Genomic DNA, 115547 nt, shown 5'->3' on the forward strand with positions numbered 1-115547 from the left:
AGAGAGAGAGAGAGAGAGAGAGAGAGATCAGATATACAATACATACATATATAATTAATATTAGTAATGTCGTATTTGCTACCTCACCTGCACTCAGGTTGGGCCGTGGACCAGGCCATTCTTGCTGAGGAAGAACGTGTCGTCGTCATCCGATTCGGCCATGACTGGGACGACACTTGCATGCAGGTAAATTCAATTCAATTTCCCTGACTTCCCTTCCTTCTATTTAAAACTCGAATTCATTTAATTCTATTTAATTGATTGCCTTAGATTTGATAAATATTGCTTGCTTCATTCTTCTTAATTATGTGGTTGTTTTCTTCCTAAACCAAAAAGAAATTCAACAAATACGGATTACGGACGGACTGAGGGAGGGGAGGGGAGGCAGGAGGGTCATTACAAATACAAGTTACAATCTGGGCTCATTACAAATACTTTTGGGGGTCGTTTGGTACGGCGGACTGTTATGGACCGGACTAAATCCTAGGACTGTCTTGGATTAGCTCGGATTGGATTAAGCTGGATTAAGTACTGACCTACGTTTGGTGTTGCGTCGGACTAAAGAACTGGATTGTGAAAATAGTGAAGACTTATGTTTGGTGTTGTGTTGGACTAAAAATAATAATTTTTTAAATTTTTTAATTTTAATTAAGAATTTTAGCCTAAAAATAAATAAAATTCTAATATTTTTGAAAGGCTGAAACTGTCACATTTCTTTTTATTTTTCTTCATCCATACTCTTCTCTCCTTTGTTTTTTCTTCTTTATCTTTTCTGATTTCTTTTCTTCTTTGTCTTTTCTTATTTCTTTTCTTCTCTGCCCCTTTTTTCCCCCATTTCTTCCTTCATCTTCTCTCCTCTGTCTTTTCTTCCCAAGCCCGTTTCTTTTTTTTTTTTTTTCCTTCCTTCATCCTCTCTTCTTCTTTCCATTCCCAGGCCATTTCTGTTTTTCTTTGTTTCATTCTTCATATTCTTTCCTTTATCTTTTCTTCTTCCTTCCCTCCTTCTGACTCTCTCTTCATGCCACTACAGATTCAACCATCAACTCACCCTCTCTCTCTCTCTCTCTCTCTCTCTCTCTCTAGTTCCACTAATTAATGGTTGTGGTGGTTCGATTGGGTAGTGCTGGTGGTTTAACTGGGTATGTGGTGGCTGGGGATGATGGTTTGATTGACTAATTGGGTGATGGTGATGGTTCGATTGGGTATGTGGTGGCTGGTTATGTGTTTGATGGTGGTGGTCTGATGGTTGTGGCATCGTGGTGATGGTGGTATGTTTGATGTTTTCGGGCTCGTGTGTTTGATGGTAGAGGTGGTATTCAGCCGGACTGTGTGTTCAAAATAGCATCCTCGCTATTTTGCGAACCCAGTTTTCGGCTCGCTATATTAAACAAGCGAGTCCAACGTTTTTTTTCCCATTGGACTATATAATCTCATTTAACTTAATCCCCTCCCTTACCAAACATAGGTTGTAAGGACTATTTAACCCAGTCCAGTCCAGTGAGGCTTAGTGAGGCATGCCAAACAGGGCCTTGAAAGTTTAGGGACCTATTTAGGACAAAAAAACAATTTAGGTACCGAAGTGGGACAAACAAACAAGTTCAGGGGGCAGTTTCAAAATAATCCCAAAAAAATGTGTTAATTAATTGGTAGATTTTTCTGTCTGAGGGCGAGAGAAAGCCAGAAAGGTTGGGACTCGGGGCACTACTCTTGTGAGAGAACTTGAAGAGAGCGAGGAACGATGTCGTATTTGCTGCCCCACCTCCACTCTGGATGGGCCGTCGATCAGGCCATCCTCGCCGAGGAGGAGCGTCTCGTCCTCATCCGCTTCGGCCACGACTGGGACGAGACCTGTATGCAGGTAGGTTACAACGCCCCCCTCTGCAACTTTCACTAACCCTAAACCCCCAATTCCCTTTTTCTTTTCTTTTTTCTTCTTTATGATTTATATTTTTGATGAATTAAGCCATTCAATTCTGTAGAAAATTCGTAATTTTGAGGATAGATAGACAACAAACGAGTAATTATTCTTTAGCGAATATGTGGCTCTCTTTCTTCAGGGTTTATTTCATTCATATACCTTGAAGACCTGGTATAAATCTTTCACCTTTGATCTATGCTTGCAGATTGAGGTAGTTCATGTCACATTTTTTCACCTTTTAATTTACTTTGTAGTTGGAATTTCTTTTAAGGGAAATTAGAAGAAAATAAATGTTGCATAGACTAATCTGGGTTAATTTTGCTCTAATCTCAAAATTTGATACACCAGACTGACTCCTAATATAATCTAAACCGTAGAACGATTTAAAATCACATTTTTATCCCCGTATGAATTGAACCCTGTTTTTGAATGCTGCTGGTTAATTTCTTATTTGTTATCTTGTCCTGTTGATTAGATGGATGAAGTGCTTGCTTCAGTTGCTGAGACACTCAAAAACTTTGCTGTGATTTACCTTGTCGATATCACGGAGGTTCCTGATTTCAACACAATGTATGAGCTCTATGACCCATCCACTGTCATGTTCTTTTTCAGAAACAAGCACATTATGATTGACCTTGGCACTGGGAACAACAACAAGATCAACTGGGCTCTCAAGGACAAGCAAGAGTTCATTGACATCGTTGAGACGGTGTACCGTGGGGCAAGGAAGGGACGTGGTCTGGTCATTGCTCCCAAAGATTACTCCACCAAGTACCGTTACTAAGCCCTGCTGCTGACAATGTAATTCATTTCAGACAAAACCTTCTAGTTTGGATGGAGTTACGTTGACCTTTTATAGGTGATTTAGGGAAGCAAATGTATCTGAATGTTTTCTATGCATACTGCATTTAATTGTTTCTTATTCAGCGTGTTTGGTGCGTGTTCCAGAGATACCCTTTATAAACCAAACTATCGATTTATAAAATGTCGTGTTGATAATTCTATTTGGCTGATTCTTTTGCAAGAGAAATGATTGTGAAAGGATAATAAAGCTAGATGTAGTAACATATTATATGTATATATTTAGTATAATTCTGAAATGTGTGTCCTAAGTTTGCCTACTTTTAATGGCATCTACAAGTCCCACAATGACCATGCCAATGATGTACCAAGTGATGGCCACCAATACGATCTGTAACCAGGAACTGTTGACTATCTCCAATGCGAAAGAGCCATATACATGTTCTGTTAATCCTCCACCACCACCATTACCGTTACCTACAGCTCCCCCGTGTCCTTGTGACTGTGATTGACCAACAACGGCAGCCATCAATATTGCTGGTGCCATTGGAGCCAACCATCTAATGGGGTTGGACTTGGGGTTCCTCTGTACTGATCTATAATCTCTGTCGACATTCCGTCGTTGATGAGCAGGTGAAGGCTGTGATGAGTTGGAGTGGTTGTTTTGAGTTGATGAGGAGGCTGTTGCTGCTGCTGCATGAGGAAGAGCATTGGTTAATGGTTTCCAATAGTCGTTGTCCTCCTCTTCTTTGGATGATGGTGGGTTTAATGGCTGGACGGGTCTTGTGCGCCGCTGATATCTGCCCTGTTTCCTAGCAGCCGCTGCCTCTCGGAGGAGGTTGCTGACATCCGTGTGGTTGAAATGGGATGAATATGTAGGGCCAATGGATGATTGGGTAAAGTTTTGGAGAGATGTGGACTGATGATGAGCTGAGGTTGAATAGGGGGTTTTCCAGTACAACCAGTTGGAGATTGATCTGATGGCTTGAATTGCTGACAGTCTTGCTTCTCTTTGAAGGTCCGTCTCCTGATGTACACAGTACACGTACTAAATAATTGCTACTCATTCATACATTAGAATTAGATAGACAGAACTGAATGGAATGGAAAGTTAGCAACTGACACTGGAAGTTTGTGTAGAGGAAGCTTTTTGTTTTGCTGCATCCTGGAATCTGGTTTGGAATTTTTTGAGATCAACAAAAATGTTGGAGACACGTGCACCTGCTGTGGTCCCCATGCCTATTCTTACACTGCCTCGAGGCTGCTTGGACATTAGAAATTCCAGAGCTGCTAGGTTTGATCGCTCCACAATCCTATTAATATATATATGTATGCTGCTGTCAACAATTTGATTGTAGCAAGCAAATTGCATCTATGTATGTGTTTTTGGAAGAGAGAGAGAGAAAGAGAGAGAGAGAGATGCTAAATAAGTAAAGATACTGACGAGATGCAATCAACAGGACAAGCCTGAATGGCCTCTTGGATTTTGGATTCAGGATCAGCCCACTGTCCAACAACCCTGGCTCTTCCATACACTGATTCGATTGCGAAAGTTTTTTCAGCGCATAAGGCGCATTTCAAGCACCCAATGCACTTGACTTCATCCACAAAAACTGCTCTTTCTTCGCTTTCTGAACCAAACCAAACTGAGTATATTGGTTTCCCTGAGTACCCTCGAAGCTCTGCAATTTTCGCTTGCTCCTGCACCACCCATGTATATATCCATGCTCTTCTTCTTATAAAATTAAAAGGGAACTAATCAATAAATTAATTAATAGCTTATATACCTTATCATAAGCTGAACGTGAATTAGGATCAGAAAGAAGAGCATATGCTTCATTGAGGATGATAGCCATGTCATGCCCTGCTGGCCCTGCGATATCCGGGTGGCACCGCTTCTGCAGCGTCCGGTATGCTCTTTTAATCTCAGATGGATCGCAACTGCTATCGATCCCCATCAGCTCATACAGATCAAACTCTGTGATACCACCACCACCACCAGCAGAAGTAGAAGAAGCAGCAGAATAACAAGCAACCCTCCTCCTCCTGCAAGATCTAATCATGCTGCTAGGCTTATAACAGTAATCATAATTATGAAATATAACATTTGAAGTGGTTGTGGTTGATCTCATTGGGGAGCTGATGCTGCATCTGGTTATAGCATTTGAGCCACAACCACTAGTATAAAACAGAGGAACAAGAGGAAGGCATGCTCCTGCTGCTGCAGCCATTTCTTCTGATGTTAAAGTATTCACCAATTCTTTCTTTCTTTCTTTCTACTTTGTAGATAAGACGATCTAACACTTCAAAACATAGACACAGAAATAAGAGGTGGAGGATTTTACAACATGTACACTAGCTACTTACTTGTTCTATATTCATTCTATATAAATATATATTTTTTTTTTTCTTAAAATTTAAAGGACGATTGGGGAGGGACGAGAGCCTCCTCCAAGTCCATGATCAAGATATTTTGGTAGAGAGAGAGAGCCAGGACAAATAATATGAGATATTTTCTTTCTTCAGTTCTCCTATCGCTTTCACTTAATCTCCTTGATCTACGGAACTTCAGCTTCACCCCATGCGATTGAGAAAACCCCCGTTTTGATTTATTGAAAAAAAAAAAATTGTAAAAAACCAAATGAAGACTAAAAAGGATGAGATGATGAGAGTACCAGAATAAATGAGACCAACAAATTAGGAAAAAATAAAATAAAATTGGTGCCCCCATGCAGGATCGAACTACAGACCTTCAGTTTACAAGACTGACGCTCTACCACTGAGCTATAGGGGCTCCTTGATGCCAATATTATTTAATTACTTTCTTATACAGTTATATCAAAAAAAAAGGGAACGATCCTTTTTATATCGAACGGAGACGCAGGCAGTCGGGTAGACTCTAGAGACAGACAGCGTTGGAATAGAAAGAGTGGTAAATACAGAGAGAGATGGAGAAGACGGTGAGCGTGAACGTGAGAGCGGAGATGGAGAAGCTGAGCCCGGAGCAGTTGAAGGCAGTCAAGGAACAAACTGATATGGAAGTCAATCTTCTTCAGGACTCCCTCAACAACATCCGTACAGCCACCACTCGCCTCGAGATCGCCTCCTCCGCCCTCCACGACCTCTCCCTGCGCCCTCAGGGCAAGAAGATGCTCGTCCCTCTCACGGCGTCCCTTTATGTCCCCGGCACCCTCCACGACGCCCACCAAGTCCTCGTCGACGTCGGCACCGGTTACTTCATCGAGAAAACCATGCCTCAGGCCAAAGATTACTGCGAACGTAAGATCAGCTTGCTCAAATCTAATTTTGAGCAGCTTGTCGAGGTACGCTCTCAAGTTTTCATTTTTATCAGTTTCTAACTTGCAATTTCTTCCAAAGTTATATTTCAATTTTGAGTAAAATTCCCTTGTTTTTAATTCCATTAATTTATTTTGTGGTTTGATTTCTAAACCTAACCATGACATTTTTCCCAAAAAGCCGAGACTTTGGTGAAGAACTTGTTCTACTTCGATTCTAAAATTATCTAACTGGTACCTTACTCCATTTCTTTGCGATAAAAAGCCTAAACTTTGGTCACTGCTGCTAAGTTTAGGGATTTGTCTTTTTACAAATTGTGCAGTGAGCAAATGCATTAAAATTGTTTTGGGGATTTGATTGTGTATATTTCATTTCGCTTGTGTTTAATTTGATAGCTAAAGGAAAAACCTAAAAATGTTTGCGTTTGGGGATTGAAGAATGACCCCCCGAATGAGGGCTCTTATCTGATATATAATTTAGCTGTTCATCTCTTTCTTATTCATAAGGAAATAAATTAGAGTTGGGAATTTTCTTTTCTCGTTCTAATTTGTATGGCTTGATTCCTTTTGTATTGCTGTTGACTTCCATTTCCATTTAAGAAAACATGAGTTCAATTTAACGTGCAGGTTGCTTCTAAAAAGAAGGGCATCTCGGATGAAGCTGGGGCAGTTTTGCAGGCCAAGTTGAAGCAGTTGGCTCCTGCAACATAGTAGGAGGGGGGGAGCTGATGATTTTTGTCATGTTTGTTTGTTAAGTTATGATATTGCATTCAGAGATGGTGTACTAGTGTACTGGCTTTGGTTTGGTGGATGAACAAACAAGTGATGTTTTGTTCCTCCTTTTTTTTTCAATTATATATTTTTGCAGTAGAAGTGATTTCCCAATCTCAAATTGCATTAAAAAAAAGAAAGAAAAAAAAAGTGGTCCTTTTGAATCGAGAAGCACTAATGCTGTGGTGTGGTGGTGTGGAACTACTTGAAAGTTGCTTCTTTAAAAAACTATACTAGTTTCAGCTATTGAGTTTTAACTTGAAAGAATAGAAATTGCTTTCATCTTCTTCTTCCCTTGAGTCGAAAGATTACTACATTTCAAGCCCTGAACTCGTTCAGAAGACCAGCTTTCATACCTGTAAGCTGTGCCCTCCCTATGATGCGTATACGAATACTTTGGTTCAAGGCCCCAGCGAGTCACGATGTTGGGATTAAATTGTTGCTTCAGTGTCTAATCTCATTGGGATTAAATTGTCGCTTCAGTGTCCAATCCAATTTAATAAGTTGAGTTCAAGGCCCCAACGAGTCACAATATTGGGATTAAATTGTCGCTTCAGTGTCTAATTTAATAAGTTCAGTCTCAGCATTCGAAACAATGACCGAGTTACTTATTCAATTTAGTTAATTTAACCCTCCCAAATTAGAATAAGAATCTGCTTAACATTGAAGCTTAGGTCTCTGACCACGATTATTGACATTGAGGAGCAGGTGAGGCGAGGACCTGCTTTCAAAAGAAAGCATGCGGAGGGTTTAATGAGTTCTTTTAATGCCAAAATTGCCCTAGTTTATTTTCTTTAACGACGACGCTTGTCCCTCCGGTTACACGATCACTCCTGTTCTCTCATTTCTTTTGTCTTCGTATTTTCTCAACCTCCACCGTCGTCACCAGACTCACCACCCAACTGCCAGCCTTCTGCCTTCCGGCCAGATCTCCCGCTCCGGCCATCGCTCTGCTTTTCGTTCATCTCTCGCTGCCGTCGAACACCAAAAACAAAGAGCGAAAATTCCCCCTTCCGCTGGTAAGAACAAACTCCAGTCAATTACTTGAATCCTCTCATACATGCCACTCTTAGATCCTTCTTAGAAAAAAGAAACTGAGCTGTTATTGCCTCCATAAATCCCTATATGGAGCTTCTTACTTGATTTTTTGTTTAATTATACTTGTTGCTGGAATTCGAAAGCACACCCACTTGACGGAGGCTGGAGCTAAACAACACCAGGGTAATTCAGAATGCAAAAAGAATAATTTCAATCAATCGACATCAGGTAATCTTTGTTCAAAGATGATCTTTTTCCTTTTGGTAATTGACAATAATCCTCTGTTTGGTTGCTGAGGAAATCAAAAAATTTGAAATTTGAAATTTGATTGATCCACTTTATGACTTTTTTGTATTTCGCTGAGGGGAGGTGATTTGTCAGATTTGATGCATTTGTAATTGAAAAGAAAAAGGTTTTCTGGTTGGTTGCTTGATAATATTGAAAAAGAAGAGAAATTTGAAAAACTGCATTAGGTTTTCTTGTTATTCTGAAATTGAAAATAAAATGACGAAAAAAATGCTTCATTCAACTTAAAGCCCAAATTTTATTCCCTTATCAGATTTATTGAAGGTGGTTGCAACTTCAAATGTTAGATCATAAATCATTTTGATGCATACAGTATTGGTTGTTGTCTACACTCTACACACAAGTGTTTAGAAGACTACTAAATATGTAAAAAAATGCTACTCAATTATTGGAAGGAAGGGGTTGAAGCAATTCTTGGTTTAATAATAGGGTTAGGGCTTTTAGGACTTACATGGGACAAAAACCCAATGTTGAGCAGTTCCTTGGATCCTTTACATATTTCTTGCATTTCTTGTTTTGTTCAAAATATGCATGTATGATTTCATAGTTGATTGAAAGAGCTTCTATAAGATCTTTAGCATCCTGTTAATTTCATGAAGTCTCTGAACTTTTCTTAACCGTTTTAATCTTCTTCTGTGCAGAATATGTCATTCTTGAAGCATGTTTGGGGTGATGTTGAGAGACAATTTTGTACTTCAATATCACATGGTGGTTTAACTTTTCCAGGTCTGAAGTAAAACCCAAAAACTTTCTTTATTTCTTCACTACAGCTTCCGGACAAAGATTGGCAGAATTTCATTGAGGCAGTTATTCCTCTCAGGGCTCCTTACAGTACACCAGAGCCAAAGATTGATCCGCTCTATTGTAACAAGCATGGCAGTAGTCTTCAGTTACACAGCCTGCAGACAGCTGTCACAGATGTTCGCGGCGATAATCTTTTTTCATGGTTCTGAATACATTTTAGCAGTTGGCATTCACGGGAAATCAAATGTCACTCTGAAATCTCTTCTGATCAGCAAAAACTATGTGGTTGCAATGATTTTTTCCTTGCTGGAGTACTTAATTGAATATATTTTGTTCCCTGGTATGAAGGAACACTGGTGGGTCAGCAACTGGGGCCTTGGAATGCTTATAATAGGGGAAATCATTCGGAAGATGGCAATAATTACAGCTGGTCGGTCCTTCACACATCTCATCAGGGTTCATCACTCAGAGCATCACCAATTGATTACAAATGGAATTTATAGAGTTGTTCGGCATCCTGGTTACTGTGGTTTCTTCATATGGTCAGTGGGCACTCAGATAATGCTTTGTAATCCCATATCAACAATTGCATTTGCACTTGTAGTTTGGCGCTTCTTTGCGCAAAGAATACCGTATGAAGAGTATTTCTTGAGGCAGTTTTTTGGGTCGCAGTACGAGGAATATGCCAGACGAGTTCCTGCCGGGGTGCCTTTTATAAAGTGAAGATCCGAGGGATTCTGTGGGAAGGGTTGAATTCCTCTTGCCTCACTCATCTTGCTTCTGCTAGATTGTAGAATAGTGTTGTCTTCTTTAGCTGATAAATGGGTTGCAGGTGAGACTGAGAATGTATCAGCCAATGTTTTGTATGGCTTGTCCATGAGACTTAAATTCACATGAAAACTTAACATTTTTAATCTATATGTTTACACACGCAGACAATGCGTTGTTGGTGTTTGGTTTCCACCACATAAGATTACTGTTTGAAGCCGCACCATCATCCTGTGCACAAAAACAGATAGATTATAACCCAATAGTATAGCCGAGCGGCTATACCTGTTAAATATAATGTCCTTAAATAGTATAGCGATTTTTTTAAAAACAATTTGTATAGCCGGGCGGATATACTGATTTTGACACGTCGCGCCTAACAGATGGGGGATCCTTTTTTTAATAAAAAAAATAGTATAGCTGGATGGCTATACTTATTTTGACACGTAGCGCTTACTCGCTAGACGAATCCACTTTTCCCTAATAAATAGTATGGTTGGCGGCTATACTCGATTTTATTAATGTTTACAAAAATAGTATAGCCGAATGACTATACTCTGTTTTGACACGTGGCACTAGTGCTGTGCGGCTACTCTGGTTTTTAAAATAAAGAATATAGCCGTGTGGCTATACTCGATTTTCTTAAATATACATTAAATAGTATAGCTGGGGGCTATACTATGAATTTGTTAAAAACAGTATAGCCGGTCGGCTATACTGTTTTTGACACGTGGCCCCTAATCGATAGAGGGTCTTCTTTTTTTAATTAAAAATCGTACAGCCGCACGGCGATAGTCCGTGTTTTTAATTTTTAATTTTTTAAATAGACTTTTTTTTACACATGGCGCTTGATCGTTGGGCGGTCATCTTTTTTTATATAAAAAATAGTATAGCCAAACGGCTATACTGAGTTATTTTATTTTTAAAAAAAATCGTATAGCCGTGCAGCGATACTATTTTAACGTGGGAAGCTGTGCGGCTATACTCGATTTTTTTTCTATTTTTTTTTTAAAAATAGTATAGCCGAGGCGGCGTTAACTTTTCTTTTAATTGTCTTTAACAAATAGTATAGACGAGCGGCTATAGTCTATCATATACACACACACACACAAATGTACATACGTATTTTTCAATAATACATTCGTGCTCTATACACGTCTCAAGTTTTTTAAAATTCAAACTCACAATATTCGTATTGTACATGTACGTATGTATTTCTCATGTTTTATAGACATATTTTTTATTTAAAAAAATAGTATAGCCGCATGGCTATACAACGTGTTTTTAATTTAATTTAATTTCTTTAAATAGACTTGTTTTTTTTACACATGGCACCTAATAGATGATGGTCCTCTTTTTTTTTATATAAAAAATAGTATAGCCGACCGGCTATACTCAGTTTTTTTAAATTTTTTTTAAAACAATATAGCCGCTCGGCCTTTTTTTATATAATAAATAGTACAGCCCATTCAGCTATACTCTATTTTTTTCTTTTTTTAAAAAAAAAAAATTGGGCCGGTTGGCTTTACTATTTTTTATAATTATCTTTAATAAATAGTATAGTCGAGCAGTTATAATCTATTATATATATATATGCGCATGTACGTACGTATTTTTGAGTAGTACATTTCTGTTCTATACATGTATCGCGTTTTAAAAAAAGCAAACATACAATATTCGTATTGTACATGTACGTGCATATTTCTAATGTTTTATACACATATTTTTAAATATAATGTATTGAAATAGTATAACCGTGTGGCGATACTACGAATTTTATAAAAAAATAATATAGCCGGTCAGCTATACGTATTTTTGACATGTGGCGCCTAATCGATAGAATTTTTTATATATAAAAAATTGTACAGCCATATTGCTTGTCTAGGTTTTCATTTCCCCTTAAATTAGCATTAGGGCCGATGCCAGTGTGACTAAAGGCCCGTTAAAAACTGAAAGGACCCGCATTGGGCAAGAAACAAGAGTGAGAGGCTTCTTAAAGCCGCGCCACGAAGAATTAAGTGTGGGTCAACCCAACCCAAGGCACGTAACGTAAGCAAAACCCAAACCCAGAGAAACAAAAAGCGACAGAGAGGAAAAGAGAGAGAGAGAGAGAGATGAGATCACCAAACGTATCCGTTGTCCGCCAAAGGCTTCTTTCTTTAGGTGAGGAACCGGCAACCACATCGTCTCCTCCGTTCAAGTTTTTTATTTTATGTGTGATGTTTGATGTTTTGATTCCAACAGTAAATCTATGTTTTTAGTTGTTTGAAAAGGTTGATGGGTTTCATCAATCTATTTTGAATGCTCAGTTGCATTTTTCTTATGAATTTTCCCATGTTCAAACTAGTTAACAAATATTTAATTGCTTTTATGCTTGGTGATTCTTTTGTTTGGCCCTAAATTTTAATCGGCTGACCTAATTGTCTCTTCATTTTATACAATTCTGCAGCAATTAAGTGTTCTTGATGGTTTTTCACATCCATGCTCTTTTTTCCCCTCATTTCAAATGCACAATCACTATTAGTAAGGAAAAATCCTTTTCTGTTACTGAGCGATTGTGGGTGATTCACAAACCCAGGTTCTGAACCAATTCTCGATTACAAATCAACTCGACCTTGAATTGGTTTGGGTTGATATTCACTTGGTTAAACATCTACTGGAAAGAAACATGCAACGTTTTCTCTCTCCATGTGTGTGTATGAGAGGGAGAGAGAGATAGAGAGAGATAAAGAAAATTCATAATTTTTATTTTTGCAGGAATGTTCTGTTTTCTTTTTTCCTTAATGCTGAAATATTGAACAAATAAATTGTTTTCTTATTTTTAAAAGCTTACTGAAAGAGAAAAGATTTTGCATAAATTACTCAATTTGCAGCAGGTTTGGTTTTGTGGATTGCCAAACATTACAATTTTGTCGCCTTTGTTTGGTAACACTCCATATAATGGTAATTCATACACAGTCGTTATTTTGGTAATAGGAACTGTGAAAGTAATGTTAATTTAAAATATATGGTAGCCATCTGACTTTCTCATAGTCTCTCTTTGCGAATGGTTTCCCTTTTTCGACCTATTATTTATGTACTTACTCTCTCTTTTAATTTTGTTCAGTTGAATTAAGTACTTCAAGGTGCAGTTTGACTAACCCCAAGTTATATTAAAATCTGTCTTGATACGTAAGTAGTGATAAGTTTGGGTCTTTGAATTAATGGCAAACCGGCCCCAGTCGCTTTCGATGAATGTATCATTCGGAGGTCCAAGTGCTTCAGTGCCAAGCATTGCTGGAGCTCAAGCAAACAAGGATCGTAAAATGGCATCAGCAGAGCACTTGGTGCTTGACCTAAGTAATCCTGATCTTCGAGAAAATGCGCTTCTTGAACTTTCTAAGGTAACTTTTGCAAGTTTTGATTCTGTCACTTCCTATATCAATCATGAAGGACCAAGTCTGAGGCTTAGTACTTTTGGATGTTCATGACTATTTTAAATGTTATCGCTTTTTTTAGCCTGCCTAATTTTATAACTAACAAAAGGAAAGTGCCTTTGTTTCCTGTAGCGAGAAACTGATTTAGAAGCTTGGTAGTTGCATCATGCTAAGTTTGCATTCAAAATTGTAGCCTTTTCTTTATTACATTCGACCCATAAACTACTTGTAGTATCTTGATACATATGCCATATGGTAATAAGAACCTGCGTTGCTTTCTAAAAATATATGTTATATGTTTATGACCACAGGGAAGCTTGCTTGATTTTTGTTTTCAGCAGATATTTAAGTTTATTATTCTATATGGGTTCAATGTCTTAGTTGATAACCCTAAAATTTTTGTGCCCATGTTTTTTCCTTTAGGTGGCTATGCAGTTTATATTACAACATTGGTATACTGCGATATAAACTCTGTGTGCCTTTGGTTTCATTTTTTAGAACAAGGAGTTATTTCAAGATTTGGCTCCTTTCGTGTGGAATTCTTTTGGTACTATTGCTGCACTCATACAGGTAACTTGCGTTTCTTGCGTTTTTTATATTTAAAAGAGATAATTGTTTCTAGATTTGGCTCCTTTGTTGTGGAATTCTTTTGGTACTATTGCTGCACTGTTACAGGCATCCTACTTAAGTTGGCAGCTTAGTTTAGTCCCATCATGTTTTGCCTCTCATGTATGCCTGTCATATATTTTTCCATATCAGCTTTTTAACAAAGTTGGTTAAAGGAGGTTCCTTTAGAAGTTTATTAATCATTGCTGACTCTCTATTTTTTAGGTAAACCTACTTGGTTTGTGTTTACCCACTTGATCACAAATGTTGAATGTTGAACTTTCACATATTTTTTTATTATATTATTATCTGAAAAAGTTATGGGTGCAATAGTTCAACGGGAGGAATATTTTGCTAAAAGTAATAATGAACACAAGGATCTGGAAATAGCTTAGAGAATCAATATATGCTGCCACTTGGGTAGCTTTTGTAGTTTTAGATGGTTAAGATGTATTTCAAATTATTTGTCTAGATGGATGGTTAATGAAAAACTGGATTTTTCTGTCAATTTGTTGTCTCTGCACATATTTTTGTGTATTTTTGTCATATGATGTTCACATCTTCTGCCTATATTACCACGGGCAAGATTCTTTGGTAGCTTTTATTCTTGTTGATGGATGCTTATTGGGGTTATTCCCTGATGTTGGTTTCATTTCTACTTGCAGGAGATAGTTTCAATTTACCCTGTTCTATCACCACCAAATCTGACTGCAGTACAATCCAATCGAGTTTGCAATGCTCTTGCTCTTCTTCAGGTCACATGCTTTCCTGTTTCAAGTTTCATTTTTAATGTTATGTTATTAGCTATATACCTAAAATTTAGTCATTCATCCAAATGAGAAGCACATTTCCAACTCCTTGTGTTAAACACAGGGTTTAGATCGTTTCTTATTTTTTATTTTTTATTTTTTAATTTACTTAGTTGCTGACTTTTAAGCTTGGGAAAATGAATGCTATTTAGAAGGTCCATATTCATGTCAATTAAAATCAGACAACAGTCTTTCTAATCCACTCTTTTGAAATTTAGTTACAATGATTATGCTACTGGTTTTATTTTCCTCACCATGGTCATTTCTTAGACTTCAAAGATCAAATTTGTTTTTCTTAGTTAGTGTCATGCATTCTTCCCACTTTAACGCTAACAATGTTCTGTTATGTTTCAAATTTTCTGGCAGTGTGTAGCTTCCCACCCAGATACAAGGATGTTGTTCCTCAATGGTAATTTGGCCTTTTATCTTTTATGGCATGTAAAGTTACATGTTCCTTATACTTGCATTAATTTATTCAACTCTAAATTATTCTTCCTCTGAACTTTTCTCCATTGCAGCTCATATACCTTTATATCTGTATCCTTTTCTCAATACAACGAGCAGGTCAAGACCATTTGAGTACCTAAGGCTTACTAGTTTAGGAGTCATTGGTGCTCTAGTGAAGGTACTTCTTTTCGGACAAATTATCTTGACCATTTCCTTCATTTGGGGGAACACTTTCACACTGTTGTGGTAAATGATTTTGCATGCAGGCTGCCTAAGTCATTTGAAATCAAATAGAACTGTTGCTTTTATAACCATGAGTTCTATGATGAATGTTTAATTAAGACAAGGGAATATCTGAATCCCTGTCACATTCTCCATCCCTCCTCTTGTGTTGAGGCATGCAGAGATACAAAAAATGGATAATGATATACTGTTTTACACCTTTTAACTTCAATTTTTATAGATCTCTTATGACTCCATGATTTTTATTGCCTTTTCGTTTTCTTTCATTCTTCTTCCAGGTTGATGATACAGAAGTTATTAGTTTCCTTCTGTCAACAGAAATAATTCCACTGTGCCTTCGCACTATGGAAATGGGCAGTGAATTGTCAAAAACAGTTGAGTTTCCTGATTATTTTTGAAGTATATTCCTAAAGTGTAGCATTTTGTGTAGATGTGGCTAGTTCTTACTTGTCTGACAAATGTTCTTGTTACGGCAGGTTGCCACATTTATAGTTCAAAAGATTTTGTTGGATGATATGGGCTTGGACTATATTTGTACTACAGCAGAGCGGTTTTTTGCAGTAGGTCGGGTTTTAGGGAGCATGGTTACAGCACTTGCTGAGCAACCCTCATCACGCCTTTTGAAACATATCATTCGATGTTATCTTCGCTTGTCAGATAATCCAAGGTTTGGTTCTAAAACCCAACTCTTCTTCATAGCTTTGGCTTTTTTCTCTTTTGTTGGATACATTTTCCATTAGGGCTCTAATAATATAAGTTTGTGCTTTGTTGTTTTGTTTTGCAGGGCTTGTGATGCTTTAAGAAATTGCCTTCCAGATACGTTAAGAGAGGCTACCTTTAATAATTTCCTTTGTGTAAGTATCTCTGTTATTAATTCTTTTTGTTTCCTTTTAAGATGCTGATAGCAGGGTCTAGTTATTTGACAGATAGATTAAACCGGATGTTTGATTGCCCTGTGGGAGTCCATTTTGATTTGATTTTGACTATGGTATGCATGATGCATAAATACAGGAAGATCCAACTACAAGGAGGTGGCTGCAACAACTGCTGCAAAACGTTGGAGTGAACCGGCTTCCTGCACTACAGGGTGGGGGAGGATTTGATCACATGATGGTGAATTAAATTAAGGGGCCTTTTCGTAGCAAGGCTGCTGCCGCCATGTGTTGTGTTGATGAAGATGGTGACAGCAGCATCATATGCATAAACACTTTAATGATCTTAATTAGCTTATTGTAGTTAGTTTTATACCCAAACATTACCTCCTGGGCTGAAAATTGAGCTGTTTTGTAGTTAAAACACTAGCTCCTCCTTCTCCTACGCTAGTATGCTACATCTTCATTTTTGGTGACTTGAAATGATCCTCCTATCCTTTCCTATTGGCCTTATGGTGTTTCAATTTTCGAACTTTGATTGTTGTCAATGTCACCAACCAGATGGCCCATGGCCTGAGCTAGCCTAGTAGTAACTAGTAACTACGTACCGTACGTGCACCTTAAAGTAAAGCTGGAGTGGCTTTCATTCATTACCAATCGCTATCTCGGTTGGTTCTTGTGTAAGTAGTTAGGTACCGTAGGTGCTTGCTTGCTTGATTGATTGATTCTTCTGGAATGAGACTTATGGAAGGGAAAAAAAACTTTCCAACTTTCTTTTCATGGAAAATAAAAAGGCATATGGATGTACTGCACTCATTGTTTCTTTTAAGTCAAGCCAGCCTCTTCGCTTTAATAATTGAAGAAAGAGGGGTTTATTTGTCTGCCATTGCCCAGTGCCCAGTGCCCAGTGCCCACCCCCATCTTTTGATAGATTTCTTCTCTCTTCCTAAACTTTTTAGTTTCTTTTTTCTCTTCTTCTTCAGCTTTGTGTTATAATGGGAATGAGTGAATGAAAGCTACAAACACATGCAGCTGTCCATTCCATTCATATCATAATCATATGCATTCGCTTTCTAAAAGCTAATAATAATAATGCTAGCTAGTAGCTACTAACCCATTTACCCGACGCAAATTGTGTGTAGAGAGACACTGAGATATATATAATTTATAATTAATTATATATTGCAGCAGGGAGCAACATGGCACGGCACGGCAGGCCAAGCCAGTCCAGTCAAGGCAAAACTTGCAAGTTTTAGTTTGTTTGTTGCACCATACCATTAGTCATTTCGTGCTAGACGCTAACAATGATTTTGTCTCAAATGTGGGAATCAATCAAACTGATCTATATAGTTAAGATATTATTATTAAGCATGAATCAATGATGGTTTCATTTCAAGTTTAACAAACTATAAACATATAAAATTTCTTTTTACAAAAAATAAATCATTAATAAACATATAAAATATCTGACACGTCACTGATTTTAATGATAAAAAAATATCTATAAGACGTAATTAAAAAGGTTAAGGACTATTACTTACTTTAATAAGTAATCTGAATCATTTTGGAATGGATTGAAAGGGTTGGTCAAAGCTGCTTCTACTACTACCTGATACTGATTAACCAAAAAAATTCAAATAAATTTCTGGGGTATGGCAATTTTCCACGTGGGTAAGACTTTTCATGGAGATTTGACCGTAATGGGTCGGATATGAAGTAAAAAACGAGTATGTGGACAGGTACGGGAAATTTTTTAGGTATGGTGTTCGGGGAGGAGCGGATATGGTATTTTAATCCCCAACTCGAACCCTTAATATATATAAATATTCTATTAAAGTGATTATGCTGACTACGTTTTATATTTCTTATTATTATATTATTATATTTATATAATTTATACGAAATTTAAGCCACACTACTTAGGCCCTGTTCGGTATCCTACTCAAAAAAGTAAACTAAAAAACTATGATTCTTTTTAAAAACCCTATCAATTTTGGTGGAGAGAGAGAGAGAGAGAGAATAGAGGGAGGAGAGAGAGAGAGAGATCACGATGACAGAGGGAGGATACCTTATATATTTAGTTAACTTTCCAGTTAATATATAAACATTATTATATTGTCTTGTAAGTATATTATATATATATATATATTCATTATTTTCCCCTAGTTTTTTTTTCTTTCAACAGAGTAGTTTTATATTTATTTTTTCTTCTATAATGGGGCAAGTTGAGAAATCCTCGATATGAATATTGCGAGTACGATGGTGGGAATGAGGAAAAAAAGCATAACGAATATGGAGATGAGAATGACATACCCACTCCGATTCGACCATTGTCATAATTTAATTTAATTGTACAAAAAGAATTAGTTATTGATTGCAAAATGTGGTTGATAGGCGGTGCAGTGCAGGGCAAATACTACATACAAATAGGCTGATATGCTGGGGCAAGGCTTGGATTGGTCTGGATGCATGGGACCCAAGTTATTAAAAGGTATAACTAGTAGTCTCTCTCTCTCTCTCTCTCTCCCGACAGCTTGCACCTCATTCCATTAAGAAAGCTGTTTATTTGGATTTGTAGGTTGCCTGTCATGTCATATCATATGTAAAACTCAATTTGGGTATGATCCTTTAATGAATTTAATTTAGGTCCCAAGTTTGACCACACCACAGAGACAATACGATCCTCGACGACGATGTCATAACATTAATTAATACGTACATGCAGAAAAATTCAAACATATGGGCCCGCCTCTGCCTGACAAAATGCATATTCCACTTGGACGGCAGAGCGCATGTGGTTGTGGTTTATAGTATATTTATGTAACTTTAAGGATATCTTACGATTTTTTTTATTTTTATTTTTCAACAATTCAAATCGTTTATTTTTTAAATCTTTATTCATCAATGATCTTTACAAAAAGTTTTATAAAATAAAAAATAATATGTAATTGGACCGACAAAAGTGTTCCTCAAATAAACTTATTATATATATACACCAAGGTTTAAAAGGTTGTTCCATTCCATCCATACAATTTCATGAAAACTAAAGCTCCATACTAAAATACTCTTTTAATGAATTTATAGGTGAAACTGAATAGAACCACCAACCTATTTTATATCCAATAAATAATATATAGTTTGTTGTGTTCCCAACCCCATAATTTTCTCATGATCAAGCTAGGCACAACAAATATGTGGCTGCCTGGATATGGACCCCCAAGATACGTGCTTACTACCCTTATGTTAATTATTAACATCATTTTAAGGACGCAGTTGGACCAACAAGGCCCTCTTTTCCTTCTGTTAAATATTCATTAGAGTAGGAAGAGTTGGTTGTGGAAATTAAGATAACTTCAAACTTCACACATATGTACCATATACGTACATACATACGTATATGTCATTGCCACTCTACGTTATTAGGCAAACCATCATTCAGGTACTTTTCCTTATATCTTCATTTGATTAATTTTATTAGGTCAAGAATTCAGTTTTCTTTTGATGAAATTGTCGTGTTATTATTTTATATTAAATAGCTTTAAAACTTTGAATAATTTTATTCGTTGTTAATAAATTTTATATTAAATGCTCACATTCTAATTCTAATATGTGATGATTAAAAAAATTTATTTTTATTTTATTTTTTGCCCCAACTCAAACGCCTCTGAAAATGCGAAATTAGAGTGTGCGATAGTGATGTTACATACGTGGTTCCGACCGAAAAAGAAGAAGGGGTGATTACGTGGCGAGTCGAGAATCAAGATCGTAGAGGGGACAGTAGAAGCGCATTACACCTTAAGCAGCTAAGGCTTGCCGGCTCTTTGCTCTCTCTTTCCTCTGTGGATTGTTGGAACTAAAAAGTTACACGTGGTGGGTGTTGGTCTGCCGTAATCACATGCTCTCACTCCCACATTAACATCAGCTCTTGCCTCTTGGCCGTCCAATCCCTATCCAACTGAGCTAATGTACTATTTAGATCTTGAATCTCTCCCCATGCCATTTTCTTGTTTTATTATTTTAAGGTGAAGCTAATCACTTTAATATAGTTCCCTTAATGGTTCAAATAACCAGATTGCCCTCAGGTTCAACTCACCAAATCCCATCCATGCCATTTTTGTTTTTCTTTCTTTTCACTTCTCTTTTCCCTTCTTTTCTTTCTCTATAAACTCCATGTACTTTAGTTCTTTAACGATTCGTTTAGATGAGGAAATTTAAAAGTATAAAAGAATTTATAAATGATGAAAATTAATGTCCTAGAATTTGTAAAGTTTTTTGTTTGGGTGACGAATTTAAAATACGAAATTTAACTTTTATTTGTAAAGTTACCTTTTTAAAAAACTCAATTTCTCTTAGAATTTAAGAAATGACGACTTTTAGATAGAATCTAAGGTTGGGATTTATGACCTCCAAATTCCATGTTTTTTTGTCCATGCGAAATTTCTAAATTTCTATGTTTTTATTTATTTATCCAAACATGGGAATTGGTTCATGTCAATTTAGAAAATTTGATTTTTATCAAAATCTCAAGTTTAGTTCCTTCATCCAAACACACTGTAATATATAATATAATACAATTTTATCCAAAACCATAATATTAATTAACTCATTTATGCATATAAACTATATGCATAAATTGGTTCAAGTTTTTGGTTCAAGTAATCATGAGTTCAAACCTCTAAGATACCGTGTGAGTTTTTATCCCTCCTCCTTCCTAAATTTTGCCAAAAAAAACATATTGGATATAGGGATGGCAAAAATTCCCGTAGGGGCGGGTCTCCGACCCTAACGGGGGGAGATTTCGGGGCTAAATGGGTATCGGGTACGGGGATCTCCGAACTTGAAAAGTCCCCGACGGGTATGGGGAGGGGATGGTATTGGCGTCCCCATCCCCGAACCTGACCCGAAAATATATGTTTATATTTAAATAAATAAATAAATATTTATAATATTTATGTTTAACCATAAGTTAACTTCCCTCTCCTAATTCTTCTTAATTTTCCATGGAATTTCATATTTATGTGATTTTGAATAGTTGAGTTGAACTTTATAGTTAATTTGGATGTGTTGAATAATAATTTAATATGAAACTTAATGTTAAAATGTATGATAAATATTTTTTTACCCAAAAAAATAGGGGATTTGGGGCTGGTATGGGGAATAGTCCCTCGACGGGGACGGGGACGGAGATTCCCGAAACCTAATAAACGGGGATGAGTTCGGGGACGGAGGTGGGGATGGGGATGGTATTGTCATACCCGACCCCTACCTGACCCGTTACCATCCCTAATTGGATAGGAGTAGAGAGATATTTGGAAAAAAAGAAAAAAAAAAAAAAGATAGGAGTAGAGAGAGATATTAACAAAATTGGAATTACCAATAAGACAGGGAACCTTCGTAATTGATACGCGGAATCTACAGTTTAGGATTCCGCTGGCATTGTACTAAAGGAAAGGGTTAACATTGTCAATGCACTTCCAATTCGCCGAACCGTTAAAATCTTTGGTTTAAATTCGGTTGGTGCCAAAGCCCCAAATTTTAAATACCATAAAAATAAAAATTTAATACTATAAAAAAATTCAAAATTTTAAAATTCAATTTTCTTTTATCATGGATTCATGTGGTTCAGCAGAGAAAAAAAGAGCCAAAAAGCTGTTTCTGTACACGCTTTGCATTTTCTCTCATTTTCTCTTCTCACTTTCTCAGAATCCAAACACCTACTGTCAGAATCACACACATCTTGATTGTTCTTGACAAGCCTCTCGAGATTATTAGGGCTTCACCTGAAATGCATCTCTCTTCTTCTTCGCATTCTCTCAATTTTCCTCGTCAAAGCTCAGAGATTTTGTAAGTTCTTCAACTTTTTGACTGAGCTCTGAGCACATTTTTAGGGTATTTGACGACAAGTCGGAGGATTTCAGTCAAATTCTGAAGTGTGTTTCACTTTGTCTTTGAGGTAAGCGGATCAGTTTGAGTTTGAGTGGTTCTGTATGTTTTGAACGTAGAATTTGCTGGTTAGTTTTTGAGGAAACGAAGAAGTAAATAAAAGGATAATCTGAGTTTTCCAGGTATTTTCGTTTTGGGTTCTTTGGAAAGTTGAGTGGTCTTGGACTCGCTGAGTTGACTAGAGGGTTTTTGAGTTAAGACAATTTGTTGCGACCATGCTTTGTTGTTCTATTTCTCAGCAGCCAAACAGTGCACTGAAGAAAAGGATCTGTCATTGCCATAAGGGAATAGCTAAATCTAAAGATTATTCAAGATTCAGTTCTCTATTCCAGGGTGTTGAAAGATAAAATTATATTAGGTTGTTAGTTTGAGATATTTTGAAGATCGTAGTAAGCATCATTTGGTGTTTGAACATGTCAATGTTGGTGACTGGTAAGGGAAAAGCAGAGTAGTCTGTATCTTAAATTATGGTCCCCGCCATTAAGTTATTTAGATAAGTCATCTCGTGGGACCTTGCTAAAGTTTGATATGCGTATTTTCTTTCTTGAAGAAAAAAAGAGCCTTTTGATTCCAGTTTATATTTGGTATTCGATCTTGTAGGTTGCAAAAACTCTTTAGAGGAAATGTCACAGAAACCCAGGGCACCAGCTTCCTTCCAGTCACTCAAATCATTGCCTGCTGATTTTAGGTTCTCAGGTTTACCAGCTTCTGATCGATTTGGAAAATCTGATGATGGGAATTTGGGAAACAGTAATGTCATCTCCTCGAGTATTCCAGAAAATGGTGGTTTAGGGGATATTGATGTTGCTGAGGAGGGGGTTGAAGGTAGTCCTGGGGCTCTTGGCGACATGGACCAGGTAAATGATGATTCACCATATAGCGGGAACGCAATCTCCATTGAAGACGGACGGTCACAGGGTGATGAAGACTTGGATTCTGTGGCTCCATCTTTGCCTTCAATATCTTCATCTCGTAGGGAACGTAGGTGGGGTGACACCACCCCTTATGCCGTGAAGAAGGTATTTAATTATCCAATTGAAATTAGAACTCAATTTTCTTCTTGGTAGAATGAAATAAAAGATTCTTGAATTTATTTGCTGGTTTTTTTGCCCTTTTCTTTTGTTAACTTGCATATTTATGTTAGGAATATTCATGTAAGCATGTAAATGCATGCATGTTTTATTGTATGCATCTGTGTAACACGCAAGAACCTTTAGATGCATGTTTGAACGTCAGTATGTATTAATGAGTTTATGGTGTATGTAATGTGGTTGAAGGTCTGAGAACAAATTAGCATCCTATCCCTATCATTCATTAATCGCCATGGGCTATAGAACAAAGTAGCATCTTATCATCTTATCATTGAGACTTTATTTGTGGAGTTTGTTGGCACCTTTCTTATAAGTACATATATTTAATAATTATAGAAAGTTCCGATATAAATATGCTCATATGAGAGTGTAGTTTGACATGTCAATAAAGGGTGATAAATGAAGCTTATGAGGAAATGAGATGCATTCTCACTGACGAAGATATTAGAGAGTTTGGGAACTCTGTGTGAGTATGCGGGCACGCAGTGAATATTATAGATGCTTTAGAGCCAGTTAGTCTTCTTTGGTTGCGGAAGGATTGTGCCAGAAATATAAAAATTGTTGGTGGTTTAATTTCAATAACTCTAAGGTAAGATCATTCTTGGTTTAGTTATATGGAATAATATGCTCATACATAGTTGTATATGTATGTATATGTGTGTTCAATTGGGGAATGTTGCGGGTGTCCTCATTACCACGAGGCATTGATCGTTTCTGTAGCATAGTGAAGTCAATGTGATAAATGGTGTTGAGGTGTGGTGCATCCATGGCATGCATGTGCGACAAGGAGAACTGTTATATATTAAATTTGTACTTCACTTGTCACTTGTAAGTTGTACTTCAGTATTTCTCTGTGTCCATGAAATCATATATATATATATATATTTATATCCTGTTCTGCTTCTATGGATAGAAGTTAAGGCCATATGATTATAAAATATTTACTACACATATATGATGATGATTTGAGTTGATTTAGTTAACTTACCATTAGTATATTAATTTATCTTACACGTTTGAATGTAATGTTTCAGAAGCTACAATCTTGGTTCCAACTTCCAAATGGAAATTGGGAACTGGGTCGAATATTGTCGACCTCTGGCACTGAATCTGTTATATCACTCTCCAATGATAAAGTAAGACACCTTTTGAAAATTATAGAAGTATGATGTTATGACTACAGTTAATTTTTAGCCAATTGCAAAATTATTTTTTTCACATGTAGGTTGCAAAGGTGAAAACTGAAGATTTGGTTCCAGCTAATCCAGATATCCTTGATGGTGTGGATGATCTCATGCAACTTAGTTACTTAAATGAACCGTCAGTGTTGTACAATCTTCAGTATAGATACAATCAAGATATGATCTATGTAAGTGTTTAATTTGGATTTAAATCTATTTGAAATCTACTTCTGAGTTTTTCTTCTTTTAATTAATCTCTTTGTGGGTATATGTATATTTCAGACGAAAGCGGGACCAGTGTTGGTTGCTATCAATCCCTTTAAGAGAGTTTCTTTATACGGGAATGAATACATTGAAGCATATAAGCGTAAAGCTGTTGAAAGTCCACATGTGTATGCCATTGCAGACACAGCCATCAGAGAAATGGTTCGAGGTGGATTTACTATTTCACAATTATATGATAGGATTTTCAGCAGTTCAAAATATCTGTGTAATGCCATTAATTTGTAGATTCTTACCTAGTCTTATTTTTTTTGCCAGATGAAGTAAATCAGTCTATAATTATAAGGTCAGTAAAATGTTACTTTTGCATATCTGATTTCAATTGTTCCATTTAACAATTTTATTTTGGATGAGTGAGTTATATTTTTGCAGCCTTTTTATTTTCTGAGCGAATTTTGATTTAAAACAACCAGAAAGTATCCGAAGTACATAGTAGCTGCACCAGAATCAAGGACACCAATCACAAGCACATATAGTTAGGAAAGCACTCCACCATTATTACAGACAAACAAAATAGGACAAACTGAGAAAGACAGTAAGAAGCTTAATACTGTCAAATGATTAGCTTGACCGAACCATGGATCGTCTTAAATACTGCTTTTCTCATCTTGATTATAAGTACAAAAACCCTTTTTCTTTCGATATGGAAGAACTCTTGTTAATTTAAGTAACACCATTTCTAACGTTCATGATGTAGCACATGAGATATGTGATGTTATTGCAGCGTCCCTAATGAATGCTGTATCTCCATATAGGATGTTTACATAATTTGGATATGAAGTTAATCTAATTGACACCCAATCATCTATATTTCTTGTCCATACAGTGGGGAAAGTGGAGCTGGAAAAACTGAAACAGCAAAGATAGCAATGCAATATTTGGCTGCACTTGGTGGTGGAAGTGGAATAGAACATGAAATATTGAAAACTAATCCGATATTGGAAGCTTTTGGTAATGCGAAAACGTTGAGAAATGACAACTCAAGTCGCTTTGTAAGCTCTCAGTTTTTTTACATGAATGCCCTTTCTTTTAGGCACTTTTTGCACCATTAAACTGCTCAAAAAATCCCCTTCTTCACAAAGTTTGCATTTTACCCTCATTTCTTTCTATTTTTATTAATAATAGAAATGAAGTTAAGAGAGAAGACCACTGACAAGTCTGGCCATGGTGCACACCGCCATAGCCATGGCTGGTGTAGAGCAAGGCACACCTTGGTTGGGAGGGAAGAAGGGAATGGGAAGGGGAGAAAGGAGAAAAGGAAGGAAAGGCAGGAGATAAGGGTTTAATTAGAATTAAATACATGAAGATAAGTAGGAATTGTAATTTTTTTGGGGCGTGATGAGTAAGATGGTTGGTGCACATATAATTACCCTTTCTGTTAGTGTAGTTTTATTGGGGGATAGAATTAGCAATATCATATGCAAGTTAAAAATTCAAGTTATAGCCCTTGATGTAGTAATGCCGATGACTCTGCTTATGTTGCAGGGAAAATTGATTGAAATCCACTTTAGTGAAACTGGAAAAATATCTGGTGCCAATATTCAAACTTGTAAGTCTGCTCGTACTGCTGAGGTTCCTGGGTGAAATTCTATTTGCATATATTATATATATTTCTCTCTGAAAATAATATTTAAACTGACCTTTTATCTTGTCTGTTGCCCTTTATGACACAGTTTTGCTTGAAAAGGTAATATTCCTTCCTCTGATCCTTGATTGTGACTTGGTTCAGTTTGTTACACAAGTCATTGACTAATTGAACTTTTGAACAGTCTAGGGTTGTCCAATGCACTGAGGGAGAAAGGTCCTATCATATATTTTATCAGCTTTGTGCTGGAGCTCCACCTGCTCTTAGAGGTTAGTAACTTAGTATATCCAGTTGCCTTTCCTAACTGTTTTATGTTATTTGACACTGTATAAGATATGATCTAATATTTATATTATTTAGAGGCAATTTTGTTTTAACCCATATCTCCCTCAAATCTGTGTTATGTCTTGTTTTATAGGTTCATTATGTGCATTATGTGTGCTTAGTATATAAGTAAGAATCACAAACACCCCTCACAGCCACTCATAATGTATGCTTATAATCGACATGTTTGAGTGTGACTAACTTGTGTATAGATATATATGTTTTGCGTGTTTGTGCTGGATTAAGAAATTCAGTATTTTGTTCCTTTGGTTGTGTGCCACAGAGATGCTGAACTTGAAGAGTGCAGATGAGTACAAATATCTGAATCAAAGCAATTGTTATTCCATTACCGGGGTTAATGATGCTGAAGAATTCTGTGTGGTGAAGGTACTCTTAAATATATATATTTTTATAACAGATCTCTATCTTCAGTCTAGGCTTCTATTTTACCCTTTTCACCATTTTGTAATAGAATTTTGATATCATGTGCATGTGAACTCACTATGGATCTTAACATTTTTAGGAAGCTCTAGATGTTGTCCATATAAACAAAGAAGACCAACACAGTGTATTTGCAATGCTTGCGGCAGTTTTGTGGCTGGGAAACATTTCATTTATTGTGATTGATAATGAAAATCATGTTGAAGCTGTAGAAGATGAAGGTAATAATCTTCCAGAGGATAGATGGAAAAAAATTATATGATTTTTCTTTTAAGTGTTTACTAGTGGTGTTTGCACCACGAAGCATTTATATGGCTTCAGGATCCAATATAAACAGATGTACTGTTTGTAGTTCCTGAAAAGTGGGATATACGACAGCTGGGATGTCTATACAGAAGCATTTTTTTTCTTTTCTTCCCGATATGCAGAAAATAGACCACATCAGTTATTGGTCTAAGGTGAGGCAAAAAATTCCCAAAACATTTAGGTGACATGAAGCCAATTAAGATTTTGTAACTTATTAGTAACAGAAGATCAGTAGAGGCTCCTGAGCAAGATGAAGAGTGCAAAATAGTTGAAACTTTGCTTTGCTTCTCTATTGTCAAAAAGTTTCATGCTATAAACTTCCAGTATAAAGGATTTGAAGTTCATCCTGGAAAGGAGGGCACAGGTGGGGGGAAGATAAATATAGCTCTGGTTGTGATGTATTTGCTTTCTGATTGTGTTGTATCTATTTTGCTATCTATTTTTCTTTCTGAGGCTTATCCTGGCCTTTTGTCATCTATTTTACCATCACATGCAACATGTATCCTGCTATCAGCCCTTTGTGTGTGATGGGTTTATGGTTTTGATAATTCTGTGTGCTTTCTGGTTTTGATTATGTCCTCTAATACTGGCATTATTTGGGAGAATTTATTTTAATGGATGAGGTGTATATTAATGTATTGATTGGTCGTGGTTTTCATTGGTTCAATGATATTTTTTCTTCATGATCTCAATAATGATGCAAGTTTCATTTTCAGGTCTGTTCAATGTTGCTAAATTGATTGGATGTGGCATGGATGAGCTTAAGCTTGCTTTATCAACTCGAAAAATGAGAGTTGGTAATGACAATATTGTCCAAAAGTTAACACTAACGCAGGTAACAGAACTTTCTAAAAGAGTTAATATTTGTCTTGTAGGCTGAGTTTATCATACATAACAACATAGGCATGAAAGAGTTAATATCTGTCCCCCCTTTAATGTATAAAACTTTTTTTTTTTGCATCTTTCAGGCCATCGACACAAGAGATGCTTTGGCAAAGTCAATTTATGCATGTCTCTTTGAGTGGCTGGTTGAACAAATTAACAAATCACTTGCAGTAGGAAAGCGGCGTACTGGCAGATCTATCAGCATTCTTGATATCTATGGTTTTGAATCATTTGATGTATGTTTCATCTATGCTTTCACCGAAGCTTTGTGTATTATATTTATATTTTTTTATAACCGTACATTTGTTGTTTTTTCCTGTAGAGAAATAGTTTTGAACAGTTCTGCATTAATTATGCAAATGAGAGATTGCAACAACACTTCAATCGTCATTTATTCAAACTAGAGCAGGAGGTAACTTTCCCCATACTTCTTCATATCAGTAAAAATATAAATTCAGTAAAGAATGTTTATTCCTGCTTTTTTATGTTCCATAGGATTTCATTAAGTTCTATTTAGATTAATTTTTTTCATAAAATTTCATTAAACTAGAAACCATAATTCATAGAGTAGAGCCTAGTCCAAACCAACTATCCCATCCCAGTTATATTTCTCATTTCAGTTTATCAGGAAAACTTGTTTGATTTAAATTTTTTTGCTGACGTATTAAGAGAACCGTTATAAGGAGGTAAAGGAACCATGATAGGTTAATATGTTATGAAACCAACGATATAGGCATCATGCTTGCCTTGTGTGACTTATGAAGGGAACTCTTAAATGATCCCTGACATTGTTCTGTGTTTCCGCTTGATTTATTGACTGCTATTATTCTTTTTCAGGAATATATCCAGGACGGAATTGATTGGACAAAAGTTGAATTTGAAGACAACCAAGATTGCCTTAGTCTTTTTGAAAAGGTACTGATCAGCTACAGTAATGTACTTTGTATTTGTACTGTATGGAGTAACTGGTAAAATTTGTTTTGTTGTTGTACTACCATTAGTGGGCTGTATAGAAATATTTGTGGTACTTCATAAATCTTGACTTTTTGGTCCTAATATGGATTTTAGTAATATAATTTATATGCTGATGATGGTTATTGCATGATTATTTAATCGATCAAACTCTTCGCACATTATTGAGGATTTTATTGGGCAAAAGATGCATAATTAATGTTCATATGTGAGAAGAGCTGATATGTTATATTTATGTATATACATATTTCATGTTCCCTGTGGAAGCATTGAAAGAATTTTACACAGATGTAGCACATTTTACTTTGCTGGTTGGTGAATCCTGTTTGTTGAGTTACCTTTCCCTTTTTGCCCTTTATGGTTGTCCCTTGTTTAATAATTAAGTCAATGATGATAACCAATGAAGTTAATGTTGCTTGGTTAGCCCTTGCCCCTCCAGTATTTGAGAATTAAATTGACAGTGTGCATTTCCCTGAACTTCGTGTAACATAAATGCAGAGACCTTTGGGATTACTGTCCCTGTTGGATGAGGAGTCCACTTTCCCAAACGGTACTGATTTGACCTTCGCCAACAAGCTTAAGCAGCATCTGAGTGCGAATTCTTGTTTCAGAGGGGAACGGGACAAAGCGTTTGCTGTCAGTCATTATGCAGGAGAGGTACTCCTTTTGATTAATTGATTTCATTGTTATTTATTCTTGCTTTCTGCTAGAGTACTTTTTATCTTGATCATAGTCAGAACTTAGAACCAATGTTTTAAGACATTGAGGCATAAAGCAAGGCATTTTACCGAGAGCCTTGCGAGCCGTAAGCCTTTCACGCTTATGAATAATATAATAAATATATAATAAAATACAAATAATGGAGAAGCACTTGAATAGTCCAAAAATAGTGAAAAACTACTTGGGTTATATGAAATTTAGAGGTTTAGGGTGGATTTTAGGGATTTTCGAAGAGGGGGAAGGGGAGAACTCGAGCACTGCAGTGAGAGAAGGGGGCGAGGTCGCGAGCATGAAGTTTAAAAAAAAATTAACACAGGGTCCAAAATGATGAGGGCCGACGCAGCTGAGTGCGCCTCCCTATCGTTTCACGCCTCCAGCGCGCCTCAAATGCGCCTCAATCACTCCTTCCAGGTAAGTCGTGCTGCCACCTCCACGCGAAAACCCTTGCTCCTCAACCTCATTGCGCGCCTCGTAAGACCCTGTTTCTAATAATAGATAACTAAAAATAATAATTGATTTTAAACCATAAAAAGTATATGGTTTAAAATTTTTACGTAGCCAAGCCATGCAGTTGGTGGCTTAAAACCAAATGTTTTAGGGTGCTAACAATTCTTCTCTGCTCTCAAAGTACTGACAAAAAGAAGAAATGAAAAGCGCTTTTCATTTGACTTTATCTTGCTTACCTGACTGTTGTTTGTTCCACTTGGTCCTCCACTCAGGTTACGTATGACACAACAGGATTTTTGGAGAAGAACAGGGACTTGCTACATTTGGATTCAATTCAGCTTCTTTCCTCATGCTCATGCCACCTTCCTCAGATATTTGCATCTAGTATGCTTAATCGACCTGAGAAGCCTTTAGTTGGCCCCCTTTATAAATTAGGTGGTGGAGTAGACTCCCAGAAGATGAGTGTTGCAACAAAATTTAAGGTACATTGCTTTCCTGTTTTTAAGTGCATTATTATGAATTTAATGAAGATTTTAATCATGATAACGTAGTTAAGTATGCATGCGTATTATATGTGTAGAATTATTCCCTAACAAGAACCTTTTCTCAATCATTAAAATTCGGTAGAGTCTATAGCATCTTAGTACGTATCAGTTGTCTACTCAAACCTTATGAGATAATCACTGCAAGCCGTTGATTGCAAAGTGAAGTCAATCCTATATGTATGCAATGTATCATATTGCTTTGCTGAGGTATTTCCCTCTGAGCAATTTATAAATATAGGAGTGCTTATGCATTAGGCTCAAAATTTGTTTTCTCTTTGTTCTATTTGTTTTGTTCTTTTCCTTTTTTATTTTTCGTGAGAGATCAAGTGTTGATGTTTGATAAGAAAATATTATGAAAGTTGAACTCTAGGAGAGTTATGAAAATCCTTTTCATGACTGTGGGTGGACATTTTGCGTCCATTCCTTTAGGAAACATTGGGTCTGACATACTGTGAAAAACAAATTCTATTGAAAATGGAGTTTGGTTATCTGACCACTGTATTCTTTTGATTAACTTATTTGTGTTGGTATTTAGGGTCAATTGTTCCTATTGATGAAACGTCTAGAGAATACCACTCCACATTTCATACGTTGTATCAAGCCCAACAATCTTCAATCCCCTGGATTATACGAGCAAGGACTTGTACTGCAGCAGCTGAGATGTTGTGGAGTCCTAGAAGTGGTTCGAATATCAAGATCTGGCTTTCCTACCAGAATGTCGCACCAGAAGTTTGCGAGAAGGTAACAAAAGATTTCTGCTTCTGTTTCAGCTTTCAAATACTTGATACATGTCTCTAGTACATAACTGTTGCTGTTTTTGTCATCACTGAATCTTGCATCAGATATGGTTTTCTTCTGCTGGAGAATGTTGCATCACAGGATCCACTAAGTGTTTCAGTTGCTATCCTTCATCAGTTCAATATATTACCAGAGATGTATCAAGTGGGCTGTACAAAATTGTTTTTCCGAACTGGACAGGTAAATTGATGCCCCCCCTTCCTGCAATAAACAAAAACAAATAATCCATGTTTCCGGTTGATTATGACTTGTCAGATAAAAAGAAAAGGAGAGGTTCACATTTCTGTTTCCTTGGTTTGGTTGGTGTCAGCTGTTATGAACGTGGATTTCATAATCTTTATATATTTAATCTTTACTGATATAAACGCGGTGAGGAAATTTGATGCAGATTGGGGTGCTTGAGGACACTAGAAACCGTACCCTCCATGGTATTTTACGCGTTCAAAGCTGCTTTAGAGGACACCAAGATCGCTGTTACCTGAAGGAGCTGAGAAGAGGAATCGCCACTCTTCAGTCATGTATTAACTTTCTGATTGTTTATTTTGGTGTATTATATCAAATTTTGTCAAATTTTGGAAATTTATTTTAAATTACTTAATGCAGTTGTAAGGGGAGAGAAAACCAGAAAGGAGTACACAATCTTACTACAGAGGCATAGATCTGCTGTAATCATACAAAAGCAGATGAAAAGCAGGATTGAAAGGAGGAAATTCAAGAACATTTATGATGCATCAGTCGTCATACAATCAGGTATATTAGCCTTGTTCCTCAGTTGTAACTAGATCTCAGCATACGTGGCATTAAATTCTCAGCCAGACAACGGTAAGATCTCAACCTGACAAATACCTGCTCGTAGTGGCTACAAAGGGTGTTGTCTGCATGGTGTTAGCTCCTTAAAAGGAGAAACAAAAGGAAAGTGGCAAAATTATTGGATATTGGGGGGTTATTGTCAGATTAAAGTCAGCCTGAACTTACTATCTAATTTCGTAACACATGAAAAATTGTGAAAACATCTTTAAGGTCAATCCCATTCTACATTATTGCATCTATATGTTTGATTATCTTGTTAAGTCTAAGCTATCTTTGCAGTTTTTCGTGGCTGGTCGGTCAGAAGATGCTCAGGAGGTATAGGATTTTTGAAACCTAGGAGCACACAGGTAGTCCTTGACTCTTCTATCTATTTTCAGTTTGATAGCAATATTCTGTATGGAGACCCCCATTCATTTTTGGGAACATAATTAACAGTTAGAGAGTCTCAAACAGGCTAATGAGGTAGACGAGGTGTTGGTAAAATCGTCTTTCCTTGCTGAACTACAGCGCCGTGTTCTTAAGGCTGAAGCTGCCCTGAGAGAGAAGGAAGAGGAGAATGACATCCTCCACCAACGTCTGCAACAGTATGAAAGCCGCTGGTCCGAGTATGAGTTGAAAATGAAATCCATGGAAGAAGTGTGGCAGAAACAAATGAGATCCCTGCAATCCAGCCTCTCAATTGCGAAGAAGAGCCTAGCCGTTGATGATTCTGAGAGGAATTCTGATGCATCGGTCAATGCAAGTGATGATCATGACTACAGTTGGGATACAGGAAGTAACCATAGAAGGCAAGACAGCAATGGAGCGAGGCCAATGAGTGCAGGTTTGAGTGTTATAAGCCGGTTGACTGAAGAATTTGACCAGAGGAGTCAAGTATTTGGTGACGATGCCAAGTTCTTGGTAGAGGTGAAATCTGGTCAAGTTGAAGCAAGTCTGAACCCAGATCGAGAGCTTAGAAGGCTGAAGCAGATGTTTGAGGCTTGGAAGAAGGATTATGGGGCAAGACTAAGGGAGACAAAGTTGATTTTGCATAAGATTGGAAATGATGAGGGTACTGTTGACAGGGTGAAAAAGAAGTGGTGGGGAAGGAGGAACAGCTCGAGGATAAATTAAATTTCTCTAAATGGGTTGTTGTATTATTGATCACCATTATACAGCTGCAACACGAGGAAGAAAGTGATGAGAGAGAAAGGAAGAACAGTTTATGCTATATCTAATCCCCCTTTTATTTTTTATAGATGAGGAATGGTTGCATATAGAAATTGTGACTACGAGTTTTGTTGTTGCAACTTGCTTGCAAGCGGTTTGGTGCTTAATTTGTAGAGCAAGTTATTCCAGTATGTATATTTTTCATAATTCCATTCATAGTGCAATGAATTCTTTACCATATGCAAATTTCAATTAGCAGTGCAAGCCTAGCCTAGCCTACAAGGACTTTTCACAGCATATGCAAACATTTTCTTGTCTTTTTAGAAAGCCAGCTGAGCTTGAATGTCAAAGAAACAGAGCCGTCCGAATTGTCTTTTACAGTTTCACACAGTGAACCTCCAAATTTTATCACTTGCCAATTGCGTTTCCCCTTCCCTTGACATACATTAGTTTCTTTCTTGCTTGGCCTCTCCCATAATATGGCACAACAGACAGGGTAGGAAACATTGGCACTAGTAGCCTGTGACTGAGGAAATTATACATGTAGCTCTACGGCGGCCAACTGTTGACAGATTTGAATATTTTTATGAAGGTATTATTACATAAAATACAAAAACCTCACACGCAATACGGATATTAGGACTCGAACACCCAACATTTCTTGAGGAGCATTTTCTTCAACCACCTTAACTGACCACCTTATGTGGCAACTGATGTGTCATGTCATGTCAATTAATGAATGTCGCAATGTCAATTAAAAAACAAATTAAAAAACCCTAGCATTCCTAGTGTGGCCTCATGGCAACATTCATTAATTGACATGACATGACACATCAGTTGCCACATAAGGTGGTCAGTTAAGGTGGTCAATATTGTGTGTCCAAATAGCATTACTCTTAATTTAATAAAGAAAAAAGAAAAAATGGCAAAATGCGGATGACGGGTTAACCGGTGAACGACTTAACTTGACGGTCGTTAACTAACAAGTTAGACGCTTTGGTTTGGTTTGGTTTTGTTGTCTGGACACTGTTGAGAGAGTTGTTGTTGGCGAGCGACGAGCGTTGTTGGCAAATAATGTTGAGTGGTGGTGGTGGCTGCTCTCGTCTTTCCAATCATCTACGACTGCGAGACTGCGACGTCCGCCTCCACCACCAGCACCTTGGCTCTGGCTCTGGCTCTGCCTTTGGCTTCGGCTTCGGATTTGTCTTTGGCTTTGGATTAGGGCGGGTAGGGTTTTACAACAACAGAGTCGCCCAGCTACGCTGCTGCCCTTTCCCCTTCAAACCCTTGTCTGCTCACAGAATGCCCTTTTCCTCTTTCGTTTCTTCCAAGTCTCCTCCCGACATTCCCACACTCTCCAATTGTTTTAGGTATACTGCTCCATTCCTTTCAAATCTATATATATGTATATTTTTTATAAATGAATTTCTTTTTTACTTGATATATAAATTCATTGAACTATGCAATTCATATGCCCTTTAGTAAGTTTTGATTGAATTTCATTTCTTATTATTTTTTCCTGTTTGTTTTCCGATTCTCATTTTGTACGGGTGCAAATCAATTTGCTAGCTTCTCTGTTACAAACTTTATTTCTCTTGATATTTCTTAAAAGTTGTAGTGCCGACCAATAAGTTATCTTGTCTTGATCACATCCTAAACTTCGGCAGGACCTTCGGAATCTTATAAGAGAATCATTCACTTTGGTTTAGCAAAACAATGCAGGAATCAACCTGAATCAATTTACACAATTCTTCTTTGGATGGGTTTAATGTTGACTACTTTAGCTACATGCATGTATATGTATGTATGCATGCTTGTATGTGGTCCAAACTCTGATTCCTTTTCTTTTGCAAAGCCAACGAGAAGATGAACGTGAGCTTTTCTCCGAAGGATTGACCTCAGTGGCAGGTTTCATTCCACCTGTACTTTCCATATTTCTCTTTTCACCATCATTTTCTATCACATTATATAAATAAGCTTGTTGCTTATTTTAATCTTGTAAAATATAACACTCAAATATCCATAAGAATGTGTTAGCGTATTATGTGGTGGAATTCCTTTTAGATGTTTCTTCAAGAATGTTTTAGCGTATATTGCTTGTTGCTATTCAACCTACACTGGGACATGTCTTTCAGCATAGCTTGTGATTTTATAAATTTACTGATACCTATGTTGACGAGGAAAACTAACCTTCTAAGTCAAGTCCAACTGCTGAGCAAAATCGGGGACACAAAGTAGATACAGAATCACAAAAGTGGAAAGATTTCTTATATCAACGTAGCTGCAAAACTTATCCTTGTTTTAGACATAGAACACTCTTGAGTACAGAGTACAGTTATGGATTAAGAGAACTTCCAAGTTCCTTTCCGTTGGGTTCATTTGAATCTGCACCATTATGAAATCGCCAATTATATTTTCAGTCATTTAACAAGTTTCATCAGTGCACTCCCCCTTTATTTCCAAAAAGTTTTCTACTGAAAAAAAAAAAACCATTATCTCCTCCAGAAGGATGCAACTCTCATGGACTATATCTTTCCATATTTTCATTTGCGCCTGATTTTGACCCTATACAATGTGTATCTGCTGTATCCTCATATATAAGGCTTTCCATTTATTCTTTGTATATTGACTTCTTTGATGCGTTGTGTGTAATCATCTTAAGACACTCAACTTATTGCACTTTTATTATTGTTCCTAGGAGGAATAGTTGCGCTGGGAAAATTTGATGCCCTTCACATTGGTCATCGAGAGCTCGCGATTCAAGCATCAAAGGTTGGACCTCCTTTCCTTTTGTCATTTGTCGGAATGGCAGAAGTACTGGGTTGGGAACCAAGGTATTGTTGCTGTACACCCTCAGTCTTTGTCATTTATACCCCTTTTCTTCAGTTTTCGTAGCTGAGTTGGGATTCTGAATGCTTTATACAAATTTTATCTTGCATGTTTCTTTTTTGACAACAAATTGTATCTTGCTTTAATGAAGTATAGAACTACCATTGAACCTCTTAAGTAGTACTTATGTGCTGCTCCAAATCTAAAGGCTCTGACCTGATTTGCACATTGGAATTCCATTTCCTCGTTTATGTTGTTCTAGTTTCAAATAGAATTTTAGCTTAGTTAAAGTGTCTTAATAAATTCTTATTAATAAATTGAACAGGGCTCCCATAGTTGCCAGATGCGATCGAAAGCGGGTTCTTACCTCTTGGGCCCCATACTGTGGTAACATGGCACCCACAGAGTTTCAGATTGAATTTTCTCGTGTTCGACATCTAACACCACGGCAATTTGTTGAGAAGTTATTGAAAGAGCTTGGAGTGCGTGGAGTTGTGGCAGGTAAATTAATTTGAAGAAATCCATTGCAGACTATTCTATGTTTCTTGGTATGAGCGAAGCATAGCCTTGATATACATTGAAATGGATTTGCAATGGGTAATTTTGGCAGGTGAAAACTACCGATTTGGATATAAAGCTGCTGGTGATGCCACAGAGCTGGTGAGGTTGTGTGAAGAGTATGGTATTGGGGCATATATAATAAATTCTGTTATGGACAAGAACGATTACTCTATAAATATAAACTCGAGTGATGTGAAAGACAGAGGACAGGTTTCTTCTACTCGTGTTCGACGTGCCCTTGCTGTAGGAGATATGAAGTATGTGTCACAGCTTTTGGGTCGCCAACATCGTCTGATATTGATGGCAAAGGAGCAGGAAGGATTTCGTTGCGGCAAAAACAAATTGTCAGTTCCGAAGTCTTGTTTGTTAAATCTAGGTCCAAAGGAGGGTCTATACGAGAAGTGTTATGTTTTTATAGATGATGAGCTAGTATCATGTAGTGTAGTTATTGACACGGAATATGTCCATATCGAAATGGACGAGGTAGGTGCATCATGTGGTGTAGTTGGTACACAGGACCTGAGCCTCTTACGTATTGAATTTGGTGATTCTCAATCTTGAGTATGTTTAATTCATTTTTTCCACATTTTCTTTTCTTTCATTTTCTTTAAAAGTTGTTTGGTTCTGTTGTGCTGCGTCATTCATGATCCATGATGCTTGCTTGGCTGAAACTGGAAAACGTGGAGTTTTCATTTACTACATGTCCAGTGCAGTGCAGCTGTGCTGCTGATTATGGGCCTCCCCTCCACCACCAACATTATCTGACTGTTGCTTCCTCAAGGAATCTTCTTGGGGAATATCCTTTTTGAAATATTCAATATCGTGCTGTGTGTTCCTTTGTCCTTCTTTTCTTCTTTCTATTTTCTTAAACTTTATTCACGTAAACAGGCACACCAGACTTGATTAAGGTGAGCCCCTCTCCTTCCTCCGCCATCAGCCTCTCCTCTCAACTTCATTTCTGTTTTCGGATTTTGTCTTTCTGGATTTGTCGTATTCTTTCCTTGTCTCTGAAATTTACATCAGTTTACCCACACAAGCGTCACCTTCATCTCATCATTGTCATGGGGATAAAACGGTCATTTCAGCAAGCCCCGTTTCTCTTCTGCCAATGAGCTCTCGCTCCTAGATTGCCGGAACGCTAACGTAAGCAGCTATTTGCCTTTCAATGTCCCGTGAAACCCAATCACTATCTTTAGCTTTTCTTCTTTTTTTAATTTATTATTTTTATTTCTTTGAAAATTTAAAATGGAAAAGCGAACCGCACCACACGTGGCACTGTTCTACCGGACCTTGTATTCTGAAAAAACCAAGTATTTTTTCTTTCTAAAATTTATTCATTTGGAATTCCTTAACATTTTATTTATGCTTTAAAACACCAGCCTCTGGTCTGACCCCACTAAATTCCGACGACGCTTTGTCATTCTCCAGCGGAGGGAAAAAAGAAAGAAGGAATCGAAGGAAGCTTCTGGGTCGGTGTCCGCTGCGCGTGGTGATAATCGGGCTGTCAACGGACATTGACAGCCCGATTTTGTTGAAGACAAGTCAAAGCAACCAGGTCAGAATATGTTTTCACAACGAACGAATAAATATACCACTTTTCAGTATCAATTCTTTCGTGTTTTCCATGCCTTGCGCATGTAAATTCTAATTCTTGTTGGTTGCCGACTCGCCCTTTTCTTCATTCCGTTTAATATTTTTAATTATTCGGTCTGAATTCCTTATTCCAATTGGATACAATCCTAGTCCCACATATATACATGTATACTCGAGTTGCATTATATTTGTAGGTGTTTGGTGGGTTATCGTCATTTTCCCATTAATTTCTGCAGCTTATTCTCGTGTTTGAAATATCAGGCTTTCTGGGTCTTCACCAAATTTGGTTGCTCGGCTTATTATATGTTGTTGTATGGGGGTTGCTTGATAATGGCATGAGAGATTTTGGGCTGCGTTTCCAATATGGCTTCCTTGTCTGGGATCGTTCAACGACCTTTGGTTGCGGCTGCTGCTCTTGCTGTAGCTTCAGTTTCTACTGACATCTCTGATAAATTGCCATCTCACAGATCCACTGACGCTTGTTCTACCTCGGATTTATCACATTCTTCATTGCATAACACCTTTCAAGATTCAAAGTTATCCTGGGTTTCTCACATTTCGGTTTCGAAGCTTGCAAACTTGTCCTTTATCTCTAGAATTCGAGTACCTGTGCCCAATATTAACTTCCCAACTCCCAATTCGGCCGGCAAATTTGTTCCCAAGTTGCTATACTCTTCGGTTGCATCTTCACGTGTTCTTCTTAATTTGTATCAGTCTGCAGACTTGGTTAAAACAACAAACCCAACTACATATAAGCATGATTTATCCACTTCCCCCTCTGAAGTCACGTACAGATGGCATTTACCTGAGCCAAATGCCATAGATGTTTCCGGTACTTCTGGTTGCTCCTCGGCCAAGTTCAGGACTGTGGTGGTTTTACTAGGATGGTTGGGAGCAAAGCAAAAACATCTCAAGAAGTATGCCGAGTGGTATACCTCAAGGGGTTTTCATGTAATTACCTTTACTTTGCCAATGTCTGAGATTCTCAAATACCAACCTGGTGGGAAAGTTGAAGAGCACATCAACTCGCTTGTGAGACATTTGGCTGATTGGTTAGAGGGGGAGCATGGAAAGAATCTGGTTTTTCATACTTTTAGCAATACTGGATGGTTAACGTGAGTTCCACTTTGTCCCCTCTCTCTATCTCTCTTATACATACACTCCCGTATGCAATTTTCCCATTCTCTTATGTAACCGTCTTACACTGTTTGTTGGTTTGGTTTCATGTTACAGGTATGGGGTAATGTTGGAGCAGTTCCAGAAGCATGATCCTTCTCTAATGGGCAGGATTCGGGGTTGCGTTGTGGATTCTGCACCTGTTGCAGCACCTGACCCACAGGTAAAGGATGGTTGCAGTAAAGCAGAAATTATCTACTGATGTTAGTTAAAAGATTAAAATTATCCACGCATACTCTGGTACCAGAGATAGCCTTTTGCTGTCATTTAAAGAATATTGATTTGACCAATAACAATATTGTAATTGGCTTAATATAATTGTAGCAGCGGACCTTATCACTATGGCCAATCCAAAATGTTATAAGAATAGTAAAAGAAAGTTTGTCTGCTGCTTATTCCTTGTGCTTAGCACTTAGTCTTAAAACTCCAATGCCTGTTGATCTTTTTTTTTTTTTTTCATTCCAGTTACTGTCCTTCATTTGTTGTCACTGCCTTGCACTCTCTGTAATCTCTCTCTCCCTCTCTTTTTCTCTATGTGGGGACTGGATGAGTTGGAGGGAGCAGGACATTATAATCTCTGTGGCATGCTTCCTTTTTGGGGTGGGGGGGTTCATTTTTCAAATAGCTGTTTGAATATTTTTTGCAAGTTATCTACTTTTTGAGTTTCTCTGGGATCAGGTTTTTTCTTTTGTTGGTTCTTAGATGAGTATGCTATCTAATTCTTGACCTTGTGTAGGTTTGGGCTTCTGGTTTCTCAGCAGCCTTTCTGAAAAAGCATAGTGTAGCAGCAAAAGGAACCGTAGACTCAAATGAGTCAGGGATGGATGCTTTGGTTGGCACCAAGGGAGTAGTGGCACCCAAACCTGCAGTAACTGAAGCAGCTTTGCTAGTAGTTTTGGAGAAGTTCTTTGAAGTGATTTTGAATCTTCCTACAGTGAACAGGTAGTCCATCTTCTTCTTCTTCGTCCTTTTAGTTTTGGATAAGTTCTTTGAGGTGGTTTTGAATCTTCCTGCAGCTTTCTATGCTTCACATTTCCCTTGATGTTCTTTATTATCTTAGAAAAACCAATGTAGCATGTCAGAGTACTTGTAATGCTTAGTATTTCCAAGAAGGAACTTTTCCCTCTTTTCATGGAAAGTAATATGAATATTATTGCTTTACAGGAGGCTTTCTGATGTCGTGGGGTTATTGTCAGCCCGACAACCAAGCTGTCCGCAATTATATATATACAGCTCTGCAGACAGGGTGATTCCTGCAGGGTCGGTGGAATCATTCATAAAGCAGCAACGGAGGGCTGGACATGAGGTTAGGGCTTGCAACTTTGTGTCCACACCTCATGTTGATCATTTCAGAAACGACCCGAAACTGTACACTTCTGAGCTAACCCAGTTTCTGGAGGACTGTGTGCTTACTTGTTGCAAAGAGTCTCATTTATCTTAAACTCTTGAGTCACAAACCGTGACTCTAATTCTTTTTCTTCTTCGTATGCTGTAAATTCGTGCAGCATATGAATTAGTTCATTGTTGTAGGGAAGGTAGGTTGTTGAATGCCACAGGAGGATTAGCCCTCAATTTGTGTTCACATGTTACAAACTTACAAATATACAAACAGCTTGTTCTCATTGAATACAAAATACAGTTGTTAATGCCATTTGGCATCGACTGACTCAAGGTGATGATTAGGAATACAATTCAAATTATTGGAGGCGCGGCAGCTTTATAATTTAATTTCGTATTATCTTATTGAAAATTCGTAACTAACTACTGCTTGGCAACTTGAACCACTAACCTAATATATTAATATATGATGACGACTTACGTGAAAAAACTCAACTCATTCTCCCGGACAAAACTTTTTGTATAATATGTCATGTTAGAATGAGTCTATTATGTGAGAAAATTATTGAATCTTTGCGGGGGTGTATATGTAATAATAACAAACAAAGCAATGTTATTGTTGTTGTTGGTATTTAAAATGTAAGCTCCGTTTGATGACTCTTTGTAATCATGTGTTAAGGTTTGTAATGGAATATTTCCTCGGCTTCCATATTTTGAATTTGAAGTATCATTATTATTTTATTTAAAAAATGCAAATTATCAACACAACCACCAAAAGATAAGACAAGGAATACAATTATACAATGACATTGACACCCCCACCCGCTTTTCAATAATTCCACCAACAACCCAACCCAACTGAATAGACACAAAAAGTCGTTTTCAACCAATCAACACTCCCCGCCCCCCAATTCCTTCCTAAACCCTGATCCTAATTGAGCCCCAAATCTCTATTCACGATTGGGGTTAGGGTTACGGTTTCTGTTCTGCAACCACCAATTTCCTCCATCAATGGCTTCTTCAGCCGATTCCTCCTCAATAACGGTATGCATAAACGAGGCATTGACGGATGATGAGCTCCGGTCGGTGCTAGCAAAGCTGGAGAGCCAGAGGGACAAGGAGGTCTTCGGGTTGGTCTGCAAAAGGTGGCTTCATTTGCAGAGCACGGAGAGGAAGAGGCTTTCGGCACGTGCGGGGCCTCATATGCTTCGCAGAATGGCTGACAGGTTCTCCAGGCTTCATGAACTGGACCTCTCCCAGTCCATTTCGAGGTCCTTCTATCCTGGTGTCATTGACTCTGATCTCCGTGTTATTGCTCATGGATTTAAGTGCTTGAGAGTCCTTAATTTGCAGAATTGCAAAGGTATTCTTTTTGGAGTGTGTGGTGTTTGGACATGGGACGTGCTTCATGTATGGAGCAATTTTCGGTTTGTTTCATGGGTTTCTGTTTGTTTTTATTGATTGGGGAAAACGTACTTCACTGTTTCTGATGAAAATATATTCTTTTTTACATTTGGATATCTGTTTTTGATCATTGTGAGAGATTTTGCAAAGTTATGATGGTTCTTTGAGATTGTTTGATGGGTTTGTGCTAGTTGACTATTTGTTACAAATTGAATTGGGGCTTTTTATGAGTTTCTCCATTTTTTTGTATTTTTTTGCTGAAAATTAATTTTTCTGTTCATGATTTGGCTTTGAGGGGAGATGAGGTTCCGTTACTTGTGCAGTATTCTTGAATCTGTAGCTATAATGCCAGAATTTGAGATGTCCTTTGACATTGAATTATAACAGTTCTTTTGAACTTATTTACTTGATGACTTTTTATTTCATTTACGTTCAAGATAGAAAGAAATGGTTGTTTATTTTTGAAACTCTTACGCTTGTTGTCTTTTGTATTTAACGTTTGGACCTGATTAATGTATTGTCTATTTCTTTCTTTTACAGGAATTTCAGATTCTGGTGTCCTTTTCGTTGGATCTGGTCTTTCATCACTACAGTCCCTGGATGTATCATATTGCAGGAAGTTAACAGACAAAGGATTATTAGCTGTTGCTGAGGGCTGCTCTGACCTTCGGAGCCTTTATCTTGCTGGCTGCAGATTTGTTACTGATGGATTATTGCGAGCCCTTTCAAAGAATTGTCACTATTTAGAAGAGTTGGGTCTCCAAGGTTGCACCAACATAACTGACTCTGGACTTACTGATCTTGTAAATGGATGTCAACAGATCAAATTTTTAGATATCAACAAATGCAGCAATATTGGAGATATTGGAGTTTCCAGTGTCTCCATGGCATGCTCATCTTCTCTGAAGACACTGAAGTTGTTGGATTGCTACAAAATCGGGGACGAGTCTATATTATCCTTGGCCAGATTCTGCAAAAATCTTGAAACTCTAGTAGTTGGTGGCTGCCGGGACATATCTGATGCATCAATAAAATTGCTGGCTATTTCTTGTAAGAGTAATCTCAAGAACTTGCGGATGGATTGGTGTTTAAATATCACTGACTCTTCTTTGAGCTGCATCCTTGCTCAGTGCAGAAACCTCGAGGCTCTTGACATTGGGTGCTGTGAGGAGGTGACAGATGCTGCCTTTCATGGTTTAAATGGTGAAGAAAATGAGTTGAGTTTGAAAGTTTTAAAGGTCAGCAACTGCCCAAAAATAACTGTGACAGGCATAGGCATGCTTTTGGACAAATGTGACTCTCTAGAATACCTGGATGTGAGGTCATGCCCACACATTACAAAGGCAGGTTGTGATGAAGCGGGATTGCAGTTTTCTGAATCTTGTAAAGTGAACTTCACGGGGAGCTTATGCGAGCCTGATGTGTTACTTTGAGAGTTGGTATTCAGCCGATGAAGATTTAGATTTGTGACGGCGAGTTCAAAGCATGCGCTGCTCTCAAAAGCTTGAAATTTGTTACTTTGAGAGCTGGCATTCAGCCGATCAAGATTTGTGAGCCTTTCTGATAAATGTTGGCTTCTTGTGTATTTATCCCTCAGAATACATATTTGTAAATTTATCATGTACAAAACAAGAAGTGGGGAGTCTCATGTTTTGGGGTTCCAACAATTTCACATGTTCCTAAAATCGGCATTCATTCTATTAAGTTACTTTCAGTTCTGAAAGAATGGATTCCTCGTCAAGTCAGTTTGGGGGGTGTGGACGCGCAATATCTTCCATTGCTTTGTACTCTGGGCGGAACAATGTTGTTTTTTTTATTTTTATTTTTCCTCTTTGGGATCTGATGGGGGGAAATAATTAATATTGTAATTTGTTATCTTATCTGGATTTGAATCTCACTATAATCCTACTGTGTGGAGAATTCTTTCTTTGTTATCAAGATTCGAACCTAAGACCAGTCTGTAAGTCAAGACACTTTTACATTAGGTTAGACTCCGTTGGCATATATTATTAAGAAAGCAGGGGAAAGTGTGGATTTAGTTCTTGAAAACCCCTGATTGTTAATTAAAGAAAACCTGATTACTCGAAAAACCCTTTAACTGTAGAGGAATGCTAGCAACCTTCTCTTTTGGACATCCTCCCTTCTTCTCATGACAAGTGTCACTTTTCTTACACTTAAAACAATATCATTAATGCATCACACAAATTAGTTTTTGTTTTCCAAGTTTATCCTTATTAAATGTATTAATTTTTATATTTCCTTCAACTTATCCAAATTTTGTTACAATTTCCTTAGCATATTGTTAAAAATTAAATAAGAAAAAAAGTCATTTTTAAAATTAAAAAAAAATAAAGTTTGTTTCATGACATTGTTATCATGAAATTGAGATCATCATTATTTTGTGTTTAACAAAACATACGTCCTCTTTGGAAAAAAAAAAAATAATAAAAAACTTCAGTTTTTATTTTCTTATTTAATTTTTTAACAAGATAGTAAGAAAGTTGTAAAAAAAACTAGCTTGTTATTAAAAAGAGTTAATACATTCAAGAAGGGTAAATTTGGAAAACAAAAAATAGTTTGTGTGATACATTAATGATGTTATAAGTGTAAAGAAAGTGACACTTGTCATGAGAAAAAGAGAGAATGTTCAAAAAAGAATGTTAAGAGAAGGTTGCTAGCATTCCTCTTAACTGTATCTTCCTTCCTAAGTTAAGCGATATCTGGAACGTCATAACATATTCTTCTGTAACTTTTTGAGCTGGCAATTTAGCTTTCCCATGTCATCTCTCTTTTAGTTGGTGAATAAGAGAAATGGAAGGGGGGAAAAGCAAGCAGTTGCACAACAAAAAGTTTGGCTCCAACCAACCAACCAACCAACCAACTTGCATTCTAAAGTTGATTTTAGAGATTTTCTTAAAGAATATTCAAACTTGGATGGTGGGAAAATTGATGTAATTATAATATAACAGAAAAATGGATCAATTTTTGAAACTTAGCTTGAAGGTAACGTTTATGGTCAATATTTGACCCCATTTGGATGAACTTAAAAATCATATTATGAATTAAGTTATTGCAATGTCTGAGTCCAATAGGGGAGGAAGGCGCTGGTGTTGGTGACAAGTTAAAGCATCTCTCTCTCTCTCTCTCTCTCTCTCTCTCTCTCTCTGTTTCTGTGATCTATAAATTATACAATACTGCAAGAAATTGAACGAATACAAGTTTCATTGTGTTTATTTAATTTGTGAATTTTTTCGTATTCAGTTGGAGGTGCAAGTGAGTAGGCACATTTCCAAATGAATTATGAATTCACATCCTAGCTCAGTACAGCATTTGCATGGAATTTTATATAAAGAAGAATTTAACAAAACAATAACAAAATTTAAAGAGGAATTTAAGGAACTGTCCAATACTAAAGAGAAGAAACTGATTTTGTCTGTATGAAATAATATCAAATATGAATAGCCACGTGATTTTCAAAGAAAATAGTATTTTCTCATTAAAAGAAAAGAAATTTTTTTATACATTTTCCGCAATGGTATTGAGCTTGCTCTCTTTTATCTAGCTTTCCATGATAATTACAATATCTGATGAAGCAGAGGGAAACAAATGACTCTGCCTTTTAGCACACATCAATTGCATTTTCTCTAAGCTTGAGAAATTGCCTCCTCGAGATATTTCAAAGTTTTCTGGTAGTTCAAGAAACCCATAAACCAGAAGTCAAAATTATCCACAGTAACTATTTCTATGTACTTTTCTGATGGCTTCTTCACATTCTCACTTTGGTTTACTCTCTTTATCTTATTCACTGGGATCACCACCTGCAAAAGACACAAATAAATAACTAGGCATGTTAGACAGAAACATACAGAACAGAAGCCTAGGTGGAGGTAAGTTCTAACACACATGTACAGAGAGGGAAAGAGGGAGAGAGGGAGAGACATGTAAATTGTCCTTAATTTGTGAGTTAAAAGGAATTACCTTGTAGTGGACTCTAATCAGTTCTCCATTTGGTGATGAGAGTTTGATTGATCTCTCACTGCAAAAGGCAATCTTGTCTGTGGAGATGAAGAGGAGGCCTGCTATAGGACCTGCTGTGGTTGATAAATAACACTGAGAAACCTTCAACAGCTTCTCTCCAGCTCTAACACTAAATGCATGTTTGAACACCTTCTCCAACCCACCTACTTGAATAATTTTAGCCCCCAGGCTCAACTTCCCCTTCACTGTTTCTGTGATCTTGGGCCCCAGTCTCACTGCATTCATTTTTTTTTAAAACCAATATTAGATATCTAAATTCTCTTTCCCATTTAACACATTAGGATATATTATTTATATAGCAAGTGAAGTATTAAGAACTTGAATATTATCCACCCTTACCATGCTCTTTGACTCCATGCGCGAAACTGTCTGCCTTCTTCCCAAGCTTGTTCATTCTCTTAAGCACTGAATTAACTCTACCAGCTGCAATGGACAATATATGGAATATATCATTAGTTAATGAATTACACAATCCAATGAATGGATTTAAGGGGTAAAAAACCACGAAAAAGAATTTACTTGGTCTCAGTGTTGAAGGCCCAGTTTCAGGATATTGAATAGCAGGATCAGGTAGAAGTCTCTTTGGCGAGCTCTCAAAGGCGTATGCTGCTGAGTTGATTGGAATTCCAATAACTTGTCCTTGAAGTGAAGCCTTCATATTTGATGAGCAAGTAGCAAAATGAATTAATTCAGTTGTAGCTAGAATAACTTGACTTGTGAAGAGCGAGAAGGGTTGCTAGGTTAGGTATATGCAGTATCAGAAAACGAAGGAAGTGTGTGATGCTTAGCACTGAGGTATGTATGCTTGCATATATAGATAGATTTATATATATGTATTTAAAGGGATGAAAATAGTAGGTGAATCTTCAACTTTATGTCGCATGAGTCATGTATGGCTCATCAATTGAGAATAAAGGCACAGGTAGACTCTTAAAGATAATATTTTAACAAAGATAATGGGAAAGATGGTATCTTTGCCTTGGTTGCTTTAAGAAAAGACATTTCAGCATCCCCTTGCTATATTTGCCAAGGCATTGCAAATCGGCCGACCCAACCCCAAGGATTACAAAAAAAGAAAGAAATGAAAAAGAAAGTACGTAGCGGAAACAGTATCCTGTCCTGATTAGTTGGGTTGGGAAGGCTTTTCAATCATAGAAGAAATGAACAAGTCAAGCATAAGCATGCGTTAGTTGCGTATTCTCTCTCTCTCTCTCTCTCTCTCTCTCTCTCATAGTCTAACTGTAGTAGTAGTGTATGAGGATGTGTCGTTGAAACCTTTTGAGCTGGCCATTTAGCTTTGTGATGCCACCACGACCACGCCCTCTAATAAGATAAGAGGAAAGGAAAAAGCAAAGGGAAAAGAGATTTCAGTATTTGTGACATGAGCCAAATCACATGCTAATGAAGGCCATTAAGACAGATGAGATTTAGATGAACATATAGATAGATATAGCGATGATGATGTTGGAGACTGGTATCAGCTTAGCTAATAGCTATCTGAGATTACTAATACATCAAAACCAATTGCCTCCTGTGAGTGTGAGTGAGCTTTTGCCCATCAACCAACCTCCAACTTCCAAGGGAATGGGAATGCAATGTGCTGCTAACAGTTTAAGAGAAGCTGACAGCTTTTTTTTCTTTCCTTTTGGGGAAGACTTCGATTCACAGAAATTGCAGTTGCAAGAAAAGGTGGCGGCAGTTGGACAAGGAGGAGGGCCACCATCCATCCACCACATATCCCCTCCCATTCCATTGAAGCGTGTTAATTAGTCAAAAGACAAAGGCTTAGCAGTGGCCTTAGCCTTGTCACATCACATATTTGACAGGGCAAGTGCGTGTATGCTTATCTGGACTAGAGTCATCGTCCATTTGGCATTAATTCCTTCCTTTTTATCATCTCAAAAGCCACCTTTTCAAATTTCAATCTCAGGTCAGGTGTATGTGATTGGTTCCCTTCCCTTCCCAGGAAAAAAAAGAAGAAAAGAAAGTAAACAAGGCTGGCTAGGAGGAAAAGTAAAGAGAGAGAGAGAGAGATAAATATACGATCTTCACCTTTGTTTCCAAAATCCAAGATCCCCATCCATTCATCCTAAGCATAAAAAAGCAAGGCAAAAGCAAGCAAAAAGTGTTGGGGAGATAATTGGATACTCCAACTTTTGTGTTCGGGAGAAAAGGGGAACACACGTCAAAGACGCATCAGCTCCCATTCCCCACCCACATGCATTTTCATGCTATTTTCATTTTCTAGCTTTATAAACCAAACCAAACCAAAAACCAGGCCTCGTGCTTTCAATTATTACTAGTAACATCTTATTTTAGCTTTTCTACATCATCTTATGACGTTTTTGAGCTTCAAAGTTGACAATTGCATTGATGATCCAACCAAGACATTATAAACTAGAGAAATTATGATGTTCACAACAGCACCAAGTTGTTGGAAACACCAAAAATATATCCAGTGAACGTACAACTTTTCTGTTGTTTATTTATAAAACTTTCTACTTTGATGTTTTGAATGACTGAAGGGTTTGCCAATTACGTTACGTCCAACAATAATTTAGGATTCCTAGTAAAGGGAATGGAGCTTTTAAAGTTTAGACAAGTATATGAGCCCCGATCGACGAGGTCCTCCTGCTGACACCACCACATCCGTCACCAAACCATCCATGAAAATTGAAATAGGAAATATAAGAATTTTTTTGGAGGGATCTGATCTGACCTGCCGCAACAATGAAATAATTACCATGTATAAGTGCTTGCATCCTGCCTTTCAGTAATGAGCAAATCAACATTGACTAGACTTGACTGGACAATCAATCATCAACATTCCATTGCTTTAATTGCATTTACAACTTTCTCCATTTGCATTGCTCGACTACCCTTTACCAAAACAACATCATTATAACTAACCCTCTTCACAATTTCTTGTGCAAAAATTTCTGAGTCAAGAGCATACACAATATTTCTGTCTTCAAGCAAGTTGAGATTCTTAGCAGCTGCACAAAACCTCCTCCCAACAAGCCCAACTAAATCAATATGAGCACTACAACAGCAGCACTTCAGAATCATCTTGTGAGACTCCAACTCAATTGCACCAAGTTCTAACATGTCGCCAAGCACGACAATTCTTTTGCCTCCGCAATCAATATCAATACTCTCTAGTAAGTCAATGGCGGCCTTGGTGCTCACAGGATTGGCATTGTAAGCATCATTCACTATTTTGATTCCATTTCTACCGACTTCAAGCTCCGACCTCATGTGAACAGGAGAAAATGCTGACAGGCGATTTCCAATTTCAGAAAGAGAGACTCCCAAAAGGGTCGCAACTGCTGCTGCTGCACATGCATTGAGAGCCAAATGCAGACCTGGACTAGCTATCACAAATTCTACCCTGCAAAAGGAAACCACCATTTCAATGATACGTGTGAGCAGGAGAGCACTTAATGCATGTCGTGATGAAAACAGCAGCGACGCGACTTGACCAAAAAGCAATGGGTATGCAATGAAATATCTGACAGGTTTTGATGATCTACAAAGCTCTTTGTCCAATATTTTCGATAAAATTTATGTAAACAAGAAAGAATCATCATATTTCATGGTATAAACAAGGTACACTGAAGATTTCACAATGTTTTATATTTGAGATCAGATGAGAAAGTTTATGAGGGGCTTACATCTCTTGATGATTCTGTAAGACAACTCTAACTCCAAGACCTCCGTCCGTGCTTTCTGACGCGACCAACCGAACATCACACCCCACTCTCTGACCAAAGAGCACCTGCTTATGGCAAGAAACAACAAACAAACCAAATTTAGTAATGGCACACAGAAAAAAAGAAGAAGAAGAAGAAGAAGAAGAAAAGGGTAATAATATAAATAGGTCACCTTTTTGACACCAATTGGTACAGGGAGGCTCATAACAAGTGGATCATCAGCATTCAAAACACAAACATCCCCGGGCTTTGCTTCGGCCAAAATCTCCCCCTTGGCCATGCCTATCTCCTCTAAACTGGAGAAATTTTGAAAATGGGAAGCGCCCACATTTAAAATGACCCTGATAGTGGGCCGAGCCATCCTCGCAAGCTCTAATATCTCCCCCTTCCCACTCATTCCCATCTCCAAAACCACAATCCCAGTTCCTGCAGGAACCCCAATTAGCGACAGAGCCACCCCAATTTCACTATTCCAATTCCCACGACTTTGATGAACATGAAGAACCAAACCTCTTGAACTTTGAATTTGAAGAGCCAAAGCTATCATGCATTTTGTGCTGGTCTTTCCCACACTCCCAGTCACTCCCACAACTTCTCCATGGAACCTATTCCTCGCATAACTTGCCATCTTCGTCAATGAACTTACAGTATTGCCATCGAATTGAACGAAGCCCTTGTCCCAATTTTCGCAAACCCGGTTGCCGATAACTCCGGCACAGCCTTTATTACGGGATAATTCCGGGGTTATGAAATCGTGGGCGTCGAAGTTTAGACCGGCAATGGCGAAGAACCATTGGTTGGGCTGAAGGGTTCTGGTGTCTGTAGAAACGGTTCCAGGAGGACCCCATTTCACAATCCTGCCATTGACAGCGTCGGCGATCTCAGAGGCGGTCCAAGTGAGATTGGGGGTATTTGGGGAGCTAGGGTTTATTGAATTACGGGTGACAGAGATGGAATGCCTTGATTTTATGATTGAATTTGAGAATAAGTGAGGGAAGGAGGAGGGGTGTGGTGTTGCTCCAGCTGCTGCTGTTGCAGACATTGCCGCCAAGTCAAATGTTCATAAGAAAGGAACAACCTTTATTTTTGCCCAACTCGATTAAATTTTGTTTCTTTCTTCTTTTCTGGGTCGAAAAACCACTTCATAAAGCCGAAGGGCAATAAACGAACACAGGAAGGCCACAAATGCCAATTCAAAAAAATGCCTGAGAAGAAGAAAGCAGCAACACAAAAACAAAAAAAAACCCTAAACCCTGGCAATGACCAAAACAAGATCATCAACCCACACAAACACTCCACCAAAACAAAAAACTAAACTAAATCAATGAACACTAACCAGGGAAGATGGGGGACGCAGTCACTTCACATGCGATATTTTTACCATCCAGTGAAAACTTAAAGCCTTTTGTTAAAGATGGCATGGCAATCAAAGAATACTGGATTTATTACACAAATTCTACAATACATCAATGCTAACGATGTGCTATTGCTACCCAAAATAATATTTCAAATGTCAAAGCGTCCCTCCACAAGTTTTGCCTTACAACAGCTCTTCAGCACTTCACTGCCTTTCAATGCTCTAACGATTTCCATCAAAGACAAAACAAATACCAGGACTTCTACCTGCCAATAAATATCGCCATCTTTTTCCCAATTGCCGCCTATACACATTCATGTAATTCTTCCCCCATATAGAAATGGCTTATTTCGTACAAGAATAGACTAGTAATGGTAAAACATTCAACAACTTGTGCTTTGCTAATACCTAAAACATGCAGGCTCGGAGCAAAATGATCCTAAAAACCCAACATCGAGCACAAGCTACAAGGGTGGTGGTCTCTGTTCTTTGTACACTACATTCTGAAGCTGCTGCTGCTACTGCCAAATATCACATTACCTATGAGAAGTGTGAGGCATTGGATATGTCATGGGAACCATGTTCATTGGTGCCCCCGGAACAATTCCTCCAGGTACGGGGGCTCTCAGACCATATGCCATGTGTGGAGGCCCTGCAGGGAGATTCACAGGTGTGCCAACAGCTGATACAAGGGGTCCTCCAATCGGTTGTCCTATAGTCGGTGCACCGTACATGCCAACCCCTGGCCCTGGAGGCCCAGCAGGAGATTGTTTGGTTGACTTGCCAGAAGAACCTACTGCAGAACCATTTGCTTGACCTGTTATTGGCCCTTGAGGTGACGAAATGTCTCCATTGTTGACACTGGTGATATCATGAATGCTTGATCTCCTTCTGTCCTTGTTCATTGAATTCAAACGTATGAAGTACTTCTGTGCGTGGCTTGCCACTTGTGTAGGAGTTCTTGTTACCACAAAATTCCGAGATATGCTTCGCCAGTCACCTTTCCCATATTTCTCCAAACCAAGAAGAAATAGCCTGTCATGGAACAAGAACAGGAAAAAAAACGTAAGAACTTGTTCTCAACTACAACAGAGAACTCACAACAACAAAAATACCATCAAAATGTATGTTTTTCATAGGACACAATATGTGTTTGATATCATTAAACATTGCAACCATCCTTCTTAAAAGGGCACGAGATTTTTAACCACAGTTAATATGACTGTAACTCCCAAACTGTAAATTACAACAGAAATATATCTCTTGCAAGTCATGAATATATTTTGCACATAATACTACTTCAGTCTATTTCAGAAATCATCCATGCAGAAAACAAATTTTCACTTTTCTCAATTAAGTTTGTATTTAGAACAGGCCTAATGAACAATAACTGCAACAACTGTAAAAGGTCAACATTGACCTCTGCAAGTTCAAACGTTAATACAAAGTTTCATAATCAATATCCACATTTCATTTTTAGCTCCAGAGTTGAGAAAGAAATCCGAAATTGTTCATGTAAGTTAGGGTGCACGAATAAGATCAGCTCTGAAGGCATAGCTGAAAAAATACTGTGAAGCTTAATGCGGCTATTAAACGATCAAGAAAACTGACACTTTGACTGCACCGGCAATGGTCATTATTTTTTAAAAATCTCTCAGAAGCAAAGCATCAGAAAACATTGCAAGGTTGGTCTAAGATGGCAGTGTCCAGGACGTGTTGAGGAAGTTGTGGCAAAAGGACCACATTCCATTAGATAAGCTAGTGAAGTTAACAGTCGCCAAAGTTTCACACTTGGCCAACTTGGAACCATATAAAAGAAATTGAACACGATCAGGAAAATTTGGTTTTGGGGATTTGGAAAAGCTTGAGATTCCCTATGTTGGAGACTCACAAGAGGGGTCAACACCCTCACCAGAAACATAAGCTTTCAATTTTTACCCTATGATAAGAACCCAGGTGACAACAAAAGATGAACACTACCAAAATGCCTACTTAAAAACTGAAGAAAGAAAATTTATCAAGCATTATTAATAAACAGAAATTTATTGATATATACAAGTCAAGCACAACTGTTTGAATTTTCATTTAAAGAGAGTAAAAATGGCAGTCTGGATAACAAGAACTTGAATCATAGCACATATGGCTTACATATGTCCTAGGATCAGATCAGGGCACAAGTCTGCGAACATGATCAGCTGGTTTATATGAAAAGACTCTGAACAGACTTGGATATGGATTTTTCATTATTTCTTTAAAACCTCACATTTTGGACAACACAGCCTAGCCTAAAGAAACATTTTTTTGGTAGTGGGGAGGAAAGAAACATGCACTTGCAAAAGAACTGTTAAGAAAGGAGAGGGCAATCAAAACACTAGATCAGAGAAGTACTAAACTAATATATCATGCACTCATTGACTTATGATGATTTTCTAGTATATACAATTCTGAGGAAGAGCAAAACCTCAAGTTCAAAGTTTTTAGCCTATATAATTTCTTACTTATATAAGACACAACTTGTAAACAGGAGAAGAAAAGGAAAGGAGTACAAAAAGACAAGTTCCCACCCTAAAGCCAACCAGAAATAGGCAAATTATAACTACATTTGACACCTTAGTTCTATACTTCCATAAGTATACCATTTTCTGATGAACACAATTACTGTTCAGATCTAAATATACAGATCACATATTTCTGCTAAAATAATTACCAGCCAATCACAATTTGAGTCAAGCAGGTGCGGCAGTTCCCAGCCACTTCATGCCAGTGCCAAGTTGAGAACCATTAGTTTCTAAATATTTAGCCCAACCCAATGTAGTAGTGCAATATGCCAATAGCTGAGGCTATGCATATACCAAAATCATTATATTAGGATACAGGTGATCCATCAGTAGTCACCAAATCCCAAAGAAAAGTTCAGATCAAAGGAACCTACATGCATATAAACTAATGGTTTCTCATTTCAGACAACCTATCCTAAAGGTTGTGCTAGACCAAGTCCTGTTTTGGATAAGCTGAAATTATTTACAATACTTTTTCTTATGTAAATTTTCATGTTTCAAGATTTAACTATAAGTCTATAATGGTAACCCCGGAGATAAATATATCTATAAAACATTAAGTCTGTCATACAAAATGACAGAAAAACTCTAACGAAACCAAACCAAATAATGCATCAATGTAAAAAAAGTACAAGAGGGCAGAGTCAACTGCCATGATAGACATGCATTTAAATATGACAAAACCATGTTTTCTTCACTTATGCCATTATCCTTCAAGATTATAGTGCAACAGTTATACCCTACTGGATATGAGCTTGAAGACTAAACTGAATTATTGAAACATGCCATGGATTTAATAGAAATAACAAAAATGGAATAATTTTGATATGGAAGTTCTTCAATACAGTTTACCAACTATCATCACCATAAAGCAACTTCAGAAAAAATTGTTGGACAAACACACTTAAGATCATAAAGTTGCACCAGGGATGAATCTCCTTGTAAAAATTAAGTTATCTCAAAAGTATTTCTACTATTAATTATAAAAATTAAAAAGACGTGGACTGGAAAGAATAACAAATCTTTAGCTTCATTTAGATACTTCCACAAGTGCCACCTATGATTAGGGAAAGAAAATAATTAAATCAACAATAATATATTCACCTGTGTTCATCCTCTGTCCAAGCAATCCCCTTTCGGCGCTCCTGATCTGCCTTTGAAGCCTTAGTTCCATGATTAGATTCACTGCTGTAGTTTCCAGAATGTCCACCTTTCTTATTAGTTCCTTCGTCACTGGCATGGCTTGTCGAACCCTCTGAAGAAGAATTGTAGCAAGGCAGTGGCACAAAACCAGCTTCGATCTGGTTTATGTCATCAACTAAGAGTTCATAATGATGTTTTATTTCCTCTATGGTTTTCCCTGGTACATCAGCTGCAATTTTTTCCCACCGATCTGAAGAATCCTCAGAATAAGTTGCCAGAGCATTCTCAAATGCCTTATCCTGCTCTCGACTCCACAAGGAGCTACTACCTGCTTCATCCACGGTCATCTATGTAGTCTTGTTTGACTCAACTATCCAAAATATAGCCCACCGGAAGAAGAGAAAAAAGTAATCTAGCAAACTCCTCCTGTTGATTTATGCTACACCTGGTCTGAAACTATCAACTGTCCAGAATTGTTCTTGGGACTTGGATCTAAATTATTTCAATAGTGGGTTACCAGTAACAGCTTCTTTGATGGTGGGCTAAATTATGGGAAGCAGATGCGTCAGACCACAGAGGTAAGCAAGAGCAAAAATAAACAGACCCAGAGAACGCCAAAGAAGCTAAACTCAGTGAAGCGTGCGAAGATTTCAATGGTGATTTGCTCCACAAGTCAATAATTGGACACCTCTGAATAGCTGACCTATTGATGAACGAAAAGGCAACAAAGTTCAGTTAGACCATGAGAAATCTCTGAAATCCATAATATCAAAGACGCAATAAATGGCAGTTTAAAAACGAATAAGAATTCAATGCAATTGTAAATTTAGTAGAGTGGTAATTAGGGTTTTACTTTGTGAGATATGAAAGATACTACGAAATAATCACACACAGAAGAAAACTCAGAAGTCTTTGATGGACAAGAATAGTAATCATACTGCCATTTTCACTTCTAACAAAAAAAATCCCAGTTCTCAGCAACCCCACTGATATGAACAGTTTTAACAGCACAGGCCCACAAGGAGTTATCTGCTACTCCAACCCACTGTTTTGAAACTCAATTTTACAGTTTTATACTAAACCTTTCTCACTTTGAATCCATGGCCAGACTATATTTGATGAACCCCCATCCAAAATTACCCACCTTATTCTCAGTGAAGAAAAGCCACATGGAATGGTAGAAGATTTCCCGGTCGTCAACCATGAGTAGAAATCTCATCCAGTCAATTCTACGTTTTACGTAAATGCACCCACTTGGTAAATCCCCTTTTTTCACCCATTGTTTTGGGGAAACCTACCTTAGGATCTTTCCCTTCCCACCCTGACTCAGAACAGTGATTCTAGAGACCAACAAAATGCTGTTAAACTAACCAGATAGAGAGAGAGAGAGAGAGAGAGCGAGACGGAGAGATTGTCTAATAAAACACACAGTGCATAGTACTAACTATAAAATTAACCAACAAGCAAAGAACTTTACTTTCAGAACCAGTGTTATCAGATTGTATTAACAGGAAAGTAACCTAACCTTGAGTGTGCAAGACCTTGCTTCACCTCCTCTCTCTCTCTCCTCTGTGTGTGCGGTGTATTTCTCATATTTTACCAAAAGTGAAAATTTTGACAATTCAGGTATTTACTCTGATTGCATATTTTACTGTAAGTTTACATAAACATAGAAACTAAAAACAATAAAATCGAATCAGAAGCCTAATAAAAACAAAGTGGGAAGCATCCAGAATTTAGATAAACCCAAAAATAAAACCATCAAAGAAAACAAAGTCTGGGCTGAGAAAAAAGCCCCAAAAGAGTATGGAAATTTACAAAGGGCAGGCAAATAAATTATGAATGATGTTGATTGGTTATCCTGAGATATTTACAGAGGAGGTGCACTGCAGAATGGGTCAGTTGGTCCCATCCCCAACAACTACTTGCACATACAAGGACAGTTGGGATTGAAAAAGGCTCATCCATTTGATCCCAACTTGCTATACACTCTGGAATCTGCAATACCCCTATTAATATTTGACAGATTAAAAAACAAAAACAAAACAGAGGGAGAGAGAAGATGAACATGAAAAATTGGGTTTTTCCGTTTCTTTTCTATACTCTGTATCCAAACAAACAAAATCAGTATTATATGTCGTCGGGATAGGATAACTATGTGCAGTTGTAGAGCCAACAAAATATAATTGAAAATAAGTGTGACATGGGTGTATCTCAAAACATCACCTTTTCCTCTTTTTTCAGTTGCAAAGTGAGCAAATTATTCAAAGTTTCAATCTTGTGCTGGTCATTCATTTGCAGGCATTTCAGCTCTGGGACTGTGCACTGTTGCACAAAAGAGAGTCAAGCAGACTATCCTATATAAACATTGGAGGCACATCCCTTATTAATTTGGGTCCTACACTAATTATTAATAATATCATTAAACAGATTTATCCTGATTTTAAGTTTTGAAAAGTATTAAATGTTTCGTATTTTTTGAATATCTCATCCGCACTTAAAGCTTCCTTTGATGGCAAAAAATCATCTAGTTCCCCTTTTATGAAGGTTGACAATCACATATTTTTTTCCTTTATTCTTTTTTATTTGGTTATTTTTTTACAGGAAATCTGCAATCACACATATCATACGCTCCTATTTATATAATTTATTTGGAAATTATTGTGCTTAGGGTAATATATATTGAGTGCTGCTATTTTCACCATGTATGATATTTTCTTATTCATTATGTAAATTTTGGAAAATACAATTCTATCTTTCCACTATTATTCCTAAAATACCATTTAATTATTAATTCAACAAATTCTTTTTGCTAATCAAATTATATATATATTCTTTTGTACATAACACGTGTAAACACAGACGTAGTAAGATAAATTAAATATCAAAGACTCAAAAAACGTTTTTTTATTCATATTTTTCATTTTCGCTTTCATCTTCGAGAAATCCCAACTCTTTGGAATTTTCTTCTTTCTCTCAGCAAGAAGAAAGATTTCTGCTTTCGTTTCTTGTTCGAGCTTTTGGGTAGTTTGTTTTTTTGGCCCAATTTTCACCATAAAATTCGATGTTTTCTTGGCCGGATTTGGAAGTCTAATGAAAAGCATGATTTCCGGTGAAAAAGAGAACAAAGATGAGAGGTTTCAATGGAATAATGGGTATTTTAGGAATAATGGTAAGTAGAAAGATAGGATTGTGTTTTTTCAAATTTACATAGTGGGTGAGAAGATAAGGTGAATGAAGAAATATGACAATATGAGTAAAAATAACAGCGATCGGAATGCTCCAGTAGCACAACAATTTTATTTTGATTTTTCTAATTTAGTCCACACAAAATGTGCAAGTTGCTGCTACTGAAGAAGTGAACAAATAAAGTCAAATAGGCGGCTTTGGCCCTCGCTTACACAATTTGTGCAAAAATTCCACCCTTTTGAAATTCTTGCTAAAGTACCCCTATAATTACTTTATATTGTCCACATGTCACTTTTTTCAGCCTTCCATATTTTCTCCTAGCCACTTGTCTCTGTGCTCCTTCATCGTCTTCTTCACTTCATCCTTATACCATTATATAATGGCGCTATATTAGTGTGCATATATCGCCAATTGTTATCTTGCATGAATTCAAACGATGTGCACGCGTATCTTGAGTCACCAAATCTCATGTCAAGGGACGTCGATCCAAGAAATGAGTTACTAATGAAGAGCATAATCCAATTAAACACGGGGACACCTATTTATGCTATTTTATCGGTTAAGCATTCTGTGACACGTAGAACATGTGACCTACAAAGGAACCCACATAGTCCTGTCAAAACACTAAGACCCATAAACAAACCATCGGCAGGGTGAGCCTTCGGCATCTTAGCCTATAAACAAACCATTGGCAAGATGAGCCTTCGTCAACCCAACATACTAATCAGGGTAAATAAGGCACCTGCTACACCAGGTTGGACAAAGGACATGTGGCAGCCTTTCAGTCAATGCTCACAGTCCCATATCAAAATATTACTCAAGCTGCACACCTCCAAGATCTATAAATAAGGGCAAAAGCCCCCAAAATAAGGTAACTATTATATTTGACTACTTAATCTTTACTTTGTCCAAATTGCTATTCACTATGTCCTTAAGCTAACTTAAGCACGGGAGTGTCTTCAGTCGGTACCACACCAGTGTCCAAAGTCTTACCACTACTCTTTGTCTTGCATATCATCCTTATATGCCGAAAAGTCCAAAAGGCCGAAGGTGACGCAATATCTCTAAGTTGAGTCTAAAAGTGATCGTACATTTTTAAGCATCAACACCACCAACAGCCCCGTATGGGTACAAATGCAGCAACAAAGGGATACTAAAAATGAATCAATTCAAGTGCGCATAAACCTATGCATATGGATGGAGTAAATGTGGTTTTGTACAACAAATACATTCCTTACAGAATGGTTAAACATGGCATGCTTACGGTTCCTTCTAATAAAAACACAATATAGGTCAATAATGTCAATTGTAATAATAAATTGTTAAAGTTTCCACACTTGTCCCCTTCGAGCCCCTTTACTAATCTTTTTAGTTTTTTTTGTGGGTATGAATAGTTCTTCGACAGACAAAAGATAACCCAATGTACAACTTTACTATTTCGGGGTTGAATTTTCGATTAAGTTGAGAGAAAAAAGGATGGGAAGTCGTCGGCGTTCAGCCGTTAGTTGTTCGTTTGTAGAGGAAGACGAATGAAGTGAAGCAATGAGACTTCCTTGGATTTTGACGGATTGGGAATGAAGACGACGATGAAGGAGCATAGTGCCACTGATTCATAGAGACAAGTGGTTGAGAGAAAATAGCGAAGGGGAAAAGAAACTGATATGAAGTATTTATAGAGAGTAATTTAGCAATAAGTTTAAAAGGAGGGCATTTTTGCACAAATTATACAGGCAGCGACAAAGTCGTCTATTTTCTAAAATAAATTTGACACATCAGCGCATGTTCAAGCTTCAAAGTTCACGGCTTTCAAAAATAAAAAATCAAAAAAGAAACACATCAAAGTTCACGAGTTAAGCAAGCACATGATTTAACTTGGGACCGAATGCGGCCCGTTTCTCTCATCAATCTGCAATTCATTATTGCGTCTAAAAGCATAACACATCTTTGAATGCTTTAATTTGTGGTCAATTTTGGACAACACAATCTATTCAGACATGTGAGGTCCCCTTTATTCTTTTTTATTTTTTTATTTATCAAAGATATACTTCATTAGATTAACGTCAACAATACAATATAAGTTCACATTTGATGTATGTTTTTCTCTTTTAAGCGGATACACGTTTATAGCTTGAACGGATTAAAAATTCACACACTAGCCCCTTGGCACATGCGTGATGTGCGAATTGATTTTCTTTTATATTTTATTTTTAAAATTAGGAAAAGATAACATAAGTAGTTATGTTATATAAAAGTAGGACTTAATTATCTGATTTTATTTTTAATTTTTAATACGAAAAAAATGAATTTACCAAATTATCCTTATTTAATTAATAATTTCATTTCTTAATATTTGCATTAACCAAGAATATTTTCTAGCATTTTGAATGTTTCACCATTCTCTGCCTTTTATTTTATAAATATAGATATGCCTTTTATTATATATATATATATATATATATATATATATAGATTAACACAGGAACATGTAATTTTTGGATGTCATTTCAAAATAGCCAAAAGGCCACGTGGCATGTCCATCGGCCAAGCTAAACCATGAGTACCACAAAATTTGAGCCCATAGGTAGATTACTAGGCAGAGCCTATTTTGGGCTCTGAGTATTGGGTTCAAATTTGAGCCCATAGGTAAATAAACACTCAATTTTGGGTTCAGAGTCGGGCACAAAACTAACATAAGCAAAGTTAAAACGAGGAATGTGCAAAAAGAAAAAAAAGACAAAAGAAAAAAAGTTAAAACGAGGAAAATTAAACCCTGGGTTCAGAGTCAAGACACAAAAATTCCAAGGCTTTGACTACTACAAGAATGTGACAAATTAAATCCCAAATTTACAGGCCCAAAAATTGATAGCCAGTTTCCTGCTGCATCTATATCACCTAACCTTACACCATAAGATCAGACCAAAAAAACACCCTAACACCATAAGAAAGAACTTGAAGGAAATTACATGACAGATGGCTGCTTCTGTGCTAACTGAAACAAACAAAAGAATATCATTACAAATCAATTAACAAGTTGGAGAAAGTGCAAATGCAATTCCTGTTGGCACCAAATGTCCTATTATAACATGAACACCAGCCACCAAAAGGGAGGGAAATTTACACAAATTTCTTTAATCTTAACCCATAATTTTATCTTGTTCTTTTGCATAATTTACACCCCAGATGAAGACGTCCGGTTTATTCTCTGTGCACCCAGTTTTGGAGCAGCAGGTTTGGTTCCTCGACCTTTCACAGCTGCTAGGGGCTTTGCCTTGGTGGTAGGTTGGGGAGCAGCAATGGCAGCCCATGGATCATCATCATCAACTGCTCCACTTGTTTTTAAATTCAAAGGTTTTGAAATTGTTTTGGGTGCCGGGGCGGCAATGGAGCCCCACAAATCATCATCTTCATTTTTGATAGCCTTGGCTGTGTTTTTCGGTCTCAAACTTGTTGCTAAAAAATAACACACAAAATATTCCAATTAACTAACACCAAAACTATATAATGAAATGCCAGATTAACAAAGGAGGACACATTACAAACTAAGATGAACTGGGGAAAAAAGGGCAATGTTAAGGTTCTACCAATACACATTATGGTTATCAGACACTTTGTAGGCCATTATAAAGGAATCTGGGAAATTAAGCAAATACTCCTTAACAATATCAGATTTATCCACCTCAAGAACATTCTCATTGGTTTAAAAATAATTTGGAGTTCAGAAACACACCTTAGAAGCAGTACACTGCATTTTTAGTCTATCATTATAACCAGTAAACTTATATACGTTTCTGCAACATTTTGTATTCATTCAGTCTTTATGTGAACGCATAACAGAAGCTAAAACAAAGTGATTACCTTGTTGTTTAGGCTGCGAAACAGGTTGCGAGACCGGCCGCTTTTGAGCTGCTTGTATACTTGCAAGAACGGGAGATGGTTTTGGCTCTTCCAGAGGTTCAATATCATCCCAACCATCCTTGTCACTTTCATGCTCTCCGTCAATTCCATTTTCAAGTTCTCCCCAGCCATCTGTCGATGTAGGGGACTCAGGTACATGTTGATCCGCAAAATCTGGTGTGGTACTTACATGGGCAGTTGCTGTGCTTGGAGTATCCACCACTAGGATTACAAGAGAATGACGAGAGAAATGCAATCAAACAACAGAAGCAGAATCAAGAAATACATAGTTCAACATCTCTTATATACTGGAGGAAGGAACCAAATTGATGTGGAGAACACAACCCCACTTCGATTTTTCTCAGTTGATTTTTTAAATAACCAAATTTGGAACTTGGCATATTAGATCTCCCACATTCAAAACTTAATCCAAGTATGTCTAAACTGACAATAAGAAAGAGATTCCAATATGGAACGATGGCTCTATTTCTCATGGTTGTTGAATCTTCTTAGTTTGGCCGGATCTGGTTAAAATTCAGATCTTTGATCACACTTATTGCTAGCCAGACTAATTAATGGAGAATGGATGCTTTTATAAAATATATACACTATAAAACATTAAATTCCAAACCATATGATAAGCTTCACTTGACTAAAAATTGATATAATAATTTGGCATATGCATGTGAAAATTTTGAATTTTTCAAGGGGGGTGGCATTTACCAAAAAAGGAAAGGATAAAAAAAACCATAGCCTACAGATATCCAACAAGCTAAACACATTTAAAGAATCCAAGTTATCAAGATGTGTACCTGAGCTTGCATTGGAAGTCGTTTCGGTAAGAGATGTACTGATATTCACAGGAGCAAGTGGAGCTTGTTCAGAAGGTTTACCCTTGAGAGTCAAGGAGCTCATTGCCCATCTGCATGATAATTAAACATTTCATTGGCCATTGACTTCAAGAGAACATTAGGAAAAATTTCAGACCAGATGCAATTTAATATAGTACTTGGCAAATGAGATGATAAGACAAGCACCAAGTATAGATATAATTACATCAAGGTATATTTACAAAACAGGCACATATGAGAGGTCGGTAACAGATTGGTATTTATGGAAATTCCATGACATCTCTCAAGATATATATAAGTCCCTTTATCTGAAATAAGTTGCTGTTCTAAAATCTTGTCTATATAACTACTGAAACAACAAAGTATCATATACAGCTTTGTAACATAAATAATACAGAACCCAGCAAAATATACATCAAGACTAAAGCTCTTAGAAAGAAGTCAACTTACCCCAGTAAACTAGCATTTCCTGGTATTGATGAGATCCCGAGACCAGCAGCCCCAGCAGTATCTCCTGAATTTGTCTACAGGGGACAACAAAAAGAAAGAAAGAAAAAGATATTATCAATATGACACATTATTGCAAAGATTAATGTAGTAAACATCAGTTTTCTGAAATTTCCTTTTGCCTTATTCCTTAAAGATTTCGCTATCTATACATAATATTTGCATTTGCAAAGTTGCATCATAGAATGTGAACAGAAACTGATTCACGATTAAATGAAAACTTCATATACACAAGGTGTCCGACAAACTCAACCCCCCACAACAAAAAAATTATACACATACACAACCATCACCTGCATGAAGATATGAAAAATAGAATCAAACGAATTAAGAATTCTAACACACACCTTTTCATAGGATTGCTTCACTATCTGTAGAAATTGATCAACTGCTTGAAATGCCTTTGAGCGAACATCACTGTTTCAAAGGCAAAAAAGGTATAATCCCCATTACAAGGATTCCAAGTAGGACAGATACAACAAAATGTAATCTTTTACAGATCTAAGTGTTATAAGAGTGAAGTTATAAACAACTTCTCTACAAAGTCTGCTTAGATCACGCAACACACAGGTTACCCAAGCAATGACTTGAGAGCCTGTAATTGGCTTACAAACATCCTAATAATAGGGAAGAAGAAGGGAAAGAAAAACCATTAAATTTGTTAACACAACATCTCCCTTAGCATTCCGAATATTCATGTTTCCTCTCTTTCACTGAATCCACAAGGCACTAAAAAACTTACAGAAAATAATAATTTGAAAAGAAAGTATAATTCTTTCGTATGTTAAAATCTAAAAAATAAAATACTTCAAGGAATATACAGTTATTCAGAACAACATACTGAAGAAATGTCCAACTATTTTGTGTCTATGAGCATCAATACGAGGATGACCTTCTAATGACCACAGAGAATCTAAATTATTCGGTTATAACTGGACATTATTTTTTTTAAATAACCGAAAACGTCTAGACCAATAACCCTATCCCTTTAATAGTCCAGGGACAAGAAGAGGTAGGAGAATCTCAGACTACATAAGTGTGACTTTAAAACCATGGGGAAGCAGTTTCTTTCAGAAACATGATGCTTACTTCCTGCTAGGAATAATGACATAGCCCTATTAAAAATGTAAATTGTAGGAATTGACCAGATCAAGGGCAGATTAAAATACGGTAGAACAGGTAACCATTAGCATGCCACAGAACATGAAACCACAGTAGAAAATCACATAAATGCTAAGCATCTTTTACAAAATACAGAGAGATGTAGAAATCGTCTGCAGCATACTCACTTGTCGGGATCAATGGTAAGAACAACAATATTTGGGAGAATCCGAGTTGCAATCTCAGTGCTGTCATAATAAGAACTGGTGGCGCATAAAGCCATAATACCTGCCAAAAGAATTTTTTTACATGTCATAGAATTGAAGAGTTGACCAATGTAGGAAAATGAAGGTAAGGACAAATTTAAAGCACACATGTCAAAACCCCAAAACATTATTAAAAAAAACCTGGCTAAAAAAATACATGGATAAAGAGAAAATTCTAATACCTGCTCCTCGGGCAGGTGAGAAAGTATCACGTAATGCACGGACAGTAAATGCATTAATCAAAACTCTTTTCCTTGTCTGCATTTAAATATGAGCACCATCAGCTTAAGACAGAAATATTTTATCAATATATGTTCACAAATCATTACCAAATGACCAAAAGAACCCATCTACCACTTAAGGGAAGAACCAAAAAAAAAAAAAAAAAAGTACGCATATGAAACAGTAGGTGTGGCAAATGGATGATACTAACCCCATCATTCAGGTGGGTTGCAATGTTCCCTAGCAATATAGTGGTGTTTGTTCTAATTGCTGGTTCTTCATCAACCTGCAAGACAGAGAGAAGTTAAAATGGTAAAGGAATGCAAAATAACAGACAAATCGTGGCTATATCGTATGTTCCAAACACATAAACTCACAAAAGAAAATCTTCAGAAACAATTAACAACACGAAGAAACACAATGTGAAAATCAACACTATGAACATTCATTTTAATAGTTAAATCAGGCGCGTCAATTCAGAAGTTAATACCATACCTGTAACTTTGAAAGATACTTCAACAAAGACCCTGAAATGGTACGTTGAGAAAGCTACAAAGTAGATAGACAAACCCATTAGATGAGAACAATCACATAATGTGACACTTTACAGGGATAGAATCACATCTTAAACTAAAACAACGACTATTATTATCCACCAAGAAGAAGATCAAGATGGACACATTAAATGGATAAGTACATAAAATTGTCACCAAAAAACATTCAGTACAATGGAAAACACAGCAATTCATCAAAAGCCCATGAAAGATTGAGCTTGGGCTTACGCTGTTTAAATTAAAACATTGCTGAAAATTGTTCCAAAACTCCAACTCTAGATCTCATGAAGTATGTTTTTTGTTCTATCTTCCTCCATCATTCGAAGCCAAAACAGACCAAATACTATATCCCCGTAAAAAATAAAAACTAAAATATAAAGCTGGCAAATAAGTTTGGTGATCCCACCTCTAGATTTCATGAAGTATGTTATTGTTCTATCTATTTTTGCTTCCTCCCTTTCAATCCCTAAGCAAACCAAATGCTATTAGCCCCTTCTAACTAAACATTAGAGATCCACAACCACCAGACTTCCATGTTAAAGGGCCATGGTTGGTGTCCCGTGTCTGAACTTGAACGTCTGCCAAAAAATTTTTTGCAACAAAACCTGCTTATAAATATTTGGAAAATATTAACACCAAATTTTCCAAATTCCAATTCCAGCAACCCTCGAGAGAGAGAAATAAAGAATTGTGCGAGCTATATTTTATGTGGGCGCAAAGGTTGACATATTTTCTTTAAAATAATATTAAGTAAATTAAAATAACAAGATAATCTTTCACAGGGAACAGCAAGTAACTCACAAACACTAATTGCCCTAAGTAACTCACAGGAACAGCAAGTAACTTATAATATAAATTACCCAAAGCAGGAACCACGCAACCATAAAACTGGGTGCACTAACCTTGGGAGCTAGAACGAGCATCGACTTAAGAGTCAGTTCCCGGAGAAAAGCAGATGTGTCAGAGAACCCAGTAGCAACGTGGGGGTAAACCTAATTTCAAGCATCACAGGCAAATTTAGAATCTACAAACTAGAAATGAACTGATGCAAGACTAACAGGGTTGACAATAGAATCCAGCTAGAATTTGTGTGATCGTTAAAAAAATGATTAATTGTTGATTTCATACTTGCTCATCAACAACTTGTGCTGTTAATGATTCTCCAAACTGATCGACATGTTGCAAGAGACCAACTCGAATAGCTCGGTCATTGGACGCAAACAGTTTCACAATTGTTGGCAGCACCTAAATATATACGCAAGAAAAATACCCACATCAGATTATTACAAACCTAAAAATAAAATCACAACTAGCAAAGGATATATGAAGAAGTACTAAAAAAGTAAGACCTTCACACTGAATTCTTCGGTTGAAAGCCAGGCACCCATTTTCAACAATGCAGTCAAAGCAGGTGCAGCTGCTGAACCAAATTCAAGGGCAGAAGCTAATAAAGGAAGTAACTGTAGAAACCGGGAGGAAGGATTATAATCTGATACTAAAAAGGTCGATTATATATTTCAAAGTCGAAAAAACACAAAACTCCGAAACTCACACCTTTTTCAGCACAATTTGGCGAGGTAGCTGCTCCGCTAAATTTGGAAGCTTGCGGAAGAAGGTATCCTTCTCAACACTATCTTTCAGATTTAGAATTTCCATGAAATGTATCGTATCCACCAGCTTATTTTGGAAATACTCTGCAAATCCAATTGTTGTAGTACTTAGTCAAATAAGAAAAAATTAAACTACCAAAGAAAATGTTTGTGAAAAAGAATACTATGACACATAATATAGTAAAACCACCAAGGTATAGAAAATAGAAGGGGCAAATATAATATTCTAGGAAGTAAATGGTACACACGCATGATGCATACAACTTCAATCCTCTTTTGGGAGAAGGGGCTAGCGTTCCTCTCATATTTCCTACATTCATTTGTAGGACACCCATTAAATTGGGAATTTCAGGCACTTGGAGACTTAACACTCATGTCCACCATGCCCTATAACTAGTGTCCACCACACCCTATACTCATCTGAAAGCTTATATTTGACCAAATAATTTAAAAATAGAAAAAAATCTGAAAGCTTATACTAAGATTAATTACTGTAAGATTAAGATGCACTTTGGTCACGAAACGTTTGCATAGTTACAAACAATCTGTCATAGAACCATATATTTGAAATTATAGATTCATGAACATGCACTGATTTAGTTGTTTCTAGTACCTAGATAATTATGATTTATATGTCAAATTCTTATAACTAAAAAATCATATATGTATGGACAATTGCATATAATTATATATAAAAAAGAAACCTTAAAACAATCCAAAAGTCAGATAATGTATTACGCATGCACAGACAGCCACAGATGATAATCAAGACAGGAAACTAATAGATGCTATATAATATTATATGAAATGCCAATCAATCCTCAAACCATGAAGCAGACCGATATTCTCAAGACTATAATTTCTCAAAGACATAAGAAGCAATTAACTCAAGTTAAGACGGAAAGATCACCACTATTTTCTATAAGCTTTGACGTATTCAGCCTACGAGAAGGCGTGGAGCTCAAGAGCCGCTGATAATCTGGAAGCAGAGACTGTGAGACAAGAAAATAGAGAGATGCAAGTGAAAATGAATCTTTAAAAGGATTAACACATTTCAGACACATGTAAAATATGCAGTTAACATTGTAGTTTTCAAGAGAAATTAAACAGAATAAGGTACAGTAGAAGGCTACTAACCTTTGGAATAGAAGCAGTGTTGCGCAGCTCCTCTGTTTTGCTTAACTTCAGACCAGAGAAGAGTTCATAGATAAGACAACCTATCAGTTTAAATAAAGAACTTAGATTCTTAAGGGAAGTGTATTTAACTCACAGGTCAGCAACAAAATATGAAACTCAACAGCTAATAAGCAATAAAATTCATATGAATGACAGTATAATTTCTTTTATGAGAAACATAATAAATTCATTAATATAAACTAGTCAGCAATACAGCAACAGTGGATCAGCATTCACTGAAAATACAATCAAAGCCAATATAACAACCTTAGCAGTACAAAATCGGTATTACATCAGGCAACAAAAAGCCTTCAAACTCTAACAAATGACTTACGATACATCATCCCTCCGATCCACGTTAAGATAAAACAAATGGAATATGTCTAAATTTATTGAATACCAAAATCCCCAGCAACAGCAGAAGCATAACCCTGCCCCACCAAAAAAAAAAAAAAAAAAAATCCACTTCCTTCCACCTTTTGCCCTAAAAATCCTACCATTTCTCTCCTACTAAAAAACCCAAAAGATTGTTATTTTTCAACACAATACAAATCCACAAGGCACCAGCCTTTTTTTCCCCTCCACCACAAGCACAAAATTCCTTCATAAAAGATGCACAAGAACATGGAATCACCTGACTCAACCTTGCTTCACAAAAAACCTATACCACATCCTGAAAACAATGGGACAATGAAGAAAAAGCAACTCAATCTGTACCACGATATTAGACAAGAATGACCCTTCTCACTAAAATTGATAAAAGTAGCCAGATCCAGTACACATGTAACAGGAATTAAAAGTCATTTCTACATCTCCAGAAAAGAATTAATTAAGTTCTGCATAACAGATCGTTTATTGATCAACTTAACACAAAAGACCAATAATCATGTTGTGCGGAACAGACCACAACAGACTTACCCAATCCCCAAGAATCAATGGCCCATGGTGGAGACTTTCTGATTGCCGCCCAATCAGACTTCAACAACTCCATGGGTTTGTATTGTGGTCCAACAAGCCAGGCGAATTGCTGAAGGCAAATAAGAACTAGTGAGAAACATATCCCAACTTCTGACTATTCTTAAGCAATTTTTTAAGCACAAATATCCACAAGAATATATCTTAGTGGAAACAAGCAGCATTCTATCCATTACTATTCAAACAAGAAAAAATAACTAAACTTAAGAATAGGAAAGTAAGCTCTTCCACTTAAGAGAAGCTAGGTAAAATAGAAACTTATTGTACAACTGTTCAGGAAATAAATCTGAAAGACATGCTTACCAGCATTTGTCCAGCAGAAGCTTCATTGCTGCCATCAAACTCAGATAGCACATCAAAAGCATGCAGCTTCCAGTCCAAAGTTTGAGTTACAACAACACTGGCCAAGCAAACGTTGGCATGAACCTGCAGTAGCCAAAAGCTAGTCAAACAGTATAACAACAACTAAAAATTATATATGAGAAAGAGAGAGATTATGGCACTGTCCCCATGCAAAATGCAGGTATTTCCGATTACGAAAACTTACAAGTTTACAATCATTATTTAAAAAGCTGACAGCTTTAGCAATCTGGTGCAGTCCCCACGCGAAATACTCATCCCTAACATCAAGGAACAAAATGCATAGATTAAGTAAATTCTAGAGATTTAGTGAGAACCGCAGTGTCTATTTATAAGATTTGTATGTGCAATTGTGTAAAGAAAAGAAAAAGATATGCATATTGAAACAAATTACGTAGCAGAATAATTGAAAAAGAAAAGACAAGCTCTAGTAAGGAAGAGAAATAAAATTTAAGATACAAAATTTAGAATGAGATGGTGAAGTGTAAGCAACTCATAAGATGACATGTTGTGTGGGCAAGGCAGAAAAGAAATCTTAGAAGATATGACGACTTTTTCTGAAGAAGGAAGAAGTGTGTGTGTGTGTGTGTGTGTGTGTGTGTGTGTGTGTGTGTATATTGTTGATGGTGTTATTATAAAAAACAAAAACAAAAACAGGAAGGGGAGCAGGTAGTTTATGTTTGAAATACCTTTGGATACCTTGTAAACTGAGTTCCTTGATCTTTTCAGAGAGTGGCATAACAGGCTCGGTAACAATATAGATAGTTTGCTTGGTGGTAGAAGCATCCAAAGTTTCAGCCTCGGTACTATGAAGAAAGGATAAGATATTTGGATGTCTGACCTGAAAGGAGAAAAACAAAATCAGAAATGAACCAATTTGCATTTGCATATGTGATTATGAAACAAAATAGCAAAATGAAATGATAAATTGACGACAACAGAAGAAGACTCACAGTACGGAGACGCTTGACACCATTGCGAGCAGCGGCCAAATGGCCATCCTGAGCATTACTTCCAGATATAGAAAACACGGACACCGGAGACCCATCGTCCTGAAAAGTGTTTTTTATTTATTCAAAAGAAGGCCAAAACAAACCCTTTCATTCATATTATTTCATCCCAAACAAAACATCACCAGCCTTCTTCAGGCTTCAGATCCACTCAAGACTCATCCACATCCACCATTGGCATGATGAAACTTGACGAAGAAACATGCATACATACATACGAAGCTATATAGATACATACACATATATATATATATATATAGAGAGAGAGAGAGAGAGAGAGAGAGAGAGAGAGAGAGAGAGAAGGTGACGATGACGGACCTTGGAGGTGCCCCGGAAGTGAGTCCACGAGCCCCAAGCAGAGGGGTAAGGTTCGCCGATATTGTAGGGCAGATCTTTGGGTCCAGTCCCCGATCCACCCACCACTCCCTTCAAGAATTTCAACATCTTCCCTTCCTTGTTCTTTCGCTGCAAACGCAACGGCGTCGTCTAGGCTCCCACTTTCAGTCAGATCCTAGCACTCTTGCCCTCCTCTCTCATTCCAAGTCTCCGTCACTTCCTCCTCCAGGCCCTCCTCCTCTTCTGGTCTTGTCTTAAAACTCTTTTCTTTTTTAATTAAAATACAAAAAAACAGAAAGCCAAAATAATTAATAAAATTTGATGATCCCAGATCCCAATCGGGAAATCTGCTGGGTTGGAAATTGGAATTGGATCATGGGTTGAGTTTGAGTCCACCATTTCAATCTTATTTTATTATTAATCTCTTTTGGGCCTGGGCTTCATCGAGCTTGAATAGTAAGTAAGCGGGTCGATTTATTTTGCTAATTTGCTTAATCATGCTGCTAATATAAGAAAGAAAAAGATTAATTAATTAATTAATTAATTAATGAAAGAATCATGTTCATGCTCATCTTTCTGTTTGTTCTGCACTCATACTAATATAGATATATATATATAGTTATTTAATTAATTAATGAGTTGTTCTAACATCCATCAATAATTATATTAATATTATTAATTGGAACAAGACGCCGGGGGGGGTGGGTGGTCTTTCTAATAAACTGGGATGCGGTAGATCTTATCAAAAAAATAGGAAAGTGAAAACCAAGCAGCAGATCCACAACTTCCCGGCTCTCCAAAGACACCTACATCAAACCTCATTCGGTTTCAGTCTCCTCCTTCTCTTCTCCCAAGTCCTCTCGTCCAAATAATAGTCAACAACAAGGTCTCTCTGTTTTCTGGGTTCAGTTGAGAGTTGAGAGAGAGAGTTGCCTTGCATTGAGAAAATCAGAGCAATGGCGAGGGCGTCAGTATCAGTAATCATTTACATAACAATAGCAGTCCTAATCCTATTGCTTATCTCCCACTCCCCCAAAAAAGGCGGCAGCCAACGTCACCGGCGGCTGAAGCTGCGGTCCAACTTCACCTTCGCTCCTCCGCTGCACCACCACAACCCCATCCCCTTCGACCCTCTCGTCGCCGATATCGAGCGCCGGCTCGAGGACCGAAAGTGGGAGCAGCAGCACTTCGATCTCAACGACTCCGCCCCCGCCGCCGAGTCTCAGCCCGAGTGGGAAGACTTCATGAACGCGGAGGACTACTTGAACGACGAAGAGAGGTTCAACGTCACCAACAGATTGCTCTTGTTGTTTCCTAAGGTTGATGTCGACCCCGCTGATGGCTTCATCACTGAGGACGAGTTGACTCAGTGGAATTTGAAGCAGGCTCAGAAGGAAGTACTGCATCGCACTCAAAGGGATATGGAGCTTCATGACAAGAACCGTGACGGTTTTGTTTCCTTTGCCGAGTATCAGCCCCCAAGTTGGGTGCAGAATGCAGGTCACCTTACCACTCCACTCACTCACTACTTACTTATGTCTTTTTTCTTTTCGCTTTTGATCTGTTTTGCTCTCTCTCACTCCATGGAGATGGAAGATAGAGGATGTGCCTTCTTTCTTGTCTTTGTTAATTAAATTGCAAACATTTTGGTTATTGCTCATATCTTGCTCCTCCAAATCTATCTATTTGCTGGTATTAGATTGGCTTTACTGCTGAAATTCAATCCATTGCTATTATGCTTCCGCAAGCAACCTCTTAAATTATTGTAAAACGAGGGTCATTCTTCAGTATGTTCGACTGCTCCTAGATAGTACCAATGGTCCAATGAAAATGAGTGAGAAGAAACTTAGTATTGTATCTGATAAAAGGATCTTGTGTTGTTTAGGTCCTCATTTTCTCCTTGTTTCTGATTTCTGTTCCATGTACCAGATAACAATTCGTTTGGCTATGATATGGGTTGGTGGAAAGAGGAGCATTTCAATGCATCAGATGCAGATGGAGATGGTCTTCTTAATATAACTGAGTTCAATGAGTAAGCTTCTGCCTTTCTATCAAGTTCCTTTTACTGTTTTACATCAAAATCTTTTTGAAATACCTTCTTCAACTTGGTGTCCATGATTTATGCTTTTCTAGCTTTCTACACCCAGCTGACAGCAAAAACCCAAAGCTACTTCAGTGGTTGTGCAAGGAGGAAGTAAGGTGATATTAATTTCTCTTCTCTGAAATTCTAGTTTGTCCTATCCTTATGATCCACATCTGTTTGTAAGATATAGTTTATGGCACAGCATCAGCTGCAGGAGAATTTTCAAGCAACTAGATTTAATTTTCTTTTGCTTCAACTTTCAAATTTTTGTGTTTCTCTGTGGACGAAAGACATCTACATAATCTTATTTGTCGTTGTGCTTGATGTCATTCTAACATGGTTGGTTAGCTTAGCTTTTCTGATTGTCTGTTCTCTCCTTTGCTTTCCTTAGGGAAAGGGATACAGACAAAGATGAAAAGATCAACTTCAAAGAATTCTTTCATGGCCTCTTTGATTTGGTGAGAAACTATGAAGAAGAAAATCACAATTCCTCACATCAGTTTGATGATTCGATGGAGGCCCCTGCTAGAAATTTGTTTGCTCAGCTTGACAAAGATGGTGACGGGTACTTCTTAAGCTGCTTTTATTTATGTGTAATTATTCTGAGCTACTTAAGGGTTTCCTTTTTGCTAATCATTTTACTTGTTTCCACCTTTCATTATCCGCAGATATTTGTCAGATGCAGAGTTACTTCCTATTATTGGAAAGATACATCCATCAGAACATTACTATGCAAAACAACAAGCAGATTACATCATATCACAGGTAATCATTTTACAAATAAAAACTATTTTCTTTCTTAGTTTTGATGGATCAATTAGTTTGTGCTTTGTGTTATATATATATATATATATATGCACGTTTGGCTCCTATGAGTTGATCTAGTAGCTCTTTTTATGTGGAAATAACATGAAATTAAGTTTGAGTCACCTCTCAGTGTTCAGCAAGGGCTTCCTCTCCTTGCTTACGAAGATGAATTAATCATCTCAAAACAAGAAGGGCTTGTGAAATTATACATAACTGAAGTATTAAAAAATGAATGACCTTCTTTGGCTAGTCAATATTTCTTTTTCTGGAGCATCTTCAAGTGTCAGAATTTTGTTGATTTATCTTGTAAGCTATGTGATATTCAAAGATTAGTGTAATCTTATGATGGAAAAGGCAAATTGAAGATCATTAGAGCTCTGAAGTTGCTTGCAGTTTATAGACTGGGCACAGCTTGAAATTTATATGTTGGTAGTTGGATTGTGAAGTTATGGGCAGTTCTTCTCTTCTTGCCATCAGGCTAGTACATATAAGATGGTGGTTTATCAGCTTATTAACCATGCAGCTGTTGTGAAAAAATTGGAGTGGTTGAGCTGGCAGAAAGCTTGGATAAGTTTTTGAAAAAGAGTACTGCAAGCACAGAGTTTGGCTTGCAATGCCTCACTTTGTAAAACTTTCATGCACTAGGCTCAAGAACTGCCAATATCTTATCCTTCTTGTGTCACTGAAATTTATTGAAGAGTTATAGATGAGACATCAGATGAAGTTTCACAGTAAAGATGTTGTGCCACCCCATCCCACCAGGGGGATAAAAAAAAAAGAGAGAGAAAAGATGGAAGTTGTTCTTTTATATTTTGGGGTTGCATAAGGAAGCATGGAAGGGTAGAAAACTGATGGTACCATAGTATATCTGCGCTTGTTTTTATGACTTGATAAGTTTTGGCTGGGGTTTAGCTAATTCTAAAGGTTGTATGTGTATTAATTTTGTAAATTGCAGGCAGATACAGATAAAGATGGGCGTCTAACGCTGACAGAAATGATTGAGAACCCTTATGTATTTTACAGCGCTATTTTCAACGACGATGAAGAAGAGGACTATGAGTTCCATGATGAGTTCCGTTAATCTCATTACCGGCTCTGCTGCCTTATTCTTTTAGTAACATACAGATGCAGGATACTTGCTGCCATGCCACAACTTGGGTAGGATTCAAAATCTTTGTTCTGGGTTTTTTGTTTGTTAATATAGGATTCGAGTATGAAAGAGATTGATTGGACCTCAGACTTCTTCCACTACGACCTCAACAGGGTTTGGTGCCTTTCCAAAGATATGAAACTACCATGGCTTAGTTATTCAGAATGAGGCCCATTTTGGAGTGATTTATTTCGTAGGCTGCTTTACAATTGTCATTACATGTAATAGATTAGTGAAGAAAAGGGTATCATGATTGTTATTTATCAGAAGTTGAGCTCAATTTTTATGTCTTGGCATGTTGGAGCATTGTCGTTGTTTTGGTTAGATTTTGTACGTTATGTTACTCGGGTTAACTGGGGCCAAAAAATCGAATTACAATTTACAACCACGATTCAATGTGTCATAATTTATTCATAAATCTAATGTATCAAATTAAATATAATAAAAAAAGAAAAAAGAAACACAAACACGCACAAAGTATTTTCCTATTTACGATCGGTTCCATTCCCCTTTAGATCGTCGTGGTGGTCGTCATCATCAGATTCCGATTTGTCTTGGTCGTCGTCATCGTCGGAGGGTGGAGAAGGGTCGAGGCGAGCGGCGTCCTTAGCCCAGCGTATCAACTTTTCAACTTCATCTTCATCGTCGTTGTCGTTGTGGATCTCGTAGTAGGATGATGCCGACGACCGGACGGCAGCATCGGAGGAGGGCATAGGAATTGAAGCCTTGAGGGCGGCGAATCTGGTGGAGAGGTCGTCACCGAGAACTGCCTTTAGTTCCTCATCCACTTGAATGGAACTGGAATTGGATTTGGAGACAGAGGAGGCAGCAGCAGCAGCAGGTTCTGCTCCTGCTCCTGGTGCTGCTCCAGTAATAACAGTTTTCATTTTGAGGGCCTCGAAGCGACGGCCGATATCGGCGTCATCGAGAGAAACGCCGCGGGACAAGTGAGAGTTGAGAGACAGTTTCAGGAGCATATCGTCCTGTGCTGCTTGCAGCAACTCTTCAACTTCATCCCTCTCTGTTTCTTTCTTCGTCTTCCTCTTCATTTCTCTCTCTTTCTCTCTCTCTCTCTCTCTCCGATTCATATGCTCCAATCCAACTCCGAGTCATTTATAGAAGCTTGCTTGATACCCTCAATTACCACGCGCGCCCCTCCCTCCCTCTCCTGCGTTAAATTAATCTTCCTTTAATAAATTTTTTTTTCAAAGCCACTTGAAAAACTCAACCCAAAATAACTTCTCAACAAATTAAATAGACGCTAAAAAATATATATTAAATAGACCCTCAAATGGTGTTTTGTGGATCACCAAATAAAGAAACCCTTACATAATAAAGACCTTTAAATGTTTTTTAAGTGTTTTTAGGGGGAAAATATATTTTGAGAGGAACAAAATTCTCAATCTATTTCATAAAAGTCAGAGACAGCAGTACCATACATACATACAACAATTCACCAAGTTCTAGTTATGACCATAACATGGCTTGTATAATTACACATATCTTGAATTAGTTCTGCCAACTTGAGCCAAAACATCTTCAACTTCCAGATGAGTAAAATACAAATCCTACCCCGAATTTGTAGTCTTTCTTCTTGTAGTAATTATGAGCTTTTATAAAATTTCATAGTAACAGCCCTTCAGCTTTTGCATCTATTCTCCTGCCGCCAACCCAAACCCGAATTTGTAGTCTTTCTTCTTGTGATCCATCTGCAAATAGAAATTTTGGAGATGCTGTTAATGTTACGAAATATGATTTGGAAAGATCAAGAATCGATGCATCTCCACCACATCCCCCTGTGCAAGTTTGCAACAAACCTATACCCTAACGGGACTCGACGCATGAGTGGCAGGACCCATAATAATGCAGTATGGCAGAAGTTTAAGTTTCAAACATTATCACCACATCGAAGACAAAGGCTCCAGCATCTATATGCATGCGAATTAAGCCAATTTCCTAGAATAGAACATTCAGCTTCATATGCTTAATAGAGTAATAACAGTAAGGAAACCACCGCAACAAATATCTAATCATAGCTGATGGATGGCATTTGGTTAACTGGGACCACGCCCCACAAAGCCTAATTACTCAATTCAAAGATGCAGGAGGCTGAAGACAAATTCAGGTCTTCCGTTTTTTAACTTTCCAGTACACAAACAAACTTCAACAGTTCCACTGCCCATGAATTTGAATGAAATGAATGGTGGGAACAGAAGAGCACACAACACAAGGAAAATCAGTTTGGCATGTACATAAACACACAAATACAGGCATAATAATCAATTCTTAGCCTCAAAATATCTATCGTCTTAAAATAGTCTATAAATGAAGTTAAACTAGCAAATTTCTCACCTCTGCAGAAAGAATAAACTTAAGACCCATACTTAATCTCTCTTCAAGAAAAGCAGCCGTGCGGCCATTGGAATCAATCTTCCCTCTAAGACGACTCTGAAAGAAACGGAAGAAATAGGTTAGGTATGTATATGATTTCTTAAATTCCAAATACTGCAAATAGGTAAATGTGAATTGGCATGGGAGAATGTGTTAAAGACCAAAGTCACCCACTTATAGTGTTTCCTGTCGTTAAATACGAAGATATATACGTGTCTTTCCATTTTTTAACGACTATAATAGCGTAGTCTACCTGTCTGAGGACGTAATCATAGCCAACACTTGCTGTGACATCTCTTGACGTGTGGTTGTACATGAGGTCTGATGCTAGTGAAACCTGCACAAATATGACAGTATAATAACTATATATAGATAAGATATAACCCAAAGTTCTGAATAACATAACTTTATGTACCTTTTCGGATAGTTTCTGAACGTAGCTCAAAGCAACCATTCCAGTGCTAGCAACCTGTCCTGTGGCAACCTGCAGGCAGAACATTGAGCATCACAAAAAATGCCTTCGCTCAGATTTATGCATGCCACAATTAAAACCAAAAAGAACGGGAAAAAGAAAAAGAAGTCTCTATGATTATAATGGGATGAAGAAAAATATATTTGTACACTGGAATGAATGAAAACTCTTAAAAGGAAATTTTGACAATGACCATTGACGAGGTTAGCAGAAAATACCAAACTCAACACCCCTTATCTTCCCTCCTTTATTTACAGAAACTTAATGCACAATCTTGTGCAGCATCACTGGGAAAGAGTAAGCAATGGTTTGCAACAATAATGACTTGACTTTTGAACCTATTAAGATGATTTGGAAGTCTGGTATCTGGTATGCCTACTAAGATACAGGCTTTAGTCTGTGTTTTGCATAAAGATTGGTGTTCCTTGTTGGCAGAGGATGTATGGGGGTGTAATATCCTGATTGTTCTCAGTTTGTGCAGTTAGTTTTTAGTTGTTCTCTTTTCTAAGGCCAACAAGAAGTTCATTATTTTCTCCTACCTTCTTTTTTTTCCTTTTCTCTGTAAAAGCTCTGTTATTTATCAAACAAGTATAATGATAATGCACAAATGATGATGCATAATGAAAGCATCATAAATCATCTGGCTTCAAACATGTGAGGAGACATGAAAACCAAGCTGGAATACCATTTTCTCAGTATTGAACCGCGCCGCATAACCGATGCCTGACTTTCGATGCTGACCAGCCCAGAATACTTCACCACCCAAAGAGAAATGTGGAGTCACCGACTGCAAGAATATAGAGAACGTAGACAGATTTATCAGACTAATCCTAAGAACATTTAAGGAATCTGCAGTGGCCTAGTTTTACAAAACATCTCCATCCTTGTAAAGTACAGCATTTTTGTGTTGACTATAATCTATTACCACAAGAATATTGAAAAATCAATATATAAAAAAAGGCGGCTACCAAAACAGAGCCTATTTTCAGTCAATCATGTTGTTGAGTTTAACCTTCGAGATCAATAAACAGACTACACTTACGATAAGATCAGTATCATACAATCTATTGTCAGTATCCCAATAAATCTGGACCCCTAAGACTATTTTAAGATATGTTTGATACCAAATGATTATCTCAACAAAAAAAAAACAATGGACACAAAATTAAATTGTTTGGTACCAGTGTCCACGTTATCTGGAGGGTAAAAAGAAAAGGAGAATATCCTTACCTGGATGTAACTTGCTTGCAATAAGGCCCCATTTCCCACTTGAATCTGGGATCTATAGTCTGAGCCCTGTACCAAGAAAGGAAAATGTCAAAACTAGGAACACCATATGACAAATGAGAACCACCATGTCCTTCTAAACCTAAACTTGTAGAATTATAACAAAGCTGAAGGCAATCTAGTATGTGTAAACTGAAATCTGTCATGGTTACCACCACATCAAAAATAAACTACTCTAGGAACAACAGACATGGGGAAATTAGTGTTTATCTGGTAACCATTCGTAGTGAGGCTAATGGAAGATAGATAAAGAATATACTCCTGCACCCCTCTGTAAACTTTTTTTCTGATGGACAAATTTATTTCATCTAAAATAGAGGTAGCCAAAGATGATTTTCAAAAGTAATGAAGTTCTACAAGACACATAAAATGCGAAGTAAATAAATAACTTCATATATTAAAAGATTAAAAATATGATGAGAAGAGTGACCTGACCTTGTAATCAAAACTGGCCATGCCATGAGACATGTTCGGCTCATTTGTAAGCTGGGAAAAAAAAAATTTAAATAACTAAGTTACATAAATACTTCCACTTTTTGTACACAAGAAAAAAAAGAGGAAGAGTTTAATTGAAAAAACAAATGAAAAATAGTTTCACCTGAGCATTAGCCTTCAAAGTGAGATTGTCAGTCAAGTCATACTTCACTCTAGCATTAAGTCTCCCATCTGTTAATACCCTCCCGAAAAGCATCAACTAAAAATTTACCCCAACCCCCACAAAGAAAAGAAATATAACCATCAATGCTTCTTCTACCATTTCCACTAGAGGTTTCTGGATAAGTAAAAATAGCAATGGCTACCTACCTTTGGGTGGTCTATAAAATTTGCACCAAACTCATAGTGAGCAGTAGGGATTTTTATGGTTTCAGGAGACTGAGAAGGAACTGTCATAGGTCCCATGAGTACACTGATGGGAGTTGAAAAGAGTAAATAAAATATACAAAATAATATAAATAATTGATATGGAACGCATAAAGGCTCAAAGAGGAGAAGACAAAAACCTGTGGCTAAGGGAAAACTTCTGATTGAGTCCTTTAGTGAAATCAAAGCGCATCCCTTCAAAACATTCTGGCCGTAAAGACACTGCCAATCAAAGATGGAAGTCAGCAAAATACTGCCAAGCCCCTTGCCAATATGCAATTTCCTTAATCAATGAATGCATTGCAACCACTATCTTTTAGAAATAAACTAAGGTAGTGCTTGGTTCATTGGAATGAACCTGGAACATCTATGCCACTGTTTGGTTGACAAAAAAGTAAAGTAATGAGAACCTGAAAAATATCAAATCCCCCAAAATGATGGAAAATACCCTACTCTAAACCCACCCAACACTGTACACTAATCTCACAAATACAGTCAGGCAGTAGCAGTACCACTGATGAGAGCACCCTCAACCAAAAGCATCAGGAGATGGTTAAATGTATAACATTAGGAATCAGAAAAGAATCAAAAGGCACCTTTGCTTTCACTAGAATAATGAACTTTTAATTACACTGTAACACATATATGAGCAATTCAACAGCAGAAGACCAAATGTTCCAACAGACGGTTCAGCATATAAATTACCCGAAACCAATACAATCATAAAGGTAACACCTTTGACCACGGTAAACAAAAACTTTTAAACAACAAACCCTGAGAAACACAAAGGAGTTATAAGCACCTACATGGGATTCAAAAGTTAGGCTTTTCGGCTTTTCAAAACCTGTACTAATAAACCAACTAATGCATATTCCTTCATTAGTCAAAAGTTTATCTTTTTTTAACAATCCCATACCTACACACTACACTACACAACAAAAGGCATACCAACAATGAGCAAACAGGAACAAAAGAGGAGCAACTTGGAAGCTTAAATTAAATTCAGCAGACTGGTACACGGAATCACAAAGGGATAGAACAAATTATAACCATGAGTCATTATCCAAAAAGTGGAAAAACAAAAAACGAAAAAAATTTGATACTGAACTGAGAGCTTCACGGTTGATTTCTTCATAGGGTATGGGGCAAGGCAGGTTTGTGTAGTCCAGTTTCTCGTTCATAGGCTTTGTCTCCGCAGCCTCGCTTCGCGTGGTAGTCCCAGGAGGTACAAGACCCGCCATTGCTTTGAGTTCCTTCTGATTCGAAGATGACCGAGAGAGAGAGAGAGTGAATTAGAGAATTGTGAGTTGAGGGTTTTGGGTTTTGGGTTTAACCGTTTAAAGAAAAGGCCTCCTTCATTCTTGGTGGATACGGCAGTGAAATCCTCACCACCGTCACGGTGGGATCCACATCCACCTCAGCTGCCCAGTGGGTGTTGCAGCAAAAAGGGAAAAGAAACACAAGGCGCAAAAATAAAAGGCTAAGCTTAATAAATAATTAATAAATAAAAGGCTATGCCAAACCAAAAAAATAAAATAAAGGCTAAGCCGAACGAACACCGTGAGGCCCAACCCAAACTAGGCGAACCATCAACCGTCCTATTTCTTTCTTTATCAATAAACATGAAGAAAAAAAAAAAAGTGTATTGATTTATACAAGTAAGAGAGAATGTTATGTTATGTGTAAAACTCGTAGAATTCTACGGTAGTACGTTCACGTGATATATCTGGTATATGTGTTATAATATAAGTATTTTCTTTTTTTATACTATTTCCTAAAAAAAGAAAAATAAACCATTTTGTCCGTCCGTTCATATTATAACACATGTACAAAATATACCACGACCATACCACTGTAACATTATTGGTAATTTAAATTTTCCTTTCATAAACTTCCTTTATATGAAATATGAAAATTTCAAACTTATAATGCATTTATGCAAAATAGAGAAACTTACCACTAGAAGAATAACTAGTTAGATTTTTGGCCCCAACCTATAATATCTTTTTGTAGCAAAACAAAAAACCCATGATATCTTTCCTCGAATGTATGTGTTGGATGTTTCTACCCGGGTAAGTTATTAAATACAAAATAAAAAAAGAGAGAGATAGATAGAAAATAGGTGTGTAAGTAACGAAATCATTTTATCTGATTCGTTTTTCTATATTGAAGACATTCATTAGAAGAGTAACAACATTTTTATTAGAAGCACTAATTAGTATTTTTATTAGAATATTAGAGGTACAATAAAAATGTATTAAATTCAATCGCTTTTTTTTTAATTGAAAAATTCAAGCGTTCTTTTTTAATACAAACTATCGGAGAATAGAGTTTACACATATATTCATTAGATGTTTAAGAATTTTGAAAATTTCAAGGGCTTTTATTTACCGTATAGTTGACAAAATAAAACGCGGTCCGAGTATTAAATAAAATAAAATATTTTAAAATAAACTAGACGAAAAGAAAAGAAAAACTTAAATTCGGTGAAAAATGCGAACGTCAAACGGCGCTTTATTTCTTCTCCCTCAAAATTGGGTCTGCCAGTGAGTGAGCGCGAGCGAGCGAAGTGGGCACCAAAACAATGAACTCGAGCCCGGCTTACAGTAACGGCTACCACCCACAGCAACAGCAGCACGGAATGAGCCAGAGGGATAAAGTCCGCCGGGGAACACGTGCTAGGTCGCGTGAGCTTAGAGAGAGCTTTGGTAGTGGTGGTAATTTTGGCGGGCTTAGGGTTTCTGAGCATAATAAGCAGCAGCAGCAGCAACAACAACAACAAGGAGCGCCTTGTACCGACTTCGACATGGCCTATTTCCACTCGTACGCCCACGTTGGCATCCACGAAGAAATGATTAAGGTGCATTTTGAAATTTTTTTTTTTTTCAGAATCGATTACGAAATTTCCAGTGTTAGTCTTGGATTTCAATTTTTTTTTTACCGCTTCTATGCTCTGAGTTTCCGTTGGGGTTCATGGCAGCTGGGGAAATGAAATTTAGCTTTATGGATATTCTATTGTTGTTACTGCTCATCACGTTGTTTTCTTCTTGTATGAGAATGCATCTCAAGTGGGAATGCGAATAAGAAACCTTGTAAAAGTATTTGGGCCATAACATCATTATGTGTTGTTTAAGGTTCTGTGTCTTTGTATTTTCAAAATTTCAAGGGAAGAGTTGCTGCCGTGTCATTGGAAACACATTGCTATGGTTTTTTTTTTCTTGGACAAACATTGTTATGGTTATTCTTCTGTAATTCGATCGTCATATAATTTATTGACTTATGTGGCAAAATTTCGTCATACAGGATCGTGTACGCACTGAAACTTATAGGACGGCAATCATGCAGCACCAGAGTTCTATAGCAGGCAAAGTAATGTAGCTGTAATTGTAGTTGACAAGTGATATGTTTTTTTTACTTTGGTATTGCCTTCTGTTTATATCTGTTTTGAACGATTTATAAGATGTACCTTATACATTAGAATATACTATAATGGGGATTCATATTCGGACATATATTGACCTTGTTTATACAATAACTTCTTCATTTTTATTCTCAATTGAATAATGCTTGCAGGTTGTAGTGGATGTTGGCTGTGGTACAGGCATTCTTTCTATATTTTGTGCTCAGGCCGGTGCAAAACGTGTAAGCTGTTTTTTAGATAATATTTGATAAGTTGGATGTGCTTACTTGTAATGATTATCTTTTTTTGACATGGGGAAACTTGCTGGGTTTGGAAGGATGTTATGTGTTTAATTTAACTGCGGGTTTAGTTTAGTGTCCAATCACTACGGTTATCAAATGGTATGATGCATGGGTTTTAACATAATGCTACAAACCCATAATGCCTTATCATTTCATGATTGTTGCTGCCATCTCTGCCTTTCCTTTTCCAGTGACATCTGATGAATAAAATTGGGTTTTCTTCTCCTTTTTTTCCTATATACTGGGGTTAATATTTGTAAGTTTGGTTTATTCACTTCCGTGTTGTGTCTCATCGTGGCATTATTGTTCCTTATGTATAAGATTCTCTTATGTATTGTGTTACAACCAACCAGGTATATGCTGTTGATGCAAGTGACATTGCAGTGCAGGTATGTTCTTGTAGTAATGCTTGTTACTTTTTATGCATGTCATTTTAATCTCTATTCATTTATTTATTCCAGCCTTTTTGCTCCCAGAAAGGAAAAACTTCTGGTATTTAAAGTGTGCATGCTTGATGTAAAATGTAAAATGTCTCATTATCCTTATGATCTGAAGCTCTGATGCAATGTAACCAGGCAAATGAAGTTGTGAAAGCAAACAATTTATCTGAAACAATCATTGTACTACATGGGCGAGTTGAGGTAAGCTTCTATGACCAGGACAATTTGTTGATTTTGCTTTTCAAAGAGTTGTTTATTATTAGAATTCTGCTCGCAAGCAGGGTTTGAAATATGATAAGAGTATTTTTAAAACTAATAGGTAGCATGAGATTCATACCTCACTTATGGGATAGAAGCGTTTAGTTCTTTGGGTGTTTCCTGTGAGTTTGCGTAGAAAATTGAGGCACTAAGAGATGCTAGTTGTTGGTTTAAACCTTCAATGTATAGCAGTATTTAATGTCATCTGCATGAGAGAGAGAGAGAGAGAGAGAGAGAGAGAGAGAGAGAGAGAGAGAGAGAGATTTCTGTTGATGTTGATTTGAATTACAAATTTAAATGCCAATATGGCTAAAAATGATCGTTCTGCAGGATGTTGATATTGATGAAGAGGTTGATGTCATAATTTCAGAGTGGATGGGCTACATGCTTCTGTATGAGGTAGATGTTAACATTTTTTTCGTGATTGCATATTGATGTATTGCTATGACTATGACTCATTTAAAATTGTACCTCAGCATACAGATACCCATGGGTATATTTTGTGGTTTGCAACCTTATGATATATTTCCTTTTCTTTTGTTGGCATGCTTGCTTATTAGAGTATGCTGGGAAGTGTCATCACGGCAAGAGATCGCTGGCTAAAACCTGGAGGTCTAATACTTCCTTCAAGTGCAACGGTATCTTTCTTTTCCTTTTTTTCAATTATTGTGACATTTGCATCTTTAGTTGTGAAACCTGTTACACTGGTGCTGCCTTGATATCATTGAATTTACAATCATGCCATATTTATTTTGTGCCAGCTTTATGTGTTGTTAACTTCTGTATTATCAACTTAAGTAGCTGGGATCAGTTATGGATTCATATTCGGCCTTGGGCATCCTTGTGGGCATCTACGTTTTCAGAGTTTAGGGAGTTTACCTTTTATTTAATCTATTTGGATTGGAAAGCAATGGTATCGTAGAGATATAATTTTTCAATTAAAATGTGGTAGAGAGGTGTCTTAGTTTTATGATTCTGGTTCTTATATATTTGATGGATTTCTTGTTCACCAATTTGTAAATTCTGGTTTTTTAAATAAAATTTTGGTTTCTTATAAATAATAAAAAACAAGTTCTTATAATATAGCAGCTTGTTGACAAATGAGTTTGTTTCTATCATGCTGATTTTTATTTTGTATGCTTGCAGTTGTACATGGCACCCATCACACATTCTGATAGATACAGTGAAAGCATTGATTTCTGGCGCAATGTTTATGGAATTGATAGTGAGTACACATCATATATATTATCATCATATTCTCAATTGTTATTGGCATATAATTGGATTCATATCGCATTTATGAACATTGTCAAAGTAAAATTTTCAGTAGGGGAGCACTATTCCCACACTCCAGTGCGGTAGTGTTTGTGGGGAGCCCGAATAGTGCTTCCCCTTTCCGGATGATAAAAGAAATGACTATCAACAAGCTCACTTAAGCCTTATGTTGATGGCTTTAAAATATATATATCCTGATGCGAGCTTAGTAGCAGAATTCATTTAGATACCCTTCTACTTGTATACATGGAACTTTTACTTACTAGTCAGTGAGTACATGTATAGAATCATTGATCTCTAACATTTTTATTTTATTTTATTTGCCTTGTTGAAGTGTCTGCCATGTTACCATTGGCAAAACAGTGTGCGTTTGAAGAGCCATGTGTTGAGACAATCGTGGGTGAGAATGTTTTGACATGGCCACATGTGGTGAGTGTTCTCAATTGAGTTGCACATATTCGTGTGGTGTATAGGTTTTTTTTCCCTTTTCTGCTTATGAATATCTTGATAATCATAATCTTTGCTACCAGTGTTGATGTTTTCCTTTTCTAATTTCCTGTTTGTTTTCTTTGTTTCTTTCTTTTTATGGGAGACTGTATATCTTCTTTCTGAAAATTTATAAATCCTCACGTTCTCTTCCATAGATGCAGTGGCAATTATTTTGTGCAAGAAGCTTGCAGTCTGAAACCAATTGCTAACAGATCAAAAGATAAATTATTAGTTCCAGAAGTGGGGACATTACTCATTCATTGAGTGAATGTTAAGTTATTTAGTCAAAGAAACACTTACATGACTTAGATTCCTTTTGCTTGATACTAGTTGGGACCATAAGATCTCTTTAATATAAGGATTTCAACTGCTATTTTGCTATACACTTCCCATTAACTCTTATAAGAAAATGATGCTTGTAAGTCAATGAATCAATTCACTGCTTCTCTTCTCGTTCTTGGACGAAGGAAAAAACAGGGTTTTCTCTAATTAGAAGATAAATATACTGTACAGTAGATATATCTCTGAAGAACTCCACTCATTAGTATTTCTATTTCTGTATGTAGAAAGTATACAATCTAAAGCATCATGCTGTTACTAATTGGTTGTAGGTTAAGCAAGTGGACTGCCATACAATTACACTTCATGAGTTAGAATCTGTTACAACAAACTATAAATTCAAATCAATGATGCGAGGTCTCTCTCTCTCTCTCTCTCTCTCTCTCTCTCTCTCTCTCTCTCTCTCCCCCTTCCCATATATGTGGGTGTGCGTCTGTGCAAGTGTACATATTTCAATTCTTTGGTCTCATTCTTGTTATCACTACATATTTTTGATGATGTTGGAAAAAAACAATTTGTTTTCGATTATCAGTTTCATCATTTCTGAACCCAAAAATTTCCATAGCTATTTCTTCAGACCTTTTAAAATTTCTTAAATTTTTGAAAACAATTAAAGAACAGTGAGAAACCTGGAAACTTCTATTGACAAATACTGTTTGTGCTATTTTCTGATAGTGCATTGACAAACCCTGTTCATGTTATTTTCTTGCTCATCTCAGTTACATGAGTTAACATGTGATGATTAAGGAAGGGAGAGTGAAGAGTTTGCAAAAGTATGATATGAAAAATGAGTCTCAAACTATCAAATTCGCTGTGTGTTGTTTTGAACACTTTCAGGAGGAACTTTACCATGTAGAGAGAAATTCGAGTCTAAAATTCATACTTTTCTTTTTTTTGCGAATCTCATACATGACGAGTATTTTCCGTTGGTTGGTTGATTTTTTTTTAAAAAAATTTAAACTAAGATGTCTAATCTATTACCCAGAATCTGTTTTTTCAAGAAATTCCCAGGAAGGAGTAATGGATTCTTATGATTTAAAAACCAGATTCTCGTCTTTGTGTGGTTTTGGGATTTTTCATTTGTGGGTTTTTGGAGGAGGGAGTTCTTATAGTATTTATCCCAGTTTATTCAGTAGACGCTGTTGTGGTTGTAACTATTCCTTAATTTACAGCTCCACTACATGGGTTTGCGTTTTGGTTTGATGTCGAATTCAGTGGGCCTGCATTAGCTGGTACAAATAATCATGCACCATCCTCTCTTATTAGCAATCATCCAGTGGATGGTCAGCAGAGGAAGAAACGAGCAAATCCCAATGAAGCGCTGGTTCTGTCCACTGCACCTGAGGACCCCCCAACGCATTGGCAACAGGTACAGTATCTTTACACTTATTTAACCCACTCTTTGGGCTACCCAGCTAGGTGATAACAGAACTTGTTAAGGTTTATGAAGCTTAAACATTCTCAGTACAAAATGGTGTTTAGTTTTTGCCAGGAAACAGAATATCATTCAGTCTCATCATAACTTGATAAGTTTTTTGTAGTAACCCCCTTTGCTCGGATCTTTCATATGTTACTGTGAACTTTTCTCAGTCTGTCTAATGAAGCAATATTGCAGACTGTGCTATACTTTTATGACCCAATAGAGGTGGAGCAAGATCAACTCATTGAAGGTTCTGTAACACTATCACAAAGCAAAGAAAACCGTCGATTTATGAATATCCACCTTGAATATGCGTGAGTCTCATCTTACAATTCATTAATACTTTAGTTCTTTAACCTCGGTAAAATCACAGATGTGTTGAACGTTAGCCTCATAATTAATCTCTGCTCTTGCAGCTCAGGTGGAAGATCCTTTGTAAAAGAGTCCGTAATGAGGTGATTCTACTAATAACTTCCTGTGTGGTTATTTCAAGGGAAGCATGGACAAGGCATTACATTGCTTAACCTGTGCCCTTCTTGCTGCCCCAAACTCTCTGCAGACCTGGCTTCTCTGCAGAACTTTCTGGGTGACCTTGCGATAACTTTTCCTTACAATTGAAGAAAGATTACTTAATAGAGAGAGATAGGCAAATTGATTTAGGAAAGATGTGATGTTAACCCTGTTTGTGCTTTAAGAATGTTAATGTGGAGTTAGTATATTGTTGAGGTTGAATTAGAATTGAGATTTGAGATTTGAGAGGGATATAAGTTGTGACAAGAGGGGGTCATGTACTTGTGACATTGTCAAGTTATTTGCGATTTCTAGTGTGCAATGGTGTACTAACCCTGACCTCACCAGTAACTAAAATTTTGTGAGTGGAATCATCTGTAGCAACTTACAATTATGCACCATTTGTTCTATTCTATTGATATTAAGATTTTGGAAGTTGATGTTCAATGTCATGGCCTGTGTTTTTTTTTCTACCCTGAATCCCCTTCTCTGTATTACATTTTACATTGATTAAAATTTAAAATTTTATATGATTTTTAAAAGATTTTTAAAATTAATATTTTTAAAATTCTATGTAATGACATGACCCGGTAAAAAATAATTAAACGTCAAAATAAAAAAGAAAAATTCAAGTTGGTTTTTATTGGAAAATTTACAATCTAAATATCGTGACTTATTATGAGGTGGAATTGGAAAGTGTAGGAATTTTCTTTTGACTTGGTTTCCTGTTAGTGTTAGGGTAGTGAGACTTGTTAGGCAAGGTATCAAGTACGATAGTTAATTAGGAAAGAGGCTAGAAGAAAGCAAACCAACTCCTGCAAGGAAACAATTAACCAAGTTTGCTAGAGTTAATTAGCAACGACTAAGCACAGAGAGAGAGAGAGAGAGAGAGAGAGAGAGAGAGAGAGAGAGAGAGAGGAAGAAACCTATATATATATGGGGGTAGGAAACCCTAATATATATATATATATATATATATATTTTTTTTTTTTCTTTCTGGTTTTCCCATAACACCCAGAAAGTTGTGCAAGGCTCCTTTTTACTCTTAAACAGCAGCAGGAGGAGCAGGAGCAGCTATTTTTCTAGCTAATCTATTCGATCTCTCGATCTAGATTCACCAGTATTTTATTAATTTCAAGATTTAAGGTACATACTCGATCATTCTTGTATTGGTTTTGTATGCCTTTTTCATTATTATGTGTTTATTAAGTAGTATGTATTCATGGATGCCATGACGCGGTCTGTTCAATCCGGCCCACCAAACGGGGCATAGGCATATATATTTTAGTTCTATCTATGCGCATACTATTATAAGTCTATAACTATTTGATATCGGGACTTGCTTGTACGTAGCCAGAATGTTCAAGCCTGTGCTCAATTCTCCAATAAAACTACCTTTTAGCTAGGTAGCTTTTAAGTTTGATAGCCAAATTATTTGTCCCAATTAATTTCTTCCCACAGTCAACAAATTATGGATTCATTATTATTAGGGTTGAAATCTTGGTAGGTATACATGGATTCATCATTAAGAAAGCTTATGATTATAGACTTGTGTTGCAGATAAGCTTAATTATATATTGATGGAGAAGGAGGAGGGCCACAAATTATGGATTCATTATTATTAGGGTTGAAATCTTGGTAGGTATACATGGATTCATCATTAAGCAAGCTTATGATTATAGACTTGTGTTGCAGATAAGCTTAATTATATATTGATGGAGAAGGAGGAGGGCTTGACTTATGATAAGGTTGTGCTGAGAAGTTGTGACTTGGATCTGCTTAGAGGCCCACATTTCTTAAGTGACAGCCTTATTGAATTCTACTTCAGCTATCTTTTTAATTCTCAATTACCAGATGTACATGATGATGATGATACCCAAATCCACTCGAAATCCAAAGATGACATCCTTCTGGTTCCACCTACACTCTCATACTGGGTAGCAAATTCCCTCGATTCTCAGAGTTTGAATGGGTTTGAGGAGTCTCATAAGGTAGCCGAAAAGCAACTTGTTATTTTCACGGTCAATAATAATAAAAATGTGAGCCAAATTGATGGGGGAACACATTGGAGCTTGCTGGTGTTTTACAGAAAATCAAATACATTTGTGCATTATGACAGCTTGGGGGGATTGAATCATTGGGATGCCAGAAAGCTTTATGGAGCAGTTAAACATGTGGGAGGAGGAATTAATTTTACCACCTCTTATTCTAATTCTAAAGCTACTGATACTACTACTACATCATCATCATCTTCTTCTTCGACAATTCGATTTAGAGGTAATCATCATAAAAAATATATGAAAAGGGCAAGGAATATCAGAAGGGTTGGGATGATGTGCAGGGCGCCGCATTGGTTTCTCTATAACTTGATGGTCAAGGGAGTTCGCGATGATGATGATGATGATGATGATGAAAGGAAAGCAGCAGCCCTTTGGGTGCCTCAGTGTCATCATGGTTACTTGAATACTCCACGTACTAGTAGTTACTATGTTGATGATAAAAATGAGCCTTGTTTTAGAGAATTACCGACACCGCGGCAGACAAATCTTTATGATTGTGGTTTATATGTGATGGCCATTGCTAGAGTCATATGTCAATGGTACTGCGCGGAGGCCTCTAGTGCTACTGCTACTGCTACCCACGTGGATGACGAAGACGAAGGCCATGATGCTCGGTTTCCAAACATCATGAAGCATGTTGATAATTCTTTGGAATCGACAATGCGTTCTGAGTTGTTGGTCCTCGTTGAACAACTCAAATCTCATATGAAGTCAAATTCTTTCTTTCTTTCTATATACAATACACATCACATACATACATATGATGCATATTTTTCTATCAATATATGCATTGCATACCAAAGTTATCAATATATGCATGCATGCATATGGGGTTTCATAATCATAAGCTGCATGACACCGAATGAGTGTGAGAGTTAGAAAAAAGAGAGATCACTTAGAGGAAGAGACGGAGGCGGCAGAGATTAAATTAAAGGATGATAAGACTACTAATTTTAATTAATTAAAAGTAAGGATAACTTTTAGGTGCTATAATGCTACAATTATTGGAATTAATGAATTAATTATATTCTGTGTGGTAATCCCACTTATTCATCGTTTGTTAATTTTCTATGCTATCGGTTTGGTTGGTGTTGTCGTATTAATTCATTATCCCTCCCTCCGTATCTAGTTAATCTCTTGTGGTCCCACAACCTCATCAGCCTCAGACTCAGAGGCTGAATTAATCATGTACTTGTGAATGAAAGAATGAGCTCAGCCGCCATTATAGTCGATTTATATACGAATTTGCTTTTAAACTAACAATCCACTCACTCGTTCATGGACAAAGGTCGTGCTAATTCTAAATTAACTTCAAGTGTTTGCAAGAACTTGTGTGCACCAGAAAGAAACTCAACTTTTCTAATGAGAATCTCTTGCAATCTTCTTTTGCAGGAATTTTAAAATCAAATCAAATCAAGGTACTTAATTTGTTAGTTTTTCATCCCAAGTGCGTTTAATTGAGGTCGAAATTTTATTCAATAGTCGTATTCCATTGCATGCAAAGTTCTTCGTGGAGAGTTTTGTTTAGTGGTTTGTAGGGGACAACATCTCTCTCTCTCTCTCTCTCTCTCTCTCTCTCTCTCTCTCTGTTTAGTAATCATATACTTTCCACTAGAATAATGGAATGGCCATGAATTGATGTTACTGTTGTGCATGCTTTTTTTGTTCATAGTGCGATGGAAAAGTTTGTCATGCATGGGGGAGTACTCAACTACTCAATGTACTCATGCATCTTATGCAATCATTATGCATATATATACAAAATGTGAGTAGCTGGTCTGGTCGACCCAAAATAAAAATAAAAATCAGACTCCTCGCCACTCACCCCCACAGGAGAAACTCTACACGAGTCAATCAATGGGGATTTGGATTTGGTCAAGAGTGCCTTAATTTTACAACTGAAAATTAATAATCGAATATTGAAATTGCTCGCTTAAGGATGATTATATATATATATATATATATATATTCTACCCTTGATTTCTTTCAATTTACATTTTGCATGCCCTAATACAAGGAACAAGAACATTTGCGTTGAGGAAGTTTACATAAATATTTGGACGTGTTATATATATATATATGTTCCTACTTTATTGAGAGATTCCTCAAATAATTTTATTTGACAGACACTCACCTTTTAGGGTATCTTATAATTTTTTTTCTTCCAACAATCCAAATCATTTATTTTTTAAGTCTGCATTCATAGATTATCCTTGCAACAAATTAAACAAATTAAAAACCGTTTCGACATCCAATATTATCCTACAAAATCAATGAACTCAATGCTTCAAGAAAGTACTAAAATTTTAATAACACAGTAGAGTGGTCAAACGATATCAGATTCAAGTAATTTTTTATAAAGATAATCTTTGAATGATTATCTAAAACATTGACGTTTGGATTAGTGAAATACAATACGGAGTGGGCCCTATAAAGGTGTCCTTCAAATGAGCTTATTTGAGAGATCCTTCAATAGAAGCTCTTATATATATATAGTCCCGATCTCTTGGACTACAGGGGTCCAAGAGATTTGTGGTCATTCACCATTGGATATTAATCCAATGGTTCAAAAAAGTTTCTTAAAATGAGTACAAGAGTGAGTTTACCGTTGAATTTATATCCAACGGTGAGTGACCACAATTCTCTTAGACCCCTGTAATCCAAGAAATCAGAACTATATATATATAACATGCACGTGCTCACACCTTTATTTTAAATAATGAAAAGCGTGAGTAAACCTTCTTATTAGGCTATACATAATCAAGCTTAGTCTAGCTACTACATAATAATGCATGCAGAGAAAGAGAATGTTATATATATATATATATATATATATCTCACTCATCTTTCTTTATGTTTTGCTTACAATTAATTAATGTCGTCGGTCTCACTCACTCGTCTACTTAATATTAATTAGTGTCTACCTAAAGTTAATTGAAAAGGTTAGCATGCACTACTTCATTATTTTATTTTATTTTATTTGTTTGTTATAAGCCTCTATAGGAAATAGTAATACTCATCTTTCCTATCGCACTTTTAAAAACTCCACTCAGCTCAAGGACCTTAACTAAAGTAGTAGAGAGAATGAATTCTTGGCTTTGGTCTTTACCAAGGAATATGCAGACACACAAATTTAAGATAGTTAGCTTAGCATATATACAACGTTAGTAACTATCAACTGATGATGAATGTGTGTCTCGTGACGAAATATAAGATATCTCAAATATCTAATTAATGTGTCTTTGAGAGTCTGAAGCTATGCAAAGGTTCCGAAATCACAAAATTGCAATTACGTACGACCCTTTTATCTAGATACACAATTCTTAATTGATTATCTGTTTTGATTTGATAATATTTATGCGCATGAGTGACTGATGCCCAAAAAGGCAAAAGAAAGACAATTAAAGTTGAAGAAAGCTAGCAAGCACAGGAGTCAAGACATATCGTACACTTTCCTCCTCTCATAATTACAACTGTCACAAATTAATCCAAAAACTAGAATACAAAAACAAAACCCAATCCTCTAAACGAAACACTTGTGTGTGACAAGAATAATACTGTTTTACTATTTTTGATCATTCACGTTATGTCACGGCAGTGATAATTTCTTCATTTAACATAATGTAATTGGCTAAAAATAACAAAACAGTATTATCCCAATATCATATAAGTTTTTCTGCCTCTAACCCGTGGACGAGGGGCAATGCCAATGGGGCCTCACCCTCACTCAATTATTCCAATGCTAGCTAGCTAGCCAGGCCTTGACCTTTTTGCTGCCCTCCTCCATCTCAATTCTCTAGTGCTATATATGTATAATATATTATATGCATATCCCAAAACGCAAACCGCCTCATAGATACAACCTATATTCCCACCTCCCAATTACTGTTTCAAACCCAAAGCAAGCAAGGTATAGCCAGCTTAATTAATTTACATTGTCAATTTGAAGCTAGCTGGCTAACAGAAACCATGGTAGCCGTACGTGTGAAGCAAGCAGTAGCGGTGCTAGTTAAAATGGCTGCAGTGCTGCTCTTCTTCTTCCTAATTAGCGGCTGCGCCACCACCACCGCCACCGCTACCTCCACCATCCGCAGTACTATTACTTACCCGGAGTTTCAGGAGTTGAACGTAAAAGAAACCATCGCGGGGACCAAAATGAATATCGGGCCACCTACGGCAGCTGCACGCAACGTCACAAGCAGCAGCAGCAGCAGCCCCACCACCACTGCCAGTACAAGCGATAGTGGGGGAGGAGGAGGAGGAAAATGGAAGGTGAAGGTGGTTCACAGAGACACGATATCATTACAATCTCACCGGAACGGCGGCGGCCATACCCATGCCCACCTTTTCCATGCACGCATGAAAAGGGATGCAAAGAGGGTTGCTAGCCTTGTGCGGCGCCTAAGTCATCGTATAAGCAGCAGCAGCAACAGCAGCACCATTGATGAGGAGGAGGAGAAGGAGGAGGAGAAGGGTTTCGGGTCGGAAGTGGTGTCGGGTATGGAGCAAGGGAGTGGAGAATACTTCGTTCGGATCGGAGTGGGGAGCCCTCCAAGAAGCCAATACATAGTGATTGACTCCGGAAGTGATATCGTTTGGGTCCAGTGTCAACCTTGTAGCCAGTGTTACCACCAGTCCGACCCGATCTTTGACCCAGCCCATTCTGCTTCTTATATGGGAGTCTCCTGCAGCTCCTCAGTCTGCGGCCACCTCCAGAACCCTGGCTGCCATGCGGGTCGATGCCGCTACGAGGCCTCCTACGGGGACGGGTCCTATACGGAGGGCACGCTTGCCCTCGAGACTCTTACGTTGGGGAGCACCCTCATCCAGAACGTGGCCATCGGCTGCGGCCATATGAATCGGGGCATGTTTGTGGGAGCCGCTGGTCTTTTGGGGCTTGGGGGTGGGCCCATGTCTTTTGTGGGTCAGCTCGCCGGCCAGACCGGCGGTGCTTTTACTTACTGCTTAGTCAGCCGGGCCCGCCGCAGTGGTACTGCTAGTGACACTGACGACGCAGCAGCAGCAAGCGAATTGGGAGGCGGAGGAGGAGGGTCTATTGAGTTCGGGCGGGAGGCGATGCCCGTGGGTGCTGCGTGGGTCCCTCTGATCCGGAACCCGCGGGCCCCGAGTTTTTATTTTGTGGGCCTTGCGGGTCTTGGGGTTGGAGGGATGCGGGTACCCATATCGGAAGACATATTCGGGCAAAGCGAAGGAGGGGTTGTGATGGACACGGGCACCGCCGTCACAAGGTTCCCGACGGTTGCTTATGAGGCGTTCCGGGACACCTTTGTTCAGCAGACCGCCAACCTCCCTCGCCTCTCCTCGGGAGTCTCCATCTTTGACACTTGCTACGACCTCAACGGTTTCGTGTCGGTTCGGGTGCCAACCGTTTCGTTTTATTTCTCGGGTGCGGGTGGACCCATCCTCACCCTTCCGGCCAGCAATTTTCTGATTCCGGTGGATGACAAGGGCAGTTTTTGCTTTGCATTTGCTCCTTCCCCATCCGGGCTTTCCATAATAGGCAACATTCAGCAAGAGGGCATCCAGATTTCATTCGATGGAGCCAATGGTTTTGTGGGATTCGGACCCAATGTCTGCTAATTACCATATAATATTACATTACGGTACCTAGCTATTAATACATATATGGTAATTAATATTTCCAGTTGAGTAGATTATATTATAGATTATAGATAGCAATTATCTTTTATTTAGTTAAACCTTGATGAAGAACTTACTAGAATATATCATGGAGGGGTGGCTTTTGTCCGTGTGTGAATGTGAATGTATGACAAATGTAATAGTCATATTCTTATGGACCAGGACCACATTTCTAAAAATAAACAAGTATTGCTTTTCACCTTTTCAAATTTTAACCTTTCACTTGAAGAGAAAACTGAAAAGGGCGGAAAATTAGGGGGGGGGGTAGTTATGAATTATTAAATGAATATGAAGACAGTCCTCAAAAGAATCACAAAGGTCATTCACTACTACACTAAGTCTACCAGACAACACTTGGGGTTGCCTTTCTTTCGTGTGTGTTTTGTGTGAACTACTAAAAGGAATGAGGATCCAAGAGAGCCCTTACTCAACGAGAAACAATTGTGTGAAACGGGTTGTTTTGCTAAACTCGATCTGTAATGACATGTCATGCGTGATAACTTATCTCCTTTACGGTATGTGATTAGTAGGCTTCTGGCATGTTGCTGACTGTTTGTAGTGTTGGAGTCGTGATCATGAGCTGAGGGAGCCACCACCGTTTCGGACATGTGACACCAACAATCAATCACCACCTTTGGCCTTTGGCTTTGGTGCGTGTGAGCCAAGTTGGGGTGCATTCAAGCAATGACTTTTACAAAGGCATTCATTCATTCATTGATTCACTCACTTTTTTCCTCTTTTTGCAACATTCATTATAAGTGAAGTGACTATATTATTTTACTTTTCAGATTAGGGCCAGGCCGGGCCAGGGATATCATATTAGGAACCAAAAATGAAGTTACTTTGTAATAATAATACCATAAAAAGTAAGTTGATCTTGATTTGATACTCCTAGCACTAGTACTAAACACATACCATTTCATTTTGATTTTAACGACTTAATTAATCAGGTTTATCAAGTATCATCAATGCAATATCAATACAGAAGAATGAATGAATGAATACAGGACATGCCTGTGAGACCACTTTCCCCACATTACTTATAGGCCCACCACCACTAAAGTCAGAATTTGTTGGTGAAATGTGGGAAAAAGTAAGGGAATCAAAATAAAAGTAATAATATGATTTGACTGACTGACTGGATTTTGTCCATGATCTGCTGCTTTCCTCAATCCTTCGGCTTTGGGTTGGGATATACTTGAATTTTTTCTTTCGGAATTAGCACAACCCAGTTTCCTTTCCACGGCACCCCACCCATGCACCCATGCAAGCATGTCATGTCAGTCTCCCTTTTTATTCACACAAATCTAATCCTTCAGCTTATATTCAATGCCTAAAAACAAACCAAATATGAAAAAAAATTACTTACTGTTATTGCTTAACTAGTGGTGTAGTATTTATTTCCAGTGGGAAACCAAACCACTAATAGCTACTGTCATCTCTTTCTTCGCCACTTTCCACTTTCCTCCACTCCACCCCGCATTGCATTGCGTCTCATTTCCTAAAACTCAACTAGACAAATCGAAAACGTCCCATCCCATTGCAAGTAACAACCAATGATGATGAGGAGGTCCTCTTCCTCTCCTGTTGTTCACAACATTTGATCTTCTCTCTTGTGAACAGGCAGCAAGCATTAATATCACATAAGCAACATTTTATATTCATTATTATATGAACAAATCTAAATCAAAGCAAGGTATACTACAGTCTTTTGTACAATAAAATAGATTAGAATATTTACAGCCACCCTACGGGTGCTGCTACTCAGCACTTGAGGGGAACAAAAAATGCCTTCTTTGGCCTGGGAAGTCAAAAAACGGACGCAGGTTAGGATGCACATCTGTCTACACCCATGACAGAGCCTACATCAACCGGCTCTGCTACCACATATTTCATGTATCCTTCATTAATCAGGATTCCGATTCATAATTCTCTATAATTGTTTCTAGACAACCCTTGATACAGCAAAAATACTTGAGCCTGAGCCTTCCTTGTGTTCTAAACCATAAATAGGTATCTGAGATCCTCAACGGTCAGACGTGCGGCAGAGCCCCCACTATGATCTTCGCCAAAAGCAGACGCAACCATTTTCCTCTTCTCTTCCTGCAGAACAGCGAGTAAAACAAAAATTATTAGAACTATGGGCTGACATATCTGCCTACAGTATTTCATCTGTGAGCCTAAAAGATACGTAAACATAACAGAAAAATAGTTTCCTTTTCTCTTTAATCTTTCTGGCTGCTATCTAAAATCATAAAACTTCAAAAGCCTGACTCTTAGCATAACGAATAGAGTAATGCTATCAATCAAGGCCAGACATACAGGACATGAATTTGATTTAGAGTTTGACAACACAGTAGCTTTTTTTTTTGGGTCCAAGACAACACAGTAGCTTAGACCATCTAACAAGAGATCTTACCTATTACTCTCTCCCTCCCCCTCTCTTACACACACACACACACGCGCGTATACATATGTATTCTCTTCTCATACTGATTTGGACCATTGATCAAATTGATTTTCACATTACAGGAATTGATAACAAAGGCTTGTGAAGGTTTCAGAAGACTTGCAAAGAGGTGAGAGAGAACGAAACACATGGAGAGCAACCAAAAGTAATTATGTTAAGTCCAGGAATTTATTTTTAATAATAGTAAAATGTTCTTGCACCAGATACGGTTTTAAGGAACCCATCCTATAGAAATCAGAATTAGAGGGGAAAAAAAATGCAGCAGCAGTACAAATCCAATATGCAATAGCAAGTAAAATATCATACCTGTAGAGCTAATATCCTGTCCTCCACTGTATCCTTAATAGTGAGACGTGTTACAGTAACAGGTCGAGTCTGTCCAATTCTATGTGCCCGATCAATAGCTTGATCTTCAGTAGTTGGATTCCACCACAGGTCCAAAAGGATAACATGGCATGCAGCAACCATGTTCAGACCAAGGTTTCCTGCCTTTAGGGACATAAGCATAACAGTGATCTGCAATATATTTCAACCATCAAGATGTTAAAATTAATAACCAGATTGAGGCGGTAAACGGGTTAGTCATGCAGTGTTGACAATTCTTCATATAAAAGTACAACACTAAAGCACGTATAGTTCAGTGCTATTTCAACATCTCACATCCACAGATACGCATTCTAACCAAAATATCCGTATGAGGTTCAGGTTTTCCCACCTTGCCCTTTTTTTGTCAAACCCAACTTGCACATTTAAAAGAAAGAAAACATGATGAACACAGAAGCAGTTATGGATTATTTTGAGCAATTTATCAAGGTAAGGACCAAAACCTCCGGATCAGTGTTGAAATCTTTGACACCCCTGTCTCTTGATGCCAGACTCATTGTACCATCAAGCCTTCTGTACTGTATACAATATTGGTTCAGTGATGTTTCAACTAAATCCAACATGCTAGTCCATTGGGAGAAAATAATTGCTTTTATTGGTCCATCATTTGGGGAGTTTGAAACTACTGTTGTGTGCTTTACAACATCAACACCTGAATAGCTACTATCTGTGATTTCGGTTCCAAAATAAGGGTCTCCATTGCGTCCAGTAGAGTTGTACGGTTCCGAATTTGAGTCGTTTAATTGGCAATGCGACTGCAAAATCTTAATAACAGCTCTAATTTTAGATGAACTATACTCATTCTGTACCACAATTGATTTCTCATCCGACTGAGAATTCATTGAACTACCATCAAGATCATTAGATAGGCAACTTATGAGAGTGGATTTGGAGAAGACGTTATCAGGACCAACTTGTTCTTTACATTCAATAGCAGGGCACATATTGTCATCACCCGTCAAATATTCTGATACACACTGATAGCAGAAAACATGGCCACACATAGTAACAACAGGGTCTTCAGGTGGATCCTGCGAAAAGCATTAAATACAAGAAGAATTAAATAGGCACACAATGTTTGCACAATATTCTTTTAATATTCTGACACTCAATTTTCAAAGAAAATCATCAGTGCAATCCCCAAAAATTAGTTGAACATGTTTTTTTTTTTCTTTTCAAAGTTACAAAAACACAATGGAAGAACGTTGGTTTCAAATATAAAGCATCTTGATGCAGAGTAATATTTATTGATATAAGTATTCATTACATCCATGTTTCTATATATAAAGGGAAAAGCACCTTTTGGTGAAACTCTCAAAAACCCATAAAATGCCCTTTGTTAAACGGAATATTAGACAAGAGAAATTTAGTTCTAAAAGGTAAAATAGTAAAAAAGCAAAACTAAGAACTGTCCTAGGCAATTTCTTAAAATTTAGAATTAAAAAATAAAAATAAAAACTAGAAAGAAGACTACGTTCTAACAACTAACAAGCTTGCAAGATGGTTGTTGTATACATTAACTGATTCTTGGGCAAATGGGTATTATCTACGAACAAAAATCTGACCCCAAAAAAAAAAAGCACGAACAAAAAAATATCAGTTAAATAAGCTAAGTGTTCTATCTTCGTAAAGCCAGGATAGGGAGAGAGAAAAAGGATCAACATCAAGAGCAAAAAAGCATCATATTTTGGTCTCAGGTTGGTATATTACTTTGCATCATTTTTCCCCAACCTTTTGATCAAAAATTGCATAAAATGTAAGAGGAAGTGTGAAGTTGCAGGTAGGTGATTCCAGGTGTAAAAGATCCATACCATCAATGTGAGATGTGACGTTGGAAGGGTAAACATTTTCCTATTGTCCCCTAATGCATCAGATTTTAGTTCTGTTATTTTGTCATTTGGCATGAAGATATGGTTGTCATGATTAAGAATGACACCATTCCATATGCTTACCAAATAGTTATCGCACAACCAACAAAATGTTAATTAGTGAAAGGAAAAGTTTAAGTCTATCAACCCATCAAACGTAATTTTAGTTTAATATTTGCTACTTATTTTTAATTTAATTTAATTTATATTTCTGTATAAGTAATATGCAATAGAAAAAGTCAATTGGCACACATGTTAGTGAGTGTCAAGAGACTAGTAATTTATAAGGGGAAAAAATAGAAAAGGAGAAAATAACTTTCTTTAAGTCCCATGCAACTCACATTACACTTCCTATAACCCAACATTTGCATCTCAATAGCATATATATTCACGTATGAAAAATAACACCGGAAAATAACAAAAGTAAGAAAACAAATCGCGTTGATTCAATTTCAAACTAACCTGAAACGCTGAGACCATTTTCACATAGGAATAACAAGCAAGCACTGTGTATCTCCTATAATTGGCTGATCCCCTAATTAAAGTATATAATACTAATACTATATCCTAGCAGAAGAAAGATGTGGAGTCATCACAAAAAATAACAGGCAGTCATCACAGCCTCCCTGCTGTGCACGATGTAGCTGATCAAATCCGAAAACAGATGTTTTGTAGTTTTCTTTAACATAATTTATGTATATAGATTTACAGGCTTTTATAAGCTACAAATGAAAAATGAGGGGGTAGGTTTAAAGAAAGCTCACATTGCATACACGACAAAGGGCCAAGGAAGTTTCCAGGAGATGCAGTAGATCCAAAAGCATATCCCTAGGAAGTTGCCTTGCCATTTTCACAGAATCTTTCCCAACACAGTCAGAGTCATATCCTTTAACAAGCAGTGGGTGGTCACAAGCCTGCCGGAGGCGCAAAAGCATCAAAAGGATATTTGCATAGTTTTGATTAACTGTCCCAGCAGCAGCATATGCCTGCAAGATACAATAGAAATCAGCATACTAGAGTGTATAAACCCGGATTGATCTTCATGAGATCACAACAAGAATCTTCCTCAAAACTGCAGGTTGGTTATATTTATACCATGGAGTTCCTACCCGTACCATTTTACAATAAATATAATTTTCCTCAAAAAGTCAACAAAGTAGTATTGGGCCCATTAGAAACATCACACATCTATTTTTCCTTTAATAAATCTATTAGCAGCATTTTCCAATTACAACTAAAAACTCTCAAAAGAAAAGTAAGATGAATACCTCTTAAAAAATAAAGAAGATGAATACAGTACAAAACAGTCAGACAGCACTGCCTCAAGTAGAATAAATAAAACAAAACTGAATGCACCTTGAATTTAGTGCGTGAATCAGCTTCTAGCTTGGTATAGAAGGCACGCTCCTCAGATGAGAACTCCACTTTACTCAAATGTATTGTTTTTGGCGGTAATTCAATTATAGGTTGCCCATCGATCAATGTTCCTATGTAGAATAACTAAGTATGATAAGCACCAAATAGTAATTCGAAGTCCAAAATTTCAAACTAGACAAGCACACCCACATTAGTTCGCAGTATTGGAAGAACAACATAGCAGACATTTTATTAATAGATCAACATATGTAGTCACAAAAAACTATCAATAACATATTTGTACAAAACAAACCAATATCTAAAGAACTAGAATAAATTTATTAGATGAAAAACTACACCATAAAATCAACTACTCACTATCAAGAAAATCAAATAACCAGAACAAAATTTTCACCTTTTGTTCGACGCAACATTATAGCCCTCAGAACTGCTTGGAGCTTCTTGTAACCGTGGATTGAATTTCTTGATATTGGAACCTTAATGGTACTGTAAAATGACTTATATACAGCATAGGGATCATATTTCAGAAATCTGAAGTAGCTGTATAAATCATCAATTGCATTTTGTATAGGTGTACCGGACAAACACCACCTTCTTTTGGCTCGAAGGCTACAGCAGGCTCTAGCCACTTGGGTTCTGTGATTCTTAATTGTCTGAGCTTCATCCAGTATCACCCTAAACCAACCCACTCTTGCAAGGGGACCAGAACTGCAATCAAAAGAGGAACTATCAATTCCTTTTCTGCCCTTCTTTCCCTTCTTACTAACAACAGGAGCCTTTTTTCTCTTCTTATTAATTGAAAATTCAGAAGATATTCCATATTTTTCCCCATTTTTCTCATCAGATTCATCATCATCAACTAAAGGTTGTTTCGGGACTTCATTGGTTACAATAGAATATGTCGTGAGAACCACATCATAGCCAGCCAGTTCTTCAGGATTCTTTGTCCTGCTACCTCCATGATAAATAAGGACACGCAGCTTTGCTTCCTCTGCGACCTTATCATCCAGCTCCCTAGCCCACTGTCGAAGAACACTTGCTGGACACACAACCAATGTACCCGCTGCTGGCCTCTGCTTTTTGAATGACCGTGCAGATGTACTAACTTCTGGAGTTGATCGAATATCATCAGATTCCTCAGTCTTGTTGACTTTATCTAAACCACCACTGCCGTTGTCCTCATCATCATCCAAATTTAAAGCTTCAGTTTTATGATTGCCTAAATCTTTAGATTTTGATTGTGAATCCAAAAACCTCTGCATTTGTATAAGGGCAATCATTGAGATAGTCTTACCAAGGCCCTGTAAGATAAAAGCGTTATGAATCCATGTAAAGCATACATATAAAATCGTTAGCCAAGTAACTAAAAATAAGCTAGAGCTACAGGTCAGAAGACTATTATTGAATTACCTGATCATCTGCTAAGATTCCACCTAGACAATGCAGACTTCTAGTTTCCTTCTGAAGCATCCATGCCAAAGCAATTTTCTGTGACGTAAATTTATTTGAGTTAAAAAACACATATTCATCAAAATGATAGAACGAATTAAAATAGATAGAGAGAAACACCTGATGTCGTAGAAGAGGGACCGACAAAAGACCATCAGGCAAAGTAGCTTCAACTTTTGGTTGATTGAGATCCTGCAAGAACCAAACTTCCTTACCACTTCAAAGAGGATTCATTGTGTCAAACTAGGATAAAAATATCTAGAACTAATCTTATTCCACGGATTATATTTAAGATATCACGAAAGCACACAAGTAACTATTGTGAACACTGCTATGTTCAGCCATTTCACAAAAGCTTGTTTGTCATAAGTTTACTATTTGCTTAACAAGTTCATTCTTCAGAGTCACAATTTAGTAGTAGCAGAAGGATTTCACCAAATTCTAAGGAGGTGGCATAGCAGTAAAAAGAAATGGGTAAAACGGGATTAGGAATAGACTGAGAAGTAACCAGATCTTCAAAACTCACTCTATGTAGGTTCACTTCAAACTGGCTTAGAAAACAAAAGAAGAAAGAAGGAAAGATGGAACATGAGAAAGGACCAAATTTATGTTCCCTTCCAAACTGGTTTTGACCCCAAAATTCGTACAATGAAAATGAATTTTTAATTACCATAAGATTACCAAACAGCATTCATTTTTTAAAACATGCGATACCACACATGGCTGGCCCCGTTCTTGGGTTTCCATACATACAAGGCTCTTCTATACCTAACCATTTTTATTTTAATATATCTCACAAAAGAATCAAGAACAAAACATATATCATACCAAAAATTACAAAAATAAGCCAAGTATGCAATGGACTCATATAAAACAAGAAAAGATCCAGATCCTATTTACACTGTGCAGGTATTTGAAACAATGTTATGCCTGTAGAAATACCTCTAGTGCTGCTTGATATATCAGTCTCTCATCACTATCAGTGACCCTTTCTTCACCTATGCCAGGATGGTATGCGGGGTCACTTGAACTAGCAAACTGTGAAGTAGAAAATGACTTTCCATGCATGAAAGTGGGAGGCAGGACCCTACTCCCACTGCTCTCAGGCCTAACAAATTCATTGGCATTGCCCCTGGTAGAATGGTCTCTCATAAATCCCTTGCCATTGGTTCCATAAGTATCACCAAACTGACTGTGGGCCATGTTATCTCTTGCATTCTGCAGAGATGGGGGAAGGGTCCTCTTCAAATCCCGTTGGGATGAGATTTTCTCATAGTCCTTAACAGAAATATTAGCGATTCGTGAATCCTGAGGCTGTTCCAAATTTCCAAAATGTGCTCGAGCAGCCTGTCGACTTGAGGTTCTTATGTCATCGCTTGAACTGGGATGAAACTTCTGTTTCACCTGTGCATGGTGATTAAAATTAGGAGAGCTTCCATTAGAAGCATATGCTCTTCTAGGAGAAGGCACCTTTCTAGACTGCCCAGCATAATCTGAAAATTTCATTAATTCTCATGTAATTAATAATACATAAACTTAACTTTAAACATGGGCAGGGCAGGCTCTTAAAATACAAAACCCAGTCTAACCTTTACTCGGATTTGAGCCAGTTCCAGATGCCCAAGGTGGAAGAATTCTACTGTTGACAGATTCCCTTTCTTCCCTCTCTGTTTCACTATCAGATGAACTAATATCTATAAACTCCCTTTGAGCCATGAAGGTTGAAAGTTCAGTTTCCCTTTCTTCAACCAATTTAGAAAGAGAGTTCCTTGAAGGTAAGCCAATCTAAAATCACAAAGTATTGCTGAAATCTCATGGTGCAGCAACATAACCAGAGGAGCAACATATTTATTCAAATGACTCACCACATCCGCGCAATTCTTTGAGATTAAACTGCCAACCAATGCACTTAAAAAGGAGCAATATCTCCAAGTTGAATAAAAAAAATCCTGAAGATAATCCGCATGACCAAACATCTAAGCAGCTGCATCCCCTCTTCCTTCAAAATCAGAAGATTAATAAGTTGAGCAGATTAAGCCGCAGTAAAAAACTTGATTTTGGAAACCTCTTGCATGGGAATTAAATATTTTGAAGTTCATAGAAACAGATGCAAAAAGGAAGGTGGATTAGTTTATCTGGAATCTTAAAAATACACCAGAGATTATATATATATATATAAAGTGAGCTTCTATTAAGGGATCCCTCAAATAAGCTTATTTGAGGGACACCCTTGTAGGGCTCACTCCGCATTGTATTTCACTAATCCAAACCATCTATTTTTTAGATAATCATTCAAAGATCATCTCTACAAAAAATCAATTGAATCCGATATCATTTGACCACTCAATTGAGTTATTGAAATTTTAGTACTTTCTAGAAGCACCGTGTTCGTTGATTTTGTAGGACACAATTGGATGTCTAAACAGTTTCCGATTTGTCTAATTTTTTGCAAGGATGATCTATGAATGAAGACCTAAAAAATAGATGGTTTGGATTGTTGAAAAAAAATTCGTAGGATACCCTAAACGGTGTCCCTCAAATAAAATTATTTGAGGGATCCCTCAATAGGATACCCTAAAGGGTGTCCCCAAAATATATGTATGAATGTATGTACGTATAACCACTACATATCAACAATGTATTTTACAAAGATAAGAACTAGAATACAACATTACATGGCTGTGCATGAAATTCAGGCAATCATTTGGACTACAAGTCAGTAGGATAAGGTCATAAATGTTATTGGCTGCACTGATAAGACTACAGCATAGGTCAGCACTAATTTAAGTTACACATGACATTTAAAAAACAAAAAGGAAATAAGTGCCATTTAACATGAATTTCAAAAGAAATGAAATCGAGTTCTGGATAGACTATAATATAAGCAGGTTGATTCTAATTATAAATGAAACTAGGTTGATTCTGATTAAATAAATAAAAAAGAAGTAGATTTCGACAAAGAGAATGCAAGCGGATGAACCCTCGGGTCCAGAGGTAAGTAGCATTACATAGGACCACACTCTTTTGCTGTTAACAGGATAAGAGTGATACAGAAGCAGGACGAAGGAAGGCTCTCCTACGACACAAGTATACCAAAATCATGTGCTAATAGAAAAAGCGAGATCCTTGAGGAAGTTGCATTATCAGTTGCTCATTAGTCACTACTTGACTTTATATCTAGATATCTATATGTGGTAAGAACTAGGCATATATCCACTAGAGTAATTCAATTGATTGACTAAGATAATATAGACAAACTTAATGTTTTTGCATTATCTCTGTAGTTTCCTAGCAGGAACTCAAAAAGTGTTGTAGACTGCTAACTAGTGAACCCTGATGTTAGTAAAACCAAAAGGCTAAAACTTTGAATAGGGAGAGAGATACCTAATTAAAAACCCTACAAACCTTTCAAGAATTCAACGATTTCCGTAGGGATAACAAGTGCCCAACAATATTTATGTTAAACCCATTAAGAAAAAAGATAAATTGAAAAAACAAAGCACGCAGTGGGTAAAAAAGAAGATGATAAGCGAAGCCATCTTGGTTCTTAGTTCATGAAACTGAACCCAAAGTTCAAAACTTTACCCGGTCAAATACAGAGGAAATAGGAATGAGGAAGGGAAACCATACCTGTAAAGTTGTAATGGCTGATTCTCATTGCAGTGCTCCCCACTGTTTATAGGGTTTACAGTGGAGAAGATGGACGGAGACAGAGAGCCAACGGTAGCGTTTAGAACAATGGAAGGCTGTTTTTTTTTTTTTTTTTTTTGGGTGAACTGGGATGGAAAGAGATCTTGTATTACGAACGAGAGTATCACCCAAAAAAAAAAAATTTAAAAATTAAAAATAGTGCCCAAGTTAATAAATACGGAAGGAAAAAAAAAAAGTCTTCAACGTGCTTCTTTGGTTCTGGTGTTGACAAACTTTGATCAGGAGGACCTTCAACATATTTAACTAGTGACTTTACTGCGAAAAAAGTTAATAAATAATTTGTTTTGTATTCGCATAATCCTTTTTTTTCACGCCTTATTTAATTCAATTTATATATATATAAAAAAACATCATAAATCCAGATCCGAACCATTGTTCGTTTGTTACAGTAGAAAAAGTAGATGGGCTGAGTCTAGAAGAAGCCCACTATCTGAGAGATGATGGGCTGAGTTGTGAGTTTGTGTCGTGTGTGAGTTCAGTTCAGTTCAGTTCCAACGACATTGGATTGTTACTTTACTTTTGCCCTTTCTTTCTTTCCGTTGTCTACTTTCGAAGAAGAAAAACCGACCGGTTCCTATCCATGATGCCATGCCATGCAAGCGTGGGTTGATGGGGCCGGGTATGAAATGAAAGAATGATGAACATCATAAAGCCCAGCCCAACCCAACCTAATGCATGAATGTCAGCATCAAGCAGCATTTAATATGTGCGAGAAAAGAACTCTAAGAATAGGCCCAACCCAACTATCTCATCAAAACCAGAGAGAGACAAGTCGTTAAATCTACACCGTCAGTCAATACACACTAATAGCAATTGGGGAAACGGACGGTAGAGACATACACAAGTCATCGATCCGCGCCAACTGAAGATGGCGGGGTTCTAATAATTGTTTTGGCGGCAACCAATTTTCCCTCTTCGGTTTTCATCGAATTTCAAACTGAAACAAATCAAAATATATATTTGCTTTGGGTTCACTTCACACTTTGATATTCAGGCAGCGTTCATACTTTCGTAGAAGAAGAAGAAGAAGAAGAAGAAGTAATGGGAGGTGGGTCAATGAAATCGAACCCAACCAAGGCGAGGAAGAGGGTGGAGGCCACTGAGGAGTCAAGTGTACCTTCTCTTGTTCGTGGCAAGGACGGCAGTGCCTTTGCCCGATGGTACCCATTCCCATCTCTCCTCTCCGCTTATCTTTCTTTTCCTTTCAAATTTCCCATTTCTATTTTTCTTCTTTATTTTCCATGTGTGATTACTTCTATTGCATTTATGACTTCCCTGGTTTTTTTCTTGGCTGTGAAGGAATTTATACTTTTTAGGGCAGATTGATTAGTCAACATATTTACTAGATTGTGGGTTATTTTGCAGCGAGGAATGCAACAAGAATGTCCCAGTGGCACTCATCAGCATGCACAGCTGTAGCCTTGATGCCAAAATCAAGTTGCATCTGAGTGGGTTTTGCTTTTTATCTTGTTTATTTATTTATTTTTGGGGGAGAATATTATATCATTTGGTTGATTTGGTTTGCTTTACTTGTGTATGTTCGTTCAGGCTCTCAAGTTGTGGAAAGGCCGCCTGAAGCGAATAAGAAGTCTCCCACAGAGAGGTATGCCCAAATTGCTCCGGCTCTTTCTCTTCCTTTGCGTTGCTCTTGCTCTTGCACTTGTGTGATTTACTTATCTCTTGATTTGGTTAAATTGTAATTTTTGTAGGAAGAGGTCCACTACATCAGAACCCACGTCAAAGAGAGCTAAGAAGGACAAAGATCCAAATGCACCCAAGCGCCCTCTCACTGCCTTCTTCCTCTTCATGTAAATCTCATCTCACCCTCTGTTTCTCTGTGTGTGTGTGTGTGTGTGTGTGTGTGTGTGTGTGTGTGTGTGCATGCAATAATGCAATTACCAATATAATACAATGTGCAGCACTGTCAGTTTGTATGATGGTTGCATGTGTGACGTTGCTTGGTGTTAATTGGGGAAGGATTTTGTATACTGCAGGGACGATTTCAGGAAATCCTTTAAGGAAGCTAATCCTGATTCAAAGCTTGTTAAGACGGTATGTTGTTTTCAATCTTATGTAACTCCATTCATGTATGGTATGCTATGTTTTGATGATTTTGGGCATTAGCGCTTTAACTTAAAAAACGGATTTCAGGTTGCAAAGGAGGGTGGCGAGAAGTGGAAGTCTATGACTGACGAGGTTTTGTTTTTTGTTTTTTTTTTTTTTTTGTATTCGTTTTGTCTTTTTAAGGTTTTGTTTCGTTGCTTGTCGACAGCAAATGGTGAATTGACTATAATTTCTTGTGTCGGATGTCAAATGTGTTTAGGAGAAGAAGCCTTATGTGGATAAGGCAGCTGAGCTTAAAGCAGAGTATAAAAAGGCATTGGAGATGGAGACTGATGATGCTGATGCCGATGCAGATGCAGATGCAGATGCAGAAGTTGGGGATGTAAAGACTCACTTTTGCTCATTCTTCAATTTTGAGTGTTATGATAATTGTAGCTCAGCTCTTGGGTTAAATTTTGATATATTTTCTTTTTGTTTCGTTGGTTATTCAGGATGAAATTGAAGGAGGTTCAGAGAAAGAAGCTTCAGAGAAGGAAGTTTAATGAATGTGTCCTCCATTTCGGGAAATGGTGTCTAATACATGTTTCTGGATTCTTGTAAATTCTCAGTCTGGTTTTGTTCGAATAGATATAATGGCAGTTTTGGTAGTTCTGTGTTGAAATAGGAAATGTTTAGTGCCTTGCTTACTCACTGTCTTGTGGGATTGGAACTTGGAATGATGATGAACAGTTGCATTTCGTAGCATTTTAAGTTACAAAGTGCATTTTTGTAGCATTTGAAGCAAATGATTTCTTCTATATGCTGTGTGTGGATGTTAAGCTTAAGTAAAACACCTTACGGATATGGAAACAAGGTTTCTTAAATTAAAAATGAATAGGATAATCATGTAAAAAGAAACAGATAATAAGTGACTATCTCTTGGCTTGGCTTGGCTCTTGCAAGTTGCAAGTTACAATTGCAGTAGACATCCTATTTCCTATATTAATTTATGATCATGTCTCAATGAAACTGGTGATATGGTATGGGCTGCTCCTGCTCCTGCTCCTGCACCCGAGTCAGCTTCTTACTGGCTCTGCCTGCAAGGTGGCATAGGCTTGCCACAAAGGCACAAATTGTGCAGATATGCAGCTGCAGGAAAAATGTTAAATGGTCTCCCTTGTGGGATCTCCCCACACAACCTGTTTGCCCTGAAGCTTGCGTGCTTGAGACGTTCAATCCCCAGTAGGCTGTTTGGAATCTTTCCAGTGAGCCCATTGATGGACACGTCAAGCCATTGAAGCTTCATCAGCAACCCCAAACTTGTGGGGATGGTGCCTGTTATCTGGTTTCTTGATATATCAAACCTCTCCAGTTGAGCCAGGTTTGAAACTGAGTTGGGGATGGGACCAGCGATCTTGTTGCTTCCTACGTCGAGCATTTTCAGCCTCAAGCCTTCCCTAAACTCTGGGATGCCACCAGAAATTTGGTTGTTGGATACATCTACAACCTCCAAAAATCTGCTTGCCCTGTCATTTAAGATTCCTGTCGACCCTGAGAGAGATCCGGTGAGCTGATTTGCGTGTACATCCAGGGATGAGAGGGTGTCGGGCAACTTGATTTCGGAAAGATCAGCCTTGAGTTGGTTGTTGGAGAGGTTGAGGTTCTGCAGGCTTGACATGTTGGCCAACAAGTTTGAAATTCCACCAGTAAAATGATTATGAGAGAGGTCAATGGAGTTGAAAGAATCAGGCTTTGCAAAGCTTGGGAGGGTTCCGCTTAACTGGCAGCCGGCAAGATGAACATCTCGAAGCTGTCTGCTCCTGATCCAATCTGGAACTTTCCCCAAACTGAGCTTGTTGTAAGACAAGTCTATTGACAAGAGAGAAGGAATGCCCGTGGCAAGGGTAGAGGGAAGAGGGTCTGAAAGCCCATTGGCAGATAAATTTAGGTACCAGAGGTTGTGCAACCTTGAAATGGAAATGGGAATGTGGCCGGTAAGGCGATTGGAGCTCAATGAAAGACTGGTAAGGGATTTGAGGCCCTCCACCTGGACTGGGATTATGCCGGTCAGCTGGTTTTGGTTCAGGGAGAGGTCCAAAAGCTTGGGCAAGCTGAAGAGGGAAATGGGCATCTGACCAGAAAACTGGTTATTGGAGAGGTCAATCAAAGTGAGGTTTGGTAAGTAGCGGCCACCAATGAAATCTGGAATGAGGCCGGACAACATATTGAAGCTGAGATCAAGATACTGCAAAGCATGAACATTTTGAAAAGTGGGAGGAATTGGACCGGTGAGGAAATTTCTTTTTAAATTGATTTGGACGAGATTGGTGAGATGGCCTAGGGTTGGGGGAATCTGACCCCTGAAACGGTTGCCGCTGAGGGAGAGGCTTTGGAGGGAGGACAACTGACCTAAACCTGGAGGAATGTTCCCTACGAGGGAATTGTCTTCAAGGGCCAATTGGGTGAGGTGGGCGAGATTAGAGAAGCTCTCTGGAATTGGACCCGTGATTTGCTTGAACCCACTGATTACCATTACCTCCAAGAAATTCAAATTGCCCAGAGAAGGGGAGAGAGTGCCCTTCATGTAAAGGCCAGAGTCTCTATCTGCAGCAGCATCACCAGTGGCCGTAGCTGGTCTCTGCAACTGCAACACAGTAACCCTCCCAGCTGGATTGCACTCAACACCTTCCCAACCTCCTCCACAGCAGTCTCTGCCTATCCATGAAGAAAGAATTCCTGTTGTGTCCTTGATGATTCTGCCTTTGAAGCTCACAAGGGAAGCTCTATCTGCTTCTGCGCAAACAGGGGATCCTCCTCCTTCTCCTCCTCCTCCTCCTCCTCCTCCTGTTTCTGTTTGAGCTTCAGACGAGGACACTAGCACTATTGACAACATACAATACAATATTAGTGATAATACTAGCATACTTTGGTTGGAGTTGGAAACCCTTCTCAGGACCACGACTGGCATTTTCATTTTCATCACTATGATGAACGATCTGATTATTTAGAAGAAAAAAAAAATAAAAAAAAAATAAGGAAATTTCTAGTGTATTGGGGATCTGATTGACAGGGGGGGTTTGAAATCTAGCTTGCTAGATGGTCCCCAAATTATAATTTAGAATGGAAAAGGTGGGAAAAGCTTGAAAGCAGCAGACACGGGCTTATTCTATTTCTCGAGGCCTTCCCGTAGACAGGAAGGTTTAATGATGAAAAAGATGGTGGAAATGGAAACAATATGAATATGGAAGTGTGTTTCAGAATACATAATAATGGTAATAATAAAAATGGATGGATTGGAATTTGGATATGTCTCAAGGGAACTATGTCCCTCTTTATTTATACTAGTAAGTACCAACCTAAAGAGCAAAATAGTTGTATGAGGGAAGGAAATAGAATGTTTCATGAAAGATGAGGGGGAAAATCAATTTAAAGACTTTCACATGTAAAATAAAATTGTGACCGTTTGATGATCACGAGGATCCTAGTTGCACTTTGAACGTTGGAGCGCACTAGATTCAAAATCTGCTGCTTAGTTTTTTTTGTTTTTTGAACTTTAAGAAATGAAATCAATCAACCCTTTATTTTGTAGCGCTCGTCGCCCTCCACAGGTTTCATGCTGCTGGTGCGTGCCAACAATCATTTCTTGCGCCAAAGAAGAAGGCTATAATTTCTGCTGGTTTGGCTTGGAGTTAAAGAGCGCCTGACTTCTGAGTTGTGAGGGAAATACTTTCATGTGACTTCGGGTTGGTTGGTTGCTTCAAATTTACTTCATATTGTATTGAGGGGCAAAAAAAAAAAGAGTTAATTTTAATTTAGTACCCTAAACTCTTACTTTTAAGGCACGTTTGCCCTTACACTCTCAATTTTAACGATTACATACCATAAGCTTTTTAATTTTGTGCAATCTGGTTCCGATGTTAACTTCATTGTCAAAATTTCTGTTAATTGCTTGTGTGACAAACATGCGTCCCATCTATTTACTTATTTCAATTCAGTTGAAGGGTATTTTGTTAAAAAAAGGGTTTGGTATTAATGTGTGCAATGTGTTCTTCATGGATGAGAAGACACCAATTATTCAAAAATACTCTTTAACTGACATCGAAATAAACAGATAGGTGAGACTCATGCCTGCCACACAATCAATTAACGGGAATTTTGATGTCCAAGTTAATGTCGGAACCAAATGGCAAAAAATTGAAAAGTTTTGGGTATGTAATTGTTAAAATTGAGAGTGCATAGACAAACGTGTCTTAAAGGTAAAAGTTCAGGGTACTAAATTGAAACTAACCCCAAAAAATGCCCCTTTTAAAAAAGGTATACATGAAAGTAATTTTCACCGTTTGTTAGCTGGACAATTTTCTCCTGAGCAAATCAATTGCAACATTTATAACGGTATAATCTGAGTTTTAATAGTTTGACAAAGACAAGTGATGATAAAAGAATGGTTAGATGGAGAGAAAAGGGAAGTGTGAAAATCACTTCCCTTGATCTACCTAAGATATGTTGCAACCACCTCCTCCTGGTCAGTACCACCATATCTATTTGCTCCCAAGAAGTTCCATTGATTGCTCATGATTATTGACTTTTCCTAATTTGGAAGATAGCTTTAGTGATTATAACCAGTAAAAGTGCTTTAATCTGTCTTAAATAGATTCTAACTAGCAAAAGTGATTTAATCTGTCTTAAATTGAATGCTAATGTTATCCCCACTATACATCTCTAATTTTAATTAATTAAGTTTATTCTGTTTTTATTTTTATTTTTATTTTTTTGCTGTGTCATGTTCTAAACTACTTTAATTAATCAGGAATAAGAGATTGAAATTCCGACACAAGAAAATAAACACACTGCTCTAATCAACTATTCTAATTCGCATAGGCTAGCCTATATACTACCCTAAACTATCCTAAACGCTTGTCCGCTATTCCAAATTTCCAAATGACATGCACATGCCTGCAGTGGAGAAGCTTTGACTTATTAAGGGGATGTTTGTCAAACTATCGTCCTTGAGTTTTGACTTATTTGGCCTTTTAACTTGTGTTTCTCTCCTAACTTTTCCCAAATAGAAATCAAATTTTATGTCTTCTCTACTGGAGGGCATGGCTGGAACGGGCAGGTGCAGTGATAGCTCTTCCATTGTCCTGTCCTACAGGAAGAAAATAAAATAAAATAAGCAATAACGCTAACAAACATTTATAGTTTGATGGTGATTGAAAATGAGGAATTCTAAAATAAAAGTTTCATATTTATTTCCAATCAATAAAGACGTGTTTCGGAGATTTTTGTTTTTTGTTTTTTGTTTTTTTTTTTTTGGAGAGAAAACGAAATTTGATTGAAGCATTATTACAAATCAAATTATATGTTTAAGTAATATCATGGACACCAAATTCATCCATGGACCAAATCTGTGTCTCAAATCAAATGATATGTTTTATTTGTCAAAGAACATAAATTCAATGATTTGGGTTTCCTCGTAAATGAGTGATCGAACCTGAATCAGATTAGGTTGCGTTGATTGCGCTTAAAGGGTAATTGGCCCCCAATGCATGTATACGGATCGACAATGTTGACTAGGATGTTGAATCTATGCGGAACTGGAAAACTAGATTTCGGAGTCTTTTTAAGTTGAAGATGATATTTTAGGCAGACATAGTACCTAATCTTGTAAACCTAAAAAACCTAGAGGGTCCTACCACATGATTCTTGTTTCATGTTCAAAGTTTATATGGTTCAACATGACATGTTAAAAAAGAAAACTTTATTAG

At 37.4% G+C, this 115547-nt stretch overlaps 21 protein-coding genes and 1 non-coding gene across 36 annotated transcripts; 12 read left to right on the forward strand and 10 right to left on the reverse strand.

Annotated features, from left to right (window-relative positions):
* Positions 1 to 1590: 1590 nt before the first annotated feature.
* LOC117629867 (thioredoxin-like protein YLS8) lies at positions 1591 to 2922 on the forward strand. The gene is made up of 2 exons (XM_034362518.1): positions 1591 to 1858; positions 2394 to 2922. Exons 1-2 carry the CDS (start codon positions 1739 to 1741, stop codon positions 2700 to 2702), a joined length of 429 nt encoding a protein of 142 aa, XP_034218409.1. The 5' UTR covers positions 1591 to 1738; the 3' UTR covers positions 2703 to 2922.
* Positions 2923 to 2977: 55 nt separating this feature from the next.
* LOC117629829 (chaperone protein dnaJ C76, chloroplastic) lies at positions 2978 to 5105 on the reverse strand. Its single transcript, XM_034362461.1, has 4 exons — positions 4507 to 5105; positions 4164 to 4420; positions 3843 to 4032; positions 2978 to 3746 (listed from the first exon to the last, which is right to left on the reverse strand). The coding sequence occupies exons 1-4, from the start codon at positions 4948 to 4950 to the stop codon at positions 3027 to 3029; spliced, it is 1611 nt and encodes a 536-aa protein (XP_034218352.1). The 5' UTR covers positions 4951 to 5105; the 3' UTR covers positions 2978 to 3026.
* A 336-nt stretch (positions 5106 to 5441) lies between these two features.
* Positions 5442 to 5513, reverse strand: TRNAT-UGU. Its single transcript has one exon. It is a non-coding gene; the product is annotated as a tRNA-Thr (tRNA).
* An 85-nt stretch (positions 5514 to 5598) lies between these two features.
* Positions 5599 to 6900, forward strand: LOC117629858 (probable prefoldin subunit 5). The gene is made up of 2 exons (XM_034362508.1): positions 5599 to 6042; positions 6643 to 6900. The coding sequence occupies exons 1-2, from the start codon at positions 5668 to 5670 to the stop codon at positions 6724 to 6726; spliced, it is 459 nt and encodes a 152-aa protein (XP_034218399.1). The 5' UTR covers positions 5599 to 5667; the 3' UTR covers positions 6727 to 6900.
* Positions 6901 to 7473: 573 nt separating this feature from the next.
* Positions 7474 to 9813, forward strand: LOC117629876 (protein-S-isoprenylcysteine O-methyltransferase A-like). 3 transcript variants are annotated; one of them, XM_034362528.1, is made up of 4 exons: positions 7474 to 7805; positions 7968 to 8052; positions 8772 to 8856; positions 8951 to 9813. In XM_034362528.1, the coding sequence occupies exons 3-4, from the start codon at positions 8775 to 8777 to the stop codon at positions 9595 to 9597; spliced, it is 729 nt and encodes a 242-aa protein (XP_034218419.1). In that variant the 5' UTR covers positions 7474 to 7805; positions 7968 to 8052; positions 8772 to 8774; the 3' UTR covers positions 9598 to 9813. The 3 variants fall into 3 exon arrangements, with proteins under 3 accessions (XP_034218419.1, XP_034218426.1, XP_034218434.1); XM_034362535.1 differs by having other exon boundaries at positions 7474 to 8052; XM_034362543.1 differs by having other exon boundaries at positions 8772 to 9813.
* Positions 9814 to 11580: 1767 nt separating this feature from the next.
* LOC117629895 (CCR4-NOT transcription complex subunit 9) lies at positions 11581 to 16546 on the forward strand. 3 transcript variants are annotated; one of them, XM_034362569.1, is made up of 10 exons: positions 11581 to 11805; positions 12822 to 13025; positions 13557 to 13628; positions 14330 to 14419; positions 14840 to 14882; positions 14992 to 15098; positions 15442 to 15537; positions 15640 to 15830; positions 15948 to 16017; positions 16175 to 16546. In XM_034362569.1, exons 2-10 carry the CDS (start codon positions 12846 to 12848, stop codon positions 16283 to 16285), a joined length of 960 nt encoding a protein of 319 aa, XP_034218460.1. In that variant the 5' UTR covers positions 11581 to 11805; positions 12822 to 12845; the 3' UTR covers positions 16286 to 16546. The 3 variants fall into 3 exon arrangements, with proteins under 3 accessions (XP_034218460.1, XP_034218447.1, XP_034218452.1); XM_034362556.1 differs by having other exon boundaries at positions 11680 to 11805; positions 12749 to 13025; XM_034362561.1 differs by lacking the exon at positions 11581 to 11805 and having other exon boundaries at positions 11815 to 13025.
* Positions 16547 to 21636: 5090 nt separating this feature from the next.
* Positions 21637 to 33772, forward strand: LOC117613960 (myosin-1). Its single transcript, XM_034342598.1, has 24 exons — positions 21637 to 21988; positions 22579 to 22997; positions 24104 to 24205; positions 24295 to 24438; positions 24533 to 24683; positions 24791 to 24818; positions 25359 to 25524; positions 26018 to 26081; positions 26206 to 26219; positions 26302 to 26386; positions 26725 to 26828; positions 26965 to 27103; positions 27905 to 28023; positions 28157 to 28309; positions 28396 to 28485; positions 28911 to 28988; positions 29544 to 29702; positions 30485 to 30694; positions 31293 to 31498; positions 31600 to 31735; positions 31944 to 32073; positions 32159 to 32305; positions 32645 to 32712; positions 32819 to 33772. Exons 2-24 carry the CDS (start codon positions 22602 to 22604, stop codon positions 33476 to 33478), a joined length of 3549 nt encoding a protein of 1182 aa, XP_034198489.1. The 5' UTR covers positions 21637 to 21988; positions 22579 to 22601; the 3' UTR covers positions 33479 to 33772.
* Positions 33773 to 34510: 738 nt separating this feature from the next.
* Positions 34511 to 37490, forward strand: LOC117613962 (FAD synthetase 2, chloroplastic-like). Its single transcript, XM_034342601.1, has 5 exons — positions 34511 to 34884; positions 35370 to 35422; positions 36213 to 36348; positions 36669 to 36844; positions 36954 to 37490. Exons 1-5 carry the CDS (start codon positions 34589 to 34591, stop codon positions 37463 to 37465), a joined length of 1173 nt encoding a protein of 390 aa, XP_034198492.1. The 5' UTR covers positions 34511 to 34588; the 3' UTR covers positions 37466 to 37490.
* A 117-nt stretch (positions 37491 to 37607) lies between these two features.
* LOC117613961 (transmembrane protein 53) lies at positions 37608 to 41378 on the forward strand. Of its 2 annotated transcripts, none has more exons than XM_034342599.1 (6): positions 37608 to 38047; positions 38284 to 38459; positions 38759 to 39612; positions 39731 to 39836; positions 40410 to 40615; positions 40838 to 41378. In XM_034342599.1, the coding sequence occupies exons 3-6, from the start codon at positions 38861 to 38863 to the stop codon at positions 41112 to 41114; spliced, it is 1341 nt and encodes a 446-aa protein (XP_034198490.1). In that variant the 5' UTR covers positions 37608 to 38047; positions 38284 to 38459; positions 38759 to 38860; the 3' UTR covers positions 41115 to 41378. The 2 variants fall into 2 exon arrangements, with proteins under 2 accessions (XP_034198490.1, XP_034198491.1); XM_034342600.1 differs by having other exon boundaries at positions 38333 to 38459.
* A 354-nt stretch (positions 41379 to 41732) lies between these two features.
* On the forward strand, positions 41733 to 44349 carry LOC117616306 (F-box/LRR-repeat protein 4). Its single transcript, XM_034345568.1, has 2 exons — positions 41733 to 42374; positions 42956 to 44349. Exons 1-2 carry the CDS (start codon positions 42023 to 42025, stop codon positions 43846 to 43848), a joined length of 1245 nt encoding a protein of 414 aa, XP_034201459.1. The 5' UTR covers positions 41733 to 42022; the 3' UTR covers positions 43849 to 44349.
* A 1536-nt stretch (positions 44350 to 45885) lies between these two features.
* On the reverse strand, positions 45886 to 47272 carry LOC117614417 (GEM-like protein 4). Its single transcript, XM_034343220.1, has 4 exons — positions 46973 to 47272; positions 46793 to 46876; positions 46394 to 46668; positions 45886 to 46233 (listed from the first exon to the last, which is right to left on the reverse strand). The coding sequence occupies exons 1-4, from the start codon at positions 47109 to 47111 to the stop codon at positions 46060 to 46062; spliced, it is 672 nt and encodes a 223-aa protein (XP_034199111.1). The 5' UTR covers positions 47112 to 47272; the 3' UTR covers positions 45886 to 46059.
* Positions 47273 to 48823: 1551 nt separating this feature from the next.
* LOC117630662 (UDP-N-acetylmuramoyl-tripeptide--D-alanyl-D-alanine ligase-like) lies at positions 48824 to 51555 on the reverse strand. The gene is made up of 3 exons (XM_034363364.1): positions 50339 to 51555; positions 50128 to 50231; positions 48824 to 49844 (listed from the first exon to the last, which is right to left on the reverse strand). The coding sequence occupies exons 1-3, from the start codon at positions 51206 to 51208 to the stop codon at positions 49274 to 49276; spliced, it is 1545 nt and encodes a 514-aa protein (XP_034219255.1). The 5' UTR covers positions 51209 to 51555; the 3' UTR covers positions 48824 to 49273.
* Positions 51556 to 51592: 37 nt separating this feature from the next.
* Positions 51593 to 57545, reverse strand: LOC117630671 (transcription factor SRM1). Of its 5 annotated transcripts, none has more exons than XM_034363402.1 (3): positions 57451 to 57545; positions 55186 to 55927; positions 51593 to 52558 (listed from the first exon to the last, which is right to left on the reverse strand). In XM_034363402.1, the coding sequence occupies exons 2-3, from the start codon at positions 55569 to 55571 to the stop codon at positions 52060 to 52062; spliced, it is 885 nt and encodes a 294-aa protein (XP_034219293.1). In that variant the 5' UTR covers positions 55572 to 55927; positions 57451 to 57545; the 3' UTR covers positions 51593 to 52059. The 5 variants fall into 5 exon arrangements, with proteins under 5 accessions (XP_034219293.1, XP_034219284.1, XP_034219276.1 ...); XM_034363393.1 differs by lacking the exon at positions 57451 to 57545 and adding an exon at positions 56750 to 57297; XM_034363385.1 differs by lacking the exon at positions 57451 to 57545 and adding an exon at positions 56369 to 56699.
* Positions 57546 to 61161: 3616 nt separating this feature from the next.
* Positions 61162 to 71661, reverse strand: LOC117613867 (probable inactive serine/threonine-protein kinase scy1). Of its 2 annotated transcripts, none has more exons than XM_034342474.1 (21): positions 71258 to 71661; positions 70883 to 70981; positions 70619 to 70770; positions 70117 to 70189; positions 69873 to 69995; positions 69513 to 69621; positions 68556 to 68635; positions 68329 to 68410; positions 67363 to 67502; positions 67158 to 67268; positions 66937 to 67053; positions 66711 to 66800; positions 65750 to 65803; positions 65466 to 65540; positions 65215 to 65290; positions 64955 to 65054; positions 64013 to 64082; positions 63609 to 63682; positions 63120 to 63229; positions 62269 to 62529; positions 61162 to 61860 (listed from the first exon to the last, which is right to left on the reverse strand). In XM_034342474.1, the coding sequence occupies exons 1-21, from the start codon at positions 71381 to 71383 to the stop codon at positions 61583 to 61585; spliced, it is 2400 nt and encodes a 799-aa protein (XP_034198365.1). In that variant the 5' UTR covers positions 71384 to 71661; the 3' UTR covers positions 61162 to 61582. The 2 variants fall into 2 exon arrangements, with proteins under 2 accessions (XP_034198365.1, XP_034198364.1); XM_034342473.1 differs by having other exon boundaries at positions 61162 to 61863.
* Positions 71662 to 71922: 261 nt separating this feature from the next.
* On the forward strand, positions 71923 to 75611 carry LOC117614872 (calumenin). Its single transcript, XM_034343793.1, has 6 exons — positions 71923 to 72775; positions 73205 to 73307; positions 73409 to 73474; positions 73750 to 73923; positions 74027 to 74123; positions 75121 to 75611. The coding sequence occupies exons 1-6, from the start codon at positions 72232 to 72234 to the stop codon at positions 75244 to 75246; spliced, it is 1110 nt and encodes a 369-aa protein (XP_034199684.1). The 5' UTR covers positions 71923 to 72231; the 3' UTR covers positions 75247 to 75611.
* A 76-nt stretch (positions 75612 to 75687) lies between these two features.
* On the reverse strand, positions 75688 to 76453 carry LOC117614873. The gene has a single exon (XM_034343795.1). The coding sequence runs from the start codon at positions 76401 to 76403 to the stop codon at positions 75801 to 75803; it is 603 nt and encodes a 200-aa protein (XP_034199686.1). The 5' UTR covers positions 76404 to 76453; the 3' UTR covers positions 75688 to 75800.
* A 239-nt stretch (positions 76454 to 76692) lies between these two features.
* On the reverse strand, positions 76693 to 81779 carry LOC117613210 (mitochondrial import receptor subunit TOM40-1-like). 2 transcript variants are annotated; one of them, XM_034341847.1, is made up of 12 exons: positions 81661 to 81776; positions 81435 to 81582; positions 80467 to 80548; positions 80270 to 80372; positions 80064 to 80159; positions 79901 to 79951; positions 79409 to 79474; positions 78864 to 78965; positions 78122 to 78190; positions 77960 to 78043; positions 77668 to 77763; positions 76693 to 77024 (listed from the first exon to the last, which is right to left on the reverse strand). In XM_034341847.1, exons 2-12 carry the CDS (start codon positions 81565 to 81567, stop codon positions 76968 to 76970), a joined length of 939 nt encoding a protein of 312 aa, XP_034197738.1. In that variant the 5' UTR covers positions 81568 to 81582; positions 81661 to 81776; the 3' UTR covers positions 76693 to 76967. The 2 variants fall into 2 exon arrangements, with proteins under 2 accessions (XP_034197738.1, XP_034197734.1); XM_034341843.1 differs by having other exon boundaries at positions 81435 to 81779.
* A 1048-nt stretch (positions 81780 to 82827) lies between these two features.
* Positions 82828 to 89211, forward strand: LOC117615624 (probable protein arginine N-methyltransferase 6). Of its 2 annotated transcripts, XM_034344734.1 has the most exons (13): positions 82828 to 83186; positions 83630 to 83695; positions 83900 to 83968; positions 84382 to 84417; positions 84604 to 84669; positions 85057 to 85125; positions 85287 to 85364; positions 85873 to 85951; positions 86336 to 86430; positions 87102 to 87186; positions 88002 to 88198; positions 88445 to 88563; positions 88666 to 89211. In XM_034344734.1, exons 1-13 carry the CDS (start codon positions 82911 to 82913, stop codon positions 88706 to 88708), a joined length of 1278 nt encoding a protein of 425 aa, XP_034200625.1. In that variant the 5' UTR covers positions 82828 to 82910; the 3' UTR covers positions 88709 to 89211. The 2 variants fall into 2 exon arrangements, with proteins under 2 accessions (XP_034200625.1, XP_034200626.1); XM_034344735.1 differs by lacking the exon at positions 88666 to 89211 and having other exon boundaries at positions 88371 to 88487.
* Positions 89212 to 94554: 5343 nt separating this feature from the next.
* Positions 94555 to 96679, forward strand: LOC117622010 (protein ASPARTIC PROTEASE IN GUARD CELL 2). Its single transcript, XM_034352521.1, has one exon. The coding sequence runs from the start codon at positions 94789 to 94791 to the stop codon at positions 96418 to 96420; it is 1632 nt and encodes a 543-aa protein (XP_034208412.1). The 5' UTR covers positions 94555 to 94788; the 3' UTR covers positions 96421 to 96679.
* Positions 96680 to 98162: 1483 nt separating this feature from the next.
* On the reverse strand, positions 98163 to 107922 carry LOC117621994 (helicase-like transcription factor CHR28). 3 transcript variants are annotated; one of them, XM_034352513.1, is made up of 12 exons: positions 107659 to 107922; positions 105894 to 106023; positions 105618 to 105813; positions 104971 to 105521; positions 104149 to 104220; positions 103990 to 104067; positions 102974 to 103880; positions 102559 to 102689; positions 101967 to 102188; positions 99778 to 100365; positions 99257 to 99466; positions 98163 to 98583 (listed from the first exon to the last, which is right to left on the reverse strand). In XM_034352513.1, the coding sequence occupies exons 2-12, from the start codon at positions 106002 to 106004 to the stop codon at positions 98479 to 98481; spliced, it is 3171 nt and encodes a 1056-aa protein (XP_034208404.1). In that variant the 5' UTR covers positions 106005 to 106023; positions 107659 to 107922; the 3' UTR covers positions 98163 to 98478. The 3 variants fall into 3 exon arrangements, with proteins under 3 accessions (XP_034208404.1, XP_034208400.1, XP_034208406.1); XM_034352509.1 differs by having other exon boundaries at positions 105894 to 106027; XM_034352515.1 differs by lacking the exons at positions 105894 to 106023; positions 107659 to 107922 and having other exon boundaries at positions 104971 to 105432; positions 105618 to 105733.
* Positions 107923 to 108704: 782 nt separating this feature from the next.
* Positions 108705 to 110574, forward strand: LOC117616226 (high mobility group B protein 7-like). Its single transcript, XM_034345473.1, has 8 exons — positions 108705 to 108899; positions 109105 to 109187; positions 109288 to 109342; positions 109449 to 109547; positions 109734 to 109791; positions 109891 to 109935; positions 110063 to 110185; positions 110295 to 110574. Exons 1-8 carry the CDS (start codon positions 108781 to 108783, stop codon positions 110343 to 110345), a joined length of 633 nt encoding a protein of 210 aa, XP_034201364.1. The 5' UTR covers positions 108705 to 108780; the 3' UTR covers positions 110346 to 110574.
* A 70-nt stretch (positions 110575 to 110644) lies between these two features.
* Positions 110645 to 113167, reverse strand: LOC117616225 (DNA damage-repair/toleration protein DRT100). Its single transcript, XM_034345472.1, has one exon. It carries the CDS (start codon positions 112760 to 112762, stop codon positions 110867 to 110869), a length of 1896 nt encoding a protein of 631 aa, XP_034201363.1. The 5' UTR covers positions 112763 to 113167; the 3' UTR covers positions 110645 to 110866.
* Between the last annotated feature and the right edge of the window lie 2380 nt (positions 113168 to 115547).

The sequence above is a fragment of the Prunus dulcis genome, chromosome 1 (genome assembly GCF_902201215.1).
Source record: "Prunus dulcis chromosome 1, ALMONDv2, whole genome shotgun sequence".
Taxonomy (NCBI): Eukaryota; Viridiplantae; Streptophyta; class Magnoliopsida; order Rosales; family Rosaceae; genus Prunus; species Prunus dulcis.

Coding starts and splice junctions, on each gene's coding strand:
- LOC117616306 (XM_034345568.1), top strand. CDS start 42,023: ATGGCTTCTTCAGCCGATTCCTCCTCAATAACGGTATGCATAAACGAG. Junction 42,375..42,955: donor TAATTTGCAGAATTGCAAAG/GTATTCTTTTTG, acceptor TTTCTTTTACAG/GAATTTCAGATTCTGGTGTC.
- LOC117613962 (XM_034342601.1), top strand. CDS start 34,589: ATGTTGAGTGGTGGTGGTGGCTGCTCTCGTCTTTCCAATCATCTACGA. Junction 36,349..36,668: donor GTACTGGGTTGGGAACCAAG/GTATTGTTGCTG, acceptor TAAATTGAACAG/GGCTCCCATAGTTGCCAGAT. Junction 36,845..36,953: donor AGTGCGTGGAGTTGTGGCAG/GTAAATTAATTT, acceptor TAATTTTGGCAG/GTGAAAACTACCGATTTGGA.
- LOC117613960 (XM_034342598.1), top strand. CDS start 22,602: ATGTCACAGAAACCCAGGGCACCAGCTTCCTTCCAGTCACTCAAATCA. Junction 28,989..29,543: donor GCCTTAGTCTTTTTGAAAAG/GTACTGATCAGC, acceptor ACATAAATGCAG/AGACCTTTGGGATTACTGTC. Junction 30,695..31,292: donor GTGTTGCAACAAAATTTAAG/GTACATTGCTTT, acceptor GTTGGTATTTAG/GGTCAATTGTTCCTATTGAT.
- LOC117622010 (XM_034352521.1), top strand. CDS start 94,789: ATGGTAGCCGTACGTGTGAAGCAAGCAGTAGCGGTGCTAGTTAAAATG.
- LOC117616226 (XM_034345473.1), top strand. CDS start 108,781: ATGGGAGGTGGGTCAATGAAATCGAACCCAACCAAGGCGAGGAAGAGG. Junction 109,792..109,890: donor ATTCAAAGCTTGTTAAGACG/GTATGTTGTTTT, acceptor AACGGATTTCAG/GTTGCAAAGGAGGGTGGCGA. Junction 109,936..110,062: donor GGAAGTCTATGACTGACGAG/GTTTTGTTTTTT, acceptor AAATGTGTTTAG/GAGAAGAAGCCTTATGTGGA.
- LOC117613867 (XM_034342473.1), bottom strand. CDS start 71,383: ATGTTGAAATTCTTGAAGGGAGTGGTGGGTGGATCGGGGACTGGACCC. Junction 68,636..69,512: donor CATTGATTCTTGGGGATTGG/GTAAGTCTGTTG, acceptor TTAAACTGATAG/GTTGTCTTATCTATGAACTC. Junction 68,411..68,555: donor ACACTGCTTCTATTCCAAAG/GTTAGTAGCCTT, acceptor CTTGTCTCACAG/TCTCTGCTTCCAGATTATCA.
- LOC117621994 (XM_034352513.1), bottom strand. CDS start 106,004: ATGTTTGGTCATGCGGATTATCTTCAGGATTTTTTTTATTCAACTTGG. Junction 102,690..102,973: donor AATGTTGCGTCGAACAAAAG/GTGAAAATTTTG, acceptor TATTCTACATAG/GAACATTGATCGATGGGCAA. Junction 102,189..102,558: donor ATTCACGCACTAAATTCAAG/GTGCATTCAGTT, acceptor TGTATCTTGCAG/GCATATGCTGCTGCTGGGAC.
- LOC117614873 (XM_034343795.1), bottom strand. CDS start 76,403: ATGAATCGGAGAGAGAGAGAGAGAGAGAAAGAGAGAGAAATGAAGAGG.
- LOC117614417 (XM_034343220.1), bottom strand. CDS start 47,111: ATGAAGGCTTCACTTCAAGGACAAGTTATTGGAATTCCAATCAACTCA. Junction 46,877..46,972: donor GCCTTCAACACTGAGACCAA/GTAAATTCTTTT, acceptor TGTCCATTGCAG/CTGGTAGAGTTAATTCAGTG. Junction 46,669..46,792: donor GCATGGAGTCAAAGAGCATG/GTAAGGGTGGAT, acceptor AAATGAATGCAG/TGAGACTGGGGCCCAAGATC.
- LOC117630671 (XM_034363402.1), bottom strand. CDS start 55,571: ATGACCGTGGATGAAGCAGGTAGTAGCTCCTTGTGGAGTCGAGAGCAG. Junction 52,559..55,185: donor TGGACAGAGGATGAACACAG/GTGAATATATTA, acceptor GTTCCATGACAG/GCTATTTCTTCTTGGTTTGG.
- LOC117613210 (XM_034341843.1), bottom strand. CDS start 81,567: ATGGCGGGTCTTGTACCTCCTGGGACTACCACGCGAAGCGAGGCTGCG. Junction 78,966..79,408: donor TGCAAGCAAGTTACATCCAG/GTAAGGATATTC, acceptor ATATTCTTGCAG/TCGGTGACTCCACATTTCTC. Junction 78,191..78,863: donor GGTTCAATACTGAGAAAATG/GTATTCCAGCTT, acceptor TTCTGCCTGCAG/GTTGCCACAGGACAGGTTGC.
- LOC117615624 (XM_034344734.1), top strand. CDS start 82,911: ATGAACTCGAGCCCGGCTTACAGTAACGGCTACCACCCACAGCAACAG. Junction 83,187..83,629: donor TCCACGAAGAAATGATTAAG/GTGCATTTTGAA, acceptor TTCGTCATACAG/GATCGTGTACGCACTGAAAC. Junction 86,431..87,101: donor TTTTGACATGGCCACATGTG/GTGAGTGTTCTC, acceptor AATTGGTTGTAG/GTTAAGCAAGTGGACTGCCA.
- LOC117629895 (XM_034362569.1), top strand. CDS start 12,846: ATGGCAAACCGGCCCCAGTCGCTTTCGATGAATGTATCATTCGGAGGT. Junction 14,420..14,839: donor ATGCTCTTGCTCTTCTTCAG/GTCACATGCTTT, acceptor ATTTTCTGGCAG/TGTGTAGCTTCCCACCCAGA. Junction 14,883..14,991: donor AAGGATGTTGTTCCTCAATG/GTAATTTGGCCT, acceptor TCTCCATTGCAG/CTCATATACCTTTATATCTG.
- LOC117629867 (XM_034362518.1), top strand. CDS start 1,739: ATGTCGTATTTGCTGCCCCACCTCCACTCTGGATGGGCCGTCGATCAG. Junction 1,859..2,393: donor GGGACGAGACCTGTATGCAG/GTAGGTTACAAC, acceptor CCTGTTGATTAG/ATGGATGAAGTGCTTGCTTC.
- LOC117616225 (XM_034345472.1), bottom strand. CDS start 112,762: ATGAAAATGAAAATGCCAGTCGTGGTCCTGAGAAGGGTTTCCAACTCC.
- LOC117629876 (XM_034362535.1), top strand. CDS start 8,775: ATGTCATTCTTGAAGCATGTTTGGGGTGATGTTGAGAGACAATTTTGT. Junction 8,857..8,950: donor TGGTGGTTTAACTTTTCCAG/GTCTGAAGTAAA, acceptor TATTCCTCTCAG/GGCTCCTTACAGTACACCAG.
- LOC117613961 (XM_034342599.1), top strand. CDS start 38,861: ATGGCTTCCTTGTCTGGGATCGTTCAACGACCTTTGGTTGCGGCTGCT. Junction 39,613..39,730: donor AGCAATACTGGATGGTTAAC/GTGAGTTCCACT, acceptor TTCATGTTACAG/GTATGGGGTAATGTTGGAGC. Junction 39,837..40,409: donor TTGCAGCACCTGACCCACAG/GTAAAGGATGGT, acceptor GACCTTGTGTAG/GTTTGGGCTTCTGGTTTCTC.
- LOC117630662 (XM_034363364.1), bottom strand. CDS start 51,208: ATGTCTGCAACAGCAGCAGCTGGAGCAACACCACACCCCTCCTCCTTC. Junction 50,232..50,338: donor TACCAATTGGTGTCAAAAAG/GTGACCTATTTA, acceptor TGCCATAAGCAG/GTGCTCTTTGGTCAGAGAGT. Junction 49,845..50,127: donor TTACAGAATCATCAAGAGAT/GTAAGCCCCTCA, acceptor TTCCTTTTGCAG/GGTAGAATTTGTGATAGCTA.
- LOC117629829 (XM_034362461.1), bottom strand. CDS start 4,950: ATGGCTGCAGCAGCAGGAGCATGCCTTCCTCTTGTTCCTCTGTTTTAT. Junction 4,033..4,163: donor TGTCCTGTTGATTGCATCTC/GTCAGTATCTTT, acceptor ATATATTAATAG/GATTGTGGAGCGATCAAACC. Junction 3,747..3,842: donor CCTCTACACAAACTTCCAGT/GTCAGTTGCTAA, acceptor TGTGTACATCAG/GAGACGGACCTTCAAAGAGA.
- LOC117629858 (XM_034362508.1), top strand. CDS start 5,668: ATGGAGAAGACGGTGAGCGTGAACGTGAGAGCGGAGATGGAGAAGCTG. Junction 6,043..6,642: donor ATTTTGAGCAGCTTGTCGAG/GTACGCTCTCAA, acceptor TTTAACGTGCAG/GTTGCTTCTAAAAAGAAGGG.
- LOC117614872 (XM_034343793.1), top strand. CDS start 72,232: ATGGCGAGGGCGTCAGTATCAGTAATCATTTACATAACAATAGCAGTC. Junction 72,776..73,204: donor AAGTTGGGTGCAGAATGCAG/GTCACCTTACCA, acceptor TCCATGTACCAG/ATAACAATTCGTTTGGCTAT. Junction 73,475..73,749: donor TTGTGCAAGGAGGAAGTAAG/GTGATATTAATT, acceptor TGCTTTCCTTAG/GGAAAGGGATACAGACAAAG.